Source organism: Pseudocercospora fijiensis (genome assembly GCF_000340215.1).
Source record: "Pseudocercospora fijiensis CIRAD86 unplaced genomic scaffold MYCFIscaffold_7, whole genome shotgun sequence".
Lineage (NCBI taxonomy): Eukaryota > Fungi > Ascomycota > Dothideomycetes > Mycosphaerellales > Mycosphaerellaceae > Pseudocercospora > Pseudocercospora fijiensis.
The window spans coordinates 966,381-1,075,385 of record NW_006921538.1 but is presented as its reverse complement, the minus strand read 5'-3'; the positions used below and the strand labels follow the sequence as shown (position 1 = coordinate 1,075,385).

The window sequence follows — 109,005 nt, the reverse complement described above, 5'->3', positions numbered from 1 at the left end:
TTATAACTTAGTTAAGTAGACTCGGTATTACAAAAGTCGTCGAATTAATAAAGAAAGTACGTTACGAAGGTATACGAAGGCGCGCGCGGAGCGAGGATATTAGTACGGAGGTAGTGGATATAGAGCGTAGAGATATAGGTATCGATACGAAGGTTAAATATAGCGAGAGAGGTAGTATCGCGGTATCGCTAGGTAATAGAGTAAGCGTCGCGCAAGCCTATATTATAGTAACGTTAGAGCAAGAAAAGAAGTTAGATACGGCTAAAAAAGGCAGGTGCGGCAAACTTTGAAATATAGCCGGTATATATAGCCGGTATAGTAATAGGCAAAAGCCTCCTTTTAACAAACACTCGGCGTAATAATAGTATCCTACTATAGTATAGATATTCTTTAGTAATTCCCTTACTAGCTACAGTAATCTTATAAATAACCTAGGCCTATTACTAGGAAATATGAGAAATGTTAGGTAGGCTATACTAAACAAGCTAGTTATTTAGTAGGAAAAGGCCTACTACCATCTCTGTATGCCGGCTACGAGTGCCGGCTATCGCTCTAAATTTAACTCCGCCCTATCTCGGAGGCTAAGGTACCGAGCGGAAACCCTATAGCTTATATTTAATCGGTTATCGCGGAGCGCTTATAGGTAAGGTATTAGAAAAGAGTATAAAAAGTATAAGAAGAGTATCCTAGGATATAGGTCGTAAGTAAATAAGAGTCGCACGCCTAGTTATTTATATAGTACGTTACTCTATACGACCTAGAGCCTATATTATCTCGTACTTCGCTTATAAGACCTCGACTCTACTAGTATACTATCGATCTCTTAAATCTTCCTTAGTCGCTATCTTAATTCTTCTTCGAGTTGCCGGACTTAGTACGTATCTGTCGCTATATAATAGCGCTACGTATTATAGAGAATCTCTTATTAAAATTTCTCTCTCGTAGGCTTACTATCTGCCTCGTAGTATAGAGGATTAAAGTGCTAATACTAAAGAATCTCTTTATAGTTAGTATATTAGGGCTCCTTAGGACCTTTGTATTTTAGGTCTAAATAGAGACGTATTATAAACGTTCTATCGCCCTTTCGCTAACTATCTACTCGGTCGCGATATACGAAGAAACCAATTTAAATATAGCTCGTCTCTATAATAGCCGAGTAAATATAGGGCGCTAGGTTTCTACTTCGTACCTTATATCTAGGTATAACGCGGGAATAAAACTAGGAGTATAGCCGGTATATATAGCTAGTAAAAGGATGCGAAAATAGGCCTCCTCCTAGGTTAATCTAACGACTAAATACAAAGTCTAACTAATCCGCTATAAACCGACGCCGAATTTCAGCTAGAAGCTATATATCTTTATATTAAAGAGTACCCCGCTTCGTATAAATAGCAAGGAGGTTATAAAGCTTAAATTCGGTTATAAGAAATGCCTCCGTAGCTTCCTAAAGAGCATTAATCGCCTTAGCCGTAAATCGTATACTAGACTAAAAATCTAATATAATTTCTCGGACGAGTCGCTAGAAGAGAGTCTTAGGGATTAAAAACTCGGTCCCTCTTTTGTCTTAGAATAGCCGGATCTAGCGAAGGGTAATAGTACCTAGTTTAAAGTACTACTTCTTTATTATCGAGTCCTACCTTATACCCTTTTTTTAATAGAAGAATAACTTTTCTTTACGATAGTCTTCGTATACCTACTCCTTTTAGCCTTCTCTTATCTATCTAAGGCCTTCTTGTTTTTTTAGTACTGTTTTCCGAGGAACCCCCTTCCCTTATATATACTACGGAGAGTCTTACTCTTCCGATATCTCGTTCTCGCTACGGTCTCCCTATACTTAGCTTGCTTTACCCTTGCCCTTTAGGCTCTAAAGGTATCTTTATATGCGCTTAGACGACGAAGGTATATCGCTAGAACCTAGAAAATTAATAAGCCTATAATCGTAAAGAGATATTCTATAACACTTCCTAGTAAGGATACGGACTATCCTAATTACGAATCTAACGATAACCGACTAGGACGGTTTAATAGAAGACTATTTAGTCTAGAGTATCAGAAGTATAAATATCTCTTTACATTTATAGGCTTATTAATTTTTCTAGGTCTTAGCGATATACCTTCGTCGCCCGAACGTATATAAAGATACCTTTAGAACTTAGAATAGAGTACGAGTAAAGTAAGCTAAGTATAGGAAGACCGTAGCGAGAACGAAATATCGGAAGAGGAATACTATATATAGTATATATAAGGGAAGGGGGTTACTCGGAAAACAGTACTACGAAATAAGAATACTTTAGGTAGATATAAGAAGGATAGAGTAGCTAAAAAGGTAGACAGACGAAGACTATTACGAAGAAAAGCTATTCTTCTATAAAAAAGGGTAAAAGGTAGGTTTAGACGATAAAAAAGCGGCGCCTTAGACCGGATACTATTACCCTTCGCGAGATCCGGCTATTCTAAGATAAAAGGTAGACCGAGCTTTTAATCTCTATAACTCCCTTCTAGCGACTCGTCTAAGTAATTATATTAGATTTTAAGTCTAGTATATAATTTACGGCTATAGCGATTAGTAATCTCTCGAAAGCTACGAAGGTATCCGGGGTTTCGTTAGTTATACTTTATCCCGTAGTCGCGGGGATTTCAACTATATATAGAATCGCACTTTCTTAGTAGGCTATACGTAAACCTCGATATAATCGTATATTCTAGTCCTATTCGGATATCTAGGTAGGTATAGTAAGGAACCGCGAGTCTAAATATTACACATACAGCCTTATCCGAGCATATTACAGCCACAGACTTTACTACCGCCGTTTTCTTGTATAATCCTTAGCAAGCCAGTCTACCTTATTCTAAGGCGCGTATTCTTCGTATTCTTTCTTTCTAGTATACAAAGAGTACAGAAAACTCGGTATAGGGCGTAAAAAGGGCGAAAATATAAAGAGGGTACGCACCAAGCGGTTAACTAAGGTAGAGAGGGCGGAGAGGGTAGTAGATTACATAATAGATATACAGGCCGATATATAAAGTAATCGATTATATAGTAGACTAGAGTTTTGCTAAGAGGCCGGATTAAGGTCCTTAGTCGCAATTTACTAGCTACTAATATAGCGGAAATCTACCGTTTCTTATCTCTTATCGCACTTATATCCAGTTTCCCATTATATTTACTCTATAATAGTGCTATCGTCGACTTTTACGTATAGCCTACTAAGAAAGTGCGACTTTACGTATAGTTTAAATCCCCGAACGTAGGCGAGGGGTAAAGTAGACTAACGCAACCCTAGATATTTCTTATAACCGAGTTTAAGCTTTCTAACCTCCTTACTATCTATACGAAGCGGGTTGCTCTTTAATATAAAAATATATAGCTTCTAGCTAAGATTCGGCGTCGGTTTATAGCGGATTAATTAGGATTTGTATTTAGCCGCTACATTAACCTAGGACGAGGCACACTTTCGCATCCTTTTACTAGCTATATATACCGGCTATACTCCTAGTTTTATTCCCGCGTTATACCTAGATATAAGGTACGAAGTAGAAACCTAGCGCCTTATGTTTACTCGATTATTACGGAGACGAGCTATATTTAGACTAGTTTCTTGCTATATCCCGGCTTGCCTTAATAGTATTCGTAGTTTAACTATACTAAGAAGTAGAAGTATATATAACTAAAGAAGGGGAGAGATCGTTATACGATCTAGGTATTATCGCTTACCGCTACTCGTATAGCTAGGATAACTAGGGAGGAGATCGATAGCACAAGTTAGTAGAGTCTAGCGACGACTCTACCTACGAGTCTAACGAAGAAGAACGTATAGCCCGTATAAGAGATTCTAAGATATATAGAAGCCTCGTCCTAAGATACTACCTCTACCTCCCTACTATACTTACCCGGTCGTATATAATATAGTCTTATAAGCGAAGTACGAGATAATATAGGCTCATAGTCGTTTAGAGTAACGTACTATATAAATAACTAGGCGTACTACTATTATTTACTAACGACCTATATCCTGGGATGCTCTTCTCGTATATTTTATATACTTTTTTAATATCTTACTTATAAGCGCTCCGCGACAACCGAGCAGACATAAGGTACAGGGGTTCTACTCGGTACCTTAGCCTTCGAGATAGGGGGGAGTTAAATCTAGAGGCATAGTCGGCACTCGGAGCCGGTATATAGAGACGGTAGTAGGCCTATTCCTACTAAATAGCTAACTTATTTAGTATAGCCTACCGTAGTATAGATATTTATTATATTTCCTAGTAATAGAGTTAGGTTACTTATAAGATTACTGTAGCTAGTACCTCTAGCCGGGTCTTTATACTAGATAGTTAGACTATATATAGTAGTATTATTACTATTAAAGTAGTAACTGCGGAAGATATCTAGGTAGAATTTCCTACTAAATTTTACTACCTCTTTTGGAACCATACTAATACTATTTTAGCTATTGTCCTTATAGCTATCTACGTGAATCGCGTTACGACTATAGGTAAGGATTTTAAAGCCCTAGATTAGATTCTTAAGGGTTAGAATATCTAAATTCGAGATAGTAGTAGGTAGGATAGATATTCTAGTAGGATAGATATTCTTAGTATCCTCTATAAGCGTTTCTATATACAAAATATGCCGCTATTATACGGCGCTATATAGCGCGCGATAAATACTCTCTAAGTATATATATAGTATATTATGCTTTATTAGACGTCCGAAATAAAAGTCTTCGAAAATTCTATTAGTACTAGTCTTAAAAAGGGCTTGCTTTAAGTTACGTATATATTCCTATACTTGTTAGAAACCGACTAATTCTATAGTTCTAACCTGCTACTCGTATAGTTGCTTAGCAAACTAACTTAAACTAACCTAGAATTTTGGCTTAGTAAACTAAACCAAACTAACCCGACCTACTATAGGGTATAGCAATGCTAGTACGCTAACCTGCGATAGTATATGATACTATCTTAGGCCGACTATAGTAAACGTTTATGGTACTGCTTAGGGTTGCCTAGTTGGCGGTAGCTGAATATTTTGGTTATAGTAAAACGTGCTTCTCTAGATACTATCGATATGCTACTCGTCTGCGCCGCGGACTATAGTAATAGCACGAGCCTTACTAGCGTCCTAGTCTAATATACTACAATTCGGAAATATAATATAGTCGGCGACCTTAGTATTAGCTAGAATTAGATCGTATAGCAGGTATACAAACTAGTCTTCTAGATATATACGATCGAGTAGCAAATCCTTGTTATTAAACTAACCTGTAAAATCGAAATAGGCACTAGTAGTAGTGCGATTGCTACCGACTTTAAAGTAGTAGATATAAGTACTATTACCCTTCCCGGCCTACTAGTATAGAAAGCCGATTATCTCTAGGTTATAGCCTATACTGTCCTATTTAGTATAGGCGAGCGGGTAGGTAATACCTAGCTAAAGCACCTATATCTATACGATTAGCTATATATCTAGCTTGCTACGTTAAAAGTATAGCATAGTATTAGAGCAATTCGATACTAGTTAGAAACATACCTCGCCGACCTTAGTATACTAAACTAAAAAAGCGGGTTACTAGTAGATCCGTAGACTATACCCGATAGAATAGTACTATTAGCCGGAAAGCGGGTAAGTAGCGTATTATCTCCCGAGTAATACGAGACCCGATACTAGGCTACGCTAGAGATTAAGATATAGTTTAATATTAGTTAGTCGGTATATAGGCCTATACGGTAGTATATATATATATATATATATATAAAAATCAAAATAGGGTAGTATTAAACTAGAGTACTACTACTTCTGTACGTTTGTGTGATTCAATATGTATAACGTATTCGATAGAACAGTATATAGGCCTTAGGGCATTATAAGATACGTACTAGCGCTAGTATATAGCTGACTTAAAAAGAATACCTAAACCTACTTTTTAAAGACTATACCTTTATTCCATTAACAGTAGGGGATAATAACGCCCTACTGCTATAGCTAAAGACTAGAGAATAGGTATAGTACTAGTAGTAGCATCTGTCCTATATAAAAAACCAGCCTACTAGTAACGCTATAGTATAATATCGATCGGTATCTCTATGTCTTTTAGACTAAAACTAGCAGTTATAAAATTCTAGGTATCTATACTAAAAAGGACCTACCCGCTATATACTAGTTTTAATTATTTTGATCTAGGTAACTTTACTAATATAGCCCCTATTATTTCAAACTTTCTATACTAATTCGTCTAAACTGTAGCTTCTACTACCTATAAATCCTAGTATATATATAATTATTGTTAGTTTCTAGCTGTTAGTACTTATTAGTACTAGTATAGCTTATATTATTCTTAGGATATAACCGCTAGCCTTTCGTTATCCCCCTTGTTTTTTAGTTAAGCTACCTTTGTTAGACTCTAGAAGCCTCGAAAGTAGTTACGATATTGTAAAGGGCGACCTATAGCTATAGTACGGCGTATATAGGAAGTTACGAGTGCGGAGAAGATTTGGCTATAGTTAGATTTCAAGTCTAACTATAGCCGGGGCTTTCAACTAGTAGCTAGTTCTATACTTATATACGTGCCTATATAGGCAATAATTATCCTATATTCATCCTATGCCCGTGCCTATGCCTATATCTATGCCCTTATCCTATAAGGATAACGACGTTGTAGTTCTTAGTATAGTTGCAGGTATCGGCACTAAGGTTATAGTCTGTTATAGGCGTTAGTATAGGCATTGCTATAGCCAAAGCTCTAGACTTACTCTTCTTGGCCTTCTTAGCCTAGCAACCTAGGCAAGGCACTATAGCCTCGGGGAACTCGGCACGGAACTCGCGGTTAGCCTTAGTTAGATCAATCTATATAGGCGTTAGTATAGGCAAAGGTATGTACGTAACCATTTATACCTTACCGTGCTTGCTGCGCCGGACGACGAAGGGCCTATTTAAGTTAGTATATAACTAGCGGTATAGGCATAGATCGGCATATACACCTCGCTATTACTCTTAGACTCAGACTTAGACTTAGTCTCTAAGTCTTCGATTGTCTCGGCAGATTTGGCCGGTGCTTTGCCCTTAGCTTTGCCCTTGCTCGGTATACCTAGGGCGTCGGGGCTGTATACGGATTAGTATAGGCAAAGGTAAGGGTAAAGATATAGCTATACTTGACCTCGTACAGATCCTAGGCATTATCGAAGAAATCTAAGGGATATATTAGTAAAAAGCTTTGCCTATAGAGCTGCCTAAACCTACTAATGCACTTTTTTGTCTTAGTCTTAGGCGTATACCGACTACTACGGTCCTTCTCCTTAGGCTGCTCGACTTTTCCCTTGTACTATATATGCGTTAGTATAGGTAAAGCTCTAGGTAGGGAGCTACGTATACTATAGATGATATATATAGCGAGAGCCGAAGTGTCGCGGTAGATAGTCTATAAGGTGTTAGCTTTAGGTATACGTATAGGCAAAGACAGAGTTATACACTATAGAAGCCCTTCTCTTCGTACAACTCCTTTAGTGTCTCTTCGTCTTCGTCTTTTCTATTATAGTGTTAGCAATAACTAGTAATATAGGCATAACACTGCATATACCTATCGCGATTCTTCTAGGTAGCTAGGAAGCGACCGAAGTTCTTAGATCCTGCCGGCATACGACAAGTTACCTTACCTATATAGGTGCGTACGGCCTCCTAGTTAGTCTTTAGGCAGATCTATAGGCATTAGTTTAGCTTATTGCATAGGTAGAAGAGAGATTACATACTACGATTTCTATCTTAGGTATGTTAAATAACTCGCCTTATAAGAGGCGCTTCTTATATTTGCGGTAGGAGCTCTATATAGGCATAAGTATAGGCAGATATATACCCTAGTCTCTATACTTACAGATTGCTCTAGTAGGGTGTTGTTCTAGGCAACGGTCTTAATATCTTATAGTATGTTAGGAGGTATATACAGAGCTATAGGCTTAGGTATAGTAGTATAGGGGAACTCGGTTAGCTGCGACATCGAAGTCGCCTTATTAGCTCGTCGCATATGTACATAGGTATATATAAAGGAATAGGGGTAGGGGCTAAGGGTAGATACGTACTAGTAGTATATTATAGAAAGAAAGGAAGAGAGTATACGCGCAAAGATACGCGTATAGATATCGCGCAACGCTTAGCGTAATAGAAGATCCTAGCGTAATGAAACTTTCGCGTACGGGACGCACCCGCTTTAGCGTCTACGGATCCCTATATCGATGGTCAACTCCGCGTTTAGCGTGGTCAAGCGCACTTGTCTCACGTCAAGTTGCGTAACGTTACCCACCACAGTCCCATTGGCATTCGCTTGGCCCGCCCAAGTATCCCTCAAAGCCCAGACAGCGACGGAGCTACTGGCCGTCTCATCGATGCCGCCGACATATATCGCCAAGGTGTCAAGCGGTGCGGTTGGGAAGAATGTCAAGGTGCCGGCAGCTTGGGCGCCATTCAAGAAGATCTCAATAATGGACCGATCAACGACAACACTCATGTCCCAAGATGCGGTAGCCGGGACAAAAGTGCCTTCCTCGGAGAACTTGTCGGAAAAGTACGGGTTGTCGAAGCCACGGATATGGCCTCGATCGATCCAGATTCCAGGTTCTCCGGCGACTTTTATTCCGCCTTGGATGTATTCGCCAGAGAGGGAAGAGGAGATTGTGAAATTTGCTGTTCCTTGGCGAGTGGATGAGGTGAGGTTCGTGATGTTGGTTTCGAAGTAGATGGCCCCTGAGTCTACGTGGCCGAAGTAGGTCATGATTGTGCCGTTGCCGAGAGATGAGTTGTATGCTAGCTCCGAGTCGACGACAGCGGAGATGTTGTGGATTTCGGAGATGAGGTCGTAGCCACGAGCCGAAATGTTGGCGATTGTGTGGGCTCGTGGGACTGTCATGGCGGAACGGAATTGGCCGTGCTCTAGCAAGCCTGTGGGCACGAGCTGGGTATATTCCCAGTTTGAAGCCCAGCCAAGCGCAATCTGCGGCTCATTGGCTGGGACACCATGGAAGAATTGGGCTGCGTAGTTGTCTTTGCCGAAGTCTGTGAATCGGGCAGCATCGTCGAATGGCTCGAAATGGGTGCCGTTGAAGTGGCCGGGGAAGTACTGCGAGACGCTACCGCCACGAGGTCCTCCTGGGTTCATGCTGATGAGCAGGAGCCAGATTGGCTCTTCTTGGCCACGCATGGGCATCTGCAGAAGATTCGGACATTCATACTGCACGCCGAGGTGGCCATGTTTGGTGAAATTGGAGGCGTGAGTCCATTGCTTGAGATCTGGAGACGTGAAGATGGCAATGACAAACTCTGCAGCATACGCAACGGTCATGACCCACTGGGCGGAGGGCTCGTGCCAGATGACGTACGGATCGCGGAACTGGGTACTGTTGATGTCCAGGACTGGGTTGGCCTCATATGCTTCGAAAGTGTAGCCATCGTCTCGGCTGTAGGCAATGGCTTGGTACTGTACACCCTGCACGCCCCCGGGATACTCGGCGAGCGTGTAGATGGCGACCACTCCATTGTCCTGGTGTGGGAAGAAGCCGGAGGTATTGTTTGGGTCAAGCACCGCGCTGCCGGAGAAGACGTACGTGTAGTTGTTTGGCGGCCAGAGCGCGATCTTTTGGTTCTCCCACGTATAGAGGTCCTCGGAGGTCGCGTGGCCCCAGTGCTAGAATAACATGCGGGTCAGGTTTGGAGAAGGACGCGGAGAAAATGCAGCGCGCACCCGCACCACGTACCTGATTGCCCGCGACGGGTGTCAAAGGATTGTACTGATAGTACATATGCCATAATGCATCTGCGCCTCGGTGCAGGCCATTGGGGTCTACGGAACATCAGCGAAGCATCACGCAGGCAGTACTGAATGTTGGCTCGCCATTCATGAAGTATCGCGGCGGAGTGAAGTGTACTCTGGGCCGCAAGTAGTCATTGTAGCTGCCCGGGACTGGTGCATCTGTGGGAATGCCAGGTGCGTAGTATGTCGCGCGGGCATTTGCTGATACTTGAGCGGCTGCTTGATCAGCCAGCAGAGCTGCTGCTGCGAGTATACTACACGACGACCACATGGCGGGAAAATAGGCACAACTCTACAAGACCCGTGTATCCTGGGTGCTACATTTCTTTTACTCCATCTAGGCTGCAACATCTGCCCCTCCCCGTCTAGCAAGTCTCCCCATCATCGTTCCATTGTGCATAAACAGGCATGGCGGCGCTTCTGATGCCACTCGCGGCCTGCAAAGTACGGCCCGATTTCCAGTCAGCCCTGCACCCTTCATCATGCTGCATGAATTGTCTGGCTACAGTGTAGTAGTGGGGTCTCCATCTCTTCTGGTCGAGGAGGAGCAGCGCGGAGAGGGTTTGGATCGGTCCTTCTGCGGCGTAAGGACGGCTGCATCTCGCGGCGAACGTCGCTCATGCTATCCGTATGCTCTTTGCTCCACTTGCCGATGCTTCGATGCACGAACAACTGGCAGTGGCAGTTTGGGGAACATAAGATGAAGATGCAGCATGGAAGAGGATGAAGAAGAAAAGAGGAAGAGGAAGAAAAGAGGAAGAGGAAGAAAAGAGGAAGAGGAGGAAGAAAAGAGGAAGAGGAAGAAAAGAGGAAGAGGAAGAAAAGAGGAAGAATTGTGCGCAGCTGAAAGGAAATTGCAGGGAGCTCACTGCAAGGTTCAGAACCTAACCTTGCAACACCCACGTGCGGAACATGCCGGTCATGGAGCAGCTTTGATTGCTCCCTCATCAAATCTCATCAAACCCTTTCCTTTCTATTTTGGTCCAGGTTCCAGCTCAACTTCCACGTTGCCTTAATATACGATGCGCTGGAACCCGCACCGTCCACCACCGTCTTCACCGACACACGCTAGGCGGAAATGGATCTGCTTCGTCGCTTCGGCGCTCTGTTAGACAACGACGACATCCCGTGGAAGACAATCATCATCACCTTCGGTGTCGCCGAATATGCCCTCGAGACCTACCTCGCCTACCGTCAATTCCAAGTTCAGCAGAAGAAGACAATTCCCCGGCAGCTGAAGAGCGAGGTTGATCAGGAGACTTTTGATAAGGCACAGAGCTATGGAAGGGCCAAAGCAAAATTCGAATTCGCGACCAACACATGGGGCGTCGCAAAGAAGCTGGCAGAGGTCCAATACAATATCATTCCGCTGCTCTGGCGTGTCTCTGGCACTCTGGTTGCGAAATACGGCACATGGGGCTTGACTGGAGAGATCACTCAGTCTCTCGTCTTCATCTTCGCCAATGCCTGGATCGACACGCTTCTCGGCCTGCCCTTCAGCTACTATCATCATTTCGTCCTGGAGGAGAAATTCGGTTTCAACAAGCAGACCGTCAAGCTGTGGCTTACCGACATCGTGAAGTCTCAAGCCATCGGCATTGCGTTTGGTGTGCCCATCGGAGCCGCCTTCCTCAAGATCATCCGGGCTACAGGTGACAACTTCTTCTTCTACATCTGGGTCTTCCTGCTCTTCGTCCAGCTTGGTGCCATCACCATCTACCCAACCGTCATTGTCCCGCTCTTCAACAAGCTTACTCCTCTCCAGCCAGGCGATCTCAAGGATCGAATCGATGCTCTTGCCGGACGCCTCCAATTCCCACTTGGTGAGCTACAAGTCATCGATGGCTCAAAGCGTTCCTCCCATAGCAATGCATATTTCTCTGGTCTTCCATATCTGAAGAAGAAGATTGTGCTTTACGACACACTCATCGAACAACAGGAGACCAAGGAAATTGAGGCAGTGTTGGCTCATGAGCTCGGTCACTGGAAGGAGAATCACACAGCCAAACTGCTCGGCATCGGCTCAACGCATCTCTTCGCTATCTTCGCCCTGTTCAGCGCCTTCATCCACAACAACTCCCTATACAAGCACTTCGGCTTCCCAACTGAGCGACCCATCATCATTGGCTTCATCCTCTTCAACATGGTTCTCTCGCCCACTGATCACGCCTTGAAGCTGATCATGAACACAATCACACGAAAATTCGAGTACCAGGCCGACAAGTTCTCGTACGATTTAGGATACAAGGCGGAACTCGCAAGCTCTCTCATCAAAATCAACATCAAGAACCTCTCTTCAATGGATGCCGACTGGATGTACAGTGCTTACCACCATTCGCATCCCATCCTCACCGAGCGATTACGCGCTCTTGGCTACTCTTCGGAACGTAAGGTGTCGAAGGACAAGCCCAAGGTTGCTGGTGAAGCCCCCGAAAGCATTAAGAAGTCAGAGTTCGCAAGCCAGGCCAATGGTGACAGGAAGGAGCTGTAGGATGGCGCCTCCGAGCATCAGGATCAGGATGATGGTGTCAATGGGCATGAGAGCAATGCGACAGTCGGACCTCCTGTGTTATCTAATAATCCCTCTCCCGTGTCTCGACTTCAGACATGGTTGGAGTTCACCCTCGACCTCTACATCAAAGTCGCCGGCCTTCCGATTCTGTTCTGGGTCTATTGCGGAGACACATGTGGCTGGGCAATTCCAAATGTTCGCCGCGCCTCTGCTCGCCTGTATGGTCCAGTCGATGAGTTTGCAGGCGAAGACCATGACAGCGTCATTGGTCATTGATGCCACACTCCGTGAGTAGACATCCGTCTCCTGTAGGTATAGCAGTAGCATATCTTAGTATACACCGGCTGTGAGAACCACTTTCTATCGAAGAGGCCATTCCATGATCATGATACTCTACCGCGCCAGCCTCTCGCCTTTTTTCGCAGCATGGTTTTCTTTTTGGCTTTCCCTGGAGTATCAATCAATGCAGAAGCAGTTCGCCTAAAGCCCCAATACCGGTGAAACTCTGAGCATGTCTCTCACTTCACGTGCCTCGCCTGCCAGTTCCCTTAACACCTCCACGAGCTTATTCTCTAGTGCCGCCAGTAAATGTAACCAAGAGTGCAGCAACATCGTTTGTCTCCTGGGGAGGGCTCCGGTTCTGCGACCAGTAATAGTCGTAGTTATCCAGCACGTACCCAGAGATTTGCGGGATCATCAAAGTCGGTCGCGGAGGGAGGGAGAGGCGTAATCAGTCCGAAGGCGACTTCGCTAGGGAAATCCCAGAATCTGATTGATCGCCGTCATATGATCAGCCGGCGAGATATGCGGAAGGTATTCTTTCTCGAAATCTAACACCACGAGCTTTGCCAACTCAACATCACAGCCGAGGCCGGTATGCTGAATTACAAAGTTACACTGGATTCTCTCGATCGTTTCAGGGGTGGGAATGTAAGGGCGTGCAGGAGGAGGAGGCTGAGGAGGATGAGGAGGATAGTACATGGCCGGAGGAGGTGGTGGATAGTGCATGGCCGGAGGAGGTGGTGGATAGTGCATGTTCGGAGGAGGAGGTGGATAGTGCATGGCCGGAGGAGGAGGTGGATAGTGCATGGCCGGAGGAGGTGGAGGATAGTGCATGATCGGACGAGGTGGATTCGAAACGTTTGCTGGATTCCGACCAAACCCAGAGGGACCTGGAGGATTCAGGGGGTTGCGAAATGGAACTACCGGAGGAGGCGGGACCCAGTTCGGAGGCGGCAGCGGGAATGCGAAGTCCCGTGGAATAGCAGACCTCTGGGTTCGCCGTCCTTCGAAAAATGGCCTCAACCGTCGGATCTCTTGCCTGACAAATGGCTGAATGTCTCTCATTCCAGGATTGTTGCTTCGCGTATCCCGGACCATGGCCAGCTCTACATTTTCGTGCGTTTCGGATTGCTCCAAGGTGCGGACTTTCCACCAAAATGTGTACTCCGCGTGGGTAGCTACATATGGTGCTCTGTTGGTATCAATGACGGCGCCGGCGGGAGCATTGAAACCAGGTTGAAGGTACAGAGTGGGAGGGCCAGTTGCAGCAGCGATGCGGCCAGCGGGATACAGCTGGGCAATGCTAGGGGCGGAGGCCGGAGGTAGTGGCAGACCAGTGGTGCCGTTGAGGAAGGCGACGACAATGGTCATGCCAGAGAGAAGAGGGCGTATGATGCGAGTCATCGTTGCTTCTTGATACGTAGTCGGGAGTACTACACAGCGTCAGAGGGAGTCCGACTCTGCCAAAGAGGAGTGCGAGAGCATACTACTTCCGTCAAATTCTCAAGGCACTGCCGTCGAGGCGAATACCGGAGGCAAAAATGTGCTTCGAGGTGTGAAAACGGCCTGTCAAGTGAGCACGGGTTAATACTATGGAGGGCTGCTTCGAGTGTTGCTCGGGGTGTCTGGGTTTGAATCGGAAATGGAGAGAGAAGGGCCACTCTTTTATAGGCAGGGTAGAGGACTCTGCCAGAGCGTCGATTGCTGCTCTCCAGTATGACGGCCCTCATGATATGCTGCTGGTGGGTTTGATAGCTTAGTCCGGCGGCACGTGGCGGAGTTGCGTTGTTTGTTTGCCGCACTCGAGTGAGGTGCGCGTGCTTCACCTGCGGTATTTCGCTCTATCAGCCTCATAGTTCACATGATGAGCTTCGGGTTGCTCGCGTGATAGCGGAGTTCTGACATCCATGAGAGCGGGGCCATGTCATTGCAGATAGTTTGAAGACAGCATAGCCGTGGCGTGACGGTTAGCGAAGAGGTATCATTGCAATTAGCGAAGTTGTATCACTCCAGTAGGCTGATCCCCGGCCTCTTGATTAGCAGAGCCCTATCCTTCAAATGGTATATCTGAAGTTCACATATCCCTCGAGCACTTTCTCTCCACGGTCAGCTTTCCTGTTCTCGTACCTGAAGTATACAGTGTTAATGCAGACCAGAACCACAATCAAGGAGTTGAATGCTAGGCTCAGATAGACAGCCAGATGATACTTCGGTGCATCACGGGTGCGATACATCAGTGATCCAGCAATACCACCAATGCCGCCGAATCCAATCAGGGTAGCGGACGTGAAGGCGCGCTTCCAGTGACCTCGAACGTTGTTTGCCTGTACGTGTCAGCATCTTAGCATCTTGCTGCTTTGTTTCAGGACGGATGATATATACCTGATATGCCATAATGGTCGGTATTGCCGCATGAGCACCACCTGCGATCAGGAATGTCGAAAAGTATCGAACGCCGGATGATTTGGCGAAGCCGAGCAAAGGCAGACCAATAAAGCCTTGCAATGCGTTCAGGAACAGCAAGGGTCCGCGTATCCGATATCTGTCGCCAAACCACGCAAAGACGTAGCAAAGAATGGCGGCATAGATATACTGTGGAGCAGCGAGGACTTGCGAAAGTGCAATGCTATAGCCCATGTTCCGCCTCAGAATGATGGGCAAGAAGAAGGACATGCCATATCCTGTAGAAGTCGCACAGCTATAAGAGGTTAGCAAGATCGGAGATATTGACGGCATGAGTCTCACAAGAAAAGTAGGGCAAAACTCCAGACCTTGGGATCCGCGCCGGAAGCGATCCACTTTCGAAAGTCCCATGGCTCGGCTACAGCGTCGCCTCTGTCTTTGTTGATGCGTCGAATGATGAAGTCGATTTCGTCATTGGCCAGGAAACTCCAATGCTTCCTCTCCTTGCATCGATCGGGAAAGTCGACGACAAAGATATAGCCAAGGACTCCAAGTGTCATCGTAATGATGCCATACATGATGAAACTGCACGAGGTCAGCAGGCTCGTCTCAAGGACTGGGGAAATTGCATACATCCACCGCCACCCGGCGTGACCAGCGAGTCCATCCATTTTCGAGACACCGTACGCAAGAATGCCAGATACTCCAGCAGCAGCCAGACCAAGCAGGTAAAACAGGGCGAACCGCCTTTGCTGATCGTACCTTGCGTACCATGCGGACAGAAGGTATACGCATCCTGGAAAGTATCCAGCCTATTCAATTAGATGCGCGCTCGGCTCAACGAGTGTATAGTGATGCTTACCTCGAATAAGCCGAGCAACAACCGCAGGGGAATCATCGTAGTCCACTTCTGCACAAAGCCGGCGCCGACCATCACTGCACCCCACGCAACGCAAAGGCCGGGAAGAAAGAGCCTTGGGCCAAGTTTACGAGTCAAGATAGTTGCAGGAGGTTGGAACAAAACATATGTGACGAAGAAAACCAGCCCTATGGTTGACTTGTTGTCCGGTCAGCGCCGCATCGCAGAGAGGAAGGGAGGATGCGAGACATACATATCTAAACCCCTTATTCATGTCCAAATCAACGTTCATACCAGCAATGGCTGCGTTGGGCAGATTGACCCGGTCCATCAGCGATACACAATACATGAGGCCAAGAATGAAGACAAGGCGTTTATCGATCTTGTGGATGATCTTTCGTTGCTCACGAAGGGAGAAGACGGGGTCGACATCTAGTGGCTCGGCTTCCTGTACTTGGTTCTCTTGATCCGAGGATGCTTCTGATGAGTGTATCGCAGTGCCATCCACTTCGGCAATGTCTTTTTGGTCATCGTTGAACCGCATCGTGTTTGGGCTGCGCTTGGGCATGAGTTCGCAAGAGCGCTGCTGGAAGATTTGTTGTGCAGACTTGCGTCTGCGGACTATCCACCCCTGTATACACTTTTCCTCCGAGCAGACCAAGAGCATCGTAAGAAATCCTTGAAAGCTTTCGAGGAAATGTGTTCGCACTAGGGAGATGGCCTAGCATCTTCGCCTCTACCCTAGATCAATCTCACGCAGAGATGCATGGAAGTCCTTTGACGATGATATCAATGCCGAAGACGCCAGCATTGGCATTCTGCACTTCGCCATGTACATCCTGGTGGACTTTTCCTAATCCGAGGTTACGACTACCGTGCCGATACGAGATGCGTTCGGGGCGGGATGCTGCGGTTCCAAGAGCCAGGGTTCTCTGAATCGCTTGCATTCTGGCTAACTCAGAAGAAGTAGTGACGCCGTAGCAGCGATTCATTTCACCGCCCGCGCCAAAGAGTTCCAAGCCATCGCCCAGGAAGTTTCGACATAATGCTGGTCACCACGCTGTCTGGCGCCCGGACAAATGCGGCACACCAAACGAAGGCCGTTGACACATGCCGAGGTGTTCATCATGGTCCGCGGTCATGCTGTCCGCAGCATTCGATGTTGGAACAGACTCGTGCCCTATTAGTAATCGTGATGGAAGGAGAGGAAGAGAAGACAGTGCTGTTGTGAAGTGTGAAGTGAAGTCAGGATCTCCCCCGCCTTGAGGCTCGGCAAGATCGCGGCAACAGACCTCAATCACGACCATCCTGGGAATCTCATCAAACACACCGACCGCACATCGCAGTCATGGCGGAAGACAATAGCACATTGGGGACCGGAGGCACGCGCTTCGACGAAGCTGCAGAGCTGGCCAAGGTGAGTACAGTAGAATCTCAGGACCCAGCGCGGAATCCAAGCTGACTATACCTAGGCACTGCAGGAACTCCAGAAAGGCGAGCGGACGGCGACAGAGATGGAGAAGAAGCTAGATGCCATGGAAGCCAAGATTGAAGCCTTACTTGCAGAGGCAGAGCAGAATCAGCAGACAGCAGATCGGTTGAAGCCGGAGGCGGCCGGAGTGGGAGAGGAAGATAAGAAGGAATGAAGTAGGAGATCAGCAGCACAGCGAAATCTTGCTCTGACTTGCCTCGAGCACGGCCGCAAGAAGCATGGCTTTTGGCTCTATGTCTATGCTTCGCCCGATCTCGCGGACACAGCAGGCTGATGCGGGAACCCTCAAAGCCCACCCACAGTTGCTGGCTTGACGCCCTGATTGTGCGCCTCCAATGCCGCGCTCAAGTCATAGACTCTCTTGCTATCCTTCTCGAAGACGCCAATCTCGGTGATGATGCCGTCAATCAGTTCAGCAGGCGTGACATCGAACGACGGGTTCCACACATTGATACCCTTGGCCGCAATGCTGATGGTCTCGACCTGGTCTAAATCATTCAATCTCGGCCCCGTCAGCATTGTCATCTCTTCGCCTGGGCGCTCCTCGATTACGATATCTGCTCCAGACCTGGTGTTGAGGTCGATCGTGGTGCGAGGCGCTGCAACGAGGAATTTGACGCCATGGTACTTTGCCGTGATGGCGAGCTGGTACGTGCCGATTTTGTTGGCAGTGTCTCCATTCGCTGCCACACGATCTGCGCCAACTACAATCGCGGTAATGCGTTTTTCGGGGCCCTGGAGTCGCAGGAGTGCAGAAGCCATGGAGTCGGTGATAAGAGTAGCCGGAATCTTGTCATGCACAAGTTCGAAGGCAGTCAATCTCGAGCCTTGGTTGTATGGCCGCGTTTCGGTGCAGAAAGCGTGCTTAAGAGATCCATTGGCATGTAATGACCGGATCACACCCAGAGCAGTTCCGTAGCCAGCAGTAGCGAGAGATCCTGTGTTGCAGTGTGTCACGACGCTAACCTGTCCGCCGCCTGCAACCTTCTCAATCCATTCCGCGCCATATTTGCCAATGCCCTTGTTGTCGCTGACATCAGCTGCCAACATTGCTTGTGCAGCATCGCAGTATGTCTTGCTCACGCTGTCGCCATTCGCGTCGCTGATTGCTGCCGCACTCGTGACGATTTTCTTGAGTTTGCCAACTGCATCTGCCAAGTTGACGGCGGTTGGACGTGACGTGACTAGATAATCCAATTTCTCCACAATGAAAGCTGCAACTTCTTCGGCCTTGTCTGAGGTCTTGTTGTTGGAAAGCTCGACTGCGAGACTGAGTGCTGCGACGATTGCTATTGCTGGAGCGCCACGAGTGCGCATGTCTTTAATGGCGTGCCAGCCATCTTCAGCAGTTTTCACTTCGTCGTATTCTTCTTGATGTGGAAGCTTGAGTTGGTTGAGGATTTGAAGCGAGCAAGGCGCGTAGCGGATGGCTTCGAGCACCATTTTCGATTATCTCGCGCAGCGTTCACGACTGAGGTTGTCGTTTTCTACATTGACTGAAACGCTTTCAACTTTCAAGATTCACATGCAAGGTTTCAAATTTGGGCTATTACGCCATCAAATTAGCGCCGACCCACTTCGCACGTGATCAGCACCAAACGCGATGCAATTGTGAGTGACCTTCTCACACAGAGGCTATTCTGCCGCATAATAGATCCTCAGTCTTCTACTACCAAGCATTTTTCCATCAATGCTCTGTCTCATGATTGAGGCGTTAAGCTTGCTCCCAAATCGCACGTAGACATCCGCAATCTTTTCTCCACCTAGGTCAACCACATAGTGGAATATATCCTGCACGTCGTTTCGTTCAACAGTGTCCAGTAGCTCCTCGAGCTCATCTTTGAAGCTGTCCAGCCTCCAAGCAGCGATTCGCGCAATGCCTAGTACCGAGGTTGCTTCAGCCACATCCACCGCTTTCCGTTCGCCTCCAGCTGGTTGCCATGACTCTACTTCCTTTGGCTGTTCCCTCTTCTCAGGCATCTTCTTCGCGGTTGTTGCTTTCTTAGATTTTGTAACCTTCGTAGGCGTGGCAGCAGACGCCATGCTTGTCTTGCTGGGAGTGTCTTCAGTATCGCTCGTGTATTTTGGCCTTGTGCTTAGCGCAGCATTTGCATCTGTAATCCTGTCGAATGCAGATCCTGGAAGGAGGGCTCTAGTTTCTCGATTCCTGATCCTCGTCTTCTCCCGCATCTTGTCGAGCGGCGATTTCTTCTTTGGCGGCATATTGGCTGTGGGCTGTGTCGTCGAGCGTGGCGCCGAGGTTGCACAAATTGGCGAAAAACTTCTGGTTTCGATCGAGGATGAAGAATGCTCCGAGGGCTTTCCCCAGATTCTGTACCTAGGAAGATTGGTGAGTGGTAAGTGGTTGGTCAAAGTGGACCCTTTGTAAAACACTTTATAGCTCACCGGATTCAGTGTTCACAAGACAAAGAGCAAATATGAGCATCGACTCAGCATTGAATGCGACCCGCTTGAATCGCATTTCCTCAATTTTGCACCCTTCACTGGCGAAGTTGACCATCGAGGCCAAGTCTTGGACAGGGTAAAATCAGAGGAAGGGAAAGTAAGATCTGGCGCAAAGAACCGTGCGTCCAGCGTGCCACTACATCACAGACGCCATATCCAGCTTCTCCGTCGAGATCGAAGCTTTCCTGTGTTGAGAAAGCTCTGCAGCTTGGTCTCTTACAGCACTGTCTGGTCTGCTCGGGGATGATCTGGGCCGCCCGAGTTTTGGAACATTGACTGCGATCAGCGAGTGCTGTGCCGAATGGCAAATTGCAGCAGGAAGGCATTGAATTGTCACATCCTGACTTTTTCTTCTACGCGGCGTTCAGCCTCCCAAGTACCTCATGGACTTGAGCCGCCCAGAGTGGTTTCTCTTTCGGAAGTCAAGCGGCCAAAGACATCCTTACTTCCCACGAAGGTCAAAATCCGGTCAACGCGGTGGACTCTAATCGAATCAGAAACTCCTGAGAGTGCCGAGAGGGTGCCTGGAGAGGGTCATATCTCATAAGTTTGAGGCAGCGTTCGGGAGGGCCGTCGAAATCAGTTCGATGGGTTGAAGGCATCTGGCTCTAAAATCGCACCCAATTCTGTAAGCGATACAATCAAGTTATTCAAGGGGAGGTATTGGTATAGATTCGACAAGCGATCGAGGCAATCGTGTGCAAAGGTGATCTCGAGCGCGATTGAGAGGAGAGCAGCTGCTCAGGAGAACGATGAGGTCCGGAGCGTGGTTCTTGGCGAGCTGAATCAGCACCCAGCGCCGCTAGCAAGTGCCATCGCAACGGCATAGATTCCATCCTATCATGCCATAGCCACAATAATATGCATGGACACTCACTAGACTCCTGCGAAGCAATATGTAGGTACAGTATATCGACACAGCTGTCCAAATCTGCCTCAAGGCATCAGCTTTTCCCAATTCCATCGGCTCTACTTATCTTCAGGCATCACCCACACTGTCCGTCGACTCTCCGCAACCCACACTCACGACATGCGCCGCCTCATAATGAAAAGGAGCAGCCAATCTGCAGAGCCTGCCTCAAGACTAACCCTCCTCGGCCTTCCCTACGACATCCGCTACCTAATCTACCAACACGCCTTCCCACCAGGCCGACAAATCTACGTCCAAGCATCCCCAAGCACACTCCTCTGCATCACAAATGAAAGGATTCCGACCGCTCTTCTCTTATCATGCCAGACGATAAACCGCGAAGCAGGAGGATATCTCTACAACAATTACCTCTTCAATCTCGTAGGCAAGAAACAGGACTGCCTCGAACACTACGAACAGCTCCAGAGGACGATGGAGAAATATACTAGGACGCATGTGAATGTAGATGCCTTTAGTAATGGTGATCATTCGAAGACTATGGCTATTGCTTTACATGCAGGCGAGGGTAAGATGGAGATGTTGAGGAGGAGGGAGAGAGGATTGAAGAAGACGATACGAGAGTTGAGACGGGAAGTCAGTCAGGACAAACATGCACCTATACATGCGAGGCGGAATTATCTGATATTGCGAGGTCTCGCATTCGGGATGTGGGCTGGCTTGATAGGCTTGCTTGCACGGCTGCTTGGTGCTTACTAGATTATGTAGACAACTCTTCAGGCAGATCCTGTATCTTCACTACACTGACCCAAATATTCTCCTTATTCTCACTGTACGCGACAATCAAACTACCTTCTACTTGTACAGCTGTCGGATAGCTAAACCCATGATTCTTATACCTGTCTCTCGTCTCCGGCGCGATCACAGTGCTCGCATTGGTTCGTAGAACACCGATACTACGATACGCCTGCTGCACGCCAGTAGCGCGGGATTCTCGAGACATGGCTATGGTCAGAGGCTGGCGACTCAAGTCATCTCTGTACACGGGGTTGTGTATCAGGTAACGATCACCACTTGGAGTGATACGTCCTAGATACTGCTTCGTCTTGGCATCGGGGATGTTGGTCTTGTAGATCTTGTTCCCGTGCTGGGACAATGTGTATGGATACCAGCCTTTCCCTAACAAATCTTCGTTGTATTCGATCCAGACGGCATGCGTGTTGCTGGTAGGTGAAATGTCTCGCCAGAATCTCTGCCAGTAGCCTCCGGTTGATGATGCGGAGCGAACCGCGTGGGTCGGCTCCTGCATATTGTGGATATCATCAGCAGCGTAGAGCTTAGGGCCTGTTCTCTTTTGGCTACACCTCCGCTGCAGGTAGTGTCAATAGCCGCTGCCACTGTAAGTGAACAACTGTAGCCAATATCGACCTTCCGTATCTGTAAGAGAACAAGTTTATTAATATCACCTTCTTCTGTCGTATGTAGGTGTTGTTTGAACCTATAGTAGAGTGTTGCGACCTACAGTCGTGGTTTGTATAAGGGCTTGGCGTGTAGAAGCCCAATTTCGAGCTATATACCTTCGGGTGGAATTCAACCTCCTACTGCTACATATCACCCCTATATAACCTACAATATAGCTCGGACACACCGTCGCTTCTTCGTCGATAGTATTCTTAGCACATTCTTCAACTTAACAAGTCTTAGTAGTGTATTAAGCAAAACCGACCCTCCGTAATAGATACTAGCACCTAGCAGCGCATAGCCGCCCTCGCAAGCTGTATTGCTATAGCGCAATACTATAAAGAAGAGTTAGACCGCCGCGAGTACACGCATACCGACAATAGCTACAATAAGGCCGCCGAGCTATTATCTAATAAGAGGAAGCTATACGAGAACTGTCGGTTAAATAAGGACACCTTTATAGCCTTACTTAATGCCCTTTATAAGAAGGGTTTGCAGCTAACAAAGCACCTTACTGCGGCCGAGCGTTTAATGCACTTCCTTATAGTCGTGTCGCTATCCTTTAGCTTCCGGCAGATAGACCTTGTATTTAATAGGTCTAAGGCGACAGTCTATAAGTTATTCTATGCTGTTCTTGCTGCTTTGCTTAAGCTGTATAATGAGGTTATTAAAGAGCCGGATTATAATAGTACTCCTATAAAGATAATGAGCTTAACAAACAGCCGTAGAACAGGCAAATTCTTCCCTTAGTTTAAGGATTGTATCGGAGCCCTAGATAGCAGCTACATTATTGCTTATATGCCTCGCAATGAGCAGTTGCTATAGCGTAATAGGAAGGGCTCTATATCGCAGAATGTGCTAGCAGTCGTAGACTTTAATATGCTGTTTACTTATGTCCTTGCTAGATAGGAGGGCTCTATAAACGACGCGAGGGTGTTGCTATACGCTCGAGAGATGGAGGGCTTTAGTACTAATTGTCCGGACAACAAATACTATCTCGCAGATGCTAGTTATCCGAGTACTCGACTCACTGTTGTGCCCTTCCGTACAATACGTTATTACCTGAAGGAATAGCAAAGCGGTAACCGTCGACCTAAGAATAAATAGGAGCTATTCAACCTGCGGCACTCGAGTCTACGTAACGTTGTCGAGCGTACGTTTAGTATGCTAAAGGAGCGCTTTAAGATCCTTCGTAACACTAATAGACCTGCCTTCGACATAGAGATACAGACGGCTCTTGTTTATAGCCTAGTATACCTGCATAACTTCATCCGCCGGACTAATCTATCGGACGAGCTGATTGCTAATGAGTTCAAGCGCTAGAATAACGAGGAGCCGCTCTATAACGAAGAGGTCCGGTTAGGCAGTAGAAGGCGCGCTACTTGGACGCTCAGTTAAACAGCCTCTACTAAGAATAAGAAGATAAGCGCCTAGCGTACTAAGTGTGCAAGGAAGATGTAGCAAGACTATTTAATTGAGCTTAATAGCCGTAGATTAGCTATATAGCAGAAGGGAGTCAATAGCAAGGAAATGTAGATGCCTTAGTGCCTTGTCGTTATCGTGTTAAGCACTTTTACTAGCGCTAATCGCTAGAAAGTGGCTCAATCGACTTAACTCGTATAGAAATAGTGTAGATCTGAGTAGCTTCTTCCATATGTTAGTTATTATTTTGGAAGATTTTCCACTACCTCCGCGGAGCTAGTATACGCCTAAACCTTAACCGAATTAGATGATTTTTAAACGAGGTTAGAGCGCGTAATAAGTAGACTTTCCGCTGTTATATAAATATATAGTATAGGTGCCGTCTTAGTAGTGTAGTAGGCCATAATCGGTGCACTGGATTTGAATAGCAATGCAGCTAACACCTCCGCGGAGCTAAGCTAAATTAAGCTAAGGTCGGCTTCGAGGCCGACCGCTAAGCTAGAGACGTACACTAAATTGTTCAAATCTATATGCGATTAGAACACTACAATACACGGTCAGATATATATCAAAATTGGAGCGGAGCTTGTAATAGATATGTTCTCGATGACTTATAAATTTCAAATGAGTATAAGCATATAGTGTTGAATACTAGCATACGAGGTTTGTTGAAAGTCGGCCTCTCGTCTCTACTAAAAACGCGCTTCTCTTTATTGCCTTAGTGCCTCGTCGTTATCGTATTGATCACTTTTGCTAGCGCTAATCGCTAGAAAGTAGCTTAATCGACTCAACTCGTTCATTCGATATCGCTCTCGATATCCTCTTCTATACCATTATTAGCGGCAATCTCGCGGAGCTAGGTACGCCTATAGCGTACAGAGCCCTCGTAGAAGGACCTAGCTTCAAACTCGCTACTAGAGCCATCGTGGAAGGCCTTACTACAGGCCCTATAGAGCTTATAGGATAGATTGAAGTCGTTTAGGTTGTTAAGAGCCAACTTTACTAGAATGTCGGGTCTTATACTAAGAAGGCCTTGTATAATAGCGTTAGTAAGGCGGATAGCACCTCTACGAGGGCCCTTAGTATTGTTGCTAGTGATAGGCGCCTTAGCGGCGGAATAAATGTCCTAGCTCTATATACTATCGTCCTAAAAAGTAGCCTGTTTCGCCGGTGTTTAGGCCGTTTCTAAGGGAGTCTTCTGCGGCTTAGTAGGAGGCAAGTTCTCTTTGTCGGTCTCGTTGTTACTAATTGATATAGACTCCTTAGACTTCGAGGATTTAGCCTTCTTGTTAGCCTTCTTATTGGCTTTAGTGGACAGTCGTTTCTTAGAAGCACTGGCGCCGCCCTTAGAAGCCTTGCCTATAGCGGTCTTATTGCTATAGATTGTAGCGTAGAGGGCAACGTATAGTATAGGGTAATCTCTTAGAGGCTTCGCGTTCTTATAGACCTTCTTAGCAAGGTAGTCCTTCTATACAAAGGAGTTAGCAGTAATAGTGCTAGTGTCGTAGTTAATGCCGAAGCCAGACTCGTATTTAAGCGCTATAAAGGCAGCGTAAAGAGCCTTGTAGAACAGTAGCTTCGTACGGCACTGTTTCTACGAGATAGACCGCTTTGCTTAACGAGATACGTTAGACAATACATCCTCGCGAGCCTATAGCTTTAATTAACCGTTACGGTAGTTGTTGAGGTCTATTTAAAGGGCTACGTTCTCGAGGAGGATTTGTTCTATCTTAGCTGTCTAAACAAGTCGACCTTCTTTATTAGAAGAGGTGTCCTTATCGCTAGAACCGGCCTCTACATTGTCCTATAGGGCGGCAATATTCTCTCTAATATCTTCCTAAGTATTAACAAGCTAGCTGTCTATTAAGGCGACCTATATAGCGGATAGGGTGCTAGTAGGTGCTAACTAGGTATCGTCGGAGGTAGCTTAAGGAGTGGATTTAGTTATAGTAATTGTACGATTTGTTGTTTAACGAGGAGGTGTTGGATCGAAATGATTCTTGCGGCAAATTAAAGCGCCGTATCTTAACAATTTTATAGCGTGCATCGTAGTATATATATACCTCGTTGTTGCTGTTGTTAGTAATAATAGAAAGCAAAGAATTCGTCGTATTCTTAGGGAAGTGCAAATTCTGCCTGCTAAGCCCTATACGGGTGTTACCGTCGGTGGATACAGGCGCCTATACAGCTAGTATTCAGCTCTCGTTACATTCTATAAAGGACAACTGCTACTGAAAGTGAACAAGTGCGTTATAGGAAGGTGCTATATAGTCTATTGGAAGCGACGGCGCCATTAGAAGGTCCATAGGTGGCTGATACTGCCCTGGTTTGGTGCCAATTCAATCTATACTAGGTGCCACGACCTACAGTAGAGGTGCAGCTGAAAGAGAACAGGCCCTTATGGTTGTAGAGCCATGGAGACCATGCGGGTGCTTGATCTGGCTCTCGAAGGATGGCATTGATTTTCTCGGCATCTGCACAGTCTTTCATGCCATATTTGATCCCATAGACAGTCTGTGAGAAAAGCTGAGGTCCTGTGTATTCGTTCTTTTCGATCCAGCATGGATCACCAGCTGCAGAGCCAAGTTCTTTGTTGATTAGGACTGCAATGCGCCCAGCAGACTGTTTGTCTCCTGGACATGCTACGCTTGCACCCTGCCCTATGGCGTAGAGCTTGTCCGATTCTCGGATGTGGACGAATGTCAGGGCCTGCCAAGCTCTTTGGATTATGTTGCGACTGCACCAGTACTCGAAATTCTTAGTATCTGTCTGATTCGGCAGAAGCGCTGCTGGCATGACCACTCGATTCGCGCTCCAAGTCAAGCCACCATCCCCGGAGACTGAGATCCGGACATCTTGTCCCATGCTGTCCTCGTCCACTGGAGCAGACGAAAAGATAAGATACGTCTTGCTCTCCAAATAGAACAATTCTGGATGATGTGCATAAGTGCGGCCGGCCGATACGCCATTGTATACTTTAATCTCCTTGACGATAGGGATCTGGTGCCATCCGGCGAAGAGTAAGTCATTGGTGTTCATTGCAGGCTTGACCTGCCATAGTTGATCGGCTGGAGGGTGCTCTGCTGCTGCCAGGCCAAGGAACAGCATGAGAGCCTTCCATGGTCTCATGATTGTTCAGTAGATTCAGACGCGAATGCCAAACGCGGTGTCGCTCGGGGTGCGGAGGTCTGTTGAGAGTCTTGCAGTCATGAAGAGCAATTCGCGACATCTCCCTGACCAACACTGGCTTTTGGAGGGACTGCATGAAAGGGGGCGAGTTACCGGCTAAAAGGGGACCATGTTTTCCCGGGATGGTGATTGAGCCTCTACGGTCGAATAATAATAACACGAGAGGAGATTGCAACGTCATGTGAGCTTCGTCCGAACGAGCCACATGCATGATGCAACGTCGGGGAGCGAGAAGAGGTGAGGTCAGAACAGGCTCGCGGAAAATCGTCGATCGGCGGCGGGCATCCATCCGATTCTGCTTGAGGCCAAGCTTGGGATCGTGATCTGGTGTCCGTTATAGAATAGACACAGCGAAGATGGAGGTGGAGCTTTGGGAGAAAGGTACGGCCCGTTTCGCTGCCACGTGCGGTCAAGCCTTTGATATCATCATCATCGGAGTAGTAGTGGGCACGGTGGCTTGCATCGAGCGAGCGGAGGAGAGGGTCTTCGCGGGTCTGTGCGGGCCTGGACTGCATCGACGCTGATCGATCGCCCTGCACCTTTGCCTTCTCCTTTGCAGAACTGCGAAACAGCACATCGCGATGCCCATTCACGTGTGTCGGTGGGAGCTGACCGCTGACGGCGCCAGCTGCTACTCAAACTTCGCTATCCCAGAACCCGCACCAGAGCGTAAGCCGTGACACCGCTCTCTCCTGCAAATTCACCGTCCTTCTCGCTCGCCAGCTCTCTCATACGCGTGGTGGCTTGCAGGCGTGCCTCGAGGGAGCGGGAAAAGCCATGCATTACGGTATGTGGGCGGCGCGTGCTGAAGTAGAGGCTGGGCGACGACATCCGACTGATCGAGAGCTGCAGTTCGCTTCTTGAAGACACCCACAGTCACTGTGGATCGCGGCACCGTCACCCTCAAAGCCGTCCTGACCCTCACCACCGATCTGGGAGAGACGTTCTATCCCAACCACCTCGAATTGATAGCCTCTCTGCGCGACACGCCCGAAGATGGGGACATATACTTGAGGAAAAGGCTGCAATGGGAGGCGGGAGCACGATCGGTCAATCTGTCCATTGATCTGTCGCGGCAGGACATAGAATGGCCGGCGTGCATACACGTTGCCGTGAGAGGACATCAGTCGGCAGGATGTGGTTATGTGCCTCCCTTTGTCGATGCTTGGAGCGGCGCGCTGAACCCCACCAAAGGCCAATTTTCTTCGGGCTGGAGAGTGGAACGAAGGTTCACCAATGTCATGGAGAGACAGCTGTCGCTGCTTGAGGATGCGGGTGACAGCATCGCAAGGCACCTCTGGGATGGCAGCCAGGCCCTGGCCCACCATATCGACCAGACCCTCTCGCTACAAAGCCAGCACACACTCCCACTTCTGGAGTACGTGCTGCTGCAAGCTGCCTATCGAAGACTCAATGCCATCGAGCTTGGTTGTGGTTGTGGCACTGTCGGCATCAGTGTCGCGCAAGCCATTCCGGATTGTGACATCTTGCTTACGGACCTGGATGAGGTCACTGAACTGGTCGAGGCCAACATCGAACGCTGTAATGCAGCCATGTCGTCGAAAGTAAGATTTCAGGCACTTAACTGGTTGGAGCCTCTGCCGCAAAATCTGGAGAGCAGAAAGAACGACTTGATCATCGTTTCCGAATGCACCTACAATACTGACACGTTAGAGCCGCTGGTTGGAATACTGGTCTCTCTCATCGTGCGATCGCCGAAAGCTGTCATTTGTGTGTGCACAAAGACTCGACACGAAAGCGAGGCTGTCTTCTTCGACCTCATGAAAAATGCTGGTCTCATCGAAGAGGGCAGCATGAGATTACCGCTACCAGGCGAGCCGGGACATGGCTACTCCGATTCTGCTACAGATGTTGGTCTGCACTTGTTTCACGGAAAGGATCATCGACTAAGTCTGAGTCCCCGAAACCAGAGCGAAGATCAAATACCCAAAGTCAAAGTCACGAAGCGGTGCAAATCGAGATGAGTGCGGTATGATATGCCGTGTTAAATTCATACCAGCATGCATGCTTCGCCACAGGAGGAGAAGCCGTACATGAAAGAATCGGAGAGTCAAGTGCATGACTTCAGCATGAGCCCGCCAATCGGCGTTCTGGGAGGGCAAGTGGATAGCGACAGTCACGAGATATGAGCTTCAAAAGCATTCGAGGTGTTGGCTATTCTGTCAGGCATGATCAAGGTCAGTCGCAGCTAAACCTCAATTGCGATGAACCTGCTGTGCTTTAGCGGGCATTATGATATGGCCCACGCAATTATCATTATTGGCGAGGTGGCAGTTACAGGTCAATGACATCCCATTCCCGCAGTTGGAGGACCTCTCGTGACGTCCAAGCAATCGCCCGCTGACATGAATTCGATGCACATCTGTTGCCATCCTTGGCAACTGCCTCGACATTCGAGTTTGCTAGTCTCGAGGGAGCAGCATTCGGTCAGCCCGATGACTTCCAATTGCACTGGTATCATGACCAGCCTGATCATGGGGGACGCCTCTGCGCTGGCAGCTCGTTCTCAAAACCGGGCCTCTTTCCCCCCACCCATTCTGATTTCCTTTCCTCCACTACAGCAACGACCAAGCTCACCTTCGACAGTCCTAACACTACCAAAGCACAGCAAAGCGAACCAAAAGCCTCAGAGCATCGACCACCGCGGAGCGACACCAACCTCAAGTGACCTTGAGAGGTTGCTGACACACCTCACTGCCGACACTCTCGGCTCTATCAGAGAAACAGTACCAAGGTGTTCACCTCCCTCTTCGCAAATCTTGTGAGACGGTGACTAATGGAAGCGAGTCAGACTGCTCATTGCTCACGTGAGCCATCAGACTATTGACACCTTCTCACCTGCCCTTGCTCAACTCTCCAAAGCAGCCTTGACAAAGTCGCGACCTCTCCTCGCCTTTCTTGATTAGCTTGCGCCGACAGAAGCGAATCAGGCTGTGATCCACCCACGTGATCCATAAGGCCAGCATCACATTTGGCTGACGGAGCGGCGTAGATGATTCCTCCACAAATCTTGATACTCTTCCTGCCTCTGGCCTCGCTCACGGGCGCCAGTCCCATTTCTGCGAAGACGCGCTTCAACGAGGCTTCGCTTACCGAGCCACTCAATGGACGCTCAGTGTCTGTCCTTGATGGCGTTCTCCAGAAGCGAGCTCCGCCTCGTCCCGTTCAGCCTGACGACCCGCCTAAGACCCAGTCGGCTCCCAACCCTGATGACCCAAAGGGAGGTTGGGCCTTGCTAGAGACCATCAATTTGCCCGATACCTTTGGAGATCTCAGTGTTCCACTGGTGCCCAACTCTGCTTCCGCACCGGCATCTGAGCAGGCCAATACTAAGCCTGACGCCAACAAAGGCGCCTCGAAGCTTGAGACCCGTCAGCAACCAGGCACCCAGGAGCAGCATCAATGGGCCTATAGCGCCTACCGGGGCTATATTGATTCTGACCCAAGGAACAATGACAAGAAGGGTTTGAACAGGCATCGTGATGCCATTCTGAAAGTCAGCAACGACATGTTGGCAAAATACCCAACCCTGTTTAGCGGCGGCGACAGAGAAGAACACGCCATCAATGATTGTAACATATGGGTCCGAGAAGGCAAGCTCTTGGTCGATCCAGATGCATTTGAGCCAGCTCTAGACATGTCGATGTTAACTCCTGACCTCGATCGGCTTTGGACCCGCATTGAATCTGTCGAGAATTCCGGAATAGATCATAAGAAGATGTCGCGAGAGCTGGGTCGCACATGGCTCGAGTTGCATCCGGAACTGCAAACTGTCGACTCAGCCACGGAGGACAGTTACCTAGTACGTGAAAACTTGCGGTTCAGAATGGAGGGAAGAGGGAACAGGCGCGGTCCAGTGACACCTGGCCACATTCCATCACCTCGCTATTCTGCACAGGGTCATGGTCAAGCCGGCCCCAGTCAGCAAGCTCAGCAACCACCTGCGCTACCTCAAGCCGGCCCAAGTCAGCAAGCTCAGCAACCACCTGCACTACCTCAAGCCGGCCCAAGTCAGCAAGCTCAGCAACCACCTGCGCCACCTCAAGCCGGCCCTTCTCGCAGAGACAGAAACATGGCCCTTGTCCGACAGCGATATCGAAAGTATCTCGATGATGAGGGCCTGTCCGAGAACGATGCAGTCAAGGAATGTGTGACAGACATCCTGCTAAAACTGCCCCATCTATCCTGGGAGGCATGTGAGGATGCTGTGCGCCTGTCACTGCAGTGCAGCACGCCTCCAGAATTGCATTGACCGGTGTAACTTTGGGAATTGAGCTCTTGCTTCTTATTGTTGATCAAGGTCCTGTTCTTGATTCGACCTCTGCCAAGTATGCTTGGCCATGGCATTATGGTTGAGTGTTTAATACTGGACACTTTGATTGAGTCTGAAGCGAGTGTGTTTGATATCTGCCGCTGCGTTCTCCAATCAAGCGAGGATTCAGTCTTACATAGTTAAGACTGAACTTCTCATCATTCATGAACCCACCATGGTTGCACACCGCACTCTATGGCGTGTAATCAAAGCGATCATTGCTATTTTCGTAGCTCTGGACGAGAGCTAGCTACACGACCGCAAAGACCATCGGGAGATCCACGTCCTCAGTGAGCGACTTCAGCGTGCAATTCGAAATCATCTCCAAATGATCCTCCACCAACGGTGCCCTTGACCCGAGAGCGAGCCTGGTTCTGATCCCATGGCCAAACTGCCGGCTGGATGCTTTCATTGTAGCAACCAATTCGAAGAGAGAGCACAGCCATGCTCGCCACGCGTGCGCTCCAACCATTATGTCTCTCCAAAGCCTCCCCTTCGTACGTGCCGTCCTTGCCGATCTTTTGTAAAACTGCTGGGGCAAGCGACCTTCACCTGGTCGAACCTCGTCTAGCTGTGCAGCATGAGCAAGCAATCAGGATGTCCCTCTGATCTCACTTCCTCCATGGCCGATAGATCGACGTTGTGACAAGCTCGCACGAGGAGCTGCTCAATATGCAATGAATATCCGCCTCCAATCGAAAAAATATCAGCCAGGAGTAGCTGTGTGATCTTCGCAAGCAATGAGAACAACGCTGGTACAACTTCATTCATCAATCTGAAGAATGTTCTTCATAACCAACCGCCAGAACTTGCCAGCTCTTACACGTCTCCGCCTCCTCCGCCCTGCGGGAAAGTGCGTTCGATGACCAGTTGCAGCTCAGTCTTATGAATCTGCTCAGCCTCAGCTATATAGGTAGCTGCACAACTCCAACATCCCATCAAAATCCTCATTCCTCCATGCTGTCAACGGCTCAACAAGTCCGTGAGAACAAGGAAAATCTGCTGATACCCCAAAGGCTCTCCGCCGTGATGGCTGATGGCAGTGCGAGGCCAATGACTAGCTGTGCAATGGCAGCAATCAATCATTCCGCCTCTCCACATGTACCTCAGACCTTCACCGCCTTGTCCAACCGGATTTTTGCATAGTGCTGTCCAGCAGTAGGACGTATGCAAGCGAGTCGTACATCACTAGCAACGAACTAGATCGTGTTTCTAATGCTACACAAAGCTTCTCCGCTTTGTGTTGCGATTTCTTCGTCACGGGAGGTCGCAGGTTGGCTGTTGTTACCCCCAAAAAGGAACATGAACTAGCTGTAAACCATCAGCATTCAATCAGCTCATCTAATCAAGGCTGTACCATCTTGTTCGCTTCGTGCTGTGATACGACAGCTCTCGTCATCATGGCCAAGAACGATACGAGCTATGTAGCTAGCTATACGATCAAGTCGAGTGGCTCTCATCAATCATTTCCCAGCCCCTACCATGCGGACATGAATTAGCTGTACACCATCAGCAATCAACCATACACACTACACCAGACTTCTCCGCTTTGTGTTCCTTTTGTCTCCCAGGTAGATGCATGGTGGACTCAACCCTAGCCCCTAGAACATGAACTAGCTGTACATTTTCCGCATCGAATCAAAACCGCTCCGGGACCTCCTCCACCTCGACGTTCATGCTGTTGACCTATAGCTGTTTGTGCGATAGAACAACCGCGAGGACATGAAACAGCTGTACAACATCAACATACAATCAAAACAAGACTCGAATACTTCATCCTCTTGCTCCGACCATCTTGCATATAGATGATTACACCGCATAGACGTCCCCTACAAGGACATGAACTAGCTGTACATCATTAGCAATCCACCTACACCACCCGGCACCTATAAGGCGTGGCAATTTCACTCTTATAGGATTTAGATATAATCTAGTTATACGATGACTAGCAGACTATACCCCAACCCCTACGGAAACGCCAACGCTTATATAAGCTCCTAGATACAGCAGGTCGGTACCACATTGCCGCTAGAGTAAGATTGCCAAGAAGGACATGAACTAGCCGTACACCGTCAACAATGAAGAAAATTGCACTGCCAAGCTACCTAAACTCGGCAAGAAATCGACAAAACAGCATACAGAAACTTCTCCAGCTCGTACATACTGCATTGCACACACGTAGACAGCCCAATCCGCATACATAGTCGCTACCAAGGACATTAGCTAGCTGTATACCTTCAGCAATCAAGAAAAACCCATCTACAATATCGTGACACTGCCCTGTCACACTGCTAAGAAAGATATAAGCTAGCGGTAGGAGGTCAACGACCAATCCACAAAATTCATTCCGCTTGTTGTTGCTGATCCAAGTCGTGCCTGAATTAGCGGTACGCAAGAAGCATTGAAGCATATCATGTCGTTCTTGTGTGAAGCACCCACGTGCACCTCGTCTAACACTTACATCACCACGAACACGTCAATGTAATCACCACACACTCAAAACCCAGAAGAGAAATCCTCTCAAGCATACCACATTCATCATTGATCGATTCATACATCCCCTACAACTTCGCCCTCCCTCTCTTCCTCTCTTCCTCCTCCTGATGCCGAACCTTCAACATCCTCCTCAAAATCTTCCCACTCACACTCTTCGGTATCGCATCCGTAAACCTAACCCCGCCTCTCAATTTCTTGTGATTAGCAACCTTCTTGCCCAACCAAGCCTCAATTTCCCGCGCCAATTCTGGACTCGGCGTGTTGCCGGATTTGGGCACAACATATGCCAAAGGAACTTCAGTGGCCAGATCCTCTCGATATACGCCGAGGACAGCCACGTCGTCGATTTTGGGATGCGCGACGAGGTAGCCTTCCAGCTCGGCGGGAGGGACTTGGAAGCCTTTGTATTTGATGAGTTCTTTGACGCGGTCGGTGATGTAGAAATTTCCGTGCGAATCTTGGTACCCAACGTCGCCGGTCTTGAAATAACCATCGTGTGTGAGGGCGTTTTTGGTTCCTTCGGGGTTGTTGAGGTAGCCCATGAAGATGTTGGGTCCTTTGAGCCAGAGTTCGCCTACTTCACCTTGCGGGAGTTCTTTCTCTTCTGGTGACATATATTTGGCCGTAAGGTTGGGAAGGAGCTTGCCGACCGAGCCCATCGATGACTGCCAATCCTCCCATGGCTGCAGATGTGTGGTTGGTGATGTTTCGCTGAGGCCATAGCCTTGCTTGATGGGCACTTTGATGCGAGCGTACACGGCGTCCACCAGCTCCTTCGTGAGCGGTGCTGCACCAGAATTGAGTATGCGCAAACTGCTGAGATTGTACTTGTCCACTACCGGATGCTTTGCAAGGAGCAGCACGACTGGCGGGACGACGTATGACATTGTGATTTTGTGACTTTGCACGATCTGACACCACGCCTCGAGATCGAACTTCGGTAGCACAACGCATTTGAGACCTCGGTATAGGCAATGATGGATGATGCAGGTAAGTCCGTAGATATGGAAGAAGGGCAAGAAGGCGAGAATCGCATCTCCTTCTGGCGCTTCCTTGTGAGGCTTCCACGAAAGCCTGTGCTCTCCTGCGGTATTCTGCATCACGTTGGCAACAATATTCCGATGGCAGAGCATGACACCTTTGGGCAGACCGGTGGTTCCAGAACTGTACACAAGAAAAGCAAGGTCCTTCTCCGGATTCACCTTGGCTCTTCTGAATCGTTGCGTGCCAGAGATGTTTCGCACGGATGTGAAGTGCTTGACCCTGCCATTGGGGTCCCGCTCGTCTCCGATCAAAGCGATGCGATCTTCTGGTATGCCGACCTTCTTCGCGGCCTCAACGGCAAGTGGCAGTTGAGGTAGTTGCGTGATGATTGCTCTTGCCCCACTATCCTTCAACTGGTATGCAAGCTCTTCAACAGTGTAGCCTGGATTTGCAGGCGACACAATCCCACCCGCCCAATGCGTGCCCCATGTGATCGCTGGCGTATCTATGCAGTTCGGCGTGTATAGCGCGAGGACATCGCCCTTCTGCCAATCCCAGAGACCTTTCAGACCTTTCCCGAACTCGATGGCGGTGTTCTTGACTTGGGCGTATGTATATGATCGGTCGGTGGCTGGGTCAACGTAGATGACTGCGCATTAAGTCAGCAAGGTCTTCTACCTGCATGCTGGCATCGATATCATGCGCCTTTGTCATCCGGAAAGTCTCTGTCCTTCCTCTCGAACAGGAAGTCCCAAAGGCCGACGTTCGGTATCTTGAGTTCGGGATACGGCGATTGCGAAGGCATTGTCGCTGTTCTCGTCAATGGGAGCTAGACTTGAAGTGGAAGCCGGCAATGTCGACAGCGAATTTCAGCATAGATGCTAGATGCTACATCCTTCGCAACTCTGGACGAGAAGGCACAATGATCTTTGTCACGCACGCAGGCTCACTCCGACTCGCCGAGGCATCTGCTAAGGTATGCAGTTCTACTCCGAAGCACGCTAATCGGTCGCTGCCCGTGCGTCTTTTGAGTGGCTTCTTCGGCGGCGGACATCGGCATTGGCGTGCTTCATCAGACGACACGCGAAGATGTGCAGTGTTGTGATGTGGGAGGACGGCGATGAGTTCGGAAATGCAGTGCCTCCTGTGACATACGAGTGAAAGCGTGCTCTGCTCTCGCTCTTGGATGATCAGGCATTCTCGGCAAGGCGCTTTCGGCATGCCGCAACGCTAGCAAGGATCTCGATAACTCTATCCGACGTCCTCTTACACCGTCTCCCACTCCTCTTCCATTTCGGCCTCATAATCACGTAGCCTCCTCTTCCTCTCAATACCTGTATCTGGCGACAGTGACGCCGTCATCCTTTCCCAAACTGGACTATCACTCCCAATTCCCCTGAACTCGCGGCTGGAAGGCAACGAAGGACTTCTCCGCGGATCAGCATCCTGCACAATCGCCGCACGAACACGATTCAGCCCTCTCCTCTTCCTTCCCTGTCCAGACTCAGAAGAATGTATAATATCCTCCTCCTCCTCAAGCCCACCACCAGTCGGTATCTCGTCAAGACCACGTTCAGGAGTCTGAGGGACTGACATGCCGAGATCAACGAGAGCCAGATATGGTGCTCTCTCGACCCGACACTGTGGCAGTATCTAGTTGTGGCGTATGTGATGGCCGCGGCCAGAAATTATTCATGAAGCCACGAAGCCTGTCCATGACTTCGATCTTGTACTATATGCATTCGTGGTAAGTCAACGAAGGATATTGCTCGTGTTGTTGGCTGCCCTGAGCGAGCTTTCAAGCTTTACTGGTCAGCATCGCTTTGTTAAAATGTCGAGCATACAAAGAGGACTGCGTCCCCCGGAAAAGGATAGCACGTACAAAGACTCGATTTGCTAAGATTCGTTCCATAAGCTGAGAAAGCCACTGACTTACCTCGTCTGTCACTGGTTGCCGCACGCTGACTGTACGGGATCAAAATGTCCGGCAGACGTGTTGCAAAATCAAGAAACGTATTCCATGGTTATATCGAGTCGCTTGTTAAATGCTGCGAGGTCTCAGGTGACGTGCAGCAAGTGAATGACTGCTGAGTCCTTCCCGAAAAGGCAAGAGTGACTAGGCCGCTTCATGTTACAAACGGCATGTAGCCAATAGCAGCTCTCGAGCCTTTGACGAGGCCCGCTGCGCGCCAGATCATTCATTCGTCGCATTTCGACAGTCGTAAGTCCGTTCATTCACCTCAGCGCACGCTCAATCCTACCTGGAGAACGTGATAACGCGTTCTTCTTCAAGCCAAGTCAAGCCCTTAGTCCTGCTGGACAACGCTTGAGATACAAAATGCCGCCATCGAACGGTCGAGGCGAGCTCCTGTACAACGAGAAAAAAGAGCTGGAGCGTCTGGAAGAGATGCGTGCGCAACTAAAAGATCGAATGGTAAAGCTGGAGCTTTGGGATGTCGGCGAGGAGAGCGATTCGCGCTTGGAAGCATTGGTCGAGCAGATTGCGTCCATGCCTCTCAACTTGCTATACCACCCTAAAGTGATGAGGGATTTGAATGAGCGAACTATGAGGATCCCAGCGACTGCCCAAAACCGCCAAAAGCAGTCAGTTAGCTTTACGAACGGATTATCTGTAGTCGCGCACCTTCAAACCGAGCGCAACTATCTGCCTCTCGATCGCGCTCGCACAAGCGATGCCAAGACCGCCGACTCGACCGGCAGATCGAAGCCTCCAATTCAGATCGGAAATAATGAGGATCAGACCCAGGTGGAAGAAGCCGAGAATTCGTTCAAATGAACGCTGAGTGTCGACGTATCAAGCATTCAAGGAGCCAAGGGACGGACACTATATACGTCGAAGCGAGCGGTGAGCTTTCACCATGTTGCTTGGGAAGCGCAGGGTGGCAGAAAGCTGTATTATGTTGGCCGCCGCATGAGTTATCGCAGTGTGATAGTTGCAGCAATGGATGATGGTGAAGCGGAGCGGGAGTTGATTACAGCAGCAAGAAGACAAGGGTCCGAAAGCGAAAGCGAAAGCGACGATCATGCCTCTACCACACGCGTAGAGTAGTTCTAGCTTGACGCGTCCTTCGCGGTGCCGGACCAATGCTTCACTCGGACTGACTGGTATTTTGCCTCATATACTGAGCCATAGTTTGTCTAACATCGTATCCTCGTATTCTCCCCAAAATGGCCGTCGACAACGCCAGCGACGATGCTCTTCTATCAAAACCAAGCGACAAGACGACGCAATACGAGTGCCACGAGCGCAGCAATGCCATCTACAACCCTCTATCGACCTTTACACTTCCGCGCAACGAAGCCAAACAATACCAACAGCAATATGCCGACATGTACTTTACGCGCCTCGCCCAGCTCAAACCCGCCGTGGAATCAATAGCCTCGGAAGCATTCAGCGACTTCCACATTGGCGGAGAACAGGCGAGGAAAGTGGACAGAGTGCTAGATGTGCGGCAAGGGCACCTCTGCTGGGTCATTGGTACGGTCTTCGTCGAGATGCCGCTAAAGCCAAATGTGCTGGAGGACATTGGGAAGGAGCATTGGATCGCTGCCCCGCCTGCAAGGCAAAAATACAACCCTGGGGAAGGCAATGTCTCCATGATGCTGGAGGATGAGAGTGGTCGGCTGAAGCTGACTGGCGGCTTCCTGGCGAGCGTATTGTTGGTGACAGGTGCCATTGTGGCTGTATTGGGCACGGAGAACTCGGACGGCGATTTTGAGGTTCTGGATATAAGAGTCCCGGACCTGCCACGTCAACCGCAGAGATGGGAGAGAGACGATGGAGATGCTGCACTGAAAGGCAAGAAGGCCAGCCAGAAGCGAGAGTCTGGTGGAAAAGTGGCGATAGTGTCTGGCTTGTCAATCAGTGGTGATGACGGAGACACGCTTATGCTGGATATGCTTGCCGAGTACTTGCTTGGTGAAGCAGGGGGACTGGATGAACAATCAGCAGCATCACAAATATCACGACTCATTATTGCTGGAAACACACTTGCTCATGGCCAGCCCATACCCTCGCGGGAGGAAGTCGCAGCAGCAAAGAAATCTGGAAAGCGTACGTACGGCTACGATGCATCAGCGTATAATGCAAATCCAACGGAGAGATTGGATTCATACATGGCATCGCTACTGCCGTCAATACCAATCACGCTCCTGCCGGGCCTTACAGATCCGACTTCGACAGCATTACCTCAGCAGCCCATTCATCCTGCCATGTTCACCCGGTGTAGAGCGTACATGGCCGCACCGCTCGCCACCGAGACAGACTCTCCATGGTTCGACTCCACCACGAATCCTGCTGAGTTCGACCTTCAAGGCTGGAGATTTCTGGGCGCAGGCGGTCAAACGGTGGAGGATGTCTACAAGTACGTCGACGGAGAGGAGAGATTAGAGATGATGGAAGCGATGTTGAGATGGCGCTTGTCTGCTCCGACCGCTCCCGACACTCTCTGGTGCTTCCCATTCCAGGATGGAGACAAATTCGTGATCCAAGAATGTCCGCACGTCTACTTTGCTGGGTGTCAGCCCAATTTCGAGAGCAGCACCATTGAAGGACCGCATGGCCAGCTGGTGAAGCTCATCGCAGTGCCTAGCTTCAAGGAAACTGGGCAAGTGGTGCTCATGGATCTAGAAGAGCTCAGCGTTGAAGTGGTCACTTTTGAGGCCTTCGAAGGATGACGTTCCACAGAATGCCGGGAAGCGATTGCATTTTTACGACAATGACCAATGATATGGGAATCTGTGTTTAGCATGGCGTCGAGGAGCCGGGTTGTCGTTGTCGTTGTGGTACCTGCGACATCTTAGAGAGAAGTGATTTCGCCATCTCCATATTCAAGAACTTGAAGATTCAGCGCTTTTAATTGCTTTTTGACGTCAATTCGCATATGGACGCCGACGCCGACGCCGACGCCGACGACCCTTGCAGGCAGCAACCACCAGGCAAGTGGGGCATTCCAAAACAAGTCGACGCGTAGCGCGTTTTCTGGCTTGAGATAAAAGACGTGCAGGTGTCCGAGATCTTGAATGCGCCCTCACCCTCGCCCTCACCCTCACCCTCACCCTCACCCTCACCCTCACCCTCACCCTCACCCTCGCCTCCGCCCTCACCCAGTGTCCACTATGGCGCTACGTTCAAAGGACGACTTCCTGGCACAACTCCAACCTGCCTGCGGCGCGGAAATCGCCATCGCGCCGGACCAACAGTGTCCCGTGTGCCACGAGCCGATCGTCGAGCCGACTTCGACCTCATGTGGCCATGTCTTCTGCTTCAAATGTTTGAAGCAGTGGCTGGCGACGTCGCATACCTGTCAGTTCATCTGCGAGCAACGTCGCCGGAACACGGGAGCTGACTTGCTGCAATCCAGGTCCATCATGTCGCCACGAGCTTTACCAGAAACCAGGGGCGGACGGAGAAGAAAATGAGTCGGAGCATGCCCTGCCAACTCTTGTTGACCGCATGCTGGCACGCGTCGTTTTCGATTTCCCATACGACGGAGCTGCCGTCCGCGACATCATCGACAGAAGCCCTGATCACGTCTGCATTGCCCATGCAATGCTCGTCTGCTCACTGCTTTCCCAAAACTCATTCGTCAATTACGACACCCTCCTCGCTGCTGCTGTTGCTGCTATCCTGACAACCTTGCGCCAACCAGGCATCCTCACCGTGGCGGTATCAGATCCCGAAATTCGAGAGGGCTGGAAGAGCATAGCGTCTGCAATCGAATCGGTACTCTCACGACTCAGTCAGCAGACCCTTCCTGGCTCGCATCTTTTTCTAGCAATGGAGAAAGAAGTCCAACGCGTACTGCGAGCCCCAAACAACGAGTCGCTGTTTGCGAGACGAGGGTCGTCGTCGCCGAATGACACTCTCCCCTACGCCTGGCTTGAGCTTAGCTTCACTGCGGTGCTGCGACAAGTGGTTCAGGCAAGCTATCAGGCAAATGCCGAGCAAGTTGCGCCCCCACAATACCGGCAGCCGGAAGAATTGTCTGCTTTCACTGCTCCACCTTATATGGTACATCCACAAGACCTTTTAAGGGCCATTCGGTCTTTACGGCCGCAAATGGACTGGATGGAAAGGGTGCGGCCCTCTATGACAGGTGATGAGCAAGTCTACGTCAGCCAAACACTACTCATGCCCCCACTATTGGCGTCGTTCAAATGCATGGGTGCAGCCCTGAGCGACAGTTTCTGTCAAGGCACCACCAATCTGCCACTTGGGCGTAGATACAAAATCGCCCTTGAGATCTTACAACAAAGCGCCGCCAAGACCCTCTTGAAGCTCAACGGAGAGACCGTGAGATGCGGGGACTTATACGAGTCAATTGGAAACAAGTTCTCGCTATCTCTTGGTGACTGGCCAGAGCAAGATCGAAATGAGGCTGGATTTGAGGAAGATTTGCCGAAAATCTTGGCTGAGTTCAAGGAGGGCGAGCTGCTGCTGCTTCTCATGCCCTGCTACCTGGTCGGCATCAGACTTCACGATGAGACACAGCTCCCACGTGTCAACGCCGCACCAAACGGCAACGCACCGGCCACCACTGCAGAGTCGAATGGCCCATAAGCTGTGCGACCCTTTTTGTAGTAACACACCTGGTCTATCCAAAGAAGAGAGAAGAAGAAGGGGCCACACCAGAGGCAAAGCGACCGAGAGATTCAGCCAGAAATAGAACAGTCTCATCACCACGACCTCGCAATCGCGTCATCAAGGAGCTCCTGGCAAGGAGAGCTTCCGCTGCTGCAAAAATCGCGCAAGGCACTCAGCCCAGAACTGGACGCGATCGGAGAAGAACGTAGGAACGATCTCAGATACAACGCGCATGAAAATGAATTCGAACTTACTCAGTCCAACGAAGTAGTAAATGCAAATCACCTCACAACTCCAATTACGTGGAGAGCAATAGCAAATGTCATGCGACCCTGTCACCAACTTCCTGTCTCACCCGTTCTGCCCTGAAAGCCTTCCTCGGCGTGTAATAACAGGATTGAACTAGAATATCCAAGTATTGGGGTATTGAGTCGCAATCTACTACCTTTACACACAGAAATTCAACGCGGCGTTGAAGCGTAAGAGTCGACGCCCTCGAACTCGACAGGAATGATAGAGATCAAACGTGAGCAGTGGAAAAGAATCGGAATTTTCTCTTCTCGGTCAGCCCCGATAATCATCATCGCAAAACCTGTCTCTCGGAATTCCAATTTTCATCGCACGATCAAGAGTGTCAAGAGAGAGCAAACATGAATAGAAAATTAAAGTCATATTCCATCACCAGGTATAACACCTCAACAGCAACTACCTACACTACACCCCAGGCACCAATTCCCCATCCTTCCCATCAAACATTACTCCACCAAGCTCTACCAAACCAAGCCATGTCGAATCACAGGTATTATTACAGTGACCTAAGCACCAAGCTCAGGGACCTTCATTCTCAATTCGTCATCATTATTCCTATCATTCTGTTCGCCGCATAATGACAACAGAGTGTTGTACTCCTCGCAACCAACGCCATGAATCTTGCAGGAAGTACAAGCTGCCGCCGCTGCGTGGCACCTGGCCTCCACTGCGAGGTAGGCGCAGGACGGCTCCGTGTAATCACTGTCATGAGGTCGCTCAGTCGCTACGGTCGAGCTGGGAGGTACATCGATTCCCAGAGGCCTGTCACTACCAGTCGGCGAGCCGATATCCTGTCGCTCCGCAATTGTCGACAGACCTGCAAACATCATCGTCAAATCGGTATTGCCTTCTCCAGACTTGTTGCATTTGGTGAGAAGAGCCTTGAATTCCTCGCACCCGTTACCACTCAACTTGCACTCAAAACAAGCTCCTGTAGCCTCGTAACAATGGAGACTTGCGAGCCAGTCGCATGGCCAGTTTTCGAACTTGGGTTCGGCGGGCTCTCGAGTTGAGGTTGCTGGGCTGGGAATGGGATCGATAGTCGAAGACGAGTTGTAATTCGCAGGGTTGGAAGAGCTGCATTCAGTGCCGGCCTCCTGTCGCTCCATAAGCGTCGGCATTCCCGTGACAGTGCTGAGTGAGGAGGCCGAAGTTGGATAGACGGACACAGCTGTCTCCTCTGGTGCTGGTGGCAGTTTAGGTATGCTGCGAATCAGTGGCAAATTCACCACCGTGCATTCAGACTCTGTCAGGCCAGGACAGGTGCGGTTGTCTGCACACAACTGGTCGTAAAGCTTCAGACAGGCATTCTTGATCTCGGTCAAGGACCGAGCCTCCGACATCACACGTTCGCAAACCTGACATTCACTCTCCGATACGTCCGAACATCCACTCGCGAGCTCACCGCAGACTGAGCTAGTAGTGAAGTTTTGGAGCATGTCTCTCAGCTTCACATCGGTGATTACCTCCTTCTCTCGCAGGGGCTGTGGCTGATCGGCGGAGGCATGTTCACCAGTCGCAGTCGCGTCGCTACATCCACTGCGACGAAACTGCTGGAAGAACTCCACACAGTCTCTGTCGTATTTGTCTGTTATCTTTGGGCTGTTCGGATACTTCAGGTATTTTTCAAAAGCTCTCCCACATTTCCTGCAGTCGTGTCCATCAATGTGGTAGCAGTGCTTCTTGAGTTGTTTGCATCTGGGGTTGTCTGGAACAGGTGTGATTGGATCGTGGAGGAGGTCCTCAGAGTCTGGTTCATCGAGCACATTCCTTGGTTCTGGCGAGGCCACAAGGTCAGCGGCGCTGAGTCCTGGTAGGAGAGTGCAGTAATCGGCCTTGACGCAGCCGGAGTTGCAAAGTTGGTGCTCGTACTTGAGGCACTTTCTGCGGAACCTCTGATCTTTCCAGTAGTCATGAGGATCCTTCAAATGGGTCTGCATCGCTTTCATGCAGTCTTTGCAAAGACCCTGGTGTACTTTGGGACATCTCAAAACCTGGTCGCACTTGGGATGAGGATAGGGGTTCTGAAGATGCGATAAAAGACTCCTGGGGGTCATGCTACCCTCTTCTTCGCTATGCCCTGAGCGCTGTGGCATGGTCGCGATGCTAGACCCATCCAAGGATGTCCCGATCTGACATTTCTCATCTGTAAGACATCCGTTTGTGCAAAGTTGCTTTTTGAACTTGCTGCACTTCTTGATTACTTTGCGAAACTTCTCGTCGTCTTCAGGATGTTCTTGCAGGGCCTCGAGTGCATGCTGACAGCTTTTACAATCGTGCTTGTGCGCTTTAGGGCATCGCTGTTCGTATGCTTCACAGGAAGTGTCGAACATCTGCTTGAAGGCTGACCAGTGACCTGAGCCGATGCTATTGGATGACTCCTGAGCCGTATGTAGGCCGAGCGACTTGAACATCGGGGTCATGCAGTTGCACTTCTGAAGTCGTTCGTAGAAGTCGAGGCATTTCGGACTGAAGAGGCCGGGAGAGGTTTTGCATGCTTCGCAAGTATCTGTCGCTACGCATGGACAATCTCGTTCGACAACGGGACAAGGGATGTCCCCAGCGGGGCTGCCCTGACCTTCTCCTGGCTGTGCGAACTCTTGGACATGGGAGTTCGTAGCTGGATCGGAGTCTGATGAAGACTCTGGAGCATCGACATGGCCGCCGACAATTGAATCTACTCCAAGCCCAGTCAGGTGAGGCGTAGGGCCTTTTCTGACAGTGACAATGTTCTCCTTATCGGTGAAGAAGCTTGGCTGCGCAATCGAGATGGTGTGTTCGTCCAGGTTGTGGAATGTGTACGCACTGCGTAGCAGAGGGTCTCCAAGAGTGAGAATTGATCCGGATGAGGGAACTAGACTGAGTTGGCACACAGCCCTTCCATCTTTCATGAGTGGAGTAGTGGACCAGCTCTGGTTGTAGATGTCGCCATTGTCGTGTATCGGAGTCAGCATCTCACGGAACGGCACCTCGATAGTGGTTGACCCGTTTCGAGCATCCTTGAGACCAATGGAAAGACCCAATGTGGTGTTGGCCTGGTCGCAATAGTATATGGGCGGAAGATATGCATCCGCTCGAGCACGGTCTGGTATCTGTTCGATGAATTGCTTGTAAACATTGCTAGGCACGTACATCCCAGCTGCGCCTGTGTCCAGCGTTGCCGGAAAGGAAGAGCGAGCCAATGGCAACTCCTTCGATGTGTCATTTGTGACCAGCGTTGCAGATGTCAGGTACAGCGTTTGGAAGTGGTAGTCATTCCCGCGCGGCTTTACAGTGTTCATAGTGACAAGGTCGCCATAGAATTTGGCGGTATCGACCGCACCGAAGAGGATATTTCCTTTCTGCTCGACAATGTCGTCCAAGTAGATCGAATAAGAGCGCGAGCCAATGACACCGGAATCGTGCATTCGGTCAATCACCGTGGGAATCACGGCGCAAGTGCTCGGTTGCTCCGAGTTCGTACAATTGTATTCCCGCGCGGAGCTGTAGGAGATTCCCATGATGCCGAACTGTGGTCCGTCCGGAATACTCGGGGAGATCTGGACAGTACTCGCGAGACCGAAGGTGAAGTTGGTCAGCGAGACATCGCCCAGGCCAACCATATCTGCGGCATATACCCCTTGCTCTAGAGATCCGTCCATATAGGCTATCTTGAATGGAAGTGCATTTTCGGCGGCTGAAAAGGTTGTAGAGGCATTGGAGGTGAACTGGCCGCCAGCACATGTGTCATTGCGACATGCTGAAGAGGCTGCATCGGGAACCCAAAGGAGGTCGCTCCCTGTGTCGAGCAGAACTTTGAAAGGTTGCGGTGGGGATCCTATTCACAGCGTCAGTGCCGTGGGCAAGAGCCGGCCGCCATCCTTTGGCCACGTACCGATCTCGATGTCAACAAAGTAGCTTCCACCAGCAGGAATCCATTGCGCCTTCGGATCAAAGGACAAACTTGGCGCTCGACTGACAGCACACTTGTGGTATCCCGGTGGCTCCGCTGCCGTGGATCGAGGCACTTTGGGAAGCTCGCCCTGCGAATGCTCATGTCTCGATCCACGGTAGACTATGCTGGCCGCCTAAGCCGAAAGGAGGGCATAGCCCAGCATAGTGGCGGGTGTCGACGCTGAGAAACAATGTGTATTGGGTGCTGGGGATGCTGAAACAAGCTGTATGTGTGATATCCGATGTTGGTGCTGAAGGGGTCAGAGGATCGATGGCGGTGAGTAAACATTGCCATTGCGAGGCTGAGATCTGACCCTGAGGAGTGGACGTGCCCTCCATAGCGAAGGACTCGGAAGCTGCGCTGTGCTGAATTAGCAGGGGCTGAGCGGATCAGGGAGGTACAGTCTTGCCTTGCTGAATACGTGGAAGCAGGAGTCTTCCAAGGTTTCATTTGTGTCTCCTAATGATTACATTAGCTTGTGCTTTGCTCTGTCAAGCAGTGTTGCCAGCATCCCTCCCAAGCGTCATTTCAGCGGATCGATCAAGCTTCATATGCTTTCGCAGCTGCCTACGAGGTCTGATACCAATGTAATATTTCATGCCTTCTCCCATCATAGCGTTGAATATGTGAATGAAGACGTGCTTGCCCTGAACATAATTCGTTTGCATTGAACCGCCATTCCTGCATCCTCTCCTCCAGATGCCCTCCCTTACGTCCTGAACCTTCCTCCTGGAAACGTAAATCTTGAGTGTGCCTTTGCTGGGCGATCATCCTCACTGCCCCGTCCGATCGAGACATCTTCCCGCTTCTTTCAGCTTCTTGATGGCATACTCTGCGTTTTCCGCCAGATTTGCGCCAGCCTCTCGATCAAAGTCCTCCACCCCATCCTCTTTGACACTAAAGTAGTGGTTGAAGTCTCCCATGACCATGGTCACAAAGCGATCCCATTCTCTCTGCATGTAGAGGACCTGAACCCCCAGCTTGCCCTCGAACTCTTCCTTGATGACCTTTTTCAGGGCAGGCAGAAAGCCTTGTAAGCCTGCCTCCACTTCTTGCCCATTTGCGGGAACCTGGTCATGCAAGGTGCGCATGAGAATACTGGCTCTCTCGTGATGTGCCTTCCTAGCTCGGGCCGCCTCTCCTCTTCGAGGTCTTGCTGGGTCGGGTGGCTTCTGCGCCTCGAGCTTGCCGGCCGCTTCGTATGCCGGTCGCAGAGTTCGGGCGACAAAGGAGTCCGTGGTCGTATTCCTAATAAGGAAACGTTCCACACTTCGAATTTGCTCCTCTACTTTGTCGAACCTCCTGCCATTCTTGGACTGAAGTCTGACTAATCTCTCCTCAAGCTTGGCGAGGAAGCGTTGCTTATTGCTGCTACCTGTATCATCCTCTAGGCCCTCCATTTCACCAATAGAACGACGTAATGTCTCGGAAACCTGCAAGCTCGTGAGCTTTAGCTCCTCCCGATGCTGAGTCAGGTCTTTGAGAGTTTTGAGGGTGGCAGATTCGATTCCGGGAGTCATGATTTCTTGAATTTGTGGTGTCCAAGGTTTGTTTGCAGTAGCCGCATTCCGGCTTGCGTTACGCGTAGTCGGACCAGTCGGAGTTGGAGGTTGATAATTGCCATATCTCCTACAAGTTGCACGAAAGACTGCTGAGTGCTTGGAAGTGTCATCATCTCTCCAGGCGATAACGCGGCGCTCGGCTTTCTTTCGCCATAGATCGATGTCACGATCTACAGCTGCGACGACGTGATGGTGCAGGTTGAGAATTTGCGTGTACGCGGGAGCCACACGTTTACCTGCGGCGCCTAGCGCATTGCTGACTTTGCCACGGAGTTCAGCTTGCCTTGTGCGCGGCGTCTTGCTCACCAGCCTAATCAGCTTTCTCAGGAAGAAAGGTAGATCGGCGAGCAGATCTTGCAGGACTTCAAGCTTAGGCTGACCGACTCGTTGGTAAAGCGCGTTCGCAAGGGCAGGAAGTCCTGTGTCTTGCATGCTCACCCGTGGAACTTGATCATCGATAGGTACGCGATGCTCCCTGGCTTCAAGCGTAGAGACGAAGAAGCACGGAGGAGGAGTCTTGGTACCAAGAATCTTCGTGGCCCATGGTAACACAACCCGACGCACTTTCTCGTTCCTAATTTCTCTCTCAATGACGATTCTCTGTGATCTCAGAGAAGACCGCTGGGCGTCAGAGAGAACGGCAGTCCCTTTCCTAGCCTTTGAAAGCTTCTCATCGATGGCCAGCAGTCGCTTCTTGTCATCATCGGAGAGACCCTCTTCATGTTCGACATCCTCTGGAGCGATACGGTCCGCCGTATCAGCATGAGTGAATACGAGTACGACTTCCTTGTCGGCATTAATGGCCTGTTGAAAGTAAGGCAAGAGAGACTCGAGCCGATCTTCGGGGCGGAATGGCTTGAGGACTATAAGGAGGAGATCGCTTTGCCGAAGAAACTCTTCCGTAAGCTTTCTGACATTCTCGTCGGCATCGCTAACACCCGGAGTATCCGCGATAATCAGGGCATTCATCGGGAGATCGAATTTGGTTGAGTGAACTCCAATAGCACGAAGCAACTTCGAAGGATGACTGCTCTTCAAAGGGTTGGGAATAAAGGAAGACTCTTTGATCCGTTGCTGCATCTCAATGGAAGTCTTCGCAGGGGTATAGCTGGCCGCTTTCTGGGTAAGCAGTTGCTTTATCCGCGGCATCACTTCCTCTAGGACTTCCTCGACAGGAGTGCCCGCCTTTGCCTGAAGCCACGCCTCTGTGCTGTCGAGGTTGTTAAAGTGAGGATGCTCGGGTTCGCAGAGAAGGGAGTATAGCGCCGAGACACTTCGCTGCACATCAGGCTCCTGAAAGCGATGGCCCGCCTCTTGCTCTGCAGCTGCAGCCTCGTCCTTTTCCTCGCTTGTGCTTGGACTCGCCACCATATGCGAGTAGAATGTCATAGCTGTATCGAGCATTTCTCGCACGAGAGATTGCCATTGCTCCTCCGTAGAATACTCAAAAGTAGCGAGGTACGGGAATTTCTGATCCGGCAGAGCTTTGTCGTACTTGATGGGGTGATTGGTCCCTCGCGATGTGTCGCTCTTGATGACTGCACGGGAGTCCTGCAGCAGTTCACCACACAGACTCGACTTGCCTGCCGATGCTTCTCCTAGAAGGGCGGCAATGATCGAAGGCGGGTACTTCAGAGCTGGGTCGCTCTTGTCAATGATCTCTTGCACCACCTCGTCAACATTGGCGTGATGCGCAAAGATGTCTTTGTGTCGTGCAAAAGCCTCCAGTAAAGCTGCACGAGCCTCTTTGATCAGATCCTCTGCTTGCTTCCTCTTGGGGTGGTAGAAGCCATTCTGGGGCCTCAAGGGGTGAGTAGTCTCTGGCGGAGCTGAAGGTGCGACTACGTTCAATGTGTCCTTCCGCGGCTTGAGGTCGGAATCTGGGGCACCAGGCTTTGCGCGTTTCATTTCTTTGCCAGTGGGCGATGGTGTACATCGTCGCTTATTCTTAGTACATGCTGGAGATGGCTGAGCATGGCGAACTTCTTGAGCAGTTGTCAACCTCCTGTCCGATTCAGGACGTGCCAGATCGCGATGGTGAGATGGGCGATCTGTCCTCATATTTGGATGACTTGGGCGATTGTAGTGATCTCTCGGCAAGGGTTGGTAGGATCCATAGGATGGTCGGTAAGAACTGCTTCGCCGTCGCAGCTCGGGGTGCTGCATCCAGCATTCGCCATTGGTGTGACCTCGGTGTAGCTGGCCATATCTTCCTCTTTCTGTACACGGGGCATTCGGATCGTTGCGGGTTGATGCTGAGCGAGGGCCATGGGGCGGATTGAAGTCGGGCGCCATCTCCACCCGTGTCGGGCTATCAAGGCGACGGCGCTTGTATCGCGGCGAGGTGTCCGCTGACGTTCGGGGCAAGAAACTGGAGGGAGGAAGCTGCCAGGAAAGGGTGTGTGGAGAGGGGTTCTTGATGCAGAGATGGCGCTGGTCGAATGAAGGCCGGCTGGATATTCTTGCAGAGCTGATGGCAGCCTCGCGAAAGCAATGTTGCTCAGAAGGAGGAATGATGGCAAAGAAATGGCCGTGGGCTGAGTCATGCAGGAATGTCTCAGATGTATGTGAGCACCCGGTCTGAACGGCGGGCCCGCGATAGCACGCAGATACTGGCAGAAAGTCAAGGTTGACAGCTTGCAGAAAGTGGGTTCTGGAAGACGCGCGCTCCAATCGGAGGGATTCAAGTGGCACGCAAGGTCCACAAGCGCGATTGTTGATGCATGTGAAGGCTTGGCAGTGAAAGATCTGCTCATGTCGCACAGTGGTGACCTTTCGCACCGGCAGGCAATGGCTCTGCGGGCTTCTGGAAGCGTCCTGGATCCAGAGGGTCTCGATCAGCGATATTGCAGAGAAGCGCATACTGAAATGCCAGGCAGTTGACTTCTGTGCGGTTCACAGGGCCACCTACCATCCATGCACATCGAACGTCAGGTCCTCACGTCGACGGCAGATCTGACAATTCGTCATCATAACTTCAATTGCAGTAGCGGCCAGCGATGGGATTTGCGGAAGAGATCACCAGAACGCGATAGACACTGCCCGGATTCGGCCAGGGCCCTGAGAGAATAACATGTGTGGTCCTTGCGGTGTACATCAGCATAGATGTACATGGTATCCCATAGCGCTTCTGTGAAACACTCCCATCTATTGCGCCATCGCTATGCAACCCACAAATCCATACAAAAAACTTTTCACCCTCTCCTCTCCACGCGATTCAGCTTTCTGGCTGTCATGATCTATATCAAAGCGATCAGTCCATAATCCATAGCATCGCATGGCAGACATATGCTTACCTGGGTCCTCGTCCTCTGTCCCCGCACCGGCAAGCCCATGGCATGCCGTCTCCCTCTGTATGCGCCCATGTCTCGTAATCGCTTGATGTTGTCCTGCAATTGCCGCCGCAGATCGTTCTCCAATGTCATCGTACTCAGCTCTCCTGCCAGATCGTTCACTTGTCTGTCCTTCAACGAGCCGACCTTTGCAGTCTTGTGGATGTGAAAGCGTGCCATCAGCCTCTCGCAGACTTTTGGGCCAATGCCATAGAAGGATTGTAAGGAGCGCGCTACGAGAGCGGACTCTCGAAAGTTGACGCCGAAGATGAACACCTGAGCCTCGTCAGTGAAGATTATGGTATGGTAGAAGATTGGTATATACCATGATGACGGCCTGACCGATGAAAGGAGCGTGAAAATGGTCAATGGCGCAGACACACTCACTACGGGCGACGTGAATAGAATGCTGCAAGGATAGGATTCGCAGAGCCGCATCGATGCAATCTTCCCCGCGGTATCGGCATGGCATCAGTTGGCTTGGCAGGGACCAGCTGTACTCAATCGCCAACCACCCACGATACACGATCCCACTCCAGACACTCCTCTTTTGCCATCTTACCATTCAACCAGATGGCGAATTTCCAGAAGCTGATAGCCACCTTCTTGGTGGTCCTCACTTTCGCCTTCGTCTACTTCGCTCAGACCGTCGAGGCGACAAAAGGGCCCAAGATCACCCACAAGGTCTACTTCGATATCAAGCATGGCGACGAGGATCTTGGACGCATTGTGATGGGTCTGTATGGCAAGACTGTGCCAAAGGTATGATCAGGACATTGAACAGGAACGAGAAAGCGGGACTGAAGCTGAACATGGCTGCAGACGGCTGAGAACTTCCGAGCTCTCGCTACCGGAGAGAAGGGCTTCGGATACGAGGGCTCCATCTTCCACCGTGTCATCAAGGATTTCATGATCCAGGTGTGATGGATTGACACTCTCAAAGCTGTGCCACTGTGTGCTGACTATCTTTAGGGCGGCGACTTCACCCGCGGCGATGGCACTGGCGGCAAGAGCATCTACGGCGAGAAGTTCGACGATGAGAACTTCAAGCTGAAGCACAGCAAGAAGGGTCTTCTCAGTGCGTACAGATGACATCCTGACCACGTACGACTCGTCACTGACTTCTTCCAGGCATGGCCAACTCCGGCAAGAACACCAACGGCTCGCAATTCTTCATCACCACCGTCATCACCTCCTGGCTCGATGGCCGCCACGTCGTCTTCGGTGAAGTCCTCGAGGGCATGGACATTGTCCACAAGATTGAGAATGCTCCCAAGTCGGCGGGAGACAAACCAAAAGACGACATCAAGGTCGCCAAGAGCGGCGAGCTTGAAGTGCCAGAAGAAGGTTTGCGGGCGGAGCTATAAGCCAGTGCGTCCGCCACTACAATAACCCGGTCGGCGTACTGGGTTGCAGAAGTTCATGCTGATGGATGACACAGGTTACGCAGGAACCGCAGAGGCTGCTGAGCCTTTGAGTCCGGGGGAGACGTTCGATTCGGACGACGTGTTCGCCGGGGCCAAGGCTTCGCTTAAGGAGCAGGTCACCTCGCACATCAACGTGGAGAAGGTTACCGCTGGTGCGGGTCTGACCATGCCAGTGAAGCTGTTTCTGGTCGCGGCAATCGTCGCGGCGTGTTGGATGTTCGTCAAGGCTCACAGCGCGAGGCGGACAGGGCCAGCGGGAAGGCATGGAGCTTATGAGAAAAGCGGTTTACCATAGACGACATGCAGGGAAGTATGATCAATCTAAGAAACTCTTGAAGCCATTTTTCGAGAGTGGTTACAAATATCGCCAAGGCCAAGCCGGTTGCTCGTGCAACTTCACGGGTGATCGAGTCAGCTGAAACCGTGCCATCAAGTCCTACTTTTGGATCACTGTTTCACAACCTCGCATTCGCTCAAGCCACACTCGGAAGGAAAAGTGCATCAATCAATCAGAGCTTGACTGTCCCCATCTAATGCATGAAATCGATGTAGTATTTCTCGGCTTGGCTGCCGAACCGTGGTAGAAGGATCTGCCATTTCGGAACGTCAGGAGAGTCACGACACACACAAAGTAGAGAAGCTGAAGTCGCGTTGCACTTGCTTTCAAAAGAAAAAAAACATCTGCGCTGGAGCTGCGGACATAAAAAGGGCAAGATCTCTTCCCGAGCAGCGACACACTTAAGAACAACATTACAATCCAACAGTAACCATGACCTCCACCACCCTCACGATATTCGCCCTCCTGGCCCTCATCTCCGCCCAAGAAACCTACAAACCCGCCTGCACAACAACAATCGCACCAACATCTTTCACCTGCTGCGATGCAATCGCCGGCCACACCACCACAAGTTATACAAACTGCTACGGCTGCGACTTAGAATATGCCCCCACACCACAATGTCGATGCGCGACGCCTCCTGTCACGGACTTTCAGATTACGAGCACCGAGACGGCTTGTGCTGCGTGCTTCACGACCGTCACGCATGTGGAGCCTGGTTGTGGCGACTGCGGACATACTTATGCTACGACTAAGACTAAGGAAGTTGAGTGTGGAGGGTGTGTTTTGACGACGGAGACGGTGGGGGGTGGGGTGGGGATATGCGTTTGTCCTACTGGGACGGAGACGGAGGTTAGTGTTTGCAGGAAGACGGGGTAGGGGTGGGAAGGACATGTTGGGATGGCGGGTTCGAGGTGTTGGTTTGGGTGTAGTGCTGCTACGTCGTGGAGTGGAATAGTACGGAATAGAGTCTTTTCAAGATTGTGGTGTCGATCGGTCGCAAGTTGTGATTTGTCGCTCTCCAATGGCGGCTGTGTTGCTTCTCTGTCATGCAACATGTGTCTAGAGAACACTTGCAAACAAATTCCGCACATGCAATATCGCTCTGAACACATGAATGAAGTGAATTAAGACGCGCCGCAAAGTCCTCGTATACCTTGATCGCGCAGAAGGTCAGTCGCATGGCTGCTCGGGAAGTCTCGGCATGCCGAACGTCAGGCGCTCGGGCCAGGTATTCCGAATATTGAAGTAAGAACAACCACGCGGACGAAGCGCGATTTTGATTAGATGCACAGCGAGCAAGTCCCAGAATCATCATATCCAGACTCTTCAGAAACAATATTGGGGCGAGGCTGAGCCAGGAAATATCAGTGATATGTCTTGGCATTGATGGTCCGAGCGTCTCACATGAAATCTCACTTTTCACTTCCATCACTCTCTCATGGTGACCGCATGGCAACGACCTCAACGTCACCGACTTCCTCCACAACGCGTGACGTTGTAATGTCGTGGCAGTGTCGTTCTCCCATCACCCCCTCATGGCAACCGCATAGCAACGAACTCACCGTCCCCAACCTCCTCCACCAAGCGTGACGTTGTGGTGTCGTTACAATGTCGTTCTCCCATCACTCTCGCATAGTAACCACATAGCAACGACCTCGTCATCCCGACCTCCTCCGCCACGCATGACGCTGCAATGTCGTCGCAATGTCGTTGCAATGTTGACGCCCGAGGAGCTCCTGGCGCCAGGTATACCTTCTCCTTCCCTCCTGCTTCCTTTCTCTCCTTTCCTTCCCTTCTCTCTTCATCCACAAAGCGGTAAGTACAACTCCCCCACCCCTTTCTGCCCCATCACATCGCCTGCAACGTCCCAAACACTTTCACAAACACTGCCATTGCCGTCGCATGACTTTTGGAGAATGGAAGCGGCGCCCGCCGGCAAGATCTTGCGCCTTGTTGCTCTTACGACGTGTTTTGGACCAAAATCTGGAAGGACCTTGGAGACGTCCTTTGGCGACGGCGAGCTTTCTGGGCCTGGCCTGGCCTGGCACCTCTGTACTGGACATCTGGAATGGCTCTGACTGGTGCCACTGCCCTCTGCATCTCATCTTCTTTGCGTTGCCGTCTTTTCTGACCTTGCTGCCCTTCCTTTGCACTGCCTTCTCCCGGTCGCAATCTGGCTGAGCGACGCTTCTGACACCACATCACCCCCAACACAACACCACCACCTCTGAGACATCAACGCCTGCACTGCCAGACTTCCCTCCCTTCTCTTACAATCATCTCAACATCATCATCAAGTCCAGTGGACTCCACTAGTTTCCGACTAGCGACTGATTGGAGATGCCCTTGTCTGCCTTGCTTCCACCACCAACCCTCCCATCTTTTGCTGGACTTCCTTCTCACCCGTCCTCTGCCTTAATGCCATGCTTTGACTTGTGTGATACTCGAACTTGTTGTTGGCCGGCGTGTCGCCCTGTCTCATTGTGTCGCTGGCTTCGCATCTGGACTGGCTCTCGTCCCATCTGATGGCAGACTGTGGACTCATCTCTCAACGGACAAAACTCTGGCCCTCTGTCCTCTCTACCTTCTGGAAGACTGTTCTCACCCGTCTAGCTTCTTCCATGCCCTCACCGTCACATCCTTCACCTCTTGCTTCGTCAACGATGTTGAGAGCGTCTGCTGACATTCTGTTGCCATAGATCCCAGTTGCATAGCCAAGACAAGACAAACGAACTCACAGACACAATGCAACAATCATATCCCACAAAACGCGAAATCAAAGAGAGACTGTCCACATTCCGACCGCGGGGTCCGCCAACCACCGCCGAGGAATTGGAGGACTTGCGTCGCATCAAGCCCTTCAAGCTAGCCCGACCGTTACCGGAAAGGCTAAAGGGTAAGATGTTGGTCCCATCTCGACAAGAATTGCCACGGCCCGAAGAGCGTGGCGATCTTGCCGAACTTGAAGAGAAGGCCGAGCAATTCAGAAGGCGCCAACAAGTGAAGTCTGCTATGACGGCTTTCACTGAGGCGCCTGAATCGCACCACCACCGCCAACTCGAACTCGCTGCCAAGGCCTACGACAGACGGAAACTGGGACGGGATGCTTTTCTCGTCCTCAAGTCTACCATGGCGCAGAGGCGGCAGCAAAGCGAGAAGGCGGAGGCCTATAACCGCCGACAACTTCTGAAGTATCCATTCGACCGGATGGTTCAGAGGACGGCACAAGGGCTTGTCAAACAGGTCCAGGGAGATGTGAAAGGGCGGCGGATCGAGGCTTGGGTAGACGACGTCGCACGTTCGACAGGTCACTACCCAGTGAAGCCGTCCGCAGCTCTAACTCAGCCTCCACTCGACGATCCAGCGAAGCTCGAGGAATTCGGCAGAATGATCTCGAACGACATGGAAGAGTGGAGCGCCAAGTTAAATTACTACAAGACTCACCGCGTACCGGGAGGCACGATTGTGCGGACAAGAGCGGAATTGGAAGCCGTTCTCGAAGTACAAAACGTGAAGGCACACGCCTTGCGCAACCCGCCACAGCCCAAGCATATCGAGTTTGGGCTGGCAATCGAGGAGACAATGCAGAGCATTCACGAAAGAGTCAGAGGCCTTGCTAGCCGGGCTTGGGATGCAGTTTCTGCGACAATTTCTGGTCTTTGGCGATAAGTTCAAATCGACTCCAAAGAGGACGGACCCACGAGAGTTCCAGCTTCGGCACCAACACCTTGTCACCATCATTAGACGCAGAGATCAATTGCTCGTCTCTTGAAGTGGACGCAGACCTGAATTGGAGTAGGGTTCTGTTTGTCCTGGTGCTTGGCCTTGGGGAACAGTAAATGGGAAAGTCCGGTCCAGTTTTTCCTCGATGTTGCGCACCCGGTACATCTCCCAACGACGTCAAACGATGTTCGGTCGATGCGGCAGCGACCAACACTCGATTGACACGTCCCTCACGTCGTCCCCCTTCCCCCGGCATTGCTCACCTCCCCTGCACCAGCACTTCTAGCCCTTTTCATTCTGTTTTCGACTCCATGCCTCACCCCCTTACGAGCACCTGTCCAGCCCATCCCCAGCACAACAGCACATCCCCTTTTCCTTTGTTTTACCATCTCTTTAACTAAAACCAGAAAATTTCCTCTGAAACCAGTGGCGGCTGGGCAGAGGAAGCAAAAAAACTTGTAAAATTGGCAGGAATTTACTTGGTCGGGTGATTCTGAAGAAATCTCGGAGGCAAAAAAGAGCGGCATGGCCGGTTGTTCCAGGGTAGACGGCATTTGGCCAGGCCCTATGTTGATTTGCGTTTGGGCGTTCTTGTTTTTGGCATTGTAGATAGAGACGCCCGATGGATCTGCAGCTTCACGTGCTGGGCGTTGTGAGTACACTTTCTCTTCGGAGAAAGTGGAAACCGAGACGGATCCTTTGTGTATTTAGATCTTTGTATGGAGTGGTTGAGAGATACTGATGCTTTTCTTCTGGGTTGTGATGTTCTTGTTCTTGTTCCATACCGTTTGTTGCCGTAATTCTTCCTCTACTCAATGCACGCGGGCTGTCGAGGCTTTGAGATGTACTTCTGCGTGCCTTTGAGTACATCGCGCTGGTTGAGCATGTGCCGCGAGCCTCGAGTCGAAGTGTCGAGACTTCACCTGCACCTTCCTGGCTTCCAGCTTGGACGTGTTACGGAATATGGGGAAGGACCACCCGGGGATGGGCTGACTGATTGAGGGAACGGTTACCTTCTGTAATTAACCTTCCTTTCTACATAACCATCCACAATGACAACTTGCATAACAGGACGGCTCGACTCTGAGCGGCCATGTTCACCATGCGGCCGACATCCTTTCTGGCACTCCATGCAGCTTTCCAGCTTCGAGAAGTCGGACTCCGCCGCCATGGCATAGCTGAAGAAGGTTGGTCATTTTCAACTTGCCACTCAGCGGAAGGGACTTCTTAATGCTTTGGAATGCAGTTTTGAGTGCGTTTGAACAACCCCCGTTGTAAGAGTACGAGTGCGAGTCGGCAAGGGGAGAGGCCGAAACCTCACTTGCATCTTCCGCCTAGGACGGATCGACTCCGAATAGCGATGCTGACCGCGCGGCCGACGTCCTTTCTCGGAACCCATCGAATGCCTTCAATGTTGGAGTGAACCCAAAGTTCCGGAAAGGGAGTCAAATTGCCTGGGACTTGGAGAGCATCATCTGTCAACCTGCGGCTCAATGAAAGACCAGTGTCGCCGCTGCCATTCGCGGTCTCAAGCAGTTCAGGCAAGCCGTCGAATTCGAGTGGGACGAGAAGGTGAGGTGGTGGAAGAATCAGCATTCCGGAAGAGTTGCGCTTCGACTCAATGATGCTTGCCATTGCCATGCCACTGGTGTCGCTTCTCAGCCGACGCAACGCAGGATACAGATCAGAGGTCACCGTTCTTCGAAGCGTGTCGGCTACGATGACTGAGCTAGATATTGCGCTTCGAGAAGCAGAAGGCAGCGCTGAAGAGTTTGAGCTTGACTAAAGCAGTCAATTCCAGTGGCGCAATCGCTTCAGAAGCATTGATGTTTGACGGTGGCTCTTGAGGTGAAGGAAGGTTTGGTTCCAGTTCGATTGGGGTCTCTGAAGGAGGCAGAGATTGTGTGGTGACTTTAGCCATTTTTACTGCAAGCACTCATGAGGCGCAAGGCGTGGGAGAGTTCTGTAGAATAGTCATCCCGGACGCCCTCCTGATGGCGTTAATGTCCATTGTTGATGCTGCCGACAACACCGCCTTGTGAAAGCTATGCTGTGAACTATTCTTTCCCATTAGAGCATCCGACTTGCATCTGCACGCAACTCCGAGCGATACCGTACCAACGGGGGCATCGGGATGAAAGAGCGGATGGACGTGTATTAATAGGAGGATGATGGTGGAGCGGAAGAAGTCCGGCTCCTCCATCCCGAAAGCACCTGTTTCTCCTCCCGCCTCCTGGCACTTATACCGAGCCCCAGCTGCCCGCCCGAGCCCCAGCATAACCGAGGATTACGAGATCGACTGTTCCTAACAAAATCGCGTGTAGAAGCGGATAATCGCGTCGCTACAGGCCCCGCCAGCCGGGCAACCACTGCAATACTGCTGCTAGCTATAAAGCCAAAGTTTGTTAGCAAATTAGTAGTATAGCATAATTGAAGGTATTGTTAGTTGTTAGCTATCTACTTAGGCCTAAGCGGATTGCGACCTGCCGCCTTGTAACTACGCGAGGCTATATATGCTAGCTTATACTAATCTCTTGCCTACTAACTTGCTTACTAACTAGACTATATATAATACTAATAGTACTGTTACTATAGCACATTCTAATAAAGTAGTGCTTAACTATTCTAATAAAGTAGTGCTTAACTATTCTAATAAAGTAGTGCTTAACTATTCTAATAAAGTAGTGCTTAACGTACTAGCGGCTATATAAGTAAGTACTAATACTGCTACTACTACTACTAAGCTCGCTATCGTTGTTACTGTTTAAACAATGCCGCCTACTAACGACTATATTTAAGCTACTAGAGCGAGCGCTGTTCTTCGCGTGCCTTTAGCTCGTAAAGCTCTTAGCGTAGAATATCGAGCTTAGAAGGAGGTTGTAGAGCCTCCGGAAGTAAAGGATTAGTACGTAGATTATAGCACTCGAAGCTAGCTAGATAGTAGGTAGAGCTATACGCACGGTCGGCCTTCTAGCAAGGGCACTATTAAGTACGGCATTAGCTCTTTACGCACTTATAGTGCTTAACGGTCGTTCTTAGCTAAGTAAGTAATACGCTAGGCTCGAGTACAAAGTTAGCTGTTCTCGCTATTGCTATCTTCTGCTTCTTAGCAACTATAGTCTTATTTAAGTCGTCTAATTCTCGAGCCGTTTGTATACGCTTCGTTAAGTATAGTGTCGCTCCGCTAGTTATAGGTTTACAGTTGCTAAACACTATTATAGGCTCTCGTAGACGTAGCAACTTCGAGAAGTCGATAAACTAGTAAGCGTAGAAGTAAGAAGGCAATAGTACTATACGGCTTCTACCTGTCTCTAGTAGACGCATAATCTCGTACTTACAAGGATAGCTATAGGTCTTAGTAAGGTAATCGTTGCAGGTGCAGTAAAGACAGCTATACGAGTAGCCTAAGTACTTAATCTCGTTGCTATTGTCGTTAGTTATAGTCCTTAGAAGGGCTATAGCACGTACGTATTGCTACTATACTTCGAGAAGACAATAGTCGCTAATTACTCGAGAGACACTCGCCTAGAATAGACTAACTACGGCCTTATTGCAGCGCTTCCGGTTGTTAGCAATAGCATAGCGACGACGATCGTAACCCTCGCTCTACTACTTAATTAGTGCCTCGAAGAGTGTAAAGATATCGTAGCGACTACTATAGTTTAGCTAGAGTTTAATCCTTCTATAATAGGACTTAACTCGCGAGGTTGTTTTATAGCCGAAGTAAAGTACTTCGTTAGTCTAGCAGTCGACTATTCGTTGCTTATAGCGCTACTAGTTCTTATAAAGATAGGCCTTAAACATAGGATAAACGTTATCTAGTTTGTTAACGTTGCTATTAAACTCGGCCTCGGTTTGACTATAGATCGTATAAGTGAAGAGCTTCAAAAACCGGGTAGTTTGAATGCTATTAGTCTAGCCGCTATTGTCGTCCTTAACTTGTCTAAACTCGCTACGTTCTTTACGTATTCGAGCGAGAATATCTTGCTATAGATGCTAGTTACAAACGATGTTCTTAGCGTTAGGAAACACCTCCTTACAAGCGAGCATTAATGCCTCTTTACGGTTAGTGCCTATTACGATAGGCAAAGCGCATCTAGCGGCCTTAAGAGCCGTCTTAATAGACTTAAGAAGCTGTACAAAGTTAGCCTTCTCGGGCTTCGGTTTAATAAGGCTAACGCTAAGCTTAATCGTGTTATTTATCGGTCTAGCGGCGACAATATCTAGTAACTCGAGGTTGTATAGATTAGTCGAATATATCGTATCTAGTATAATAGTATACGGCGTTAGCTTATAGGCTTCAATTAATACTAGATAGAGCGCTACTATAGATTTGATAGCGCTATTAGGTCTAGTTTGAATATCCTTATAGATATCGTGTTTCTCGAGTAGTTAGACTATTCGCTCTGCCTAGTTAGCTTCTCGTCGCTTACTAAGGTTGCGGAGCTAGGCAATATTGTATAGATCTTATAGTTTAATAAGAACGTTACGGCTTCGGAAGTAGGCTATTATCTTAGAGGTTAGCATTCGTATAGATTAAAGCCTCTCGAGTTAAGCGAGGAATTTAGTCGTTCTTAAGCGACTTCTATATATAGTAAGGCTTATAACGTCGTCGGGTTTATAGTTATAAATATAGTATGCTTCTTCGCTAGAGTGACGGATAGTTGTTACGGATCTGATTAGTTAGAGTCCTTATATAATCTTAGAGCGACGCTAAGACTAGTAGGCTAAGCTATCGCTCTATCTTACTAGGAGCGATAGGAGCGGTCGAGAGCGATAGCGTCGCTTACGTCGCTTACGACTATAGACAAGATATCTCCTTTGTATTTAGGAACGCCGGAATGCCCTTATAGCTCGAGGCGTTTAACTTATGTTACCTACTTACTAATTAGAATTACCTTTATACCAATTATTCTGTCTCTGCCTCCCGCTTGTATTAGCCTCTCTAAAGAAGCCTCGGCTTGTACGTAATAAGAAGTTACTTAACAATCTGTCGCGAGTAACCGTAACACTTTAAACGCCCTTAGGATAAGTGCCTTATTACAAGTCGGAAGGGGAACTCCCGCCCCTAGCGAGATAGGCAGTACTCGACGTACTACCTCTAGTGCTAGCAATGCACTCGGAACCTATACCGGAAACGATTCTCTTAAGATCGGAAAGCTAGACTTTTATTATAGCGACCGAGACAAGTTCGATACCTAGGTTAGCTAAATAGATATATATTTCATGTTTAACTAGGTTTAAGATAACTTAAAGCTAGTCTTCGCAACGACGTTTATACGAGGTAGGGCTTAGCATTAGGTTAAACTATTTCTTAGGACCTATCTAGATAGCAACGGGACCGACAATTCGGATAGAATCTTCGCAAGCTACGAAAATCTTAAGCGTACGATAAAGAAGGTCTTTAGATCTTCTAACGAAGTTGCTACCGCAGTTAGGGTTATCTAACACTTAACTTAGAAGGGGTTATATACCGATTACGCCGCTAAATTTTAGGAATATACCTAACTTACGGATTAGGATAACGAAGCTCTTATAATAATATATCGGCGAGGTCTTAAGGATAACGTTAAAGACGAGCTTATACGCGACGGTAGAAAAATAGATAATATAGGAACATTAGTTAAGGTTACGATCGATCTCGACGATAGGCTCTACGAACGAGCTTTAGAACGACGTTACGATTCTAAGACTTCTAGAAAAGCTAGTTACACTCCTAGATACGATAACAGACGAAACTATAGTACCTACGATAAACTAAAGGGGAACAACTACTACGGTACGCAACTAATAGAGCTAGACGCTACCTAGAAGGGTCGAGCAATTAAAGGAAGAAAAGGCAAGAGTTCGCCTAAGAAAGCAGGAAGATTAACTTGCTATACGTATAGCAAGGAAGGCTATATAGTATAGAACTGCCGCGGTAAGAATATAGTGCGACGCGAACAGTTTAATATAATATAACGAAAGGACTCGGGCAGAGAAGGCTACCGAATAGTAGTAGAGCTATACTCTATTAATAACGCGCCGAGGACCTACGTAGAGGTCGTAAAGAAAGAGCTACGACAAATCTATATAATAGCACGACGACAAGAACCTGTATATAGAACCCTTTACTAGAGATTCTGTTACGACGACTAATGCCAAATTCATTATTCTGCTAAAGTAGAAGCAGGATTCTTCCCTTAGATTAGGCGACTCGTACGAGAAGATACGAAATCCTAGTTAGAAGAAGAAACGATTAATAAATCTTGCTTAGATACCGACGATAAAGAAAACCGAGATCCGGAAGCTTTATTCCCTCCTAGGGAGGAGTTAGGAGCTATCCTAGAAGTACCGGAGTCCCCTTAGCAAGAGGAGGAACAGCAAGAAGATTTAGAAGGAAGTCTAGATACCGAGGAAGAAACTACGAATAAAGAAAGTAAAGATGAATTCGGGATTAACGACGATACGATCCTTACGTTTATAATAGATATACCTATAGTAGCGCGAACAATCGCCTTATATCTAGTACGCAAATACGAGGAAATGTTTCTAAAGGTTAATAGACAACGGAAGGTCGATCCTATCCAATTTAATTATTTCTAGATAAGCTTACGGGCAAAATTCTAGAATTACCCCCGGATACCTATAGACTATACGTACTATAACTTCATTACGAAGCGAGTACCGATAGGAAGTATAATTACGCCCTACGGATACGTCCTACCCGACGAAAGGACGATTATTACTTAAGATATACGTTAGACGGTCTAGCGATTAAATTAGCAATACCGAAAGGCTATAGCAGCGTAGGGACGGGATATATATAACGATACCCTCGAGGAAAAATTATATGCCGAAGAAGCACGAACGGCAGAACTACGGATCCGTAACTAGTTAGAACAACGTTAGGCTACTAATTAGTCGGGAAACGGACTAACTCTCTAGATTAGAGCGTTCTAAGAGAGTTCCTTAATACCGAAAGCGCTCAAGCATTAATAGCAGTCTTCCGTACGAAAGTTATCGTTAACGGGCACCCGACGAGTACATTAATAGATTCCGGAGCGAGCGGGAACTTTGCCTCCGAATTATTCGTTAAAAGCCGAGGGATCGCAACCCGAAGTAGAAGAGAAGGAGCGTATAAACTTATAGCAGTAGATAGGTTACCGCTACCTAGTATAGAACGAGAAACGATACCGTTACTACTAGCTATCTAATAGTACTACGAGGAGATTGTCTTAGATATTACTAACATAGCTAGTTATAATATTGTATTAGGTATACCTTAGTTAAGAAAGCATAACCTAGTCGTAGACTAGAGAAAAGGAGTACTTATATTTAAGGAATGCGACTGTATAATCGGCATTTAACCTATATAGCGGCAGCGTTCGCAGGCAGATAAGATTAACAAACGCAGGGCGATTCGTAAGACGTTTACGTCGATAGGAATTACGGAGAACCGTATTCAACCCGGATCGACACTACCGTTAGGTTAGGAGGGTTATAATAATAATTACGGGAAGGATAGAAGTTATACGCTATCGAAGAATAAAACTAGAATCTCGGACCTAGACATTCCTAAAGAGTATAGTAAGTAGAAGCGACTCTTTAAAGAGGAGAGAGGCAAGGTAGCCTTACCTAAACACTAACTATAGGATTATAAGATACACTTACAGCCTAGGAAAGAGCCTCTATAGGGACCCTTATACGTAATATCTAAGAAAGAGCTCAAAACCCTAAACAAGTAGCTAAAAGAGAAATTAGAAAAAGGCTAGATACGGAAGTCGACATCCTCGGCAGCCTTACTAGTAATATTCGTTCCGAAAGCCGGATTAGACGAAGGACGGCTAGTAGTCGATTTTAGACGACTTAACGACATTACAATTAAGAATCGGTACCTACTACTAAACATCGAAGAAATGCAAGACCGATTAACTAGATTAGACTAGTATACGAAGATTGACCTACGCGATGCGTTTTACGCAATATGTATAGTAGCTAGATACGAATAGATAACAGCATTCCGAATAAGATATAGGCTTTACGAATTCTTGGTTATGCCTATAGGACTTATAAATGCCCTAGCGTTATATCAAGACCTTATAAACGAAGTCCTCCGAGACCTTCTAGATATATACGTTATCGTATATATAGACGATATCTTAGTCTATACTAAGGGAGCTCTCGCGGACTATATACGAATAGTATAGGACGTCTTTGAACGATTTACTTAAGTAGGATTTAAGACTATACCTAAGAAATGCGAATTCTATAAGAAGGAAGTCAAATTCCTAGGATTTATTATTAGCACTATAGGAATCAGGATCGATCTAGAAAAAACCAAGTTAATACAGGAATAGCTAACGCCTATATACGTTAAAGACGTACAATCATTCCTAGGATTAGCTAATTATAACAGAAAATTTATCGAGGGCTACTCTAAGACAGCGGTACCCCTTACGGAGCTTATAAAGAAAGACAAGAAATAGAACTAGAGCACGAAGGAAGACGAAGCGTTTAGACAGCTAAAGAAGCAATGCGTTTCTACGCTAACGCTACGATTATTCGATAGGAATAAGGCGGTCTAGATAGAAACAGACGCGTTAGATAGGGCTATAGGAGCATGCCTTATATAGGAGCATAACGGGAAACGATACCCGGTAGCCTATTACTCGAGAAAGATGTTACCCGCGGAACAGAACTACGATATCTATAATAAGGAGCTACTTGCAATAGTTGCATTACTATAACACTAGCGAGTATACGCGGAAGGAGCACTAAGTCTTACGATTCTTTCTAATTATAAGAATCTAACTTACTTTACTACGACTAAAGTACTAACCCGAAGACAGGCCCGCTAGTTAGAGCTACTAGGACAGTATAAGTTCGAAATCCGCTATACCCTAGGACGCGAGAACGGACGAGCCGACGTACTAAGCCGCCGTAGCGACTATATAGAGGGTTACGAACTAGTGCAGTAGCAGATATTAAAAGCAAACTAAGACGGAAGCCTTAGTGCTAATACAAAAGAATTCAACTATATTATACGAGTTCTTTAGGACATAGAAGAACAGTTTCTAATCGAACATAGGAAATACTAAGTACCTAAGGAACGAGTTACGGAGTATATACGACAATACTACGACGGACTAGAAAATAGACATCCTAGAGTTTCAAAAACAATAGAACTAGTTAAGCGAAGCTTCGGATTCCTATATATACGACAACGAGTTCTAGAATATATTAAGAAATGTCTACAATGTCAGCGTAACAAGGCTAATAGACACGCTAGATATAGATATATCCAATTTAGGAGGCTACTAGATAAACTATAGGACGAAGTTACAATAGACTTTATTACGAAACTACCGAAGTCTAAGGATCCGGTTATAGGATATAGCTACGATATAATACTTATTATAGTCGATAGGCTTACGAAATACGCACACTTCATTCCTGCTAATAAAGCAAGTACGGCAGAGCAACTCGGATACCTCGTACTAGATAGACTTATACGATACTACGGATTTCTAAAGACCTATATTACGGACAGAGACAAGCTCTTTACGTTAAACTACTAGAAGACGCTTATAGCGACACTTAGAATTAAGCACAAGCTATTAACGGTATACTATCTATAGACAGACGGCTAAACGGAAATCAAGAATTAGGCCTTAGAGGTATACTTACGGCACTACGTTAATTACGTATAAAACAATTAGGCATCGCTATTGCCTATAGCACAACTTGCACTAAATAACTAACAATCTAAGACTACGAAAGAGACACTATTCTTCGCTAATTTTAGGAAACATCCGCAGCTGTTCGGGGAACAGTATTTATAGCATCTATACGCGGATAAAGCGATAGTCGCTTTAGAAGACTTAAAGCAGGTGCATAAAGAATTGCAAAGGGCAATTGCCGAGTCTTAAGAAAAGATTACGGGACTATATAATGCTAAACGAAAAATAGCACCTTAGCTAAAAAAGGGGGATAAGGTCTACCTCCTAACAAAGAATCTAAAAACCCGGAGATCGACTAAGAAACTAGACTACGTTAAAGTCGGGCTATTTCTAATTAATAAGCCTAAAGGACTAGTTAATTACCGACTTAAACTACCGGACGACGCGAAAATCCACCTAGTATTCTATATCTCTATACTAGAACCTACAGACGCCGAAACACCGTATTAAGAAACATTTCACTTCTAACCTAAGGAAGAAAATAAGTTTAAAGTCGAAAAGATCCTAGATTAGCAAGGTTAGAAATACCTTGTTAAATAGAAAGGATACCTACATTTAGAAAACACTTAGGAACTAAAAGAAAACCTACAGAACTGTTAGTAGATAATTAAAAAATATTAAAACTGGACAAAAAGGAAATAACTAGTATAGGAATTGAACCTACGACCTCTTAGACCCTATCGATTATAGCGCCTTAGAGTTCTTAACGACCTAGGGTAGTATAGCTCGAGGAGCGGGGACTCTAATAGCATACCTAGCAACTATGTCTTTTATAGCTAAGAATTATACTACTAGACTAACTAGCTAGAAGATAAAATAGATAGGAAATATTAAAAATATATACCTTTAGGATACTAGACTCTCGGCACTCCTACTAGGAATTTTAGAGGTAGGCTAGGACGTCCTATCTAGACGACTCTAGTTATAAGGCGATATCTATAATCGGCTATCTAGGGGAAACGGCTCGTTAGTAGGTAACGAGAATATTATCGGCTCTATAGGCGAAGAGCCTAGCTCTCTTTCGAGCTCCTCCGCCTATTAAATAGAGGCTTCCTCTGCCTTAAGAGCTTATATCTCCCGATCCTCCTTTATACGCAACGACTTACGTAAGCGACGGACCTTTACGCGGTACTCGAAAAGCTTCCGCGTAAAGAGGTCCTCCTTCTCTTCGGCCGCTTCGAGATCTTTAGCTATCTTTAGGCGCGCCTTCCGGATTTTTTTATACTCTATACGAGTAACTTGTATATTATAGGACTAGCTATATAGGGCGTACTCGGAGCAGCGACCGGAACGGAGATCGACTTTATAGGATTTATCGGCCTATTTGCAATAAAAGCAGCGGATCGGTATTTCGAGGTAGTCGGCAAGGATGTTATTTGCGATATTTTCCTTACGCTAACGAGAAGACAAGTCCTTTAATAACTTTAGTATAGTAAAGAAGTTAGAATTAGAAAGTTCCGGAATAAGGGACTATCCCGCTTAAGGAGGGGGATAGTATTACGGATCTAATTAGTTAGAGTCCTTACATAATCTTAGAGCGACGCTAAGACTAGTAGGCTAAGCTATCGCTCTATCTTACTAGGAGCGATAGAAGCGGTCGAGAGCGATAGCGTCGCTTACGTCGCTTACGACTATAGATAAGATATCTCCTTTGTATTTAGGAACGCCGGAATGCCCTTATAGCTCGAGGCGTTTAACTTATATTACTTACTTACTAATTAGAATTACCTTTATACTAATTATTCTGTCTCTACCTCCCGCTTATATTAGCCTCTCTAAAGAAGCCTCGGCTTATACGTAATAAGAAGTCACTTAACGATCTGTCGCGAGTAACCGTAACAATAGTCTAGCTACTAGAAGGGTTAAGAGAGTCGACAGTAATAGCGTAGAAGTAGAACTAACAACCTATCTTCTTAGTTATTGTCTTCCGCTAAGTCGTATTCTAGGTACGTTTATCGGGCTAACTAAAGCAACTATATATATATAAATAGCGGTATTTAATGCCTTTACTATTCTTCCGTAGCTTCTACTCCTTAAACTCGTACCCCTTCGTCTTTCTAAACTCTTCTTATATATACCTTTCTAGCGCTTAATAAGACGGAAAGTTATCCTCTCGTAGTATTAGACTACGGCGGCGCGCCTTCTTCGAGAATAGGTGCTTCTAAGGGCGTAGCGACACTAATCTATTATTAGGTAACGATATACGCTCGCGAGGAAAGCTTAGTAAGCGACTGCGACCTCGAATACGTATCTCTAAGACTAATTAGACCTCCTTCTACGACTTAATATCTACCGCCGCCGCCGCCGCCGCCGCTGCTGTCGATTGCGCGCCTTCTACTACTATATCTATCGATTGCGCGTCTTCCGCCGCCGCCGCCGCCGTCGATTGCGCGCCTTCTACTACTATATCTATCGATTGCGCGTCTTCCGCCGCCGCCGCTACTATATCGTTACCGCTACCGGCGATAAGATTATCGAGAAACTCGTCGTATAATAGAGATTTAGCCATTTCGATAGTTACTAGGCAATCTACTATAAAAGGGGGAAGAAATACGAATTTTAGGTCTACGGTAGATTCGAGTAGAATTCCTTCCTAGGTAACGCGCTACGCGCCTATTAGCAACACCAACTAAGAACGTAAATACGCTGTATTAGGCGGAAACACTACGTAATTCATGAGATATTGATACAGACGCGATTCCATATTGGTGCTAGTACTAGGGCTCGGGCGGGCAGCTGGGGCTCGGTATAAGTGCCAGGCTCCCGCCTCCAACAAACCTGCCCTCGCTGCTCAAAGTGGCGCACATCGAGTGCCATCTGCGCCAAGACGATGTTACATTGCAGAAGAGTCGCGAGTGAAAAGAGTAAGACCTGCAGCAGATCTGATCCACCTCAAGTACCCCAGGATGGCCTACCTTACCGAACCTTCTTTTAGAACATTGGCTTTGGCAAAGCGGTCTAAGCTGACGAAGAATCAAGAACCACGCGACGAATTTGACGTGCATCCTTCGTGACGATCTCTTGCTATAAGATGGCCAGAGTGTCCCGCAAGGGATGGCGGAGGCGCTCCACGCTTGCCTCGAACGCTGGAGGCTCGTCACGATGTTTTCTAAAATGATGCAGCGCGTGCTGGGAGTGGCGGGTCTGGTGGCAACGACAAACTGCTCAGTCCTGACGTCTCGCGATGTCACTTTTGCCAATGCCGAAGCTGCGTATACGCAATTGCAAACGTGGTACAATCAGTCCACAGGTCTTTGGATTCCGAGCACCGGATGGTGGAACAGCGCGAATTGCTTGACTGTCATTACGGATCTGGCCGCTATCGACAGCAATGTTAAGAGCTCGGTCGCTGGAGTTCTGTCTAACACCCACGTCAAAGCACAGCAGTACAACCTGAACATGACCAAGGTCCAAGGAACAGAGTCGCAACCTTTCTTGCCGCAGTGCTATTATGGCAATCAATGGCCGTACTTTCCCCCATCTTGGTCACAAAAGCATGGACGGCCTCCGGCGCGAAAAACGAGCGGGTTCTTGAATGACTACTATGATGATGAGGGCTGGTGGGCATTGGCGTGGATTGCAGCGTACGATCTCACCAAAAGTCAGCAGTATTTGTCTCAAGCTGAGGCTATCTTCGATGACATGAATGCTGTATTTGGAAAGACGAATTGCAGTACCAACTCCGGGGGCAGGGGAGGGATCTGGTGGGATCGGCCACAGACATATGTCAACGCGATCGCCAACGAGCTCTTCCTCAGCGTGGCGGCATCTTTGGCGAACCGAGCTCCAAGCAGCAAAACCGACTATCTTGCTATTTCGAAGCAGCAGTGGGCTTGGTTCAAGGGTACGGGCATGATCAATGCTCAGAACACGATCAACGACGGTCTGAACCAGCAGACTTGCCAGAACAATGGAGGGACCGTATGGTCTTACAACCAAGGCGTGGTCCTTGGCGGTCTGGTGGAGCTCAGCAAGGCCACGAAGGACACATCCTATATCGCGACTGCACAGAAAATCGCAGACGCTGCCATCGCGGCTCTGGCTCCAAATGGCATTCTCCAAGACCCATGCGAACCCGACTGTGGCGCTGACGGGACGCAGTTCAAAGGCGTCTTTGTTCGCAATTTGCAGAAATTGCACACCGCTAGTCCGAAGGCGCGCTATGCCAACTTCTTGGATACCAATGCGAATAGCATCTGGGCGAATGATCGGCGAGGGAGCACGCTTAGTGTCCGCTGGTCGTCTTTTGTCCCGCCTGGCAATGCTTCTACGCAGAGCAGTGCTATGGATTGTCTGGTTGCGTCACTGGCGACGTAGAGGAAGTGGGGTTTGGGTGTGGAAGAGACATGGTATACGACAGCATGTATATGTATCAGCCAAATCAATGCAGCCTCGTTATCGAGATCGTACTGTACAACATGGTGGCTGAGGTCATGCGATGATGACGGCGAAGAAGAAGTCGGGTGTGATTGCAGGCGCGACGCTTGCCTTTCACAGAGACCTCAGCGGCTGATGTTGTGTATTGCGGTCGGTCGGGGACAATACTAGTACGCATCCGATTTGATGCATCGCTCTCGCACTCGCACCTTAGGCATCCACCCTCTTACAGCAGCAAAAACATCGCATTGATGATGACCTCGGTATTGTTTGGGTAGATGTGTACTCCAGATAGAGTTTCGCCCCTTGAAAGTCGAAGGCGGAGATTCCACGTGCAAAAGTGGTGGGCACGACGATCATTGGCTGCTTCGCACTTGCCTCGGCGAAGCATCTTCAACTTCTTTTGTGCTCTCCTCGCCTCGCACTCTATGATGATGGAAGGGAGGCGACGGGTGCGCGTCCGCGGCGATGGATGTGGATGGTATATATCCGTCGCTCACCTTGTCCCTTTTCTGCCTGCACCATACTCCATCTGTGCACTTCCACCAACATGGCGTGGCAACCGCTTCCAGGCGACAACAGCTATGATGTGATTGTCGTCGGCGCTGGCATCTCAGGCATCAACTTTGGATATCGCCTCCAAGAGAGATGTCCAAACCTCAAGTATGCCATTCTGGAGGGCCGCGCGGAGATGGGCGGGACCTGGAGCTTGTTCAAATATCCAGGTGAGTAACACCCCACATGTCCCGCGCGCCTGAAGATGGAGTGCTGACCGTGCTTCGTTCATGCAGGCATTCGCTCTGACTCCGATCTGTACACTTTTGGCTTCCCTTGGAGGCCGTGGACCGACAAGAACGCCATCGCGCAAGGCGATCTCATTCTCAACTATGTCAAGGAATCTGCCGCCGTGTTTGGCATTGACAAGAAGATCCAGTACAATACCATGGTCACCGCGGCCAACTACAGCTCATCACAGAACACGTGGACGCTCGAGGCGACGGTCAATGGCGAGAAGCAGAAGACTTTCAAGGCTCGCTACATGCTCCTCTGCACCGGCTACTACGACTACTCCACCCCTCTCCAAGCAGACATCCCAGGCATCGACAAGTTCAAGGGCCAAGTCGTCCACCCACAGTTCTGGCCAGAAGACCTCGACTACACCGACAAGGAAGTAGTCATCATCGGCTCCGGCGCCACCGCCATCACAGTCGCCCCAGTCATGGCACAAACCGCCAAACACGTCACCCAACTCCAGCGATCCCCCTCATACGTCCTCGCCGTCCCCTCAGAAGACGGCCTGGAAAAGCTCCTGCGAGCATGGTTCTTCTGGTCCAAATCCATCCAAAGCGCCCTGATCCGCCTCAAATGGATCATAATGCCCTTGATCATGACAAGATACTCCGCCTGGTACCCCGAAAAAATGCGAAAACTTCTCCACAAACTCACAGAAAAACAACTCCCCTCCTCCGTCCCGCGCGACCCCCACTTCACCCCAAAATACCGCCCCTGGGAACAACGCATGTGCATGTGTCCCGACGGCGACTACTACAAATCCATCCGCGCCGGAAAATCCTCCATCGTAACCGCCACCATCAAAGACATGACCTCCAACACCATCCTCCTCAACAACGGCCAAGAACTCTACGCCGACATCATAGTCACAGCCACAGGCCTCAAACTCGCCTTCGCAGGGAAAATGTCCATCTCCGTCGACGGCACACCCTACACCGTGCCCGACAAATACGTCTGGAAAGGCGTCATGCTCGAAGATCTCCCGAATTTGGCTTTCGTCGTGGGATACGTTGATGCGAGTTGGACCCTTGGGGCGGATGCTACGGCTCAAACGATCACGCGACAGATCAATCAAATGAAGAAGGAAGGGGTGGTGGAGGTTACGCCGCATCGGACGCAGTGGGATCGTGAGCATGTGAAGGAAACGAGTCTTTTGCGACTCAATAGCACTTATGTTACCAAAGGTGCCAGTGTGCTTCCCAAAACTGGGGATCGGGGGCAGTGGCTTCCGAGAAGTAATTATATTCGAGATATTTTTGTGGCGTGGTATGGGGATATTAAGACTGGGACGACGTGGGTGAGGGGGGTGTGAGGGAGGAGAAGAGGGGGGGGGGGGGGGGGGGGGCCGTATAGAAAGAGGGATGCTTTGGGATGCTTTAGCTTTCTTTATTACTATATATCTTACATTGTAGGATTTTTTTTCGATGTTATATATAGTAGAAGAAGAAGAAGAAGAAGGAAGAGTTATAGATTAGTATATTAGCGAACCTATTAGTTAAGAAAGAAATAGCACTTCTATAATAAGTTTTTTTGCTTATATATTCGTCTACCTTACTTAAATTTATAGCTAAGCTTAGGACCTATCGTATAGTCCTTTATTATTTATTAACTACCTATAGTTTATTTTACTTATCTCTACTTCTCTTCTCTTCTCCTCTTCGCTATCCTAATAAATATAATAGCTAGAATCTTCTACTATACGCGCGTATAGTTCTACGATTATCCTAGTAATAAGTTAGTCGTACTATATACGCCTTTCTTAAACTAACCTTAGCTCTAAGGCCGAGTATACTACTCTTCTTATATTTCTAAGAATTTAATACTAACCTCTATCTCTTATTAGTTTATTATAGCGTAAAGCTAGCTAAGATATTCTTTATATAAGCTTTTAGGCTAATTAGCGTAGATATCGGCGGTAGCTTCTATACGCGGCGTAAAGACTCGGAGCTATATAGGTTTGTTATTTAGCTATCTGTCCTATCGTCTCTTATATATTTTAAATTTTCTACTATTATAGTCTTTGCGAAAGTCTACGTAGCTAGTATAGTTAGGGGTAAGGAAGAGGTCTTAGAAAGAGTAGAATTCGACGTTTATAATACTAGTTCGTTTTAGAAGATTCTAACTTAGCTATTATCGTAGTAGTACTTAAAGAGGTCGTAGAAATAGAGCTAGTAGATATAGTAGTACTTAACGAAGACGCTATACTCGGACTAGTAGTACTTTTACTCCTATATATTTCCTTAGTCGTATTATACCGATACTACGTAGCTACTATATAGAAAATCGTCTCTACTAGCTACGAATATCTTAATTTCGCTTTCTCTATAATAGCTTCGTAATACTCGTATTGCCTAATCGAGTCGCTAGTTGTATCTAAGCCCTTATAGATATCGAAAGTACTATTAGCGCTAGATATAGTATAGTTTCGCTCGAAATATAGTCTACCCGCGCCGCAGATATCGCTAGTACTAGTAAAGCTCGGAGCGCTTAGTCCGGCTATATGCGTCTTTACGTAGGATATGTCTTATACTTAATAGAGTTTTTCGTATATAAAGGTTTCGTTATAGTCTACTCTATCGGTAATAATCTAGACAAGATCTACGGTATATTTAAGTAAAGGCCCCGAAGAAATCGGCTATAGCAATACGAGGAGCTTGCGACGAGTTATTACGGAAGTCGATTTCGAGGGGACTAAGCGTAGTTACAATTAGACGGACTTAGTATAACGTAGCAGGTATGTGTATGTCTCGGAAGGTGCAGTGTTCTATAGTATAATAGGGGCTTTAGTATTTAGAGCGGACCTAATACAAAATCTAGCGTAGCCTCTTATTAGTCGAAACAAGGCGAAAACATATAACCTCTACCTTAGGTTGCACTTCCGCCCTCCGAAGCATACTATAACAATAATAACAAGGACGCACTAAATAAACGACCGTATCCCCGATTATAAACAGACTATACTACCTATTCGATGCCTACGCCTATACGACGCGTAGACGTACGACTCCGTTTTCGCGAAACTACCTCGTAGCTAAGATTAGGACGAATTTCGAAGGCGTAACTTACGGGCCTATATAAGATGCGTCGATGCTAATAACAAGCGAGAATGTTACGTAGAGGGTACTAATAGCTTGCGATAACAAGCCTGTTTAGTACGCGTTGCGTAGAGGGTACTAATAGCTTACGTAAACTAAGTATAATTGTAACTGCGCTTAGTCCGGGGCCTTTACTTACATGCTTAAGGTCGCTTCGCTAACCTTTTAGCTCACTATTTTAGGAATAGGGATTAATAGCAATAGGATTCATAGGCATAGGAATTTAATTAATGTAAATAGGATTTATAGGCGTAGGAATAGGATTTATAGGAATAGGATTCATAGGCATAGGAATAGGATTCATAGGAATAGGATTTATAGGTATAGGAATAGGATTCATAGGAATAGGATTTATAGGCATAGGAATAGGATTCATAGGAATAGGATTTATAGGCATAGGAATAGGATTTATAGGAATAGGGTGCTATAGGAATAGGTATAGGAAAGCCTATAAATAGGATATATAGGAATAGGGATTGATAGCAATAGGATTTATAGGCATAGGAATAGGATTTATAGGAATAGGGTGCCGTAGGAATAGGCACAGGAATGCCTATAAGAAGGATTTATATAAATAGGGATTATATAAATAGTATTTATATTAATAGGATTCATTATTCTAATTAGGACTTATAGGACTTATACGATTAGGACTCACGATTGTAGTTAGGACTTATAATTGTAGCTAGGATTTATAGGATTCGTAGGAGTTATAAGAATAAGGTTCATTATTGTAATTTTGATTTATAGGATTTATAGGACTTATAAGAATAAGATTTATTGTTGTAATTAGGATCTATAGGATTTATAGGACTTATAGGGATAAGATTAATTATTGTGATTGTAATTTATAGGATTTCTAGAATTTATAGGCACTTTCGCGGTATACTAGAATCAATAGGAGAAGACAGTTCTAGGCAAGTACGCCGTTATCCTCGGAAGCAGCCTACTACGTCGGCTCTACGAGAACGCGACGCTAATAAATTTAGGCTATATTATACTGCTATATCGGAGTTCGCTGTCTTTATTACCGGAAGAGATACTCTTTAGTAGCTAAGTCTAAATATAAAGCTAAAAGGCACTTAATCTTTCCGTAAGGTTCTAAATTATAGGACTAAACTTACCGATCCTATATACTCGAGTCTTAGAGGTACCTATTATATTAATGTTAATATCTATAACGTAAGCAATCTAAGCTTTATTATAACCCCGAGCGTTAAAATTCTCCGTTATATTCTTAATCTAGTTAATAGGACAATTAACTTATAAGTAGAATCTATCTTAACCTATAAAAGTTCTATCCGTATCGATAATACGAAGTTTCTATAAGCTACGTAATTAATTAGAGCTAGGTTGTTAGCAACGCGGTTCGACTAATAGTCTAGCCCTACAAAGTAGGGCTAGATTGTTAGCTACAAGATTCGACTAATAGTCTTGCCCTATAGGTCGGGGCTAGATTGTTAGCTACGCGATTCGAATTTCGATTCTGCTCTAAGAAGTACTTTAGATAGCATAGGAGTATAGCTATAAGTATATATATTAGTCCTTTAATAATCTAGACTAATATGTTAATCGTTAGATAAGCGTATACTAGCCGGCGAAAAAGAGGCTCCCGATAACGAGCTAGTAGATAATAACGTAGGATAGTAAGGCTAGGGAGGATAACAAATTTACTAGTAGCGGCAAGGATAATAGTAGCTAACTAAGGTTATCGCTATGCATTTCCTAAATGCAAAGTTACGCTATTATTTAGGGCACGAAGTCCTCCTTCTAAGTCGCAAGCTTCTAAACCTCCCTCCTATTAAGAAGTTAGTACGTATCTCTACGCTATAACGCGGTAAAGTCCTAGCAATCTAGAATTAAACGCGCCTAAAGTAGTAGTGCCTAGTAGTAGAGACTAGTATTAGGACTATTCCTAATACTCTTGTAATACTAGAACAAATGTCTATTGCGAGCGATAGGTAGGCTATCTTATCCGCAATATTCTTATATAGACCGCCCGTTAAATTCTTTCCGGAGTATTACTTTAGGTCGAGAATATCGGAGGAAATAATTTCGCCGGTTATAAAGATTAGCGCAACTAGCTTAGTATTCGTTCTACTAATAGTAGTACAGGTCGAGGACAGAAATTCTATTAATGCGACGAAGGCTAATAGCGGCTCCGTAGTGTCCTTTAGCGGTTATAGAGATTTATCTAGTATCGGGAGTACCTCGATATTAGCTATATAGATTAGTATACGTAATAGAACTGTTACCCGTCTAGCTTATATAGACTACAACTAGTCTATAGTCTTACTAGGAGCATAAAAGTGTTAATAGAGCGTTATATAGAGATATTCCTCCCGTTTACTTTCTAACCGAGGCAGATCGGCTAACTAAGCAACTCTAGATTTCGAATAGCGAAATTTGCCAATTGCTCTAAGGACTATACTTGCTACATTGTTCTATAATATAGTAAGGATAATATACTGCTCTAACAGTAAGATGTTCTTATTCTTACTACTAGCTATAATATATAGACGATGCTTCTTTATAGCACTTCTATAGTCGTTTATCGTACTCGCAAGATTACTTAAGCTATTGCGTAGGGATATATACTATTAGAAGGTCTAGAAGACTTGACTAGAACTATTGCGTACTACTATAGGTAGGCTAACTAAGTTGCCTCTATAAAGTTAGGTAGAGGTCTACTAGTACGCTCGCGTTGTTCTACCTATTCTATTTCGGTTTTCGCTTAGTAGATTTACCTCTACGCTGCTTCTTCCGCGGGTATAGGCAGTATAAATAGCAAGCACTATCTCTTCGCTCTTTAAAGGTAACATTTCCGATCGTGTCCTAGTCCTATCTAGCTTCGACAACTACTATTAATGCGTTATCTTATAAAAAGCGACGCCGCTCCTAACCCTAAGTTAGAAGTAGCTTATATAACTTTGTCGTACGACACGGTAAACCCATCCTGCAGTGGGAAATAAGCATAGGAGCGTCGGCAGAGTCTCGTCTAGCTAGATATAGTAGTCGAAGGTCGGGAAGGTTTGAACCTGAGGCATCCACGGAGCGGCTGAGTAGACGCCGACTGATGAGCTGAAGGCTCGAGATCGACACATCCACTACGCTTTCTGCCCGCTAACGTGTATTTTCGTCACAAACTTATCGAGGCGGGGAATCATAGCGGAGATTTTTGGCTCCGTTGCCTCCATTCTCCAGGTGGCCTAGTCTCAGGTGGCGCTCAGACTGCCTTGGCACGCTATTCCCCTTCGGGGGCGATGCCGTAGGCAGTCTGAGGAAGCATCTCGGGGTTTTGGAGGATGTAAAGTAACTTCACTTCGCGACGACATTCTATTAAGACGGCTAGGCCTAAAATTCCGAAAAAATTAGGAAAGATATTTAAAGATATAACGTCTCGCGCTATAGTCTCGGATTTTTTGTATCTTAGATACCGACAAAGAAACAAATCGGCGAAATATCTCGAGATTTTTGTTAGAAAAATCGTTTTTTTAGATCTTCTAGACCACAAGCAGCTCGAACGGCTTAGTAATAAAATCTAGAAAAATTATAGAATATACTATAAGATACGGCGAAAAATGTGATGTTCTCGGATTTTTAATATCTAGTAAGATAGTCGAGATATTTAAAAGAAAAGACCTCGTATAAGCCTCGTATAGAAAATCCGGCTTTTTAACGAAAAAATTCCGGATTTTCGGAGAAAGCACAAGACATCGGAACGCGTTTAGATATTTTAAATCTAAAAGTTGGCGGTCCGAGAGATAGATAAAGCGAAAAAACTGATGTTTTTAGAATTTAAATAAAGGGACGCGTCGTCGAGTACTCGCCGTCGAGGGGAAAATTTTTGAGAATATAGCTGGATTCTACGACACGCAAAAACAGGCGTAAAGCTAAGATGTATCCACCAAACATGCCCGTTGTTTCCTCAGACCTCCTCCAGAAGGGAGCCACGCGGAGCGCTTGATTGGCTCGCTTCGAGAGGTGGTCTGAGCGTCCCCTGAGACTACAGGTGGCCGAGGTGGGCTTCTCTCTGGCAACAACCTTGTACAAATACGCAGCTTCGGTCAAGGGCGCTGAGAAAGAGATCAAGAAGGTTGCAAGAGATGTAAGGCTTACGTCGAAAGTCTTGGAACGTACACACGAACAGCTTCAAGCCGACCACGATGCTCAGCTTTGCACAGACGAGGCTCTACATGATCTCGAAGATGTCTTAGACGGCTGCAAAGAAGCATTTCAGGAACTCGATGAAGCTTTAAGCAAAAGCTTGAAGCCTCGATCTGGCGACAAGCTGAGTGTCAGCACATTCGACAAGTTCAAATGGCCGTTGCGGAGCAACAAACTCGAAGTGCTGGGAGCCAATCTCGAGAAGCTGAAAACGACGCTCTTGCTGATGCTGAGTGTGTTGGCATACGGGAGCAAAGTCTCACAGCGGCATAAACAGCCCGACTTTGGCAGTATCAAGGTCGAGCTGGCATTGGAGAAGCTACAAATTCAAAACCTGGTTCAGGCAAAGGACGAGGCAACGCAGAGATTTGAGCAGCTCAGCGCTGCTTTTCAAAATCTTGAAGCCGGACTCAACGCTAGTGAACCAACTTCTGCGTCACCGGTACCTGGAAATAGCATGATCTCTATGCTTTCATCAATAGACCCTCAGACGGCCGTGCTAGCTCCTGCTACCACTTCTGAAATCGAAAGCACCGATATTGATACTACTTCCAATTGTCTCAAATTATGCGCGAATGCCGTGAGGAAGCTCGCCTCCTCCATCGATGCAGCTACGCAGCGGTGGGAAGCAAGTCGAGCTTTGGAGTATGTAGCAATCCAATCGGCACTGAACAAAACAACGAAAGCCGTGACTTTACTCCAAGCGTCCAGAAATCATGATTTAAGCGACTACGAGCGCCAATTAATGTTGCTGGATGAACAAAATAAGAAGAGAATTTTGATGGCCAGACAAGAACAAGGAGAGGCGACAAGAGCGGAGCGAAGTGCCCATCCGCAATCGAACCAGGCGCTGCCACCGACCGTGCGATCGCAAGTCCCGGGATCAGACATCTCGAGACCGCAATCGCAGCAAGCGACATCTAGATTCCCAATACAGCCACTAAGAGCAAGACAGCCGCGGACCTTTACCCAAAGCCTCCCTCAACGAGTCTCGCATCATCGCAGGGAATTTGCAGGACACTCCCAGGACTTCGACACTTTCGACTTCGCGGATTTGGACCTGCATGACGACTTGGACAGCTCCGGTCTCGTCAGCCTTTTACCAGCGCAGGAGAATGCAGCCGGAAATTTCGACTTTTCTGGTGTTGAGCTTGAATATGTCCCTAACACGACTGGCAACGCCAATACATCCTCAACCCCAGATTCCGAAACGCCGGAGGAAAGCATTTTGGATGAAAAGGATTGTGATCGAGAATATGGAGGCGCTGATGACTGGGAAGATGATGAAGTGGATGTGATTGACGGCCTTCTGAGGCGATGGACGAAAGTCGCAGCTTGATCAGAAGAGGCCATTTTGGTGTAAGAGCAAGCCCTTTGGCAGATGCATAGAGCTAGCGTCACGCTGTATTCATACTCGTAGATTCCGTTCATTCGATGTGTACGACTTTCACAAGATAGTCAACGACGATTGAAGAACAGGAGATCAGAGATTGAGAGTCTTTGTAACGCACAACGCAGTCATGTAGTTCTGGACGGCCTCGCATTGAATCCGAGCTTACTTATATATGTTATTACGCGCTACCTCTATTCAGGCGCCCCGCTTTGTAGGCTTGCATAGACCTTCTACCTAAATTTAGTACCTTCTACCTTCTACCTTCTACCTTCTACCTTCTACTCTGTCTCTACGTCCTTATATTATCTCTCCGCTAAGTATACTAATATATATCTAGCTTAGCGGTCTATACTAAGCCTATAGCGAAGCGCCTAAAAGAAAACCGTATAGCTCCTATATAACCGTCCGGTATACAAACGAGAATTCGAATTTATAGAAGCATAACTATATATTAGATAGACAAACCTAAAAAAGCTGTTCTACGTAATAATACGATCTTTTAAAATAGCTATACAAAGTATACGTTAAAATGTCAAATTAAAGCTATAGATACAATCTTCTAAGACAGGTCTTCCGGTAACTGCGTTTGTTCTACCCTCCTTTATATTACTTATATACAAACGGTATATGAAACGCTAAGTAAATTACGAGCGGACCCTTAGATTAACCGCCGCTCGCACCTCCGACTCTTAGAATACCTATATTCTTAACCCTTTGCCTTTATCTTGCTACCGAGGGCTATACTATATTACTAGTATATATATACCTTTACTCGTAGTAATTCCTTTATCTAGTACGTTCTTAGACTCGAATAGGCCTAATAAAGGGTCTAGAGAGCCCTTTAGATACCTGTTTGCCTTATCGTACCTTGCTATCGTACCTCGCCGTCGCCTACTAATAGTATACTATAACTAACCTACCGCGACTAACCTACTAATAAACAGACAATAGCGCTACCTCCGAGGGGCACTCGCAAGTAGCGTAATAGGGAGAAGAAGGATAGGGCTAAGAAGCGCAAGACTAATAGATAGCAGAATAAATCCGAGCAGCACTTTCTAATAGTACTTCTAGGTCGCGCCGCCGTAACTCGAGAGCGCCCGGATTTTAGTTACTTGCTACCGGTCTAGTAGCCTAAGAATAAGCGAGATTATAAAGTATAGTTCTAGACTCGTTGCGATCGTATTAACGCCGCCGATAACCTATTATCGTAGGACTAAGTTAAGCAACTCGTATATAATGCCGTAGCTTCTCTAGAGGCTAAGAATATCTACCGTAATATCGTTACCGCTAGCCTTATTAAGCTATTAGATCGCCTTTACCTAGGAAAAGGATATTAGCCGAAGGACGTCTAGATCGATCTAGTCTTCGCGCTAATTTTCGGCGGTAGCGATGTTCTATAGATCTCGAAGACAGGCGAGGGCAAGAGCTTAGTATTTATAGCCTTTACGTATTTGACTAGCCTTATTACCCTCTAGTTTATACCGCTAAATCGCCTTAGCGAGGAGCAGGCTAAGGTCGTCGAGAACCGGTATTAATAGCTACAGTTAGATAGCTAGTTAGATAGCTAGTTAGATAGCTAGTTAGATAGCTAGCCGATCGAGCGAGATAGTATCGTTAACGCTATTAATATTACCTCCGAAACTATAAGCCTCTATCCTAAGCTATACGACTATATTACTAATAGTAGATATTATTATATTATCCTAAGTCTAGAAACCGGTACTAGTCTAGCCTTTAGGAAGCTACTATAGGACCCTAAGGTTCGTGCCCGTATCGGTCTCGTAGTAATCGATAAAGTCTATCTTGTTAATAAGTAGCGTAACTTTCGGAAGGAATATATACAGATCTTCGCTCTACGCAAGTTGCTCCGTAATAACACAGTTTAGCTCGGCTGTTCTGCGACAATGTCCGAGGATATAGAGGACTTTGTGCTTAAATATAGTAGATTTCGTCTAGTTAGTAATTAGCTATTCTAGACTAAGATTATTCGCAGTAGTGTCGATCGTCTAGATACTACGTATATCCTACGTACTATTCTAAGGAATTAGCTCCGCTTATACGAGTACCTGTATTTCGCTATCGATAGTGCATTCGACCTAGAGACTAAGGAAGCTACGCCGATAATTTATAAACATTAAGAAGGCCCTCTTATTTATTAATAGTCGTAAGTATGTCTAGGATCTAGCTAATATTATTCGGCATTAGCTAGTCGCAACGACTGCTAAGTATAGGGACTAGAAGAAACGATATACATAGGACAATAAAGGTGTTAATATATATACTATAGTAACATTCTATACTAGCAGTATCGCTAAGCGAGACTAGAAGCGCCGGTATAACCGCTTCTATAAGACTATAGAGCATCTAGATAGGCTATCGGAATACCGGATTATAGTTGCTACTACTACTTTTAGTGTTAGCCTAAATGTACTAGATATTAAGCTTGTTTACTAGACTAGGTTTACTCTTACGCGCGATATCGAGGATGTTGTCTAACGTCTTAGCCGTACCGGTCGTACTATTCTGCGCAGTTTAGCCTTTATCTTCCTACTATACTATATCGATAATCGTCTTAAGTAGCCGCGGCTAGAATCTAACTACCTAGCAATTAAGCCTCGCCGACGTAGATCGTATAGAGCATTCCGGCTATTAGGGCTCCGCTAGTCTAAGCTTCTAGGAGAAGATGCTAATGCGCTAGGTGCTTAAGAAGCCGCTAATAATAATAATAATAATAGCGATAGAAACTACTAGACTAAGAAAGAGATAGAGCTTTACGACAAGATTCCTCGGATTTAGCGGGAGTTCTAGAATAACTATCTACGCGAACAATACGGTATATGTCTACGCAAAGTCGTCCTTCGCTATCTCGGTAAGGATAAGGTAGTATATACCTAGCAACTACTAGTAGTAGAAGATTGCTATAATATCTGTAACCTAGAACTAGACGCTCTTTATATCGATATACCTCTAGAGGGTATTACTCCCCCGAAATTTAAGGCTCCGAGAGCCGGTACTCGTCTAGCAATTAGATTTAGTATACTAAAGGATTGGATATTAAAGCGGCCTGCCCTTTAGTATCTAGATTAGTTAAGCCGTATTCGATTCGACCTTCTATCGACTAAGGTTACAGACGATCCGATTCTAGCTAATATCGCTAATATCTTTACTACCGCTAACTTAGTTAATAAATAGAACGAGAGTATTACTATCGATTAGGATCTCCTTAAGTAGAAGGCGCTAGTATTTGTAGACTAGTTCGAGAAGCTTTAGTAGTACGAGCAACTATTCGCTACCTTTTAGCTAATCGATACTCTAAAAAGCCTTAGTCTAGAGGTATTAACTAAGTAGCGTACTATTTATAATACGAGGAAGAGGGCCGAGGAAGATAGATAGAAGAAGGCCGAGGAAGAGGCTGCTCGAGAAGCGGCTCGTAGCGCCCTAAATATACGTCTATCGGATACTATACTACTACCTACAATACCCTTTACTCTATAGTAGCGCGCTACTACTCTAAATAAGTTAAGAAGCGGTATTGTAGGCTCTACTAGCGTATAGGCTAACCTCCTTTATAGCCGTAACACTTAGGTATTAGGAACTCGAGGCTAGGAGCGCCTAGGCTTATCTAGTAGTCTTAGTCTACGTACTCGGCGATAGCTACCTCTATAGATTAATCCGACTACTAAATAGGTATATACTCGAGCTAAGCGGATTCTTAGTACCGTCTCTCGTACTAACGAGGAGCGAGGTCGCGTATTGCGTACTAAGCGTAGACTCTCGGAAGCGGGTCGACGTATAATAGGCTCTTAAGGTAGCTCTCCTAGTAGGCGTTAATACTGCAATTAGCGGTAAAATAGCCCTAGAAATTGCGGTAGAATAGCCCTAGAAATTGCGGTAGAATAGCGCTAGAAATAGCGCTAGAAATAGCGCTAGAAATAGCGCTAGAAATAGCGCTAGAAATAGCGCTAGAAATAGCACTAGAATTGGTACTAGAATTAGCACTAGAATTAGTACTAGAATTAGCGCTAGAATTGGCATTTAATAAGGTCCTTCCTTACTACCCTTCTATTATATCCTTATAAGCTCGCTAAGTCCTTGTCCTATCCTCGGAAAAGTAAGCCGTAACACTACGCTCGATCGCGTTGCTTCTATAAGAGCTAGCGTATAATATAGGATGCCTAGTTGAGTTGCTTCTACGAGAGCCGGTGTGTGATATAGGATGCCTAGTTTAGCTACTTCTACGAGAGCTAGCCTAGTTTAGCTGCTTCTACGAGAGCTAGCCTAGTTTAGCTGCTTCTACGAGAGCTGGCCTAGTTTAGCTGCTTCTGCGAGAGCCGGTATATAATATAGGATGCCTAGTTAAGCTGCTTCTGCGAGAGCTAGCGCTAGAATTAGCGCTAGAATTAGCATTTAATAAGGTCCTTCCTTACTACCCTTCTATTATATCCTTGTAAGCTCGCTAAGTAGGCTCTTCTATTATATCCTCGTAAGCTCGCTAAGTAGGCTTTTCTATCGTGTCCTTATAAGCTCGCTAAGTAGGCTTTTCTATCGTATTCTTTACGACGAGGGTTTATAGATAGTTATAGGTATCGATAGTCGTATATGTCGATAGTCGTATATATCGATAGTATATAAGAGCTAGGCGAGAAGCGTAAATTCGAGGAAGCGACAAGGATATCGAGTCCCGCTAAGACCCCGGATCTAGTATAGTAGAGCGCTTGATTAGTAGGATTAAACGTTATAGCTGCTTCCTTCTACGTATTTGCAATACCGACTTTACGACTTTTACGACTTTTATAATAGCATATCACTAATGTAGCGAGATACGCCGATTTAGCGCGTTTCTAGCAAATAGCGCTAACAAAAGTGTCTAACACGATAACGACGGCCGCCTTAGGTACTAAGAACCGCCTCTAAAACCCAAGAAGTTACTAATACTAGCGACACTAGCGATACTAGCGATACTAGCACTATACTCATTGCACCGTAGCTATTAGCACTACAATATATATAGCAAGGATAGATACGTAGGGCGATAATATATATCGAGCGCTCGTAAAAGTACCCTTCGAGAAGCTACGATAGCCCTCTTACGTTAACGCCCTCTATTGCTTAGACTCTCCCTAGAACGATTATTCCGATAACTAGTTACTATATAAGGCAGAGAAAACGAATAGTAGCGTCCGGGGATCTAATTAACTAGCGGTACTAAGCGGCTATAGAAGCATACACTCCGAAGTATACTAGAATTATATATAGCCTATATGCTACGCGCAATACGTAACAATTAACGCATTCTATTACTAACTATAGTACGCGAGGTATATAGGAAGGGACTTATTAAGCGAAACAATAACAGCTTATTCGCTAAAGCGACACTTATTAGTACCTAGACAATAATAGAGTGTAGCCGCGCCCTTAGTATTAGAGACGCCGTAGAAAAGGGTTGTCGAGCGCGTTGCAGTCGTATAGCAATATTAATACGCTTACTAGAAAAGGCGCACTATAGTCGGATAATAGTCTTAATACGCTTGCTAGAAGAGGAGGCATACTATAGTCGAATAGCAGTCTTAATATACAAAGGGCTGCAGTCGTATAGTAGTACTACAGTCGCATAGTAGCAGCAAAGACTAAGACTAAGCGCCTTCGGGCTTGAGTATACTAGAGGCCCTTACGCAACGACTAAGGTTATTATAACTAATAGTCCTAACGAAGGCGTTACGCCGACTTAACTAGATACGCGTATATTATCCTATAAAGAATCCGAACGTAGGAAGCCTATAGCCGCTACTTAAGGTATACCTTACTAAAGAGTTTTTACCGAGTTAGGCCTAGCCGCTACTTAAGGTATACTTTACTAAAGAGTTTTTACCGAGTTAGACCTATAGCAATACTACGAACCTATTAACCTACTCTGTCTATTAACCTACTTAGTCTATTAACCTACTTAGTAGGAGAGTCGCTATCGAGCCGCTACTTAAGGTATATCTTACTAAAGAGTTTTTACCGAGTTAGACCGTTAGCCGCATTATAGGTATACCTTACTAAAGAGTTTTTACCTCCGCTAATCTACCCGAGACCCGTAGTTTGTTACACTAAGACAAGACTGCGATATTCTAATAAAAACTATACTCTTTCGGTTAAATGCGCAGTCGACGCCCGCTAAAGCTATAGAAAACAACCTACTCGCTAGGAGAGTCGCCTTCGCAACGTCTTGCTCGGTAAAGCCTATCGGAGACCTTAAAAGAAGGACTAAACAAACTCTACCGATCGAGGAACCTTAACTATTAGATAAGCGGCTCTATCGGTAGTAAGCCGTAGAACTAGCAAGGAATAGTGTTAATCGCTATAGAGCTACCTATATACGATAAAGAGGTATCGACACTGTTACTAAGAAGCCGATAGCTAGTATGTTACTAGGGGTGTTAGTATATTAGTATATATAGAAAAAGAAGAAGAAGAAGAAGTTAAACTAGGAAGCGTAGGTCTATATTAGCGCATCGTAGGTAAGGTTTGCCTCTACTAATAGGATTGCGCTATTTAGCTACAATAGTAAGGCAACAATAACGGCTATATATTATCGCACTTTCAACGTAACGTAATAGCCGCCGACTGCTAGTCGAATGCCTAAGGCTAGAATTGCTACTAGTTCTCGAAATTACCGGAGGCCTCCTTTAGTATTAGGCGCTCTAAATTTATATAGGAACTAAGTCTAAAGGCACGCACTCTAGTCTACCGCTACTACTTCGCTACTAGGCGCGCACTCTAGTCTACCGCTACTCCTTCGCTACTAGGCACGCACTCTAGTCTACGGAGCTATTAGCTATTAAGCTATTCTTATACGCCTAGCCTAGCTAGCTATTAAGCTATTATCGTACGCATAGCCTAGCTAGCTATTAAGCTATTATCGTACGCCTAGCTAAACCCTTCGTAGCTAGCTATTAAACTATTATCGTACGCCTAGCTAAACTCTTCGACTTTACAAACACCCCCGACGAGGTACGCACTCTAGTCTACTACTACTACTTCGCCGCTAACCGCCTAGTTAACGGGGCTATCGTTGTCGGCGGCAAGCGCACTTAGAAGAAGATAAAGCTAGCACCTAAGAGATAAAGCTAGTAAGGAAGGCCTAAATAGTAGATATAGTAGGTTAGATTACTATAAACGAATACAAAAGCTATATTTATTTATTCCTTAGTCGCTACAACCGCTGCCCTTATCTATATCTTAGTTACCGCCTATCGTATCGACTACTTCAACCTCCGTATCGATAAGCTAAGCCTATCTATTAGTACGTTAGATAGCATCGACCTACTTAGAGTCGGTCTTATCGATAGCAGTACCCTATATATTGCTACGATTAGTCGTAGCCTTACGACTAGCCTTAGTAGCCTCTATATCCTCTACGACCGCATCCGTAACGGTAGAACGACCTTCGAAGTACTCCTTATTGCTTTAGTTAAATATAGCGACCTTCTCGCGGATCTAATCGCTACTAAGCTGCTAGATATCGTCCGATATATGCCTACCGTTATTGCTATACGGAGCTATAAAGCTATCCGAGAATAGCTTCTCTACGCGGCTAAAGACGTTAATAGCCGTATTCTTATAGGTATAGTAACTGCTTAGCTTAATACTAGTAAAGGAGGTTATTATATTACGTAGTATACGAGCCGGCTCGCGGTTAAGTGCGATCTTCTTAAAGGTTGCTAGTAGGTTATAAGTCGAGTTACCGATGCGATTAATATCTTCTAAGTACTCGTAGTTATAGATCTCGAGCTGCTTATCCGCCGCTATTATATAACCTTTCTTCCTATTAGTAATAATACTAGAAGACAGAATAGCTTCTTAGAGGATATTATTACAGCCTAGACTAAGTAGCTATCGCTTATATATTATTATCCGACTATAATTTCCCTACTTAGTACCGAGGAAACTAGGGATTAGATAGTCGACGGATCGACGGAGATAACTAATATCTACGTTACAGACCCCGAGGCGTAGGGTAAGGAATATCCTAATCTCCTACATTATCCGAGCTATAGTAGTATACTAGGTATCAGGTACCGGCTTACTAACGCGGTGCGGCAAGCTACGCTATACCTCGATAGATAGGAGCTTCTTATAGATATCCTATACTATCTCTAGGTATTGCTAAGCGGTTAGCCTAGATAGGGCCTCCCTAACCGTATCTATACGGCTCTCCTTACTAGAGATTACAACGCGGCCCTGCTTAGACAACTACTTAATAGCCGTACCGACACTACGAGCCCGGAATATAGTCTTAAGAAGCCGAAGGATCTCGAAGAATTTTAGCTTAGTGCTACTAACCTTGTTCTCGCTATACTAGAATATAGCATCGCCCTTTGCTATCTAAGCGCTTAGAAGAGGCTTCCTATCGCTATTTATATCCTAGTGCGTACGCAGGATAGTAAATATATAGTTTATTATAGTATAGAACTAGGCTAGCGATATAAGGAGGCTGTCGCGCTTATCGTACGGGTCCTTATTCTCGATACTCTCGTTACGTACGCTATACCTATATACAACGGTTATATTGTCGCTATTCTATATATATAGAGGTCCCTCTAGCCCGCTCGCAAAGTCCTTATCGCGGTCTAGGTCCTAGAACTTAAGCAGGATCTCGTCCTATATAGTATATATACCCTTAATAGTCGCCTCGTCGTTAAAGGAAATAGGCTACGAATATACCTCTATACGGGCCGGGTCTAACTCATCGATTACTAGCTATACTAGTCGCTTTAGATTACTACCGCTATTCTCGAAAATTGCCTTTACGGCCTCTAGAAACGTATACGTAATAGCCTTATCGATATAGAAGAGCGTAGTTTTAATACTAATATCGGAAACCTCCTCTCTATCCGGTCGTATTACCTTATCTTTATAGATATTCTTAAAGATATTATTAGCGTTTAGCGGCTTATCGTAATAGATTATCTTCTTCTTTAGGCTACCCTTCGGAATGCGCTTATTAACGGCTATATACGAGGTAGTTATAGCTACTATCTAGTTAGTATCTCTAGTAGCCTAGTCGGTACGGTTCTATATCCGATTAAAATTGTCGATAGTACTACTGTACTACTTATCGGGGTAGTTGCACAGCTTGGCAATTTGCGTCTTTATATAATTAGCATTCTTATCTATTAAGATCTAGATAGTCTAATATACTAGAGTAATGTTTAGGTTGTTTAAGACCTCGATCGTACGACGACTCGCACTATTGCTAACGAGGAATATTCTAAGGGCCTTTAGAAAGAATAATGCCTTAATATAAGATATATAATATAGGACTTAAGAGGTTAGTATCGTCGTACGCTTCTATATAACATTACGCTTATCCGCGAACTTAGTCTAGTACTAGTAATAATCGCGACGTACGTTAGGTAGCAGATCCTAGCCGAGTAACTAATGCTGTATAGAAGCGACTTGTTAGATAGCATCGTCTATATCTCCGAGGTCGATTTCGAAGGTATAGAACTCCGGTTTATATATACTAAACAAATCCTTACTAATTAGGCTCTTTAGCTTATTACGAACAATATAAGCACTAAACAGGCGATCTTCTAGAAAGGCATCGATAATAGCCTAGAGGTTCTTCTCGTATTGCTTAGAGCGCTTAGTAGTCTTACGAGTTTTAGTAGACATAGATGCTTTATCGCCCGGCTTACCGACTAGATACTTAACGAAGTAGGTTATACTAACCTTGTTCTTTACTATAGTATCCTTTAGCTCCTTATAATACTTGTCGAGGAGCCGCTTAAGCGCAACGTCTTTACTAGTACGGCGTGCTATTTCTAGGGCCTCTTTATCTTTATCTTTATCTTTATCGACTGTATTGTCTTTATCGCGAGTATCTAACTCCTTATTACTACTAAGATCTTCGTCTTCTTCGCTAAGGTCTTTAATTGCAGTCTCCGACTCCGACTACTTATCTTCGAAGTCGCTAACCCTAGGCATATCCGCTAGTCGTACGATAGTCTCTAGTATATCGCTTAGGAAGCCGCTTATAGAGTATATCGGCAATGCTGCTATCTGTCTAGGAAGAGGTAGACCGACTAGAGCGTACTAATAACCTAGCTAGCCTAGAAGTAGCGCATTATCTAAATCCTAGTCTATTAGATCGCCGCTATCGTCTTGCTACTAAGGCGGAAGGATTAGATTGCCTTTATCGTCGTAATTATATACCGTTATCTTACTAGAAGGTTCGTTAGATATCTTAAAGAACTCGAGGCCTAGCAGCTATAGTAGTAGCTATAGTAGTAGCGGTCTGCTAGCGGTAGTAGTAGCGGTAGTGCTAGCTGTAGTGCTAGCGGTCTGCTAGCGGTAGTAGCAGCGGTGCTAGCAGCTATAGTAGTAGCTATAGTGCTAGCGGTCTGCTAGCGGTAGTAGCAGCGGTAGTAGCAGCGGTGCTAGTAGCTATAGTAGCAGCTATAGTAGCAGCGGTGCTAGTAGCTATAGTAGTAGCGGTAGTGCTAGCGGTCTGCTAGCGGTAGTAGCAGCGGTAGTAGCAGCTATAGTAGTAGTGCTAGCAGCGACTTTTAGGTGTTTTAACCTTAGCTTTAGAGTCGCGTCTACTATATAGTAGCAACTTAACAACTACACCTCGGATAGACTTATACTATATATAAAAGGTGTTTAGAAATAGTCTGCGAAGGACCTTAAAGTATCGAGTCGGCTATAGGAAGGTTATCGATTGCCCTCGAAGGCTATAGAGCAGTTAGTAGGCGTCGGACGGAATTTTCGCCTACCTAAACAATAATTACCGGCGTTAGGAGAAGGACCTCTAAGTGTTAGCTAGGCGATGCGGTATATTATATATTAAGGTGTTTCTAGTAGCACAGCTAGCCGCCTAGCAATCTAGACAGCTACAGTCGAGTCGGCTTAGCAGAATAGCGAAAACTTAACGCGCTAACGTCGTACAGACTTGTTTAATAGGTAGAATAAAGCGCAATTAGTAGGGCTACAATCTCCGCTACCTAGAATGTCTTGCATACGCTATAGTGTTACACTAGTGTCTAGCAGGCTAGTTTCGCACAGGTTTATATTAGGCTCGTAGGCGAAGAATTAGGTAGAGTACTCGTAATTAGTTGTCGGTAAGTTCGGAAGCTAGCCCTAATTACTAATCTATTACGTGCACTCGGTCGCAATATAATCCCTATTTACTACACATCTACGCAACTTAATTCTTTATACCTACGAGCCTAAATAGAGGTAGATTACGCGACACTAACTAGACTAATCTCCTTTGTACTACTTTGCTCTATCGACTGCTTGCCCGGCGACATATATACGCTCTGCTTCTCGCTATTACTATCGATACTAACACTATATAGAGCCTCCGTTGTGCCCGGCACCGCCTCTAGAATCGTCGTTCTTCCGTCTAGAAACGCAAGGTGCAGGCTAACGTACAGCACAATAGATAGTAAAAAGCCGTATAGCTAGTTAAAGGAGAACAAATAGAGAACTTTTAGGAACTCTACCTATCTTTAGGCTTCGATCCTAATATAACTATAATACCTATAAACTTGTAATAAGCGCGACACTCTTATAGTAACTATACTTATTTAGCCCCTATATAATTAATTAATATAATGCGTTAGTTATAGTATAATCTGTCGATAGATAGGGCTAGCGTTCGTATATATTTACTCTACCCTAGCCTGCCTACGGCGCTATTTTTTAATAACCTTTTTTAGTATATTAAAGCTACCTTCGAGCGGGTTTAAATCTAGCGAATATAGCGGTAGAAATTCGAGGCAATAGCTAGTATCTAGTATCGCCTATCTAATCCCCCTTTATATACTACGTATTTACGTAAATAATGCCCTTCGGAGACTATCTATACTTCCGCTAACCTATCTTCTAGTTACTAGTAGTCTCGTTAATAAATACTAATCGATAGACCGGCTATATAGTATATCTAATCGTCTATAATATCTCTAGTAAAAAGGGATTACGCTCCTTTGCCTCTTACTCTATCTCCTTTTAAGTTAAACTAAGCTTTTGTTTAATACCTTCGTTAGTAACCGCGGCTTAATTACTATAATATTACTACCCTCCGAACTAGGCCTTAATTATATAAAAAGAGCTTCGATTATCTCTATAAAATATAATTCCGAATAGTCTATAAGGAAGCTATATAGGAAGTCCTATTCTTTAGCTAGTAATATAGTATAGTTTGCGTTACGAGAGGTACTAGCTTAAGGCATATATAGCTAACTAAATAGCATCTATTTAACTTAATAGCGATATACTATCCGGACTAATAATAGTAACTTCGAGAAGGCTAGAACCTACTTAGGAGTTATACCTTTACTAAATAGGTTAACTAATTAGCCTTACTAGTCGAGGTTGATACGAGCGTTCTTAACTATAGTAGAAACGACGATTAACAATATCTTAGAGAGGTCTATATTACTAAGTTATTAATAATACGACTTCTACGATATACTAGAGGTTTCTAGGTTTTGAAAAGAGTACTAAAGAGCAATATTTAGTAGATAATAGCGGTATGTATACTTGCTAAGCCTCCTTCGGAGGTGCAGGGTTCTCCCCGCGCTGACTAACAAGTTAGAAGGGTCACACAGTATATGACTCGGCCGAAACATGGGTGCGCTGCTTGTAAGCGATAAGGACGTGCCGGCGGGCAATCAATTTCACCTTCGCGCATGAAATGGGCGATACAAGGGCAAGACAATGGCTATGACTGCAGACTGAACCTCCTCAGCATTCAGCACTATATCATTCGTCAGGTGTCGGCCGAGCACTTTTCGACTTCGCAATGAGCGGGATATCAAGGAAGCGGGCCAGCTTGTGCTGTACTGAGTGCAATCGACGTAAAGTATTCTATCCTGCAATAAGGCCATAGAATACCCTGCCAAAGATGCATTGACGCCGGGATGCGAGAGTCCTGCACGAGGGCTGGGCAACCGCAACAGGTGCAAACAGACACGCATTATTGTAGCAAGGCGCCCACAGGACCGCAACCATCTCAGGTTCAGGTGACAGATAAAAGTACCTCAGTGACGACTGGTCTGGCTGAACATGACGAAGTCACAAATGCTGCCACCATCCTTGAATTTCTGGCCTGGGGCAGAAGGAAGGAGGTGACTTATGCTACACAACTTACGCCAGTCGAGGATCCACTTGGAGTGTATGCCCAGGTGTCAGGGTCCATCACGTGCCTGATGCCTGAGGCTGCAACTGCTGCACTCTATCTTCGGACTTCTATATAGATTAGTCCTTCTTCTAATATATCAGTTACATCAAGTGGTTATAAGCCCCCTACGTTTCTAACGTATATAACACGTTTGCTACGTATTCTAATAGTTACTCCGACTGCTGCGTAGCTAGCGCTCGTTACTAAAAATTGCGCTAACACTAATATCGCCGCCGCCGCCGCCCTCGAGTGTTCTAGCGGGTACTAGACTCGAGTCGGTTACTATTAGTGTTAGCTGTCCGCTATACTAGAACATAGGCGCGCCTATCGGCCGCCCCTTAAGACAAGTCTAAAGTCTCTTTCTATATTATCGCCGTCGCTATCCGTAATAGCTCCCCCTACAACTTTAGCTAGCGCTTATATAAGCAATATCCCTAAGCTAAAGAATAAGGAGAATTATCTATTATAGTCTTATACCGCTAAGGGTGCCCTTAAAGGTATATAGGTATAGCGCTATGTCTAAGGGACCCGCCTAAAGCCTAATGTTAAGTTGTCTTCTAAAACTCAGTTAGAGTTTAAAGACCGATAAGATAAATAGGAAGCAAAAGATCAATTAGCGCGTACGTAGATCTTTGCTAACTATATCGCCGAGGTTTAGCAGTCGTTACTTAGTCTCGCTATATCGTAGGAAGTGTAGACTTACCTATATAAGAAATATACTAGTAAAGGTAGGTCTACTAAATTTATACTCTACTAGGAATATATTACCCTTCGGTATAATAGCAAGGACATTAAGAAGTTCTATAATAAGTATAAGAAGAAGCTCGGTGCCTTAAAGGATACCAAATTAGCTATTAGCTAATATTAGGCTGTCTATATATTTATTATATAGATCTCTCTATTCTACGAGGCTTTCGTACAGATGCGCCGAGAGCAGATGCGCGCCTCCGAGTACACTATTAACGATAACACACTTAACAATATTATTAGCGCGTTGCTTAATAAGAATATAGCTCAGTTGAACTAGGCCTAATATAATAGTTTCTTCGGCCTCTAGCGCTAGCAACTATAAGGCAATAGCAATAGTCGAGGTGACTCGAACCGTAGCGGTCGTAGTAGCCGCGGAAGCAGCAATGGTCGTAGTCGTAGTAGAAACAACTAGAATAGTCAAAATCGCGAGAAGTGCTTATACTGTTAAGGCACTTACCCTTCCGACCGTTGCTATACTAAGTACCCTTACCTAAAGGAGGAAGACCGACTACGTCGTAAATAGCAGAAGGCTAAGAAGAAGGGGGTACAGTAGCAACAGTAGCAGCGTGGACTAACTATATAGCAACAATAGTAACAACCGCTATCTAGTTAGAATAGTGCTTAGGGGCTGTATGCGGCTAATGCTACCCCGGGGGTGTTATTAGACCTAAGCTACAATTACGCCTTTATAGCTACGGTTACAGTGAGCGACCTAGTTTCTACGGCTCTTACTACTAGCACTCGTACTACTAATTAGGTTGTCGACTTAGGTACTAGTATGTATATAGTTAACGACCCTTCGTTGCTTATTGAATATAAAGGCTGTTATATTCCTATCCGGTTTAGTAGCAACACGAAGTACGCTACGATAGTTGGTATAGCTTAGACTAAGGTTGTTAATAAGCGTAGTATAAGCAGTATGAAGCTGTCTAATATACTATATGTTCCTAGTCTAGCAGCCAACCTTCTATCTACTAAGAAGCTCGCCGATAAGGGTTGCTTCTACTGTAATAATAAGCGTATACTGTTTACGATAGTAGAGGGCAATAAGGTTACTATCGCTTAGACATACCGTAAGAATAGTCTTCCCTACCTCTATATACTAACCTTTAGTCTAGATAGTAAGGTGGTTGCCCTTATATCGAAGAAGGGGGTGCTAATAGGGACGATAGAAGAGTAGCATCTACGATATAGCTATATCTATTACCGCAAGCTATTACGAATAGAAGCTAAGGGTCAAATTGTTATTACTAGAAGCAAGACCGACTTCCGCAACTGCATTGCCTATCGAATAGCTATATTATACAAGGAATATAATCGACTGCTACGCGTACGACTATCTACCATCTATTACGTTGTCTATGTAGATGTAGTTACTATTACCAACCCTAGTCTATTATAGGAGCGCTATTTCACACTGTTTATATACGCTAAGTTAGGCTATCGATACGAATATACTAGTACGCTCAAGTTAGGGGCTACAGTAGCTATTAAGGACTATCGTGTATATATCCGTATATAGACTAGCTACTCAATCCTAATCTACCGCCTCGATAGAGGGGGTAAATACGGCGGAAATCAGCTATTAAGCTAGGCTCGTAATCAGGGCATTGTACTATAGGTTATAGCTCCTTATTCTTCTACTTAGAATGGCCTTACTAAGGTTAGCAATTATATCGTATACACGACTGCGAGAAAGATAATGCTATACGCTAACCTTCCGAAGTCTCTATAGCTATATGCTATTGCCTCCGCTATACAGGTCCTTAATATTACGCCAACCGCTAACGGAGGAAGCCTATACACTATTATAGCTAAGGAGCTCAATTAGTTACGAATACAGCTACGCCTATAGCACCTTCGAGCTTATAGCTATACTATAGTTGCCTACGATTACAGTATAGCTCGTAGAAAGAAGATAGACAGTAGAGGCCTAGTTAGCAAGCTAGTTAGCTATACTAAGGGCTCTATAGACTCTAGAAAGTATATAATTTACCTACCTAATTAATACAAAGTTATCGCTTCTAAGGACGTCTAGTTTGTTGAGTTAGGGGGTAACCTCCTACTTCTAGATAGTATAAAGCTATACACTAACACTAACGACTTGTCTAAAAACGAGTTTGTTACCCTTGAGTCTATTATGCCGGCTTTGTTCAATTCTATAAGCAACGAGGCTCCGTCGCCTGCCGAGGCTGCTAGTGTAGTCTAGCGGCTTCCGGCTTAGCAAGAAGAACAGCCTATAGAAGAACTAGCTTAGGAGGTGGTTAATGAAGTCGCTAATCCATTGCCGCTCGAGGATAACCTGCCGGCTATTCAACCTCTATTAAGTGATAAGGATGGTTTCCAATCCGCTAAGGAATAGCCTGTATATAATCTATAGGCTAAGAAGGGTAAGCTTAGTTGGTTGCCTAAGTTTAAGCGGCCAACCGAGACTAGTAGTCGTTCTATACGTAAGATACGAAGCAACAAGAGCGCTCGTAAACTGTTGCGTAGCTATCTAGCTAATGCTAGTGTTAAGCGGTTAACTCGACGTACAATAGCTAATATGCCGATAGCCTATATTAAGGGTTTTATAGCCTCCTACTATATTACTAAGCAGTCCGACAAGCCTAAAGAAACCATCCCTATTCCGAAGAGTTACAAGGAAGCAACTCAGTCGCTATATTAGCTATAGTAGAAGGAAGCTTGCGAGGCTAAATACAAGTCACTAATTGACAACTATATATAGGTTTATATAACTCGACTAGAGGTGCCTAAAGGTCGCAAGGTTGTCCGTAGCCGATAGGTATTTACTATCAAGCGTAACGCTAATAGCAAGGTAAGCCGGTTTAAGGCTCGATAGGTTGTCCGTAGCTTTACATAGGTTGAAGGACAGGACTATAATAAAACCTATGCGGCTGTCGCTAAGCTATCTACGCTGCGAGCACTATTTGGCCTAATTACTTATTACGACCTAGAGGCTAAGTAATACGATATCCTTATAGCCTTCCTTAATGCCCTAATTGGCGATAAGCACAAGATCTACGTTAAACAGCTATACGGCTTTGAAGAGCGTAGTAGCAAGGGCATAGTTTGTCTGTTGCTAAAGGCACTATATAGTCTGAAGCAGTTACTAATACTGTGGTACGAAGAGCTTCGAAAGTACCTAAAGAGCCTAGACTTTATGCTAATAATGGCTAATGTGTGTATATTCAAGCACGTTGTTAGCGGCTCTATTATTGTTATCTATGTTAACGACATAATCATTATCGCCTATACTCTATTAGCACTAGAGGTAGTAGCTCAATTGCTAAAGGACTGTTTTAGTATACGAGAGCTAGGCGACCTACACTACTATCTTAGTATGCGGATTATTCGTAACCGCAATCAGCGTACTATTCACGTCGTTTAAGATGCCTATTTGAATAGGCTTAGTAAGAAGTATAGCATATAGGGCAGAGTAGCTCCTACTATACTAATAGCACCTCGATACGTTAAGACATCGATTTAGCGTGTACCTAAGGGCTATACTGCTAGCGCTACCTTTAAGACTTAGTATTAGGAAGGTGTTAGTAAAGCGCTATAGCCAGCTATAATTATACGACCTAATGCTTGCTACACTATAGGCCTATTGTTACGATTTATCTCTAACCCGACCGAGGAACACTATGCCGCGCTCCTTTAGCTAATTAAGTACCTAGTTAGTACTCTAAGCCGTGGTATACGCTTCTAAGGCAATTAGAACGAGGCTAACGACCTTAAGTTTACTAGATACTATAATGCCTTATAGGCTAATAATCCGGTTACTCGCCGCTCTATAGGTAGCTTCTACTTTACTATTATAGGCGGACCTCTATTGTATAAGTCCGGCCGTTAGACGCTTGTTACACTGTCGTCAACTAAGGCTAAGTATGTCTAACTTACTATAGGCGCTAAGGAGGCAGTTGCCTTAGCTCGTTTGTTAAAGGAAGTTAGCTATAAGGGCTACATTCTTCTAGTTACGCTATACGAGGACAATTAGTCCGCTATCGCTATTACTAAGTCCACTATTAATAGCCGCACGAAGCATATAGATGCTCGTATCTACTACATTCGAGAGAAGATTACTAATAGTACTATTGTCGTCTAATAGGTTAGTATATATAATTAGATAGCCGATAGCTTTACTAAGCCGCTTAACAAGACTAAGTACGGCCGCTTTATTAAACAACTAAACCTAGTAGATTGCAAGGCCGCTATTAAGAACGCTGCGAAGCTAGCTACTAAATACTAAGGAGGGCCTTTGTTTACTTTGTCTAACCTAAGAGTGGTCTAGTTTGTTTATCTGTTTCTGCTTACCTAATACCCCTTGTTTGCTTTGCCAATAGAATGGCTATTGTATTGTTTGTTTCATTCTATAGCGATATACACGTGCTGAGGGGGTAACTTGGAGTGTATGCCTAGGTGTCAGGGTCCATCACGTGCCTAATGCCTGAGGCTGCAACTGCTGCACTCTATCTTCGGACTTCTACATAGATTAGTCCTTCTTCTAATACATCAGTTACATCAAGTGATCCTACAGCATATTTTGACGATCAACCGTACGGAGACGATGGCGCTAGTCCTGCTGTGCACGAAGAGTCGGAGGAAGACGTCTCGCCAGAGATTCTACAGTTGCTCTTACCGGACCAACATTTGGTAATGAGCCTCGCAGACTACCACTTGGAATCTCTCCTCTGGTATCATGATTCTTTCCGTGGACCGAGCTTCCGCAGACAGCTGAACGACTTCTTCGGGCAGCATCGTGGTCAGATACAACACCCTGATGTCGACCTGCAATGGGTCGCTGTGCTCTTTGCGGTCTTATGCGGCAGTATTTGTTGTGGCAGCAGAAGCGCCTTGTCGCGTTGGGGGTTTCATGAACACGAGCAAGAGTTGTTGAGCAAAAAGTGGCATCGCGCAGTGGTGACTTGTCTGAACCGAGCGCATTATATGGCGAGACCATCGATTCGCTCTTGCGAAGCAATCGCCACTCTGACAATTTGCGCTCATATACTTGGATACTCCAACCAGCAGGCTGTGCTTCTTGCATCAGCTGTACGAATCGCGCAGAGCCTGGGACTACATCGGCCTGACGACACGTCACCCAAGACCGTCGACCGTGAGACTGGGAGAAGAGACTGGACTCAACTCTGCAGCCAAGACTGGTTTTCGATACCATTCTCCGAATGCTACCTCGTGAATCCGATCTACTTACGTACACTGGAAGCCGTCAATTGTAACGATATCACGCTTGAGTTGCTGCCAGACGATGTGCCCACGGCCACCAGCTATTGCCGATGTCTTCATCGTATTGCTGCACTGATGCCACCGCTGCAGGACGCGATTACCATCTCAAATACGTCTTACACCAAGTACGAACAGGTCATGAAATTCGACAAGAAGATGCGGACCTTTGCATCCGAGCAAAGGCCTGAATTCCTATGCAACGTGCCACTTGCACCTTCCTGGCCGAAATGGGTGGTATGGGCACGAAGTGCAGCTGCCATCAGCAGCGCTCACAAGATCATCATGATTCACCGTTCCTTTTTGACCATGAGCTTCACGAACTCGGCCTTCACCTTCACGAGAAGAACGTGTATAGCAGCCTCGAAGACCATCTTGAAAGAAATGCCACGATTAGCGGCGGATGACACGCCGGTGCTGTGGATCTTTCATGCTTTCGTTGTTGCCGCCGGCATTACCTTGGGCCTTGACGCCTTGCACAGAGACGCACATGATCCCGCATGTACAGAACACTGCATGCTCATGGAAGATTCTGTACGACTTCTGAAGACCGCGCACAATAGCAAGATTGCAAGTCGAGGCGTGAGGATTTTGTCTGACCTGCTGGCACTTGAGAAGCGGACAAGAGGCGAGAGGAGCACCACAAGCAATAACAAGAGAAAGGCTGATGAGAATGCTGGGCTTCAGCGGACCAAAAGACACCACTCCATCGACATGAGAGATGTGGTTCGGGATTTCCAACGCGGTCTCTCGCCTGTACAGAGCAGGAAAGAGGCTGCGATGCCTGGGACTGCTGTCGAATCTGTCTCGCCCGAAGCTCCGACAAGTGCTGCTGATTGGCAAGAGACATACGAGCTTCCTACAGTGCCCACAGCCTTCGAAAATTCCATTCGGGATGCTTTCTGCAGCGCAGACGAGACTCTGGCGAACTTCCATTCATACTATATGTCGCACGGAAATGATGCGTTTGGTAACCTTTTGACACTGGCACAGACATATGTGAACAGCTGAGGAATGGAAGTGCTAGGGATCTCTCAAATTCTTTCGAAGAGCCACTCCAACGCTGCTGCAGTACCGTCAAGGTCACTAAGGATTGGTTGATGGCCGCCTTTTACGATCTCTACTTTTGAACTTCCGCCTAACAACTTACTGACCTCCTTCGCCGTGGTTGGTGGACTGATCGTGTCCTTGTCGCCAGTGACGAAGACACTTGGGCACAATATTCTGCCGTACACTGGGTCCACATGCGCTGGACTCGCCATCGCCTCGCATGTCTTCGCATATCCTTCCGGATCGCTCGATGCAACAGCCATTCTGACTTTTGAACGAATGTCTTGTGGCGCATCTTCAGGAAAATTCGTCGTCATTGCCAACTCGGCCAGCGGCTCGATACCTTCGCATCTCGCCCTCTCCGCCATTCCTAACATCCTCTCTCGCGCTGCTTCGATATGGGAAGCCGAGCGCCCGACACCGAGGAGACCAAGACCGGCGACGTTGTCTGGTTTCTTGGCTGTGTAGTGGAGGGCGATAATTGAGCCGAGACTGTGGCCGATGATGACGACTGGCTTGGAGGATGAGGTCTCGGGTGAAGATCTTTGAAGATGCGTGATGAGATCGTCCAGGTCGGAGACATATCGAGCGACTGATGCTGGCTTCGAAGTGACTGGAGTTTTGCCGAAGCCTTCAAAGTCCACGCTTATCACTCGATATCGAGCAAGTGGGAGCTTGGGAAGCAAAGGTTCAAATGTCTTGCTTGAGCCACCAAGACTGTGAAGAGGGATTAGCAGCTGGCCAGACGAATTTCCGCACGTGGTATAATGCGTTTGCGTGCCACTTCCAGTCGTGAAAGATTGAGAATTGAGAATTGTTTCTGTCATTTTCGCTATTTACTGGCAATGTTGACAGTTCTTTCTACCATAATGGTTTTGAGCAAGTACATCATCCAGCTTGAGAGCTGCCGAACCGATCCTGGCCGCGGCCAAAACGGTCACTCCTGCAAGATTCGGCCGAAAGCGCTCGACCGATGCTCGATAAGCCCTGGCACAAGCTGAGGATGTCGGATTACTTGCTCGTCACTGATATCGGTCGGCGTACAGCATCATTTAGAACTCAACAGGTGTGTTGAAAAACATCGGGAAGCAAGACTAAAAGAATATCGAAGCAGACTGGGAATCATAGCGACACACAGATCAGGCTCATCATGGTGATTGAATCAACAACAACCACGTCAGTCGAAACAAAGCCTGCTAAAGCAGTCTTGACGCTGAAGTCGGATCGACCGTCGCTACCGCATAGCGAGAGCAGCAATGGTCGCCTTATTCCCATCCAGCATCCTTCGGATGGACCCTCCAGCAAAGCAGGCTTTGGTGCAGAGGTGTCTGGAATCGATCTGAACAACTTCAGCGATGCGGACTTCGACTTCATATCAGATGCTCTGCACAAGCACAAATTGCTTGTATTCAAGGAGCAACCGGCTATGCTGACTCCTCAGCAACAATTTCGACTCACTTCTAGGTTCGTCAGCCTCCTCAGTACTTCGAGATTAATGCTAATGGTCGTTCAGCTTTGATCCAGACGACACAACAGGAGGCTTTGCTCATGGCGCAGATCCATACTTGACGTCCCACAATGGCGTAGAAATCTATGGACTTCCCCAGCGTCCTGCGATTCCAGTCCAACCACAAGTCCATATCCTTGGACGTGGCGAGCTTCCAGACGGGCACTACCAATTCCCACCTGGCTTCAAGGTCAAAGGCATCAACCACGTTGACTTCCACTTACCGCCTCACATCCCAGCAGAAGAGCGCGAGAAAGGCGCGAGCCGATTTTACCAATGGCATTGGGACGGAGCACTCTATAACATCCCGCCACCAAGAGTTGGGTGCCTACTAGCAGTCAGAACACCCAAAGGGCCGGACGTGACCGTCAGGTGGGAAGATGGCAGTAGAGATGAGATGAAAATGGCCCCGGGTGCCACGGCAATGGTAGCCGGAAGTCGAGCTCTCGAGCTACTCGACGACGAAACTCGCAACATCGTCATGAATTCCCGAATCGAATACGCTCCCCACGCCTTCAAATGGATGTCAACAGCCCGCAGCACCCGACTCGGCCACACCCTCGAGACCGAAGGCAAAGAAACCCCCCTATCCAAACTCCCTCCCTGGGGAAAATCCAAAATCTGTATCTACCCCATGGTCTGGACGAACCCGCAAACCGGGGAAAAATCCCTCCAAGTCCACGGCCAAGGTGCGTTGAAACTATACCTCAAAGACAATCCCGATAGCAGTGAGGAAAGGATTGTAGAGAATTTGAAGGATGTGAGGGAGTTTTTGCACAGAATTATGAGGCCGGTGCTTTCCCCGGAGAATATTTATGCGCATCGGCATCAAGAGCAGGATGTGGTTCTTTGGTATAATCGTGCGCTTTGGCATTCGATTACGGAGTTTCCGGAACACTATGGGCCGCGTGTTATGCATCAGTGTAATGTTGCGGCTTCGGATCATCCGAGTGGGTGATAACCGGTAGAGGGGAGGGGGAAGGGGCAAGGGGGAATGGAGATTTAGGTTATGTATTTCTGATACTTGAGAATGGTTAACCGGTTGGTAGGTGATGTCGGGATGAGACTTTATTCCTTGTTCTAAGTCAACACGCCTCTCATTAGCAAGCAAACCGACTATCCTGTTAGTACAGATACACTCGAGTCTTTACGAGAATCTAGAAACATTATAGAGCACGTAGTGCAATTAATACGATAGCACCTGCAACGCTTCTTCTAGAGCTAACATTTGAGATTTCCGAGATCGAGAAGAGCCCAAAGGAGCAGTATAACGTGAGCGAAGTGCCCTAATAGTCAGGCACAGGCATACTGAGAAAGATGTAGTTCGGAGCCATCATCACCGGCTTGGATCTGAATAATATCTCGGACGCAGATGTGAAACACCTCCGGGATGCTATCTGGACGCACAAAGTCGTAGTCGTCAAAGGCCAGCATGATCTTGATCCCAAGAAGCATTGGGAGCTTGTCGCTCGATTCGATCCGGAGGCGGAACAGGTGCATTCGCACGGCGATATCAAGACTTTCCAAAACAAAGGCGGCATGCTCTCTAAGCGATAAGAGGGTCATAGGATCCCAGGCGCTGAGAATGTCCGCTTGATCGGCAAAGGATATCAGGGAGAGGACCATTATGGGCTACGAGACCTAAATGTTAAGGGCTTGTCTCATGACTTCCATCTCAAGCCGCTGCCCGAAGAAGACTTCAAAGCTGGAATCACTCGCTTCCAACGCTGGCATATCGACGCTCTATTGTACGATCGAGAGCCGGCGTGGTTCACAACTCTGCGTTCTATAAAGCAACCGAAAGGCCCTGATGTCACCATAAATTGGGACGATGGCACTGGATACAGCTTGAAGGCCGCTCCAGGACGGACGGCGTTCTTCAGTAACAGTAAGTCGTGTTCGGGGACGACGCTGATGCCATGGTATGCTAACCGCTGACCTCAAACAGGCCAACTATACGAGATGCTCACGCCGGAACAACAGCAGATGGCAGATCACTCATAGGTAGAGTACTTCCCTGCAAGGCCAATCCCAACGGTCTCGGCCTCGAGGTTGAGGGCAAAGAGCGCACTACTAAGGAGATCGGCGAGTATAACGAGTCGAAAGTGAAGCGCTATCCATTCGTATGCTGCCTCTATCTCAGGCTATTTTCGCTTTGTGCTCGTAACTTCCTTTATGTTCTACGTGCACCGGATCTCGGGTCTTCTTAATATAGTATAGTGTAGAAGGAAGAGCGAGCCTTAGCGAAGCGCCTAAAGATAAACTGTACTAATCGGGCGTTTCCTTATTCGTAACACCTCCTTATAGAGTATATATAGATTTATAACTTAACACCTACTACAGATAGGGCTTAGTATATATAGAGGGGGTTCTATAGTACAGGAAGGCGCAACACATCGTAAATACGCCGAAATTAGTATCGTAAAAGTAAGATCTATAGTCTATTCTAACTATACGGATAGTTTCGGCTTCGCGTTTATTCTACGAACACCTATATTATAATAGACAACAACTATCTTCTAGAATACTCTATCTATACGAGGAACCTTAGAAAGCAGTACTCTAGTACCTCTAGGTATCGCTTTGCCCGTATTTGCTATACTTTACTTATACTCGCTACCTATCGGTACCTACCCTTAAAATAGCTATTTCGCTAATTTATCGAAACCTCGATACCTATATAGATACCTAGTAACTTAAAACTTCTTAGATACCTTTAAGACACATCCGCGATCGTGTTTAACGTTGTACGCTGCCGGATAATCTAGTATTTAGTACCTCTATATCGTATCTAGTATATTAGCTACCTAATATATCCGCGATAGCGATACTCGAGCGCCGAGACCTACTATTCTAAATAGTACGGATACCCGCTCCGTAGTCTTTGCTGCTTCTTAAAGTCGTATATACTACCGCTTAATAGACCCCGACTGTTATATCTAATACTCGATACCTAGTCTTCCGATATCTTCTATATCTACTATACTAACACTTCTGCTAACACTTCCGATAGTATATAATAGGCGACCGCAATACCTAACGCGCTCTCTAACCTCTCTACGCGCGATCGCGATAAGGCTAAGAAGGGTAGACTTAATATCGGCGATACTAGCGCTAGCGCTAGAAATTAGCGTAAGAAGGAAGGCGATAAGTGCTTCGTACGCCTACCTAGTCGGCCTATAATTAATCGAATAGAGCCTTAATAGACTATCGACCGCGAGCTAGAGATACTAGAACTTAACGAGGATAATAAAGCTAGTTAGGCGGCATACTTCGAACAGCGCTACGCTAATATAGACGAGTATAGCCTCGAGGAAGTATAGCTACTTATATAGGATACTAGTAGCAATTAATAGGCGATGCTGTTCTATCGTCGTATTATCGAGCATAGTCTACGGCGTATATTAAAGCTAATGCATCCCTATCGCGAGCTATTACTAGAACCGACTAAGATATAGCTCGACTACGTCTATACTATTATCTTCGGAAGACAGGATATATTGCTTTTAGCTCGTACTAGCGCTAGCAAAACGATTATCTTCTAGGCCTATACTATGCTTACTAGTTTTATTACGTTACAGATCGTGCTACTTATACGTATCGCCGATAAGTAGAGCGAGGATATAGTAGCCGCTATCCGCTAGTTAGATAAGGAAGAATAGGATCTAATTAAGGTCTGTATCCTTACTGCCTAAACAAAGGAGAAGGATCTATCTATGTTTACTAATATTAAAGAAGGCCGATACTAGTATATTATCTACAGTTCCGAGCAAGCGATAAGTACTAAGTTCTAGGAGGTCCTACGTGCTATTGCCGACCGCCTTAGCCTATAGGTATAGGATAAAGCGTATATAGATCTTAAGTAGAAGGACTTCCGCGCAGATTATAGAGTCCTTTACCTCCTTCGCTAGCTTATAATATAGGATACGACGATTCTCGTATACTCTACAACATTAACTAAGGAAACTAAGAAGTATCTACTTTAGCACGGCCTCCGTATATAAGGCGATAGCGCATTCGAGACCTAGGTTGTCTAGAGCACTATCGATCGCCTAGATACTAAGTATATCCTACAAACGATGCCTTAGGGCTAGATAATAGGTTTCGATTACCTATACTTCGTACTTAGGCATACAGTAGACGCCGATAGCTTAGCGGTACTATAGAATATCTAGAAGACTATTATCTTTATCGATAGTCGTAAGCAGATCGATAAGGCTCGAGTTACGATATACTAGTAGCTTATACTCTTAACTAGTAATATTAATAAGGACTCGCCGGCTAAGTAGCATTCTCGGAAGTATACCTAGGATAGATAGATAGATAGATATTTTATTTGCCTGTTGTAGTGCCTTTCGGCCTATGTAGGTCTGTTTCTATGTATTGTTTTAGGTAGGAAACCAACTTAGTTAGTAAAAACCTCCCTCCTATCCTATTTATAAGTGTTGATCTTCCTCGTTTCCTTGTTTTCCTTCCTCTAGGGTGCACTAGTATTATAGTTATTACCCTCTAACTACCTTGCCTACTACCCTGCCCTTCTTTCCCCCTCTTCTTCCCTCCTTCTTATCTACTCTTTAGTTTCCCTTGCTAGTGCGAATTGTTGTACAAATCCCTATTTAAGGATCTACTTTACTATCCTCTTTAGGTCTTCTTTGCTCTAGATTAGCTTGTCGTATTCCCTTTCTATTGCTTTTAGTCTCTAATTACTTCTGCCTTCTAACTATTAAGGGCAGACTAGCAGTATATGCTTAGGGTTCTAAGATTGGTAGCTATATTAGTAAGCTCTGTTTTCAATTCCTAGGACGTTTCTTCTAAATAGGTAAGATCTGAGTCTAATGTATTCGGATCTAATTTAGATCGCTAGGCTTACCTCGGCCCTATTTAGGTCCTTATAGAGCTAGTAGTTGTATTAACTAAATTTGATTAGTGCCTTTAGGGTTCCTAGTCTAACTTGTGTTTTGTTCTATTCCTGCTCCTATAGGTATCTAGCAATTGATTCTACTAGGCTTTGTTTCTCTCCCTTTAGCTTGTCTTCCTTTAGCCTTATATTTAGTCCCTAAAGCTCCTTCTCTAGCATTTCTCTTATTAAGACTCTATATTGCTTTAGGTCTTTGACTTTCTAGGGAGTTATTTATAGTCTGTCTCGCCTCCTAGTCCTAATGCACTAGGCTTTTATCTTGTCTAGTGCCTTTTAGATAGTCTATTAGGCTAGGTATTCTATTGTCTTTGCTATATATTAGTGTCTTAGTCCCTTAAAGTATTGTTTAACTAGTGGGATCCCTAATTCTATTTCTACTACCCTTATAGGCGTAGTTTTGTATGCTCCTAGGATTTTCTTTAGGCCTTAGGTTTAGGACCTACTAACTAGTTGCTTAATCCTCTTTAGTGTTTTCTCCTAGGCTGTCTATATCTATGCTCTATATAGTATTGCTAGCTTAACAATTGCTTTATATATAACTTTGGCTTTCTCGAATATAGCCCCCTATATAGAGGCTATAAGCCTATTAATAGATTGCATATTAGCATCTACCCTCTACTTTGCCTTCTTTACTTATAGTCCTTAATTCAGTTTTAGGTCTAGCTAGATCCCTAGTACCCTAAGCTCTGCTAATAGTTGGGTTTCAAAGCCTTAAATAGTAATTAATTGCTTTATATTGTAGGTTGATTTAGCCTTACTAAAGTGGATAAGCTAGTACTTTTCTAGGGCGAATTTTGCTCTATATCTCCTTACCCATTTTTTATACTCCTAGTGCTTCTCTTCTAGGATCTTGCAGTTGGTTTCTGTTGTCTTAAACTAGGCTAGGATGTTTGTATTATCTATAAACCCTGATGCTAATGTGTTTCTTAATTCTAGGAGTAGGAGTAGGTCTACTATAAAGATAAGGAAGAGGATTAGGGAGAGTATTGATCCTTAGGGGATTCCCTTTTTAGTTAGCATTAGGTCTGATTTGAATTTGCCTAGAATAAGCTGTATTAACCTTTCCTATAGGAAGGACTAGATAAATTAGACTGTCCGGTTTAGTATAGCTTTCTATTTAAGTATATATAGGAGCCTTTTATAAGAGATATTATTAAAGGCTCCTAAGATATTAAGGGAGAGGAGGGTTGCTACCTAGTTTTAACTATAGTGCTAGATATACTTGATCTGTTCTGTAATTAGTTCTATAGCTGTTAGTATTAACCTCTTCTTTCTTCCTCTTATCTAGCCTTTAGGAAGGATATTCCTTTCCTCGGCAAAGGTTATTAGCCTTTTAGCGACAATTTTTTCTAGTACCTTGCCTATTATATTAAGTAGGGCTATTGGTCTATAGGCCTTAAGCTGTATATAGTCTTCCTTCTAGGGCTTCCTTAGCACTACTGTTAGGGACTTCCTAAATAGTCTTAGGTAGTGTCCTAGTACTAGGCTTCGTAAAAAGATATTAGCTAGTGCTAGGGCTAGCCCCTTCCTACATGCTTTTAGAAGTTTGTTATAGATCTTGTCCTCTCCTAGTGCCTTATTGCTTAGAATTTTCTTTAGGATCCTTTCAATAGTTTCGGGTTTAACCTAGGTGTCTCTTAGTATACCTAGCAGTAGAGTCTCTTGTTCTTTCTCCTTTATATCTAATAGGTCTGCTTGTACTTTTCTATAGAAGAAGTGTTAGCCTAGGGCTCTTGCTTTCCCTTCTATTGTAGTCTGCATTTGTCCTTATTAGTCTATAATATCCGGGAATTGTAGTAGTATATCTTTGTCCTATTTAGGTCTCCTTGCCTATTTAGCTATCCTCTACATCTCCTCTAGTTTCTTTATAATCCTTCCTATTATAGATCTCTATTCTTGTATCTTGTCCTTCTTAATCTAGATCTTCTTTTCCTAGTAGGCTTTGTTATAGTTATCCTATGCTTCCTAGGTATAGGTTTATATCTACTGCCTCCTAGCCTTCCTTACTGCTTTAACCTTCCTTATATATTTACTAGTCTAGTATAGTTGCTAGTATAGTAAATGTTTTTTTGCTAGGGTATGCTTTCTAGCTACCTATTTTAGGATTCCTATTAGTTCTTCTACTGCCTTATTAATGTCCTCTAGCCTTAGTAGGTGCTTTGTTAAGAGTTCCTCTAGTTTTAGGTCCCTTTCTAGTTCCTCCCTAATCCTGTCCTATTAGGTACCTTTCTAGTTAAGCTTCTCCTCTAGTTCCCTTTCCTAATTGGCTTAGACATTTAGCTCAATCTACACCGGGAAGTGGTCTAATAATTCTTCTAGTTCCTAGTTAACCCTATATCTTGTAATCCTATTCCTAATCTAATGTAATATAAAGTATAGGTCTAGTATACTACTGCTTCCTCTTGCCTCCTAAGTAATTAGTCCCTTTAGGGTAACAATTTCTATTCCTTCCCTCTCTAATATATCAATTAGTCTTCCTACTAGGAAGTAGTAAGCTAGGGTAAAGTCTAAGCCCTAGAGGGGGTAGTAGAGGTTGAAATCCCTAAGTAGGATTTAGTAGGTGTTCCCCTAGATAACTCTAGGTAGTCTTTCTAGGGTTTTTAGTTAGGTACTGCTTCTTAAGTCTAGTAGTAGGTTGTATATACAGTAGACTTAGAGTGTACCTTAGGATGTCTCTACTTAAACTAATGTTAGGTCCTTATCCTCCTATAGTATAGCCTACTAGGTTTCTGTATCTATTATTAGCTAGTAACCGGCCCTATATACCTAGGCTGAGTCTTAAGCCTATATAAGAGGCCTCCTTCTGCATTGTAGATAGGGCACTAACCTCGTATAGTATATTGTTTATGTCACACTTCTACAATGCCTATGTTGCAGGGCTCTAGTTATTAGCCTAAGCAACCGTCTTGTTATCCTATTATGCTAAACATGGCTGCCTATATTGCTATAGGTTATGTTACCCTCGGTAGCCTATACTATTACTGCAGGTAGTAGTAGTAGTTTTAGTTTCCGTCC

The 109,005-nt window shown here is 46.5% G+C and overlaps 28 protein-coding genes across 28 annotated transcripts; 15 read left to right on the top strand and 13 right to left on the bottom strand.

Annotated features, from left to right (window-relative positions):
* Window positions 1-251: 251 nt before the first annotated feature.
* Window positions 252-10,072, bottom strand: MYCFIDRAFT_208458 (glycoside hydrolase family 32 protein; the record flags this gene model as incomplete). The annotated part of the gene is made up of 4 exons (XM_007930919.1): window positions 9,879-10,072; window positions 9,742-9,827; window positions 8,236-9,671; window positions 252-261 (listed from the first exon to the last, which is right to left on the bottom strand). The coding sequence occupies exons 1-4, from the start codon at window positions 10,066-10,068 to the stop codon at window positions 252-254; spliced, it is 1,722 nt and encodes a 573-aa protein (XP_007929110.1). The 5' UTR covers window positions 10,069-10,072.
* Window positions 10,073-10,865: 793 nt separating this feature from the next.
* Window positions 10,866-12,683, top strand: MYCFIDRAFT_86743 (uncharacterized protein). Its single transcript, XM_007930918.1, has one exon. It carries the CDS (start codon window positions 10,876-10,878, stop codon window positions 12,286-12,288), a length of 1,413 nt encoding a protein of 470 aa, XP_007929109.1. The 5' UTR covers window positions 10,866-10,875; the 3' UTR covers window positions 12,289-12,683.
* On the bottom strand, window positions 11,979-14,519 carry MYCFIDRAFT_208456 (uncharacterized protein; the record flags this gene model as incomplete). The annotated part of the gene is made up of 13 exons (XM_007930917.1): window positions 11,979-12,391; window positions 12,420-12,615; window positions 12,651-12,669; window positions 12,702-12,757; window positions 12,805-12,941; window positions 12,983-13,077; window positions 13,150-13,161; window positions 13,208-14,024; window positions 14,051-14,216; window positions 14,253-14,316; window positions 14,363-14,392; window positions 14,418-14,460; window positions 14,495-14,519. 13 exons carry the CDS (start codon window positions 14,517-14,519, stop codon window positions 12,312-12,314), a joined length of 1,740 nt encoding a protein of 579 aa, XP_007929108.1. The 3' UTR covers window positions 11,979-12,311.
* A 126-nt stretch (window positions 14,520-14,645) lies between these two features.
* Window positions 14,646-16,397, bottom strand: MYCFIDRAFT_31109 (uncharacterized protein; the record flags this gene model as incomplete). The annotated part of the gene is made up of 6 exons (XM_007930575.1): window positions 14,646-14,915; window positions 14,974-15,289; window positions 15,337-15,579; window positions 15,628-15,806; window positions 15,857-16,051; window positions 16,107-16,397. The coding sequence occupies 6 exons, from the start codon at window positions 16,395-16,397 to the stop codon at window positions 14,646-14,648; spliced, it is 1,494 nt and encodes a 497-aa protein (XP_007928766.1).
* Window positions 16,398-17,503: 1,106 nt separating this feature from the next.
* Window positions 17,504-18,788, bottom strand: MYCFIDRAFT_204427 (uncharacterized protein; the record flags this gene model as incomplete). Its single annotated transcript, XM_007930916.1, has 1 exon — window positions 17,504-18,788. The coding sequence occupies one exon, from the start codon at window positions 18,786-18,788 to the stop codon at window positions 17,631-17,633; it is 1,158 nt and encodes a 385-aa protein (XP_007929107.1). The 3' UTR covers window positions 17,504-17,630.
* Window positions 18,789-18,934: 146 nt separating this feature from the next.
* On the bottom strand, window positions 18,935-19,540 carry MYCFIDRAFT_204426 (uncharacterized protein). The gene has a single exon (XM_007930915.1). It carries the CDS (start codon window positions 19,533-19,535, stop codon window positions 18,981-18,983), a length of 555 nt encoding a protein of 184 aa, XP_007929106.1. The 5' UTR covers window positions 19,536-19,540; the 3' UTR covers window positions 18,935-18,980.
* Window positions 19,541-21,439: 1,899 nt separating this feature from the next.
* On the bottom strand, window positions 21,440-21,988 carry MYCFIDRAFT_198374 (uncharacterized protein; the record flags this gene model as incomplete). The annotated part of the gene is made up of 1 exon (XM_007930914.1): window positions 21,440-21,988. One exon carries the CDS (start codon window positions 21,986-21,988, stop codon window positions 21,440-21,442), a length of 549 nt encoding a protein of 182 aa, XP_007929105.1.
* Window positions 21,989-23,247: 1,259 nt separating this feature from the next.
* On the top strand, window positions 23,248-23,463 carry MYCFIDRAFT_31067 (uncharacterized protein; the record flags this gene model as incomplete). Its single annotated transcript, XM_007930573.1, has 1 exon — window positions 23,248-23,463. A coding segment is annotated over one exon (216 nt), but the record flags the coding sequence as incomplete, so codon positions are not given.
* Window positions 23,464-25,790: 2,327 nt separating this feature from the next.
* MYCFIDRAFT_177020 (uncharacterized protein) lies at window positions 25,791-26,827 on the bottom strand (the record flags this gene model as incomplete). The annotated part of the gene is made up of 4 exons (XM_007930913.1): window positions 25,791-25,885; window positions 25,923-26,676; window positions 26,713-26,761; window positions 26,790-26,827. The coding sequence occupies 4 exons, from the start codon at window positions 26,825-26,827 to the stop codon at window positions 25,791-25,793; spliced, it is 936 nt and encodes a 311-aa protein (XP_007929104.1).
* Window positions 26,828-27,971: 1,144 nt separating this feature from the next.
* On the top strand, window positions 27,972-28,775 carry MYCFIDRAFT_211939 (uncharacterized protein). Its single transcript, XM_007930912.1, has one exon. The coding sequence runs from the start codon at window positions 27,993-27,995 to the stop codon at window positions 28,734-28,736; it is 744 nt and encodes a 247-aa protein (XP_007929103.1). The 5' UTR covers window positions 27,972-27,992; the 3' UTR covers window positions 28,737-28,775.
* A 2,056-nt stretch (window positions 28,776-30,831) lies between these two features.
* Window positions 30,832-31,550, top strand: MYCFIDRAFT_211938 (uncharacterized protein). Its single transcript, XM_007930911.1, has one exon. It carries the CDS (start codon window positions 30,845-30,847, stop codon window positions 31,022-31,024), a length of 180 nt encoding a protein of 59 aa, XP_007929102.1. The 5' UTR covers window positions 30,832-30,844; the 3' UTR covers window positions 31,025-31,550.
* Window positions 31,551-33,645: 2,095 nt separating this feature from the next.
* Window positions 33,646-35,369, bottom strand: MYCFIDRAFT_189724 (uncharacterized protein; the record flags this gene model as incomplete). Its single annotated transcript, XM_007930910.1, has 2 exons — window positions 33,646-35,213; window positions 35,270-35,369. The coding sequence occupies 2 exons, from the start codon at window positions 35,367-35,369 to the stop codon at window positions 33,646-33,648; spliced, it is 1,668 nt and encodes a 555-aa protein (XP_007929101.1).
* An 814-nt stretch (window positions 35,370-36,183) lies between these two features.
* MYCFIDRAFT_177017 (uncharacterized protein) lies at window positions 36,184-37,557 on the top strand (the record flags this gene model as incomplete). Its single annotated transcript, XM_007930909.1, has 11 exons — window positions 36,184-36,207; window positions 36,250-36,308; window positions 36,356-36,420; window positions 36,466-36,587; window positions 36,620-36,626; window positions 36,657-36,676; window positions 36,713-36,834; window positions 36,863-37,331; window positions 37,370-37,430; window positions 37,459-37,511; window positions 37,543-37,557. 11 exons carry the CDS (start codon window positions 36,184-36,186, stop codon window positions 37,555-37,557), a joined length of 1,017 nt encoding a protein of 338 aa, XP_007929100.1.
* A 166-nt stretch (window positions 37,558-37,723) lies between these two features.
* On the top strand, window positions 37,724-39,262 carry MYCFIDRAFT_155847 (uncharacterized protein; the record flags this gene model as incomplete). The annotated part of the gene is made up of 1 exon (XM_007930908.1): window positions 37,724-39,262. The coding sequence occupies exon 1, from the start codon at window positions 37,754-37,756 to the stop codon at window positions 39,260-39,262; it is 1,509 nt and encodes a 502-aa protein (XP_007929099.1). The 5' UTR covers window positions 37,724-37,753.
* Window positions 39,263-39,646: 384 nt separating this feature from the next.
* MYCFIDRAFT_86742 (uncharacterized protein) lies at window positions 39,647-41,488 on the top strand. The gene is made up of 2 exons (XM_007930907.1): window positions 39,647-39,890; window positions 39,949-41,488. The coding sequence occupies exons 1-2, from the start codon at window positions 39,704-39,706 to the stop codon at window positions 41,145-41,147; spliced, it is 1,386 nt and encodes a 461-aa protein (XP_007929098.1). The 5' UTR covers window positions 39,647-39,703; the 3' UTR covers window positions 41,148-41,488.
* A 3,252-nt stretch (window positions 41,489-44,740) lies between these two features.
* On the bottom strand, window positions 44,741-45,301 carry MYCFIDRAFT_22517 (uncharacterized protein; the record flags this gene model as incomplete). The annotated part of the gene is made up of 1 exon (XM_007930559.1): window positions 44,741-45,301. A coding segment is annotated over one exon (561 nt), but the record flags the coding sequence as incomplete, so codon positions are not given.
* A 654-nt stretch (window positions 45,302-45,955) lies between these two features.
* MYCFIDRAFT_204422 (uncharacterized protein) lies at window positions 45,956-46,677 on the bottom strand. Its single transcript, XM_007930906.1, has one exon. It carries the CDS (start codon window positions 46,503-46,505, stop codon window positions 46,188-46,190), a length of 318 nt encoding a protein of 105 aa, XP_007929097.1. The 5' UTR covers window positions 46,506-46,677; the 3' UTR covers window positions 45,956-46,187.
* A 3,493-nt stretch (window positions 46,678-50,170) lies between these two features.
* Window positions 50,171-50,636, bottom strand: MYCFIDRAFT_189721 (uncharacterized protein; the record flags this gene model as incomplete). Its single annotated transcript, XM_007930905.1, has 3 exons — window positions 50,171-50,215; window positions 50,273-50,584; window positions 50,634-50,636. 3 exons carry the CDS (start codon window positions 50,634-50,636, stop codon window positions 50,171-50,173), a joined length of 360 nt encoding a protein of 119 aa, XP_007929096.1.
* Window positions 50,637-50,865: 229 nt separating this feature from the next.
* Window positions 50,866-52,094, top strand: MYCFIDRAFT_211936 (uncharacterized protein). Its single transcript, XM_007930904.1, has 5 exons — window positions 50,866-51,070; window positions 51,131-51,226; window positions 51,281-51,386; window positions 51,440-51,679; window positions 51,750-52,094. The coding sequence occupies exons 1-4, from the start codon at window positions 50,882-50,884 to the stop codon at window positions 51,673-51,675; spliced, it is 627 nt and encodes a 208-aa protein (XP_007929095.1). The 5' UTR covers window positions 50,866-50,881; the 3' UTR covers window positions 51,676-51,679; window positions 51,750-52,094.
* A 304-nt stretch (window positions 52,095-52,398) lies between these two features.
* MYCFIDRAFT_177009 (uncharacterized protein) lies at window positions 52,399-54,927 on the bottom strand (the record flags this gene model as incomplete). The annotated part of the gene is made up of 20 exons (XM_007930903.1): window positions 52,399-52,453; window positions 52,485-52,563; window positions 52,596-52,601; window positions 52,634-52,712; window positions 52,741-52,800; window positions 52,831-53,134; window positions 53,165-53,177; window positions 53,207-53,510; window positions 53,542-53,607; window positions 53,638-53,691; window positions 53,727-53,763; window positions 53,799-53,911; window positions 53,940-54,024; window positions 54,053-54,265; window positions 54,301-54,355; window positions 54,389-54,398; window positions 54,441-54,622; window positions 54,660-54,684; window positions 54,713-54,808; window positions 54,841-54,927. The coding sequence occupies 20 exons, from the start codon at window positions 54,925-54,927 to the stop codon at window positions 52,399-52,401; spliced, it is 1,923 nt and encodes a 640-aa protein (XP_007929094.1).
* Window positions 54,928-54,976: 49 nt separating this feature from the next.
* MYCFIDRAFT_177008 (uncharacterized protein) lies at window positions 54,977-55,744 on the top strand (the record flags this gene model as incomplete). Its single annotated transcript, XM_007930902.1, has 1 exon — window positions 54,977-55,744. One exon carries the CDS (start codon window positions 54,977-54,979, stop codon window positions 55,742-55,744), a length of 768 nt encoding a protein of 255 aa, XP_007929093.1.
* Window positions 55,745-68,350: 12,606 nt separating this feature from the next.
* MYCFIDRAFT_204420 (glycoside hydrolase family 76 protein) lies at window positions 68,351-70,098 on the top strand (the record flags this gene model as incomplete). Its single annotated transcript, XM_007930901.1, has 2 exons — window positions 68,351-68,384; window positions 68,771-70,098. 2 exons carry the CDS (start codon window positions 68,351-68,353, stop codon window positions 69,835-69,837), a joined length of 1,101 nt encoding a protein of 366 aa, XP_007929092.1. The 3' UTR covers window positions 69,838-70,098.
* Window positions 70,099-70,447: 349 nt separating this feature from the next.
* On the top strand, window positions 70,448-72,001 carry MYCFIDRAFT_77808 (uncharacterized protein; the record flags this gene model as incomplete). Its single annotated transcript, XM_007930710.1, has 2 exons — window positions 70,448-70,622; window positions 70,689-72,001. 2 exons carry the CDS (start codon window positions 70,448-70,450, stop codon window positions 71,999-72,001), a joined length of 1,488 nt encoding a protein of 495 aa, XP_007928901.1.
* Window positions 72,002-78,177: 6,176 nt separating this feature from the next.
* On the top strand, window positions 78,178-79,290 carry MYCFIDRAFT_198360 (uncharacterized protein; the record flags this gene model as incomplete). The annotated part of the gene is made up of 1 exon (XM_007930900.1): window positions 78,178-79,290. One exon carries the CDS (start codon window positions 78,178-78,180, stop codon window positions 79,288-79,290), a length of 1,113 nt encoding a protein of 370 aa, XP_007929091.1.
* Window positions 79,291-97,867: 18,577 nt separating this feature from the next.
* On the top strand, window positions 97,868-99,118 carry MYCFIDRAFT_96675 (uncharacterized protein; the record flags this gene model as incomplete). The annotated part of the gene is made up of 1 exon (XM_007930899.1): window positions 97,868-99,118. A coding segment is annotated over one exon (1,251 nt), but the record flags the coding sequence as incomplete, so codon positions are not given.
* A 431-nt stretch (window positions 99,119-99,549) lies between these two features.
* MYCFIDRAFT_141372 (uncharacterized protein) lies at window positions 99,550-100,392 on the bottom strand (the record flags this gene model as incomplete). Its single annotated transcript, XM_007930898.1, has 1 exon — window positions 99,550-100,392. The coding sequence occupies one exon, from the start codon at window positions 100,390-100,392 to the stop codon at window positions 99,550-99,552; it is 843 nt and encodes a 280-aa protein (XP_007929089.1).
* Window positions 100,393-100,865: 473 nt separating this feature from the next.
* Window positions 100,866-102,021, top strand: MYCFIDRAFT_4952 (uncharacterized protein; the record flags this gene model as incomplete). Its single annotated transcript, XM_007930538.1, has 2 exons — window positions 100,866-101,029; window positions 101,079-102,021. Coding segments are annotated over 2 exons (1,107 nt in total), but the record flags the coding sequence as incomplete, so codon positions are not given.
* Window positions 102,022-102,395: 374 nt separating this feature from the next.
* MYCFIDRAFT_32001 (uncharacterized protein) lies at window positions 102,396-102,629 on the top strand (the record flags this gene model as incomplete). Its single annotated transcript, XM_007930617.1, has 1 exon — window positions 102,396-102,629. A coding segment is annotated over one exon (234 nt), but the record flags the coding sequence as incomplete, so codon positions are not given.
* Window positions 102,630-109,005: the final 6,376 nt, after the last annotated feature.

Excerpts from the sequence above, each read along its gene's own strand:
- MYCFIDRAFT_211936 (XM_007930904.1), top strand. The coding sequence starts at position 50,882 with ATGGCGAATTTCCAGAAGCTGATAGCCACCTTCTTGGTGGTCCTCACT. Across the intron at positions 51,071-51,130 it reads ATGGCAAGACTGTGCCAAAG|ACGGCTGAGAACTTCCGAGC; the intron begins GTATGATCAGGA and ends ACATGGCTGCAG. Across the intron at positions 51,227-51,280 it reads TCAAGGATTTCATGATCCAG|GGCGGCGACTTCACCCGCGG; the intron begins GTGTGATGGATT and ends GACTATCTTTAG.
- MYCFIDRAFT_211938 (XM_007930911.1), top strand. The coding sequence starts at position 30,845 with ATGGCCCTTGTCCGACAGCGATATCGAAAGTATCTCGATGATGAGGGC.
- MYCFIDRAFT_211939 (XM_007930912.1), top strand. The coding sequence starts at position 27,993 with ATGGAGAGACAGCTGTCGCTGCTTGAGGATGCGGGTGACAGCATCGCA.
- MYCFIDRAFT_86742 (XM_007930907.1), top strand. The coding sequence starts at position 39,704 with ATGGCGCTACGTTCAAAGGACGACTTCCTGGCACAACTCCAACCTGCC. Across the intron at positions 39,891-39,948 it reads GCTGGCGACGTCGCATACCT|GTCCATCATGTCGCCACGAG; the intron begins GTCAGTTCATCT and ends GCTGCAATCCAG.
- MYCFIDRAFT_204422 (XM_007930906.1), bottom strand. The coding sequence starts at position 46,505 with ATGCGCACCTTGCATGACCAGGTTCCCGCAAATGGGCAAGAAGTGGAG.
- MYCFIDRAFT_204426 (XM_007930915.1), bottom strand. The coding sequence starts at position 19,535 with ATGCGGGAGAAGACGAGGATCAGGAATCGAGAAACTAGAGCCCTCCTT.
- MYCFIDRAFT_86743 (XM_007930918.1), top strand. The coding sequence starts at position 10,876 with ATGGATCTGCTTCGTCGCTTCGGCGCTCTGTTAGACAACGACGACATC.